We start from the raw sequence: 144,179 nt of genomic DNA, 5'->3' as shown, positions 1-144,179 counted from the left end.
AAAATATTTATGTGTTGGATAAAAAACTTAACATGACCCAGATGTAACGCTCAACTTAATAAAAAATAAATAAAAACGCTTGTGTGACCATTTTATCTGTGGATTGGTGAGCCAACCCGGCTCACCACGAGTTCAACCCGGATGATCTGAGTCCAACCCAGCCCAAACCCGTGGTGAGCCGAATTGGCTCGCGAGTTCCAACCCATTTTGACAGCTCTAATTTTAACAAAGACCTCAATATAAAAAATACTACCCACTTTGGTTATTTTTTATAAAATTATTTTAAGATTGTTTTAAAGAGTAATGAAATTGTTTCTAATTTTGGTAAATTTTTTGTAAATCACCTTTTTCATGTCTGGCATTTGAAAAAAAGAGTAAAAACATTTGTATAACATTATTTTCTTGTATTATGAGAATTATTTAGGAAAGCATTTATAGTTTCGAACCAATTAGGCGATAAGAATATAAAAAATCATATTGTATATGTTTTTATTTAATATATATATATATATATATATATATGTATATATATATATATGTATATATATATATATATATATATATATATGTATATATATATATACATATATATATATATATATATATACATATATATATATATACATATATATATAGTATATTATGAGTTTTATTTAGTTTTAAAGTATAGATAATAAATAATATTAAATCAATTTTCTACATTAATATTCGGTTTAATTAATTTCGAATAAGATCTTTAATGTACTAATTTTCTCTATTTTTCTACATTGATAACATGGGTGGTTTATGATCTAGTGGAATGAATCCTTCAATTTAACTCAGCTTTAACATTAATCGTTTGTAAGATATTCTTATATTTTACCTAAGTATATGTTTTTTTACTATCACTTTTTCTTTACTATACAATGTTGGTAATGAAATTTAATCCTAATATCTCATTAAACTATATATTCCTCCTCAATGTCAACTTGTCGAGTTAACTTTTTCTTCTTTTTTTTATTTCTTTTCACATTGATAACAGATGATGAAAATAATCAAAGTTCATTAGCACAGTGTTGATTACTACCTGAATTGATATTGTTTTTGTTATTATACAAAATAAAATTAATATTAATTTTTGATTATAACTTTTGACTGGTACATAATTGACATTATATCTTGCGTGTTTTCTTGCACAATTAATATATTCATGTTTGATATTTTCATACACAATTGTTAAAAGTACTGACCTAAATTTAACTTATACTTAGACCTAGTTATGCATTTGGTTCTTATATTTTAGATTTATAATGTATTTTTATTTTTATAGATTTTTAATTCAATTCAGTTTCATTACATGTTAAATAGAGTCAATTTGATTTTTATGTTAAATTATCATTCATGACACTTGAAAGGTGTTACCGTATCAAAATTCTGAAAGTGTTAATATTGTTAGAAAAATGTCACATATCAACCTAGAGAATTGTAAAGTAAAAGATGAGTTAAATTTGATACATAACATTTTTTAAAAGACATTAACATCAATTTAATAAAAATATTCAAATTAATACTATTTAAAATATATTTAAACTCAATTAAATAAAAAAAACAAAGTAAATAAATTAACTAAATATAAAAACCAAATTAGTAATAAAACCTTGAAATTAAATTAATATAGTAAAAAAAATGATATCAAAGAAAAAACACAAGTATGAAGCAAAAACATTAAAAAAAATGTTAGCTAATAAATATTAGCTATGCGTAACATTAATAAATATTTCATACACTAATAATACAATTAAAAAATATGATGATAAAATACTTTTTAAATAAAATCATATTTGAATATTATTATGCATTTTGACTTCTTAGTTAGGTTAACATGAAATACTTCACTGTTTAAATATTTTATAAAAAAATAAAAAACGGAAAATGAAGTGTTTAAATAGAACAAAATAATATATTTTCATGTGAAGTTTTATTATATTTCATATGTCACACCACCATATGCTTAATTAGTTTCATTCGTTCTTATCCATAAAAAACACTGCTTGGTAGAGTTAAAAGAAGATGAAAGCATCTCTATATTTTAGGTGTTTTGAAATATCATAAACACGAAATAAAAACGTGATATAAAACAGTGGGAAAAAAAGAATAGGACAGAAGGTTTTATTCTATTTTATCCATTCATAGCCGCAATTTTCTTTTTCTGATTTACTATATACAACTACGTCCTCAGGAGCAGAAGGAGTCGTGTTGGAAACTGAGATACATAAATAAAATCCAAGTGAGCAAATATATTTCACATTGTGTAAACAAAAAAGAAAGATAAATCACAATGTATGTGATCCACACACAAAACCTTAACACTGCTTTCGTGTTTATCTCCATCACCATGCAATAATGGTTAAACGGGTTTAAATTCACATAATGTATGACACAGATAAATTTTGTGTCTCGAATGAAATATACATATTTTAAAAAATTATGATATGCTTTAAATATTTTAATTTTTTATCAGTAAAATAAATATATTAAATAAGAATAATTAGGTTTTTCTAACCATCATAGTATATATATATATATATATATATATATATATATATATATATATATATATATATATATATATATATATATATATATATATATAAGGAAAAATAAAAGACACTAATATAATTCTTCTCTTCTATATGACGTTACAAAAATGTTTATGTCATGACATTCATTGAACACTAATCTCATTCAAGACCAAACTTTATATTATAATCCCTATCCTATAACAATTTCAAAAGAATATATTTAGAAAATGAACATATATATATATATATATATATAAATATAAGTGGGGTGAAAAATACATACTGACCTTTAGATTTAATTTTAAATGATTAATATTAAACTGCATATAAGATTTTAATTTTTAAAAAAATCACATAAAAATTTGGATGAGTATATTTCATTGAAGTTTAAAGTTCTTAACCAATAATATGGATTTTTCTGATTGACATATAGAAGTAATGATATTTAACTTTGTATGATTTTTACGTGATAGGAATAGGATGTTTCTAAGTTGTATTTGATTAATATTTGAAAGATTATGTGATGATAACCGTACCCATAAATAGTGATGGCTCCTCCTTTTATTATCGATCATGATCCATGTTTGTAGTTGGGTTTGGTACTATTTTGTGTCGTGATGAATTGTGCATAAAATTACCAAAGTGGCAAATAAGACAAGCAACATGTCAAAGGATTAAACACAGTCTACATCCATGATTGAGTCATAAAGCCCTCAAACAAACCTCAATTATTACCAACCATCAATCCTATTCCATCACATGGTCCAGGTGCTGCGAACATACTCACGTAGTTACCAATCACAGGGAATTAGAATTAGATATATGTGGTACATCACAAATTCACAATAATGCTCTCAGATATATTCTTAGTATAGATAAACCCTTTTGTCTGCAGCATCACAGGGAGCCAGGAACTCTATTAAGTCTGCAGAATAGTTTTATGGTTGTTTAATTGAGATATTGAACACAAACAGAGGCTTTACTTTTTCACAAACAGATGGTGTGCGAAACCATTGGGCACCCAGATTTGTGAGAGCCCACCTCAACCAAATATCAGGAAAATGGAATCTGAAAATAGTAACATTTTATTAAATGGAAGAGATGTGATATTTAGTTTAATGGGTTATTTTCAAAGAGTTAGGTGTGTGAAAGGGAAACCCACTACTCCGTGAATCTTATAAATGGTTGAGGAGGAGTTGGAATCCACTCAAAGTGCTTGATTTGCAGAAGACATTGGGATGCTTAATGGGGACACCAAACATGCTTCCAAGCCTCACAACCCATGCCTTCATTTTCATACGTGTAAAGATAGGTTGCCACTAGATTTACCTTCATCATTCCTGCCTTAAACTCAAATAAACTAAGCCTTAAAAGTTCCAATTATTGCTCCTCATCACACTTTCATTACCATCAATTCACTCATGTTAAGTGTTTTTCATTAGCTGAGAGTGCTAAAAATATATATACCTGCCTCATACATATTCATTTCCTATTATGGATCATATCAGACAATATTTATGCCATATGCACTTATCAAATCACATATTAATATTAATATATATATTTTTCAAGACAATTATTATAAAAATCAACACACTTGTCATGACTTATAACTATTGTCATGCTAGCAACAAACCACACTTGGAATATAAAAATAATATACATATTTTGTATATTTGGATTATTGATACATAAATTTAGAACTTGATATGAGAAACGTGGTACAATGTCGATTAATGGTAAGTTGTTGGTTTGCATAAAAGGATTAGTTGTGGTGTATGACCCTTTTAAGTGAGGGTTGATTAGAAAGAGAAAAATGATTAGCCATAAGTAAAGACATGCATAAAGAACAAAATAATTCACAAACCTTATGTGGGATGCCATTTTACCTTAATTTCATTCCCCAGAAGCTGCAACTTTTCATTAGTAGACAGTAGTTAATCCACTGAATGCTTAATAAGAGGGTTTTTGGATGTATCTCACAACGCCTTTGGTTTCTCCTTTTCTTGCCTGTGGACCCAAGAAACTGGAGACATTCACTTTTGCACGTTATATGTGTTGTTGGAGTTAGAGAACCTATGTGCACAGTTTTACTTTATTTTATTTTTACATCGGAATATTATTTTTCTGCTTAGTTTCGTATTTACACATCTTGTAGTCATACACTAGGAGAAATACTGGCAGGATTCACGGGGCTTATTACCAGTGATTATAGAAGAGAAGAGAAAACAAAATCACTGCACCAATTAAATAATAACTTAAAAATGCTATCTAAAGTAAAAAAAATTAACTTATAAGTTCCACGGATTGACATAGTTTTTGGGTCACAGTTGTTTAAAGGTAATACATTTTATACATTATGTATTCTTTAGGCAATGCAATTGATATCAATTGGTCTTGTGAATGTTTGTCTTATTAGTTCGAAAGACATATAGTTATAATCAAGATATAATTCTTTCTATTTAAGAAGGTAGGATTCTAAGTATGACAATTTGATTGTAACTTGTTTGATTTCCATCACAAACAATTATGCTACAATTTAATTATTATTGGACCACGTGATTGTGATTTGAAATATTTGAAGTTAAACTACTCACAATTTTAACTATATTATTTAAAATACCCATACTTTTAAATATGTGATCTAAACTAACCATAATTTAAAAAATATAGACTAAAGTATTCACATTTTAATAATTGTTACCTATAACTTACGGTGCATCCAGATTTCAATTTATGTCATGTATCCGTATCTGACACATCTATATCTGGCGCATATCAATATCCAATACTTTAGGATATTTTACCCAATAGTTATCAACAAAGCATCCAATATATAAACCAGTGATATTTTTATGATCACAATAATTTATAAATTTTTATGGTGAAAAATAGGGATGACAATGTAGACTTGGCCCGACGGACCAGCCCACAGGCCCACCAAAAATACGCACGACATGCCAAAATATTGGACTCGCAAGCCCACCAAAACTTGGGTCGCATAACCCATGGTCCGCGGACCACATAGCCTAGTACTTCTCACCCTAACTTAGTAACACGTGATTTCTAGGAGTTGTTTTATTTGAATATTTTGATGCTTCAAATATTAAAATTATGATGTTAAAAATATTATGGACTGCTTTGATTTGTTATATTGGACTGTTTTCATGCTCCATGTTTGTTTTATTAAATTGTTCTGATGCTTCAATAATTAAAATTATGATGTCTAGGACTGTTTTTTTTTTTTAGTCAAGATGTCCAAATATGTGGCCTAGCTCGCGGGCCCACAAGTATGTAGGATGGGCCACATTTTCAAGCCCACAACTTCTTTGTGGGGTAGACCAACTCGTCTCACAATATGTGAGTCTGATGAGGGTCGGGCCTAAACAGGTCGGGTCGGTCTACATTGTCATCTCTATTTAAAACATTTGATTTTAATTTGGAATCAAAAAATAGTAAACATATATTTATTATATTTTTAAAAAATTTTGTACATTTTTTCTATATACATATATCACATATTGTATTTTATTATTTTTAAAATAAATATTTTAACATTTCACATACATGTTATATCTTATATTATATACATATCGTACGCGTCAGAACTTATAACTATATATTTTCTAATGGAAGACTTAAAAATAAATAGACAATATTTTTCTTATACACCCTAAATTAAAGATAAACAAAACTCAATGTATAAGTAATAATTAAACCCATAAAAATTTGTAACTTATCTTATTTTAAATCATGGTTATTTAACCGTTATCATGTAAGTGTTGTTTATTCTACAATAGAATCGTGTAATGAATATAGATTATGAAAGATTTTTATTTAATTAAAAAGAAAAATAAAAGGAAGTTCGACTTTTAAAATAAGTTCTTTTTTCAGTATTTTCAATTTAAGTTTAATTTTTTTCTCTTCTCGGATTCCTCCCTTCTGGCAAATAGAGTCGGTCTTCAAAGTGACTTGTGCGGTTTTCATATATGAAATTATATTTAAATTGGTTTGAAGGAATACACTTTTGTTTGTGCAAATTCCAAATCAATGGTTCTGTTTGGCTCCCAATTGATGATGCAAAAATATGATGGGACTAATGGCACTCCAAGTAAATAATGTCACATCATCAAGATTACTTAATTACAATGTCACGTCATCAAAATCAAAATTGTTATTATAATGGTTCGTCATCAATAATTTACAAAAAGAAAAAACATAACATTTAAGAATAAAAAACACACAAAAAATATTATATTTAAAGAAAAATGATTTAATTTTTAAATAACATGTCGAAAAAAAAAACCTAAATATTATAATATTCTTCTTTTCGTCTTTTCTGTAATTGGATAATTTTATAAGAAAATTATTTTAATTAAATTAAGCTTCTTATAGGATTACATGTTCATAAAAAGACACGTGTGTAAATTTTCGTATGATTTTTGACCGATTAATCCAACTTCAACGTATAAAGGCAAAATAACTCCAATAAGAAAACAATATTAGATTTCAACAATATAATAGCACAAACAATCAAAGAAAACAATATCAGTATTTCAACAAGATAAAACATAAAAGTCATAATCATTCACCATACTACATAAAAAATAAAAATAATAGCTAAGGATCAATATATTTTGCTAAATATATTGATGTATTTCGATGGTCTATTTTACTTGTTAAATCAATATATTTAAATGATAATTCAATTAAATTTCTTATTTTTTGATGTTCGATATGTTTCATGTTATTTTAAGTTTTGTAAATAATTAAGTAAAATAGTTATTTTGTTAAAATGGGTAGTTTGATGCATTAATTTAATAATTATGTTTATTGAAGATATAAAAAAGAAAATTTTATGAAGAATGAAGAATTAAGTTACAGGAAACAAGCTTATGTATAAAATTTTGTTAAAGGAATCTATTTTGAAATACGAAGATAAAGAATTAAACTAGATGTATTTTCTGTCCAAAATTTGCTAAGGAAATTAATTTTGCTTCATAAATTTCAACGAAAGGAACTTCAAAGAAATACTAGAGTAAATTTGTTGAAAGAATTTATTTCACTTAACAAATAAAACGAACAGGTAACAAATTTACAACAACAAAAAACATTGCTAAGTGAAATCTATAGTAGAGAATATAGAAAATTAGGTTTAAAGATACGATTAGTAAATTTAATGTTTGATATTTGTTCAAATTACTTTTTCTATTTTGGAAATTAGAGCATATAACCTATATTTATAAACAAAAAACAAAGGTACTTTAAGTTGAAGCAAACCCGTGCCAATCTATAAGAAAATTGAGAAAACTCCATTGCAATCGTGAGATATGCATGGAAAAGGGAAATCTTCGTAACAAAATTTTATATATATATATATATATATATATATATATATATATATATATATATATATATATATATATATATATATATATGTGTGTGTGTGTGTGTGTGTGTATTAATGATATTTATCAATACGTGTCCATAATATATGAGAATTGATTTGTAAGTGATAGAGATACATGACAGTTAGATTTGGTGAAGTTTAATCTCAATATTTGCTTTTACTAACTTAAATTATGTTTTATTTATTAAAATAAAATTAATATTGAAAGAAAAAAAAACGATCTATGCGAGCATAATTGTATGAGGTTTTATTTACTTAAATATATATAATTACTAAACAGCATGTATTGTGCTATTCCTTGTAAAATTGATAACTCTACTTATCATAAGTGTTTTATCAACAATAAAACCCTTCCCAGCTGGCTTTGATTACACAATAAACAATTGGAAATGAAAAGACAAAATAGAGACTAATAACTAGGAGGAAAATTTTTTAACATGACATACACCTCAACAATTGGGAAGCCCTCACTTGAATGTTGTGGGTAGTGGCCCAATACAACAAGTTTGAATTATCATGTTGGATTCTCTTACACATGCATTAAAGCCCATTATCATTCGTTCAAATAGATCTTCCAATACCAGGTTTAGGCCCATCTGGCATATCCTAACTCACATGCAACAACAAATGCATTACATACGAAGGCATATACAACCATTGAATTTCAACATGATTATCATTCACGCAACCTTAATTATACCAAGCCTAAAATTTAAAAAATGAGATTTACTCATATTAGGAGTGATCATGGATTGGATTTTTAATGATCCAATCCACATCCATTTTGGATCCAAATAATTAGAATAGATTTTCGATTCAAATCCATTTTTTCATAAAAAATAGATTGGATTTTTTAAAAATCCAGATCCAAATATTTAGATCAAGTTTAAATAAAGATCTAAATATTTGGATCAAGTTCAAAATTCAAAATCCATTTTTCATAAAATAAATTCAAATTAAATTTTTTAAAACTTGTGCCCATATGGCTGATACCATATAATTGACAGATTTTTTGTCGGGGCCAATGAGGCCAAATTTTAGCATGGGATGAACTTGGATGACTTTCGAACAAAGTTCGGTCGGGGACGACGTGACCAAATTTGGGCTAAGGTCGACTTGACAAAATTTCAGTCGAATTGACTTGACTCGATTTGACTGAATTTCGGCCAGGGTCGATTTTGCCTAATACGACCAAATTTTGGTCAGAGCCGACTTGGCTAAATATGGCCACATTTGGGCCAGAGCCTGATCAGTCAAGTTTCGGTCAGGGTTGAATTCATTAAATTCGTCGGCCGGGACCGACTTGACTGAACATGGTCACGTATCACGTCCCACGTCCCACGTCTCTCACGTCTCACATCTCATGCCCACGTCCCACGTCCCATGTCTCACGTCCCATGTCTCACGTCCCACGTCCCATGTCTCACGTCCCACGTCTCTCACGTCCAACGTCTCACGTCCCACGTCCCACGTCACACGTCCCACGTCTCTCACGTCACACGTCACGTTCCATGTCTCTCACGTCACACGTCCGACGTCTTTCACGTCCCACGTCCCACGTCCCACGTCCCACGTCCCACGTCCCACGTCTCACGTCTCACGTCTCATGTCTCACGTTCAACGTCTCACGTCCCACGTCTCACGTCCCATGTCTAATGTCCCACGTCTCACGTCTCACGTGTCTCGTCTCACGTCTCACGTCTCTCGTCTCACGTCTCATGTCTCACGTTTCACGTCCCATGTCCCGTCCCACATTCCACATCTCTCACGTCCCACGTCCCACGTCCCAAGTCCCGTCCCACATTCCACGTCTCTCACGTCCCATGTTCCACGTTCCATGTCTCACGTCACACCTCTAACGTCCCACGTCTCATGTCGCACGCCTCACGTTCCACGTTCCACATCACACGTCTCATGTCTCACGTCCCACGTCTCACATCTCACGTCTCACGTCTCACGTCTCACGTCTCACGTCTCACGTCCCACGTCCCACGTCCCACGTCCCACGTCCCATGTTCCATGTCCCGTCCCACATCCCACGTCTCTCACGTCTCATGTTTCACGTTTCACGATCCACGTCAAACGTCTCACATCCCACTTTCCATGTCTCACGTCCCACATCCCACGTTTCACGTTCCACGTCTCACGTCTCACGTCTCATGTTTCACGTTCCATGTCCTTCATCTCACTTCTCACTTCCTACGTCCACGTGTCATGTCTCCCGTCTCACGTCTCACTTCTCACGTCTCACGTCTTTCGTCTTACGTCTCACGTCCCACGTCTAAAGTCCCATGTCTCACGTACTACGTCCCACGTTCCACATCTCATGTCTCATGTCTTACGTCCTACGTCTCACGTTTCACATTCTACGTCCTATGTCTCACGTCCTACGTCCCACATTTAACATCTCACGTCCTATGTCTCACTTGCACGTCCCACGTCTCACGTATCACGCCCACGTCCCACGTAGCACGTCTCACGTCCCATGTCGCACGTCTCACATTATTGCACTAAAATACTTGATTCTTTCACAAAATAATGATGTTTTGGTTTACTGGTTGCAATATAGCTAAGGTTCTTCTTTGTTGTTTATCCTTCTTCAGATAATAGTTTCTTATTGATCGAAAGAAGAAAGAGAAATGACATTATTTTACCGAAAATAGGAAAGTTAACCTTATGCAACAACAATAATTTGAGCAACAACAATAATTTGAAGCTTTTACAGATGTCTGTTATCATTACATGGATGATTTTAGAAAAGTGTTTAGATGTTGGCAGACAATATTTTTATATTGGTTTTCTGTTCTGACATTCAATATGCGAAGAGATGTGTCACAAAATTCTAATCAAGGGTGGGCAAAAAAATCTATTTTTTATAATTCAATCTATTTTTTCTATGATCTAATCCATTTAATATCTATTTTATTAAAAATTCAATCCAAAATATCCAATCCAAATTTTTAGTTTATATTTTTGGTTAGGTTAGGCTAAAAGTTTAAACCGACTAGTCCAAATTTAGTCGTATTTGATTGAGTTGGCGTGACCCTATACAAAATTTGCCCGAATTCTGTCAAGTCGGTCTAGATAAAACTTTGGTCCAGCTGGTCCTGGACAAAATTTGGAAGTATTCAGTGGAGTTCACCCCGACCCAAATTGGACTGCATGGGCTGAGTCGACTTACACAAAATTTGACCGTATTCGGTCGAGACAACCGCGACCAAAATTTGGCTGTATTAACCCTAGTTGGCTCCATTCAAAATGTGGTCGAATTCAATCGAGTTGACCCTGATTGAGATTTGGCCGAGTCGACCCTGACCAAAATTTGGTCGTATTTGGCTGAGACGGCTAGGGTGAAATTTTGCCGTATTCAAATGAGTCGGTCACGATCGAAATTTGGTCGTATTCAACTGAGTCAACCACGATCGAAATTCGTCCGAATTTAGTCAAGTCGGCTCCGGTCAAAATTCGGTCGTGTTGGCCTCGACCAAAATTTGACCGAGTTGGTTTTGGCCTGAATTTGGTCGTATTCGGTAGAGTCGATCGCGACCGAAATTTGGTCATATTTAGGCGAGTCGGTCGTAAACTAAATTTGGCCAAATTCAGTCGAGTTGGTCATGACCAAAATTTGGTCAAGTCGACACTTGCCCAAATTTAGTCGTATTCAGTCGACTAAGTCCTGAACAAAATTTGATTCTATTTAACTTAGTCGGTTGTGATAAAAAATTGACCATATTCAGTCAAGTCGGTCCCGGCCGACGAATTTAGTGGAGTCAACCCTAATCGAAATTTGACTGATCAAACCCTGACCCAAATGTGGCCATATTTGGCCAAGTCGGCTTTGGCCAAAATTTGGTCGTATTAGGCTAAATCGGCTTTGGCCGAAATTCAGTCGAATCCAGTCAAGTCGATCTCGACTGAAATTTGTCGAGTCGACCTTAGCCCAAATTTTGTCACGTCGTCCCCGACTGAAATTCGTTCGAAAGTCATCCAAGTTCATCTCATGCTGAAATTTGGCCTCGTTGGCCTCGACAAAAAATCTGTCAAATTGTATGGTGTCAGCTCTATCGAAAATCTAATCCACATCCACTTTGGATCCAAATTTTTGTCCATAGGGTTGACACCAATGAATTTGACAGATTTGGCCAAATACTTCCAAATTTTATCCAGCACCAACTGGGTCAAATCTCGATCGGGACCGACTTGACAGAATTTGGCCTAATTCGGCCAAATTTTATATAGGGTCACGCCAACTCAATCAAATACGACTAAATTTGGGCAAATCCGTCTCAACCTTTAGCCTAACCTAACAAAAAATATAAAGTGAAAATTTGGATTGAATATTTTGGATTATCCATTTTGAAAATCTAGATTTCGAGAATAGATATCAAATCCATAAAATATATAAAATGTAGATTATATTGATATCCAGATCCAATAAAATGGATTTTAAATAGATTGGATTTTTAATAGAATGGATATTAAATTTAGGGCTGGGCAAAATAAACCAAACTGCACTGCACTGCACTACCAAAAACTGCGCTGAACTAAAAAACTGTTCGCATGAACTGCACCGAACTGGAAAACAATTCAGATGAACTGAACTGAACTGTTATTCTTAAAAATAAACTGGACTGAACTGCACTGCACTTTAATATAAACTGAACTGAACTATTATAAACTGAACTGTTTTATGAACTGCACTACGTCAGAACTAAACTGCACTAGTTTTGGACTGAACTACACTAATTTTTAACTTAACTACACTGTTTTTGAACCATTTTTTAACCGAATTGCATTGATTTTGAATAAACTTCACTCCTTTTGAACTGAATTGTACTATTTTTGAATCGGATTGCATTGATTTTGAATTGAATTGCACTATTTTTGAACTGAATTACACTATTTTGAATCGAATTGCACTAAATACATATGATTGTACTACACAATAATAATCTAAAGTTTATAATTTGAAAATGCTTAGAAAATAATACTTGAAATATGCATCATACTTCAATACACCAATTAACATTTTTATAATTTTTTTATTTATATTAAAGTTTTTCGTAACTTAAAATGTAATTAAAATATTAAAATTAATATAATAAATATAAATATTGGTATTAACTTATTTTTTATATTTTAAAATTTTATGTAATATTACTTTTTAGTTTTACGATGTTTATTATGTTGCGCAAAAATTTTTAAAAGGATTTATTTTAGAAAATTCTCAAAATTAATATTTTTTTTAACATTTGTATTCATTAATATTTGTGTGAAAAATGTTATAGAAATTTTATGAAGTTCTAAAATTAATATTTTAAGAATTTTTTGAAATAAATTCTCTTTAAAAAAGTTGATGCCACATAATAAATATTTTAAAACTAAAAAATAATATTACATAAGATTTTAAAATAAAAAATACGTTAGTACCAATATTTATATTTATTATACTAATTTCAATATTTAATTTACAAAAAACTTTAATATAAATAAAAAATTATAAAAATGTTAGCTGTCACAGAATTTAATTTTTAAAAATAACTTCTGTAAAATCATAACATAAAAATAACATTACATAATAAAATTCATTCAAAATAAAATAAGATATTGAATTAATTTATAATTTTTTTTAATAAATTAATTATAAATATTTTATATTTTTCTCAAAGAAAGAGTAAAGAAAAAAGTTAAGACAAAATAAAATAAATATTTCAATATGAAAGAGAAAGAATAGAAGGTAAGATATAAAACACATAAGTCCAATTCTTATCCTAATACTAATATTTTATTTGAGGTATTTTGCTCTTTCAATATACTATAGTTCAATAGTTAACTTAGTTAACTTAACATAAGTTTAGTTTCTTAAAACTGAACTATTTTATAGTACAGTTCAATTATTATTATGAATAGTTTAGTATATTTTAGTTTAATATAGTACAATTAACTATAGTTTAGTATAGTTTAGTAAATTATGTCCAGCCCTAATTAAATTGATTGAATCACAGAATAAATGGATTGGATCATAAAAATTGGATATTATTTCCACATATGAAATGAAGAGGTAGTTTAATAAAAAGAGAGAATATTCTATTAATATATGCAAGAAGAATAACAAGTATTTAGAAGTTATACACATAATTAATCCTGGGGCCATGGGGCCATGACTAACGGGTAAAAAAAGAAATGAAAAGAAAGAAAAAAAAAAAGGTTGAGAAGGAAAAGAGCTAGTTAGTGTCGTTTAGTTTGGCATTGTTGAGAGAGAATGCGAGTGGAATTTACCAACGTATCTAACTTGAACATGCAAGAAACGTCGAAAGTCATTGTCCCACTTCTCAACAAGCCCATTTTCATTCGTGCTCGAGAGCGAATGGCTGTGGAGAATGTAAGAGGCACCTTTTTTTTGGTATTACTCATGCTTTCCTTCACCTTCTTAGGAGTTGTTGATCCTTTCAAAGGAACACCAAGCGATGTCGAATCGAGATGGTCTACATACATACCTGGGTACTCTCCTTTCGCGATCTGCTTCCCATCTAAAGAGAGGCTCACGCTGCTATTATTTTTATAAGAAATGCCTACGTCTGCATTTGGATTGTGAACATTTAAAGTGATGATGTATGAGTGATTGGTGTCTCCCACCGTAAAGCGTTCCACCAAAAACTGAGGGTCCTTTGGTGAGAGTAACATGGAAAAAATTCCACCTAAAATGCCTCCCAGAACAATAAGAAGGACTAAGATGACGATGGAGACTACTATGCAACACAAGCAGCAACGTGACGTTTTCGCCTGCTTAGGGGTAGAGGCTTGATGTTGCTCCGCCAGCCGAGCATTCTCGGGGGGTGGAAAACGGTACACTTGATCTTTCGGGACTCGGACAACGTACGTGTTTAGATCATTTTTCTCCGGAGGAGATTCTGGTGGCAACGACGGCGCAGGCGGCAACCGCTCCTCCATCACAATATGAGGAGCGGTGGGTGGTCACAAGAAAACGGAATTGCAGAAATTGTGAACGTTGTTAGAGAGGTAGGGCGGTGGGTGGGTGCTTCGCACGGGAACGTCAAACTCAACTTGTCTCTGTGCCCTCATGCACCCAAGGCCATAACGTGCGATTCAGAGATAAACTTGGTTATCATTTCTAGTTTTAACGCCTCAACTTCCTCTCACTTCAACCAACCTACATCCATCCATGCATAAACAACAATTACATCTTTTTAACTTTCTTCTACTTTAGTCATTTTTTCTAAAATAACAAAAAGGCCCAATATTTCAGTCAGCCCACCAAAAGCCCAATAAAACCAACCCAATTTTTTATTTACGACATTTTGTTTCATCATTTGTTGGCCGATTATCTGAATCACCGTCAATAATTAGATGTGACGTGGACCAAAGAACACATACTACGTGAAAAAAAGAAACAGCTAGTGATAAACAAATTTCAAAAAGTGTGGTTTCCTTTGTTTTGAACAGATTTTATCCTCGCTTAACTATCTTCTTATCTCTGGATTTGATTGTGTGATGGTTTTGCATCACACACCATTTATCTGTGAAAGAGTAAAGATAAGCTTTACCAAGAAAGAAAAAAAAAATAGAATCATATATTCAGGTTCTGTGATAAATAAATGTAATCCTTTAATATGTACCAATCTAACAAAGGATGACAATGAGATAAATTTAACTAATTATTAATATTAATTTGCACGATTCATGATGTTACAAGTAACATAGGAATAAATTCTCTAAAGTAAGAAAGAAAAAGGCAAAGGTGAATATATATGCCTGACTAAACCATTGGGGGGAAAGGGATTAATTATAAGAGCAATTCTAACATTATACACATTTAACACGTCACAACATTTACTATTAAAAATAACAGATACAATTATTTTTCCTAAATTTAAATATATTTTAAATTATTCAATATTTATTCTTATTTTATCTCATTTTTATTTTAGCAAGTATATGCTTGCGGCTAAAAAGAATTATTTGTCTCATAATGAAGTAAACAATTGCAAAAAAAATCATAAAAATGCATCCCCTTTATATGAGATAAGGTTGCACAGACAACATTGATAAGGCTCACTCTGAAGTCAATTTACAACTAAACTCAATTCACACAAATATGGAGTACGTTTTAATTATGATTTGTGCTTTAGTTTATTTATTTAAAGGGAAACTCCAAATTAATAGATTTTAAAAAATACCTATAAAAGGGGACCAACTAAAAATAGGAGAGGGTACGCTCACTTAAATTTTACCTAATTAATAAAAAAAAATGTATTTTTAGAAAAGTGTAAGAGAAAAATACTAGTATTTTTCTTAAAAAAAAAAAACTAGGCATATTAAGAAATGAAATGACGTGCTAATTTACTCCTTTTAAAAAAAAACGGAAAACTGAATTTTATAAACATTGAAAAGCTAAAACCTTTTGCTTTGTTGTGTTTTACTGCTATAATTATAATTATGTTATTCCATCTCATATTATTTTGTTAAGGTAATATATATTTTAAGAAAATCATGAATTACATAAATCATTATATAAAATCTGTTTTCGAAAAAGAAAATCATTATTAATAAGAATTGAAGTATAGTTGTGAAACAAGAGAAGAACCAATGCGAATATTTGGAAATTAATTAAGGTAGATATTTAAGTTAACTTAAAATACATTGACATTATATGAGCAGAAAGAGTATATAAATTTATTGAAATTATTTGCACATCAAATTGTAGCGATTTTTGTACAAGAAAAAGATATAGAGTAAGAGAAGATCAAATCTGCAAATAATATGACAAATATAGAAAATCTAATTTTACAAAAGTCGTTGATAAAAAAATACTGTATTATTAATATGACTAATACTTGTCAACAAAACTATTGTCCTAGACGGATTTTTCTCTTCTAAACACCCAACATTCATAAATTGAAACGGATTTTTGTTAACTGCATTGTGTTGGATTCTAAATATGTATATCTGGCATTTGAGTTGGTACAACTTGTCACAGAATCAGGCTATAACATATGTTTTTTATTTTTTTATATCTGAAAAATTGAATTTAGGCCATTTAATTACAAATTAAAAAAAATATTTGATATAAATAAAGATGTTGAAAAAAAGAGACGAACTTAAAAGAACTAAAAACAACAAAATAAAGATAAAAAAAAGTATTTTAAGGGAGACTAATTAAAAGAAGATTTAAAATTTGGGAAGATGGGATTAGAGAATTTATATATGATTAATTTATTAATTTTAAAGAAATTTTGGAGAAGGTAGAACTTGATGAAAGAATCTTTGCAATTTTGAATTAAATTTTAAAAAATTAGGAATGTCTCTCGGATTTTCAAAACCTCCAAATGTCATTTTCATTTGCATAGGGCTAATTGGACTCCTTCACCTGTCCCTTCAAACTTTAAAGAGTCTTCTTGTGTCTATTAGAACTCTTTTGGTGTCACATGTGCATTCTATTCATACCATCATTGTTTTTCACTTGTAATCATTAATCTCTCTAATTTTAAGGAACTACCTGTGCACTTTCTTGGTTAATATGTGTTAATAATGTTTAGTGGAATTAACTCTTAACCAGTAAAGTTAACTATATTTTCTTATTATTTTTTTTTCTTTAGACTGAACTCCAACATAATAAATGAGAGTATTTTACATTTGTAAAACACACTTCGAAGATTGAAAAACAAAATTGTGGGTTTTTGAGAGGCTAAACTTGTATTTGGATGGACTATTGATAACTCTACTAGAGAGTTTAAAATTTAAAATTAAGTGAGAAGAATTTCAAATTTTAACTATAGAGTATTTGAATTTTTACGAATTTAACTAATTGAAATTCTTAAAAAAAATATTGTATTTGAAATATTTTTTAATTTCTCTGTAAAAAAAACATTACAGACGAATCTAATTTCTTAAAAAAATGAATTGTTTTATTATAATACTCTGTCCAAACACATCATAAGAGTTTTATATTCTTGCTTTAGCTTTTATCTTAATAAGTTTTTTTAAGTGGAAAATATTTGTCTTTTAGATATTTGATTAAAGGTAGTGTATTTGTATTCCTTTTCTTATCTCAATGCATTTTTTCCCTTTCATTTATTTATTTGTTTTTGTGTTTAGTTTAAAGTTCGAAACAAATGGGTTTCTCCACTGTTCTTTATGTTTTCAGCAAATGTTATTGTATTTTGATGAAGTTTCTTTTTTCTAATACTCCCTGAGTTGGTCAAAATCCTCCCCACTTATTAAAGTTCACATTAATACTTATATTCAAAAGCTAAATGATAGTAAATTAGTAATTCAAATATGAAAATAATTAAATTTAAAACTATATATATAGATATATATGTATATATTAAATAATGTATTTCAAATTTTATATATTTAAACAGACCAATTCAAATCTCCACTCATATATTCTCAATGATAATGATAAGTCTCTAAATCCTACTAAGGATAGAGAAAAGCTTAAAGTGAATAAGCATTTCTTCTATTAGTTTGTTTAGTTTTTATCTTAAATAAATTCTAGACTTATTTTTTATCATGAGTTTTGTAGGATTGCTAGTGGCACCTCTTCTTTTGAGGTTGTCACCTTTCTAGAAGAATGGAGGGTCATGGAAGAGTCTAGCCTAAGGGAGTATACTCATATACTCACAGCACCCTTAATTTTTCTAAGAACGCCCTTTGAAAGTAGGAAAGGAAAGCATCTTGAAAGTGAGGACCCATGCACACATGGAGAAAAGGATTCACTTTTTGATAATTTTGTAATGAGTCGAGAATATTCACCCTATCGACTTCTAGAAAGATATTTTGTGTTTTTGTCGGATAATCTCTCATCTTTGTATTTTTTTTCTAGAATGTCCCTCTCCTAACCTATTTAAGAGGACCTTCTTTCCACTTGTAAATAGCTGGACATTTATTAGAGTAAAGTGCTTCAACCATTTTAGAGTGCTATTTGAGTGTTCTTGAGCTCCCTAAGTCTTATCTTGAACCAAGGTTCAAGTGGCAACACCACCACTCATCTTTAAGTTAGTCCATCCTCCAAAGTGACGTGCTTCCTTCCCCATTCTTCCATCCCCTTCTCTTTTCATCTTAATTTTACTTCATTTTTATGCTTGTTATGTTTGTTTGTCATGTTTTTTATTTTGTTATTTTGGATTCGTCCTCTCTTCTTTCTCTTGACTCTCATGAAAAGAACATTCACATCTAAATAGTAATATTATCTTAATGTTCACTAAGGATCTTCTTAAGACTTTCTCAATCCACTTAAACAAAAACACTTTGTCTTAAAATTAACAAGAGTAATGTTCATCAGATACACATCCCATAAATTTTTAAGAATATATCAAAATTAAGCGCTAACTCTGAGTCTAATTAATTATCTCTCATGTCATAAATCGTAGACATCAATATCATAGGCGTGCATTGAATTAAATTGTGAGATCTACAACTATCATACTACCTTCAATAAGTTGCCACCATAACAAAGTTAAATAATAAGAATACTTTACTTATGTGATAAGGTAAATCTTTATGACCTACAAGAATCTTCTTACTATGACCATTTAATATTTTCTCTTTGAGTCTAATATCATGAATTCTGAATATCTCATACAAAATCTCAAATTTAATACCCTATCTAAACATCTCAATACATTGTTCCCTCCCTGAAAATAATTATGTTTACAATTCATTATAAGAAAAATCTCCACTAAGATGTATATAGTGAATATTTCATTTCTACTTATGAAATTAATATTCACATTTAAGTAGCAAAAAACCAACAAATGCAAAAAAAAAAAAAGGCTTTAGAGAAATTTTAATAGTTTGAGTGAAAATTGTTTTGTTTGAACAAAAATATATCATAGTGAAAGGTTAAATTTATGCTCTTTCACTTGAGCAAAAATCTTTTACTCATAAAAATGAAACTGAAAGTGACTATTGATTTCTTACTATAACTTTGTTTGAATGAAAATACATCGCTTACCAAAAAATCAAATTCATACAAGACTAACATGGATGAAACTTATCTAAATTCAATATTTACAATTATACAACTTTTAGATTACTCAAAAAATCAAAAATAGTGTTTACCCTCGTTGAAGTCATATATATATATATATATATATATATATATATATATATATATATATATATATATATATATTTCATCACTATCTAACTTAAATTGAAACCAAATTCAAACTGAAACCAATCAATTTTGTTAACAATGTTTTCATCTATTCAAACTTCAAATTGTCCACATCACAATATACTTTTCAATAACCTTAATATCAAAATCAAAATTTCATAATTTCTAAACTATATAGACAAGTATCAATTTCACAGCTTGAATTTCATATCTTTGACACTTTCAAAATGTATACATTTCATAATTTTCATCCAATAACGTTCCTCCATAAAATATTTACCAAACTCATATTTGGGAAGTCAAGATCTTCATATATGTTAAGGTTTGTTTCTTTATGCATAAATTGTTATAACCCTATTTTTCTAATCATCCTCATAGTAGTTATAATTAAGATTATAACTCAATAATAACATCAATAATTATAATTAAACTGACTTACAATTTAATTCTTAAGTTGAATAATTGTTCATCTCAACATGTGGTTAACATAAATCATAAATACTTCAAAATTGGAACTAAAAACTTAATACAATCTTTCAATAGGATAATATATATTCTCTAACACATTCCTATACTACTTTATCAGTGGCTAGCTTCAACTCCATTGCTACTCCCCATCAGTTCCTAACTCCCGTATATACACGATATATGATCATCGCAAGAATAAGATAAACAAAAGATACAGATTGTCAGGATGAACTAATTATCACAAAAATAATCTATAATTGTAAAAATATCATAACTTACACGAAAATCTTATTAAAGCCGGTTAACTAAAGTCCAAGCATCAAACTACAGATAAATTTATAGACTTCTGCTTTAAGAATACTAGTATACTGTATGGACTCGTAAGACTTTGCATCTATCATATTGACTCTCCTCTCCTCCTTCTATATAAGAATAACTCAAGTGGAACATCATATATCTCATCCAAGGATAGGGTTAACTTCACTAGCTCTCTAAGTATGATCCTCTTTCATATATATCATATTACATACTCTATGAAATATGTTTGACTCTCACCACATAGTTATCATCTTTTGTGTGAGTTAGATAATAATAGAATCAGGATAGTCCCACATCACAAGTCCTCTTCAATACACTTTACCTCATCCTATATTAGCATCTCCCATTGGAAATAGCTAATGTGACAACCATAACATGCTAATTGTCACTAGTAATCCTACATTCTAGAAAGATAACTGAGTTTGTAAAATGAACTCTATAATAGATACTCTACTTATAATTTAGCTTTTTAGTAATAAAATTTTATTGTACGAAATTTATTCATATTTTTTTCTTTTAATACATAATACAACATAATGATAAATATAATTTTTGATAAGCAAAGAAACTGGTAGCATCTGCTGGTGAGCCAGAGGTGTTAAAGGTCAGGTTGGGGGTTCGATTCCCACTAGCAACAACCCACCCAGTATGAATGGACGGAGAAGGGTGATGGGTTGGGGTGCATTGGGCCCTAGTAACCTGACAGCCTCTAGGGACAATTCTACATACAAATCAGTTTTCTGAAAATTTAGGACTTTCTCATCACATCATATTTTTTCTCATTCCTATCCTCAATTTACAACATTTCCACACATACAATGTTCTTAAGGAACCTAATATGCCACATTTATTACTATGACACTAAAGTTGATTCTCCCTTCTCCATTCTTACAAATCTCAAGAATTGACCCGTATGCCATGTTTTCAAACAACTCATCAATTCAACATATTCCCAATCATATATTTTCACTGAAAAATCCACAATTTCCACTTATACTCAAAAATCCACAATTTTACAGCATTAAAAGCCTCTATCAATTTCACATCTCAAACTAGAATACTTTTCACAATGATTTTTCAACTTTCTCGTATTTAAGTCAACCCGCAACTACAATATTCATACCTAGTATTTAAATTCATCAATATGTCTATCAAATTTAAAAAAATTTAGCTATCTTTACCTTATAAAATACACTTATAATTGTTCTTTTTTTTACAATTCCACCACTTAATATTATTATAGATACAAAACAAAAAGTCCGATCAATTATCATAACATGATTTTAGAATCATAACATGATAGAGTTTCATCTAGCAAAAAATTTATGCACAATTTAGAGAATTGCATGTATAAAAAAAGCATATTAGTTATATAAAAATATATAGAAACTTGAGCTTACTTTAAAGATAATATCGGATCGTATGGTAAAACTCTTCACACTAATTTTTTTATGAATTGAAAATGAAAGGTATGAAACTGTTTTTGAAGTTTTCCTCTTGAACTTAAACCCTTAACTTTTTAATATATATAATTTAGCAAGGAAAAGCATAATATTATGATAATAATAATATATAGTTTTAATTATTTTTAATTTATATCTAGGCTTTCAAATAAATTCTCTTATGACTCAAAATACCCTTATAATTCTAAACTTATGAATATTCATATTTGTCTTATAAGATCATATACAAAATCCATAACCCCGTATATTTAAGAAACATCCTTTAAAACAAAATTTAATAAAATAAACTTATTTTGTTTTCCATCATTTAAGAAAAGATGAACAAATCCTTATAAAATCTGGAAAAAAATAATTCTAAAGTGATGATAATATTTATAGAATAAAATAAAGGGTATTTATGTATTGTTGCTGCCTTGTTAAATTTGAAATAAAGGTTAAAACTACAGCGCCAAGATCCTCGTTAAAGATTATCTGTGACGGCAGGGCATTAACATGGATTTATTTATCTCAATCGGATGGATGTTGAATAGCGATCGTGCAAGCATTTTAGAATACGATTTGTTTTATAGAGAACCAACCATCACCACCCAAACTGAACCGATATAGCACAATAAGCTCCACATATTTTATAAGGTGAAAGGCAAGTAGATTGATCACAGCTACAATATTCATATCATAATTCCATTAAGTAAGACTTGAAACATAACTGGACTAATTCTCCCAGGTCAAGCAAGAAAAAATTCAGCTCTGACCCAAGGTAGATAGAGATTATACAAGATATTGACAGAATAGTAATTTAACTAAAACTAGCCCTGCAATTGCCAAAAACTCCATTGCAGTGGCCACCTGAAAGAGACACTAACACCTACAAATATACTATAGACTACACGACGCTTCAATACATAAACATAGACTTCAAATTTCCGAACACTTCGTCACAGAGAATCCCAGTCGATCTCATAAGAGGGGTACTTGTGGAGATTAAAAGTATCCGAATCACCTTCCCACTGAGGCTCGCTCACGTCAGCAAACGTCAGATCCGACAGAGGCGAAGAACCTTCGGAACTCTCGCTCTCAGTCGTAACAGGAGACGACGAAGCTTCCACCTTGCAGCAGTTGTTGATGGTCTTGTCGTCCGAAACCTTGTCAGAATCAGCCTTCTCTGCCGGAGGAGCCACTTTGGATCGCGACCTCTTCGACGAACCCTGAGGCTTTTCGGTCTTCCCCTGTTTCTGCATCTCAGCCAGGCCTTCACATATGGCCTGAAGCTTGGCGTCAACGGAGGAATGGAGCGGCTTGTACTCCCCAAACCCTCCGCCCACCGAGGAACCCTGGTGGCGGAGGTTGGGGAAGTTAAGCCTGGCGAAGTCACCTCGGAGTTTGTACGCGGCCTTGTCGTACGCCAGAGCGGCTTCCTCGGCGGTATCGAATGTCCCGAGCCAGAGCCTGGTCCGATTCTTGGGGAGTCTGATCTCAGCCACCCACTTCCCCCAGTGCCTCTGCCGCACCCCTCGGTAGAGCTTCGTGGGCTTGAGAGGCATGCCCACGTGCTTCATGGGGATGGGCTTGGTCCCGAGGAAGTTGAGGGTGTTGGGATTCTGGTGGTGCTGGCTCTGGATCTGGATTTGAGTCTGGATCTGAGAGATCTGAGAGGGGGTTAGGTGGTTGAGGCCGAGAAGAGACGTTGGTTGTCCTTGCGCGAAGCCTATGATGTTTTGGGTGTTGGATTGGGATAACCCGTCGGCAAAAGCATGGGTCATCGATGCGGAGCAGTTGTTTGAGTACATAATAGGGAAGGAGGGTGAGGAGGGGAAGTAGATGGGAGAAGGAGAGTAAGAAGTAGAAGGGGGTGAAGAAGAAAAGGAAGGGGTTGAGGAAGGACTTTTCATAAAAGGTTCAAGAACTTCCATTAGTTCACCCCTGAACGGATCTGAGGGAAGTTGAAACTCGGTGCTGCTGTAAAAACCCATCATGGCTGCCATCAGATCAATTCAACCTGCGTCTTTCTAAAACTGAAGAACAGGTGGTTAATTAATACACCGGATCTCAAAAACAAAGATAAAACTAAAAAAAAAAAAAAAAAACTTTTTCTACAAAGAAAGGATGAAGGAGATTTCAAATAGACAACCTCCTCGGTCCGGGGTCTTAAAATCAGATTAAACTTCGAGGGATCAAAAATAACCCTCTTTGCTAGTTTCAAAGGGAAAAAAAAATGGGGGAGGGGATCAAAATTTTACAAGCGAATTTTGACAGTAAAACCTGGATCTCGATTCTGAAAACACCTGGCTTTCGAGAAATCCTTCTAAGTTTGCTTCTTAGTGAGTTAAAAGACAAACCCGAAAATCTTAGCTTGAAAGACAGATGATTAACAGAAAGGGATTCAGAGAAGCGGGGTGTTGCAGAGGGGGGAGAAGGAGAAGAAAGATGAACCACAAAACACTGAAAGCTCTGAAGAAAATGTAGAGAAAAAAAAAATATCTGTGAATGCCTCTCGCCACTCTTGGTTCTGCGTTACAGCCTCTCTCTCTGTTATATAGCACCCTATCACTTTGATTACTATTCTTAATCTCTTAATCAATCCCCTAATTATCGCTGTCGTAACCAGTGGTTAGTTTCAGCAAATTGCAGGCCATGACGTAAGACCCACCCACATTGATTACGGAACTATCCAATCAGATAACAACACGCGTCCCTCAGAAGTTGTTAAGGACACGTGCCCGCTCGAAACCGTCAGCTGTCGGTCTCTTTTACGTTGTCATTTTCTTTGGCCTTGTCTGTAAACGTGTTGACCGTATTTAGTGCGCGTTCAGTCCAACTACTTATCCTCTATAGTTTTTGAATTCTAAATTCCATGCCATCCTTCTCTTAATTTTTTTTTTTCTATTGCCTCCATTGTACGCTTACTTTACTATTCCGTTTAGTTTAATTAGCTCGGAAGTATGAACTGCTGCATATATTAGTAGTTTTATGAAAATCACTATCAGTTGGAGTTTAAAACAAACAATTGTTTAAGTGAGTATTGAGATAAGTAATGAGAGATGAGAAGAAGATAATGTATAGATTATGAGGATGGAGTCAGTGTTCCAATTCAGAAGTGGAGAGCCGTTTCTTTTCTCTTTTGCTTGTGGCCAAGATAATGGATGGTCGTTTAATTTAATCTAATATTTCTACTACTTTGTATTGGGTTTTTTAATTAACAATTGAACCAACTATCGTACTAAAACATTGCATAGTTTTATTAATTTCTTCAATGATAGATGAGACTGGAAAGTTCTCTGGTAAGTAGGACAAGAATTAGGTTGCATTACTGTGTTATGAACCAAACAGAAGAGTAAGTGAAGAGTCTAGACGCACGGAATCGAATAACGGGGTAAGCCTACCCAACAGACATGATGCACGTTATCTTCCTTTCTCACGCAATTTCAATTATTATTCTTACATTAAATATTACGACAATTCAACCCTTCTATTCAAACGTTTCTTTGAAAAAAAAAAACATTTCAATATGAAAATAGACATAATTTCATTAATTATGTACCTCACCAGAAATAGCACGTCGATATATAGCTGGTGATAGGTTGATGAGAAGTAGAGATGTAGAGTTGTGTCGTTACCAAATCGACGATAGGTTGATGAGGAGTAAAGATGTAGAGTTATGTCCTTACCAAGTCGATGATTGATTGATGATGAGCAGAGATGTAGATTGTGTCGTCACAAAGCCGACAATAGATTGATGATGAGCAGAGATGTAGATTGTGTCATCACAAAGTCAACGGTAGATTGATGATTAACAGAGATGAAATGTTGTGTCGCCAAAAAGTCGAGGCTAGAGTAATAATAAACCGAACTTATTGCAAGAATTCGTGAGGATGTCACTCTCCTAAAAGAATCTTAGATTATGTATGGTTAAGAAGATATTTGAGAAGATATCTTAGTTATTATTTAGGAAAATTTTCTAATTGTTATTTAAGGAAATATTTTAGTTGTTATTTGGTAGATATTATGCGTTATCTGATTATGTATATATGTAACATTTGTAACCAATTTTATTCCCTATAAATAAAAGTGTTACACTCATGGTCAAGGGAGATGATTATTTTGGCTTAAGTGAATCATTTAGTTAAGGTAAAAATACTTCTTCCTTTTTATTTTCGGTCTAAGATTATTTTACACTTTTCTGGAACAAATTAGTATCTCAAAAATGTTACAAATAATATACTTTTATAAAATTATATTTTGGCATGCATTAAAATATTTGTTAAAGGGTATTAATAATAATTTTAATGGTAGTATTTATTTTTTTAATCTATTTTTAATGATGATCGTTAATATTTGTCAGATAAAAATATAATAAAGACATATATTATCATTTTAACTGTAAAGTGACGAATATTTAAAATAAATAAGAAACTTTAAATTGATAGATAATTTAAAACAATTGAGATAAATTGGTGTGTTCACTTGTGAAGATAGATTTGAGAGAGTAAACAAATGAATTTGAGTAGATTTGAAGGGAAGTAAATATGAGAGTAATGTTTTTATGTTTCTTTCAAGAGATTTGAAAGTGGATTTAAAAGTAAAGTTTGTAAAAACTGTAATAAAATAAAATATTTTAATAGATTAAAACATAAGATTATTCTTTTATCTTTATAGATAAAATTAATATGTTCTTATTATTATTATTATTATTACTAGCGTAACACAGGCGCTATCGCGCCTGTGTGTATATATTTTTTAAATATACGTGATATTATATTAGTAGGTGATAATATGATAATGTTATTAAGTTAATACTAGCGTAACACAGGCGCTATCGCGCCTGTGTCTATATATTTTTTAAAATGCGTGATATTATATTAGTAGGTGATAATATTATAATATTATTAAGTTAATATATATTTTAAAATTATATTTATTAAAAATAAAGTAAAATATATCAAAACAGATAAAAGAATAACCATTGATAAATAAAGAAGAAGAGAAGAAACAGAGACATCTGATTTTATAAAAAGTTTGTAAAAGTAACGGTCAATTTTTTAAAATTTAATAAATTGTTATATTTAAAGGGTAAAATCGGTATTTTGAAAAGTGGACACAAAAAGGGGAATCCCCTTTATATATTAAGTTAATATATATATATATATATATATATATATATTAGAATTATATTTATTAAAAATAAAGTGAAATATATCAGAACAGATAAAAGAATAACCATTAATAAATAAAGAAGAAGTAGAGACATCTGATTTTATAAAATTTTTGTAAAAGTAACGGTCAATTTTAAAAAATTTAAAAAATTGTTATATTTAAAGGGTAAAATCGGTATTTTAAAAAGTGGACACAAAAAGGGGAATCCCCTTTATATATTGTTATAGATTATTATTATTATTATTATTATTATTATTAATAAGTAAAACCAAAACACAACATTCTCTTTCTCTCACTAAAATCGGTTCTAGGGTCATGGGAATTGATTTCATTTTTCGTTGCAATGTCATGGAATCAGCATCGTGGAGTTGACTCCCTTCCTTTGCACTTCGTGGAATCAGTTATAGCCAAATGGGAATTGGTTCCCTTCTAATTACTCCTCCATCTTCAACCACAACATCCATCAATCACCACTGTTTCCTTCTTGTTATTCCAGCAACCACACAGGTACACAAAATTCAACTTAGGCGAATAACTCACCTCAAAGACATGAAGAAAGTGTTTTAATTTGTGGGTAAAACTGTATTCGAATCACCCTCAAATCACCTCGGTTAAACGAGATTCAAAAATCTCTAGATCTTGCTAATCCCCTTCTTCTCTCGCAATCAAATACGCCAATCCAACTCAGCAGTAAATCAATCATCGTCATTCGCTCACAACAGTAATTCACTCGTAAACGAACATGACATAAGTAATGTTTTTATTTATCATACTATTTTATCAACATTAATTGTTTTTTAAAATTATATTTCACATAAATTATTCAATAATTACTTCATTTTTCGTTTAATGTATTTATTGGCAACATGTTGTTATTTTAATGAAATTTTACTACCGTAGTTCAATTATAATTTAAATTAATTGATTTAGTTCAAAAATATATTCCATAACATATATACTTATATTTATTAAAAATGATGTTTAAACTTAAAGATAGCGCGTCCGGCTAATTAGTGCCATAAGCACCGGTTAAGAAACACTACATACATATTGAAACAGACAAAAAATTAGTAAACTAAAAACATATTAAATACGTATCAAACGTATATTATTAATAATTATTTTATTATATCCAAATGACTAACTTACCCATTGTACTACATAATCGTGATTTATTGTTTTCTTTTTAATAATGTGGCCCCACCCAATTATTATATTGCAATTGTAAGTTGTAAGCTTTTAGTAGCCATACATTCCATACAAATAATTCTTTAACTCATACTTCATAACACCATAAAAATTAGTCTAAACTAAAATCCAAAAGTGATAACAATATAAGTGTCTTTGGAAACACTCATTAATAAATTAGTTGATGAACATGTAATTGAATGGATAAGTTTTGGTATTGATAAATGGAAAATGATATACAATTATATAATTATATAATTTATTTTATTTTTTAGATGAAATCATATTATGTTATTATCATTTACATTCTTCCTTAAATAATTAAACTTTTTAACAATTTTATCTATTATCAAAATTTGTATAATATTATATATTTGAATAATCAATTTTATTTAAATGAATTGGTGTGATTAGTAATAATTCAATTTAACATGAAGTAATTAAAAACTTCAATTTACAATATTTTTTTATTTGAACTACATACAAAATAAAAAAGTAATCTAAGAAATGCTAAAAACATTGTAATACCTAATTATCTATAGAAAAATAAAATAAATACTAATAAGTAAAATAAATTAAAAATATATTAAAATGAAAAATATAATAGTAAAAAATTAAATAAGCTATAAATTAAAAATTAGAAGGTAACTATAAAAATTACACTATTAGAGAACTTTATGATAGTCAAACTAATTTATAAGTTAATCAAATAAATTATTTAGTTTATTTTCTTATCAACACATCCCTAATTTATGAAATTAAATTGTATACTCACAACACATACAATTCTGCACAATTCTTCAATGTCCTAGAAAGAGTATGTACAATAAATATAAAAAATATAAATCAATCATTATCTAAACTTTTCTTAAAATCTTAAAATATATAAGAATAGAAGTGATTTTTTTATAAATAAAACTTGAATATTTTATTATTAAAATACATAGATTGAAAAGTTATTTAAATGAGTTGTATTTTGTAAAGGTTATTATTTATTTTATTTTTTTTTTACTTTTCTTACTTATTTTTAAGTTTTTTTTATCATTTTATTAATCTTTTTGAAGACCAAAAATCTTTGAGTAATTTTTGAAAGTTTAGCATGTAAAGGATAAATGATGTTTGATGTAGATTTTTTTGGATTCAAGATGAATATTTGTTTGTGTAACATTATTAGGACTTGTTCGGACTATTAATCTTAATTTTTTATGTGTAGGTAATGCATCACGTGTAAGTGAAGAATTTTAGAGTTTCAATACAAAGAGGTCTAATTTTGATAAGGGAAACAATTTGTTTTTTATTAGTACTTCATTTTAGATTATTTGATTATAAGAGTGTTATGATTTTTCCATATGTACATGAGAAACCTTGTTTTACGTTGAGGACTTATGAGTTGTTAAATTGTAAGCACAAAAGTTAGTTTGATGTATTTGATGTTGTATGGTTGTGTAAGCATCGGTCCTTTAAGATAAATTTGTTTAGTACATTGGTTTTATCTGAAGCATTTTGACATGAAAAAAAAGAGAGTAGTAGAATAGCTCATGTAGACCAATAGGTTGATTTAATATATTTGTTGAGTTTTATGAAATCATGTAGACTCTTTGGGTGAGAAATTTACTAAACCAAATTCAAGACTTTAAATTCTAGAGAACTCAAGTTATTATGCTAATTGATTGGGCCTTTTGAATAAGGTTATCAAAGTTTGGGTTGTTAGATAAGTAAATCGCTCATTAAGCAAAAGTCACTTTATTAAAATTCAAAGAACTCATGTGGGTCGCTGGACAAGTATGGTCTCATTGAGCGAATTTTATGCTTTAAGACTTTTAGTACTTGTTCGAAGGATGAGTCAATATCACTTCACCAAGAAAATCTTTTAATTAAAATTCAGAGATCTCATGAGAGATTAGTCACTAAGGGAGTCAAGGGTTCGCTAAGAGAGTATAATTTCCTAAATATCTCGTTGGACGAGTAATGTTTTCATTGAGCAAACTTGATTATATAAAAAAACTTAGTGTAGTTGGGCTAGCATAAGTGCTTGTTGAATGCAGGAGAAAAATTTGTATTTAAAAATCAGTGGTTTGAGATTCTCAAATGGAAAGTATATGTTAAGAAAAAAGATTTATAGAGAATAATACGATAGATTTAATAATTAAAAATTATTATTATTTATATTTATTATTATTATATTGGTTTAATTAATATTATTATATCTATTATTATTGTTACAATTATTTTTTTATTAATTTATTTATTTCATTATTATTATTATTATTAGATTTGTTATATTTTATTTGATTTTAATGAAATAAATTTATTTCTCTAATTATGAAGTTAATTTTTAATATAAAAGTTAAAAAAAGACACTCTTTTCTCTTGAATCTTTGCATATAAGTAAAGAAAGTTGAATAAAAATTTATTTTGATTTTCATACAATTTTGTCTCAAATATTTAATTTTTTTTTTTCAATTCTATTCCTCTAAACTTTGTATATGCGTGACCAAACACACCATTAATGATAGAATAACATGATTATCCGTTTTTTACAAAGTAATGATGGAACTGACCCGATTTTGCTATAACTGAATGGTTTATTAGATTAAAACTTTATTAAATTTCTAGAAAAAGTAAAATAATAATGCAGGGAGAAAAACAATGAACAAAAATGGGGGGTAAAAAAAGATGTTGTTGGTTTGTAATTGACGGTCAATAATATTATTAAAAGCTAGACACTAGCTAGAGTGATGGGGAAGTTGACATGGTGGGTGTATTGCGAGACGATGATGTCATGGTTACATAGAAGAGAAAGTGAGTGAGTGGTGGGTGGTAGAAGAGTGGACCCCACAACGGGGTGACTAATAATTGTTGACGATATAGGTGGGGCCCATTGCCAGGATAAAACGGTCACTTCTCTCACTCACTGTTAACAAAAAAAAACCGAAAGGCTAGTGGGATGGAATAATAATTAATCATAATGAAGTAGCAGCCGCATGTTTAACCATGGTTAAAGTTGTACGTTGGGTGTGGTTGGGTTTAGACGCAGTTTACGGCGTAGGATTGAAGCATCAGAAAACGAGGGGTGGGACAAACTCTTGAAATGCGGCGCCAGTAGCTGCCACTGTACATGGAATCAAATCTTGGATTCCACGATTTCAACCCTCATGCGCACTCTCCACGCCCATCTTATTTTTTGTTTTCACACAGGACCAATGAAGACAACGTATAACGGCATTCAAATTAATTATAAATAGAAGAATGCTGGTGACCGCTAACTCATTAAAATATAATGGTTTAATTATGTCTTTAATTCGCATTTTGGAGTCAAAATCTTAAAATGGTATTCATTAAAGTGAAGGTTGACACCATTAAAAGGTATGCCACGTGTGAGTTTCTCGATTTTTTGAATTTTTTTATTTTTTTTGAATTATTTATTTATTATTTTTTTTTGAATTTTTTAAAAAAAAATCAAAAAATTGCCACGTGTCAAGCTGCCATCGTGCCTCGTGGCAGTGACAGAGTGATGTGGCAGTGATAGTAACACGTGTCAGTATTATGCCATGTGTCATTTCCTTAGTCTCAATTTGGTCCTTTATTTTAATTTGTTTCAATTCAGTCCCAATTTTTGTAAAAATGAGCAATTTTGTCCTCTTCAAATTAAAACAAAAATTAATTTTATATAAATGTTATACAAATATTTTTATTAAATTTGATATTTTTATCATATATTTTTAACATAATTAAGTTTATTTAAAATTATGTTTCACATTCAACTTAACTTTACTTAAAATTGTTTTCAAATTTTAAATTTATATGTGTTTTATTGTTACATGAGCTAGTTAATTTATGAATTCTTTTCTATTAACAACTTTTAAACCATTTTAAATAAAGTTCAATGTAAAATATTAATTAAATTAACTTAATTTGGTTAAAAATATTTACTTGAAATATCAATTTTGATGGAAATATTTGTGTACATTTATATAAAAATTAAATTTGATTTCAATTTGGAGAGGGACAAATTTGCTAATTTTTACAAAAATTAGGACTAAATTGAGACAAATTAAACTAAAGGGACCAAATTGAGACTAAGGAAATGACACCTGGCGTAATACTGACACGTGTGACTGTCACTGCCACATCACAGTCACGTGGCACAATGACAGCTTGACACGTGGCAATTTTTTTATTTTTTTAAAAAATTCAAAAAAATAAAAAAAATAATAATAAAAAATTCAAAAAATAATAATAATAAATTAAAAAAATCGAAGAATTGACACGTGGCACTCCCTCTAATGGCGTCAACCTTGACTTAACGAGAAGGGCAAACGTGAGACGTTTTAACAAAAAAGGAAACCAGTTTGAGACTTTTAAAAATTTGGGTACCATTTTGAGATTTTAACTCCAAAATGGAGACCAAAGGCATAATTAAACCAAATATAATTAATATACATTCATTTCATTAATTTTATATTGAAAGTAAGAATAATTAAATATATTATTTAAAATAGTATAAATATATATAACAAATTTTATAAAGATAAAAATACTTTTTAAAATTTTTAGACAATAATTTTATGATACAAAACAATAATTTTAGAATTTTTAATATTTTTAAAAAAATTACTTTAGTTTTTTTTGTAAATTTTTTAAATGTTTAATACTATGTTTTTTGCTAATTTTTCTATTAATTTAAAATTTTTTATGCTTAATTATATTTAATTTTTAGTAATATTAAATTATAGTTATTTTATTATTTAAAATTGTTTTTTAATTTTTATTGGTGAACATTAAATAAAATATTAAACACACTATATAATATTATGGACATTTTTGTCCTTTAAATAAAATAAAATTATATTAATGGTTATTAGATCAAATTTTATTTATTATCATACTTAACTATACATTTCTATAGGATTCAAATCCATATTAATTATTCTTAATCAGTAATCTTAGGACATTGATTAACAGTACCCTTATAAATATTAGAACCTATTATTAGTGAAGAAACAATTGTTTTATAGCATAAAATGACTTTAGTAACATATCATCAATCACGAGCAATGGTGGTATTATACAAAAATTTGAATATATTATTAAAATATATTTTCATTTGTATCAATACAATCAAACACTTTTATTTTTAGTTTTACCTTATTTATCTTTTCTCTCCTTTTTCTCATCATTAAATTTGGTTTTAATTAGTTGATATATTTTTCATATTTTTAAATTAATTAAATATGGTATTTCTAATTAATTGAATTTCGTTTAATAAAAGTAAAAACTTGCATTTATCACTAATTTTACCAACAAATATTTATGTCGATAATGAATCTATCGGTAAATATAATATATTTTTACGGTCAATTTTATCAGTAAATTCTCTTAGTAATTTATCATTTCAACAGACATTGTTGACAATAAATTTGTCGATAAAATTAGCGACAAATTTTTTGCTAAGTCCAATAAATTATTTTGTATATAATAAGGGAAGATGGGTAGAAGAAGAAACGAATAAGAAGAAAGAGAAGGAGAATAGAAATGAGGAGGATAAGCCAAAGTCGGTGACAGTGACAATGATGGAGGCGCAACAACATAGCAAAGACAATGGCGACCGAAATTGAAGGAGGAGGAGAAAGAGAAAAAGGAGAAGAAAGATGACAAGGAGGAGGAGATGAAAAAGAAGAAGAGAAAGAAAAAGAAAAAGACTAATTTCTGATATTAATCGATGGATTATACCGACAACAAAAATATGTCAATAATTATCAGAGACTTTTTAATAATTGCTTTTAGATCGTTGATAATTAGTAATAAATTTGACAATTAATCGATAAAATTTGTTGGTAATTATTTTACAGACGAAATTTTATTGTCAACAACTCATCAAAAAATTTGAATAACCAACAAATTTTTATTATTATCATTATTGATTTTAAAAAACTTGATAGTAATCATTCGGATAAAAAATATATAAAATTTATTAAAATCATCATCGATTTATGAGGATACCTATAGATTCAAAATTGTTTATCATGTTTAATTCAAATTTTTTGTTCTTAAAGTTAGTCTACTCCGAGACGAACAAATAATTCTTCCCTTGTTATAAAATAAAAACATTGTATACTGAAAAAAAAATGATACCTTTTCAAATTCAAGTCAAAGAACTAAAAACAATTAAATAGGTATTATTACGTGCAAGATAATGAAAAAAAAAAGTTGTTTTTGAGTCGCTCATTGCGTGGCAGACAATGATGTATCAGTAGTACACTTCAAAATATTTTCGTAACGTTATATTTTTTTATGAATGGATTTGAGAGAGAGTAAAGATGAATTTGTATGAATTTGAATGGATGAATATGTGTTTATTGAGAAGATTTAGGCTTTGTTCACTTCCAAAGATGGATTTGAGGGAGAGGGAGATGATGAGTTTGGGTGAATTTGAAAGTGAATGATGTGTTGTTTTTTTTAAGAGATTTAAAGGTGATTAGGAGTGAATTTAGTAGTAAAGTTTGTGAGAATTAGTGAGGGATTTGATTGATATGATAGATTAAAAAAAAAATTAATATATTTAAGAGACTTTACCATTTTGCCCTTATGTAAAAAATAGTATAAATTTGTGTTTGTAGCTTTATTGTCCTTTGTTTTGTTATTGTTGGTAATGGTGTCCTGGTTGTATATTCTTGCTGATTTAAAATCGTAATTGGCTTACATTTTTTTCTTTTCAATGAAGCTAATCAGGAATGGAGACATTGATGTTGCATTTAGTAAATTGCGGGAATGGTATCCACGTGAATAATTTTTGATGAGGGTAAATGCGTCTTTTATTACCACTCTCCTTCAAATCTATTGTTCATATGTGCGATGCCAACATGGATGGATCCTTCAAATCCTTTCGGAAACCCACCTGCAAATCGGGCCAACCGAACAAGGTTTATCACTGCTGATCCATCTCTCCATTTTTTACGTTGCAACAGGAAATACATTGAAGCAAACACAACCTTAGGGTGTGTTCCTTTGTGTAAATGGATATGGGGGAGAGTGTGAAGATGAATTTGTGTAGATTTAGGTGGATGAATATTTGTGTTTTTTTGAGTGGATTTAGAGGGTAAAGTGGGTGAATTTGGAGACATTTTTTATGAAAGTTAGTGAAAAATTTGATTGATGTGATAGATAAAATTATATGTTAAAATAGATATATTTATTAAGTTACCATAATACCCTTGTGTAAAAAAAGATGAATTTTTGAATTGATGTTGTTGAAATAATTTGTAAATTAGTTATTTTTTGTCATACAAAATAAATTAATTTTTTTAAAACTTACAAAAAAAATGAATTTTGATTAATGTCAAAAAATAGTACAAGAAAATGTAAATTATCTGTTAGTTTTTTGTTTAATAAATTAATTTGATATTCACAATACCAAATAGTGTAAAGCATAGAACTTACAAGGAAATAACTATAATCATAATGACATGGATAACGAATGTAGAGAAAAGAAGAATTGGTTGAGTTCGGTTCAGCTTTGGAATAACAGTACTACTAATAACAATGCATCTGATCGGAAACAACACCAACAACAACTACTTCATAAATTAGAAAATAAGGTAGAATGACTAAAACACACGAAAACCTCAATGCAGTTAGTTCTGTTGTATTGTTTGTACTTCTAGTGTTGTTGCTTTTCCAATCACAATTTGAGCAGAAATCACCTAATTAAACTTGGATATATTTATGAGGATGCTGAGATTTTTGACATAAAAATGGAAAGAAAGTAATACGTGGATGCACTGAAATTTTATTTATTTTTTGTTGATTATACTTGTTCAAGCAAACAGGGAGTAATGCTAAAGAGTGTTTTTTTGTTGGTGATGACAGAAAATTGAAGAGGGGCAATCTGTTCGCGAGGATCCTTTTCAGTCGTGCAGCAATAGAAATGGAGGAAGAAGGGCTTTTATGCCTTTCTCCGGGTACTCTTCGTGCAACAATAGAAATGGAGGAACAAGGAAATGCATGAATATATATATATATATATATATATATATATATATATATATATATATATATATATATATATATATATATATATATATATATATATATATATAAAAGCATGACACCGGTGTCGCCCCCTTTGAAAACAAGGCGGTTATGTAACCGGTGTCATCCCTCTTTCTTCTTTCACAACACCAGTGCCCACACCAGTGCCATCCCAAACCTCATCACCTGCAAGACACCGGTGCCATCCCAGTTCCCTCACCACCCGTGCAAGACCTGCCAGTGCCATCCCACTCCTTTCACCACCCCAACACCTGCCACACCGGTGCGCCACTCCCCTTTCACCTGCAACACCTCCAACACCACGTCACCGAGGACAATATGGTAATGTGTTCGATAATACTCGCTAATCTTCTGCTTCTATAGTGGATGAAAAAATGTGTGCATCCCTCAAATTCGCCCTCGCTTATTGGTGCTAATCAATGCAATGGAACACAATTTGAAAATCAATCCGCGCTCCCTTATTCCGTTTAACAGTGACTTCCACCCAAGAGAACAAGCCCTTAAAGGATGAAATGAGTAGAGTTGGAGATAAATTTTTAGGTCAAAAAGTTTAAAGGGATCAAAATAATATATTCAAATTGTATATATAAGATAATTAAAAAATGTATATGTTATGTACAACTAAAAGCTATTAAGTTTTCAAAAAATATTTACTATATAACTCTCATTAACTCTATTAATATGTTCTTGTGCTATATGTACATTAGTCAACAATATATGTGTGTGTGTGTGTGTGTGGTGTGTGTGTGTGTGTGGTGTGTGTGTGTGTGTGTGTGTGTGTGTGTGTGTGTGTGTGTGTGTGTGTGTGTGTGTGTGTGTGTGTGTGTGTGTGTGTGTGTGTGTGTGTGTGTGTGTGTGTGTGTGTGTGTGTGTGTGTGTGTGTGTGTGTGTGTGTGTGTGTGTGTGTGTGTGTGTGTGTGTGTGTGTGTGTGTGTGTGTGGTGTGTGTGTGTGTGTGTGTGTGTGTGTGTGTGTGTGTGTGTGTGTGTGTGTGTGTGTGTGTGTGTGTGTGTGTGTGTGTGTGTGTGTGTGTGTGTGTGTGTGTGTGTGTGTGTGTGTGTGTGTGTGTGTGTGTGTGTGTGTGTGTGTGGTGTGTGTGTGTGTGTGTGTGTGTGTGTGTGTGTGTGTGTGTGTGTGTGTGTGTGTGTGTGTGTGTGTGTGTGTGTGTGTGTGTGTGTGTGTGTGTGTGTGTGTGTGTGTGTGTGTGTGTGTGTGTGTGTGTGTGTGTGTGTGTGTGTGTGTGTGTGTGTGGTGTGTGTGTGTGTGTGTGTGTGTGTGTGTGTGTGTGGTGTGTGTGGTGTGGTGTGTGTGTGTGTGTGGTGTGTGGTGTGTGTGGTGTGGTGTGTGTGGTGTGTGTGGTGTGTGTGTGTGGGTGGTGTGTGGTGTGTGTGTGTGTGTGTGTGTGTGTGTGGTGTGTGTGTGTGTGTGCGCGCGTGCGCGCGTGCGCGCGTGCACTTCCGAAAACATATAAATGTTAAACATGTTCTACCTGTTAGAAAATGATTACTCAAAAAATACTAATAATAATAAAAATATGAAATAATATAATAATAATAATTATTAAATCAATAATAATACTAAGACATATATATAAAACAATGAATATTAATCAGATATCAACAAATATAATAACAATAATAAATAAAAATAAACAAGGAAAGGAATAGAAATATCCTGGGTTGAGATGCACTATCCTTAGAGAGAAAATGCTCCTACTGCACAGGGCTAAACAAATACACAAACATATGTGTTTCAAATCAAATGTGTTTCTCTTCCAAGATACAACAACCCGTCAGATCGATCGAGTGTAGCGAAGGATCTCCGAACCTTATGAACACCACTGTCTTCAAATAATATAGAGAAGAAAAGAATAACACTTTTAAGAATGATTCTAGTGTTTGTGGTCTCTGTTGTTGTTGTTGTGGTTGTGTTGTGATATGTCTTTCCCCATACACCTAGGTGGTATTTATAGATAGCAAAAGGAGACAAATGAGTAAAGTCTAATAAGAATATAGTCGTTAGCCATAAAACACATTAACCCATAAATTAAAGGTCTATACAAATTTCAGTAACAATAAGTTTTTTATTTTAATTATTTATTTTTTAAATTATATTAAAATATTTCTAACACTACCATCACTTTATTTATTTTCTTTAACATTTTCTTTATTATATTTTAATTTATTTTTCCCCTTTTTTTTTTGCATGGACGCTTTTTCATTGTGAATTTTATGATATATCTCAAAGTAGAAAAATAATTTGTGTATATAGATGAAACTCATATATTATTATTATTATTAAAGATGAAGCAAATTCTATGTGCATTTCTTTAACTAGACAACAATAATCGGATGATGCATTTTTAGGTTTTAAATCAGTAATCCAGAATTATAAAAAGTTTAGTTGCACAAACTTAGTGGGAATTCAACTACTTTTTGTTTTCCTCATATTCCCATATCTAGAAAGGATAAATGCTGCTCACTCCACTCTTCTAATAGATTCCTTTCATATTTATTATTTTATTATTTTAACTAGACCTCGTGACAATAATCAGAGACATTAACTTCTTTAGCTACTGTCCAGTTTTTTAGAATCAGATTCCTGATTAGATTAGTAAATATTTTGATTTGAGATTTAATAATTCAATTATATTTTAATCAAAATTAATATAATGTTAATTACTTTAAAATAATACTAAAAATTACAATAAAATATTGTTAACTATTTATTAACACTAAAAAAATATAAAAAAAAGGAAATTTAATATATTAATGTAAAATATCAGTGTAAGAACCCATGGACATACACAAGATTATGATTGACCAGCTTTGTGGGTACATTATCACTTAAAAAATGGAGTACATAAGTAAATTCGGACGAGCACAATATATTTTTCCGAAATTTGTAAATTTTGGTTTTATTACGAAGATATTTTATAATTTCTTTATTTCTTAATCTTGTACGAGATTAAGGTAATTTCCGCTATATCAACGAATATTAATTTTTTTTAAAAAAATAATTTATGCAATTCAAATGTTTACATGCATTTTTATCTCACAAAGTTACCATTGACATCTGAGTTTATTTTGAAAATATATTGTAATTTCTTTATTTGTACACTTTGTATAAAATTAAAGTAATTTCAGCTACATCATCAAATATTAGAATATCTTATAAAACATCTTATACAACTAAAATACTATTTTTGATGTGTTTTTATCTCATGAGATCATCATTAGAATTTGGAGCCCTTGTTCAAAGCAATGGGAAAATCCATTTTGACACTGATTATTTATAAAATTTGAATAAAACATATTTAATGAAAGAAATAGAGTGTAAATATAGCATTCTTATAAGATATTGCAAAATTCTGACCATAAATATTCATGGTAGTTAGTTGTGAGCAGTTATGGACAATCTTCACGGTTGATCTTAAATAAGAGTTATCACAAAATGTAAGGTTTGTATAAAATATGGAGATATGATAAAGTTTTACTTGGGTCCCACGATAGGCGTCAAATATTTTTACCGGAATATGGTGTGTGGACCTTTGGATAGATGACAAGATTTGAGTGGATTAGAGAATCCTAATATATACTCCTAAGAACTAAAATATATGGGAGGATCCACCAACAAAAAACTCTTTGACACTTAAGTCACTAATAGAATTTGGATCTTTAAGGTAAGAGAAAATGATATGAAGGGTTGTGTTTCTTAATATAATACTAAATGTATATACAATACGAAGTATATATATATATATATATATATATATATATATATATATATATATATATATATATATATTTGTATGATTTTACGATTTCTACTATGATCTTACATATTTTACTATATTATAATTATGTGTGAAATTTAATTTGTAAATATTGTATAAAATTATAAGACATTTAAATCTTGACTATCTTCCTTAGCTTCTCCATTAGTTCGAGAATTATTGACCTTAATAATGTTGGACTTGTTCGGAACAATACTCCACGCAGCAGTAGTCACCTGGAACAAGTTGGTGGAAATTTAGGACAGAAAATTAGTATGAGCACTGTTGAGCAACCACTAACAAGAGTGCGAGACTAATTACACAAGGCAAGGAAGTTGGAATAGCGAAAAACGAAAGGAAACGGAAGCAGGTAACCCAAGTCACAGAAAGTCCGAGTGAAGGAATTGTAGTTTTCTGGTGAAGAATTAATTGACTTTGTCACGTTGCACCCCGATTTTCAACAATTTGAGCTGGAAAGGTTGGATGGATTAGAATGGTATGCGTTGTTGAGAAGCATAGGCATTGAATTTTTTGGAGCATTGGGCAAATAGGGTAACAAATCCAATGTAACCATCGTTTTCAAAGTGACGGGCAAAGATATTTTGATGAGATTTGGTGGGGGCGTAAGTTACTCCTATTTCATCTTTTTCACGGCACTGCACATGCTTCCAGATAATCATATCATCTCCAATACCCTTCTCCCACCACTCTCTTATATTCCCTCTCCAAACCCTTTCTCAATTCAAATTCTTCCTTTCACACACTGTTGGCACAAGGAGAACCATTTTTTTAATAATACAACTTTGTGGTTGGAATGTTTCTCAAGAGAGAGCAAGTTGCATGCGCCTGTGGTCCTGTGGTGCCTCCTTTTTCTCACTCACTCCAACTTTTTCTTTGCCTTTCGCTGTTTCACACCCGAACACATGCTCTAATTTAATGAGCATGGATAAGTGGTTATCTGGTTAATCCACACTTACCGATTCAGGAGCTTCTGCATTATTAAAGCTTTCAACTATAACAAAACACTTTTTAAGAAAACCAATTTGGGTATCACGTGGATTTTAGTTTCGCAATCAAAAGACGTGAGAAAAGAAAACCTTGTTTAAAATGATAAAAAGAAACCCAACTTGACCTTTTTTTTGTCTTACTTCAAAAGCTACAACAGTTCCATTCCTGTTGTCCAACTAATTGCTTTACCAACAGTTATTTCCATCAAAGTAAACAATTTATCTTAAATATCATTAATATCCTTCTTCTATACTATTCATTTATTATAATTAAAATGTAAATTAAAAAAAATAGTTTTGGAATTCTAGCGCTTGGAGAGTACAATGTTTAAAATGGTCATCATTTTCGCGATTTATATTTTATTTGGTCATCTCCTGTGGCACCGTTTAAATCAGTAACGAAACACTATATAGGTGACACTTTTTGGTATTATGTTGCATTGGGGTGTGTTACGTGTACTGTACTGCTCTGATTTAAACAGCATCACAGAAGATGATCAAATAAAGCACGAATTGCGAAAATGAATAAACGTTAACATTCGGTAAAAATGAGGATCATTTTAAACATTGTGTCAAAATGAGGACCATTCGCACAAACACTACAAAATTGAGGACGAAAAAGGTATTTAAGCCAACATTTAAATACTGAAATTTAATTACAATTTAGAATTAAAACATAATTAAATCTAAAATAAAAAAATGTTATTGGGATTTATTTTTTGGCAGCAGTAAGACTATTTACAAAATGGTAAATATGTCTAAGATGGAATTGGAATTAAGGGCAAAAATTGTTTAGAATAAATAAGGTAGAATGAATTTACAGTAGTTTTTGCTTTCATTGCTTTTAAATGTTCCACCACCACTCTTACAGCATTTCACCACAACAAATTTGACTATTTTTCACTGTAACCCCAACAATTTCTTTAGCACATCTAAATTTTAAAAAATTATCTAAAATATCTTTTTAACTTTATCAGCACCCGTAGAAGTGATAGTGTCGGACGATGAAATCCGGTTAAGAAAATTATATAATCTGGAATAAATATATAAACGAATTTTGACAACCGTAAATAAATAAATATATATATAATTATATATAATTTTTCAATACATTATATAAAAACAAATTATATATATATATATATATATATATATATATTAATATTTTATTTTATTTTTCAAATATATATTAAAAAAATATGAAAACATAAAAAATAAATAAAATAATAAATAAAAAATTAAAAAACATTTAAAATTTATAAAACATAAACTTTAAATAAAAAAAAAGTTAAAACAGAATTAATATTTGTTTTATTTTAAAGTTTAAGTATTTTTAATTTAATTAATTTCTTAAGTATTTTTAATATATATTTAAAAAACAAAACAAAATAATATATATATATAGATATATTGAAAGTCAACTTCCATTAATATATTTTTATATTCATTGGAAGTCAACGTCTGAAAATAATTTTGTGGGTGTGATTTTGTTTAAATGATCAAAAGATATTTTTGGTATTGGAGGTGCAGAAACAGTTTTAGAGGTGCAGGGAGGAATCCTCAGAAATTTTAGTGGACTAATTCCCGTCAAATTTAAACTTAAATACATTAGGCTTAGTTCAAGATAACAACAGCCTATTGCTATTTACACCTCCTTAAATACATTAGGATTACAATCACACCCGTTTTGTTTTCCCAACAGTGCAGTCCTTCTAGAATATAGATTACGGAATTTATATACAGTCCCCTCATCTAATATTTAGTTTTGGGAATACAATTCTCACGTTCTCTTATGAAAAGCAATAGCAAAAAGTAATGTTCTTTTTTGGTGTTATGATAACCTTATAATTCGGACATTTATATTCTGGGTGATGGGCCACATTAGCCTCAAGAATTCAAAATGACTTCAGAAATGTTCACATAAAAGCCTTGTAAATTGCCATGTTTCTAAAATTATTATTAAAATCAAATCATCAATCAAATTTCTTCCATACTTGTGAATCATGTTGCTATGATGTTCATATTTCTATGCTACTAAACATTTTTACTTCTTTTTGAAATTGAAGAGTGCTGGTCCAAACTAGTTATGTTGTTAAACAAATTTTAAAATTTAGAAGGAAAATATTGTGCAATGGAGAAAGACTAAGAAAGTAGTATCTACTTTAGGTGGAGTTCCCACAATGGTGTGAACAATGGCAGAGAAACTTACGGAGCTTCTTCCTGCATCCTATTATTCTCTTCCTACACCCTAAAATTTTAAAATTCCTAAACTACTCTTTGATTTTATCTTGAGTAGGATAAATTTTTTATTTCACATGTTTTTCCCTTTGTGCCGCAGTCACAACATCATGCACCTCCCAACTCTCTTTCTTTCATTTATAAGAACAAACTCCAATATTTCTAGACGTTTCGAAATCTGGTAAACACAACAAAATCGGAGTTAAAAATCTAGTGCCACTTAACCACAATCAGATTTCAAAATCTGATTAACAACATAAATTTCATATTTTATCAGATTTCAAAATTTGGTGACACTTGATCAAAACTGAATTTCAAAATTAGGTGAGACTCAACGAAAATCATATTTTGAAATGCGATAAACATCATAAATTTCACATTTAACAAAAATTCAAAATTTAATATAAAGGTGAACGTCATAATTTTAATATTTGGGTAATATACATTAAATCTTACAAAAGTATATAAATAAATATGATATTAAATAAAATCTGACCTAATAACATTAATGCAACTTTATTTTATTTAAAAGACAAAAATATTCATAGACATTGTACATGTGTGTTTAATATTTTATTTAATGTTCACAAATAAAAGTTAAAAAATAATTAAATAATAAAATAACTATGTTTTAATGTTGGTAAAAATTAAATATAATTAAACATAAGAAAAGTTTAAATTAACATAAAAACTAACAAAAAAAATAGTATTAAATATCTAAATTTTACAAAAAAAAAATAACATAAAAAAGTTTAAATTAACAAAAAACTAACAAAAAAAGTAAGGTTAAACATCTAAAAATTTTATAAAAAAGAATAATTAAAGTATCAACGTGAGATCTTAAAATTTTTTATTTATTTTTTGCTTTTTAGTAGAGACCTTCAAAATTTTAAAGTCTTTGTTTCATATTAGAAAGTTATTATCTAAAGATTTAAAAAGATATTTTTGTATTTATAAAATTTGTTATGTGTATCCATATTATTTTAGTTACTCTACTTAATTCTTTCAATTTTGAATGTAAAAATAATAATACTGATACACATTAATTATTTTTTAACCGGTAGTATAATGGCACTAATTATTATTCTCCTCTTAATATTCGCAAAGCATAGCATGGAAGTTTTGCATGCCACTCACATTTCAAGTTTCACAGGAAACCGACATGTACCAACAACACCATTAATATACAAATTTTGCATGTCAAATTTATGTTTCTCATATTTTCGACCACATCACCAGTTTTTATTTTATTTTTTGTTAGCAATAGCTTATAACTATAATTGATTCATATGTAATTACATTTTTGGCGAAAAGTGAAATTAATTTTCCACTTCATAACTATTTCTATATTAATTAGTTCATGGTTGATGCTTTTATATAATTATTCTTTAATTTCCATTTTTTTGGTAGGTATATATATATATATATATATATATATATATTGTTTTAAAGCAAGTTTTTCAGTTGAAATTACAAGTGGTTGGACGAAAAAAAATGAAATAAAATATTGGAACCAGTATTAACTTTTTATACGAAATTTCAAAATCAAAGGCTATCAAACATGATAATATTTATGGCTTTATATATAATATTTTAATTTTGAATTAATTTATAAATATTTCAAAATACAATTTATTTCTAATTAGATAGTTAATTATATTTTAGGTTTCTGATAAAAAAAAGTGTAACATTCAAGTCAAGACCTTAGTCGATTTTTAATTGTTATATGTGACAACAATTGTTCTGTGGTGGAGGACAAGTAGGTCGAGTCATAGTCAAATCATAATGTATAGGTTGTTATGCTCTTAAGTAAAAATAGTTGCGTGATTAATAGTTATAGGTTTTTGGCCTAGTCATAACGAGTTGCGTCCTGACCCATAACTATAGGTTTTTAGCTTAGTTGTAAATACTTGATCCAACAATTGACTAGGGTAAAGACAATAATGTTCTTAATTGATGATGCATTTTTTCCAACAAGTGGTATCAAGAACTATGGTTCGGTGGGATTTTCTTAGTATGCTTTATGGTTGCAGCTTAGTATGATCTTCCACATCAGAAAAGATGAATTCCTTGTTGTTGAAGAATCATCCTTGTTTGTTGAAGTTGCAATGAGAAATTTGATGGAAGGATCACTATTAGTGTCATGTTGACATGACGAAGCTGTAGACCGGTTCATGGAGGTGTAAGGACTATTAGAAGCGTTGATCTGCAGTGTGACATCTCTTGGTTTGTTAGATTTGAAAGTGAAGGACTGTACACGTGGTAACTCTCGGTTGGGCAGACTGTGAGTGCTAGAATATCTTTTGCTAGCGGTAATTGGCTAATATTGATACACGGCGTGCGGGATTATGCACGGTCATTGGTTGATATAGATGCAGGGTGTATGGTGTTTATACATGGACATTGACTAATATTGATTCAAGGTGTATGGGGATTATGCACGGACATTTTGGTTAGCATTGATGCATGGTGTATGATGTTTATGTGCGTGCATTGGCTAATATTGATGCAAGGTATGTAGTGATTATACACGGACATTGGTTAGCATTGATGCATGGTGGAGTATGCATGGTGGAGTATGATTTTCAGTATAGGCAATAAAGATGTGTTTATTTCAATCAGGGTGAAGATTATTGAACATATGAAAATAATACATCTTAAAAAGTCTCACATCGCCTAGAATAAGTTTGGGAATGAGTGTTGTTGACTACTATATAAAGGATTCTAAATACATGATATTTACCCCAAGTTAAAGACACTTTAAGTTAATGTTTGATTTTTCTTATTCTCTTGTATGTAATATGATGTATAACTAAATTCTTGTTCTAGAGAAGAGTTAAAAGTTTTGTCTATGTCGTTTGTTCCTTATAAATGATAACTTGTTTTTATTAGATTTTTTTTAATTAGATATGTTTAGTTACATATCAGAAAATGAATATAAAATATTACTAAACTATAAATTAGTACAACCAGAATATATATTTTTGTGTTATTTTTTAATTAAATAATATTTTTCTTATCTAAATAATTTTTTCGATTGAAAGAAATAATCATTTACAGCTTGTTTAGAACCATTCATATAAAATTATTATTTGAAGTGTCTTATTAATGTGGATATTTTACATAAGTTCATCATCACGATTTCCTTTTCCAATAAAATAAATAAGCACAGTAGAAGAAACATTACGTTGTTTACCGGATTTCGTGGATTTTTTTTATTGAATTTTGAAATATGATTTGATGTGAGTTTTTTTTTATTGGATTTCAAAATTCATTTGTGTGTAGATTTCTTTTGTTTATTAAATTTTGAAATTTAGTTATATTAAATTTACTTTGTTTGTTGAATTTCAAAATCTGGTTATATGTGAATTTTGTTTTTGTTTACTGGATTTTAAAATCTGGTTAAATGTCAATTTTTTGGTTTATCAAATTTTGAATTTGGTTATATATACATTTTCACCTGAGTTTAAAATCCGTTTATGTGTGGATTTTTTTTGTTTATCGGATTCGAAATCTGATTAAGTGTCAAATTTTTTTAGCATCACATTGTGATATCTGATTTTTGTTTGTGTTAAACAGATTTTGAAATCTGGTATATTTAGCAGTACATCAGGTTTTGAAATCTGGCAACTACACCCCGTCAAATAAACCGGATTTATTGTTCCGATTCACATCACATCTCCCTAATTTTTTTATCCGGTTAGTTCTCTCGAATTATGTTATCAAGTTTGTTATTATAAAGATGTTTAAATGGGAAAAGGGAAAAAAGTTGGAGGTGCAGGAAGGAAAACGTCGGGTGCAGGAAGAAGCGCCCGAAACTTACTGAACAGGTCCAATTCAACCATGAAACTTCGAAGGGAGGAACCAACGGGCCTGGTCTTCAAATTCTCGACAGAACTCACATAAGGAATTTGTCCAATTTTGCATTGTGTTGGAACTGCATTATAGTTAACGTGTTTTGCAAGTTAATTACAAATTATTTAAGATACAAAAGCTGAGAATCACATGCCATGTCCCATCAATGAAAATTGCCACAATTATGGCGCATGGTGCAGAGTCCTATTATTTGCTAATTATTATAAAGGAAACTTAGATACAGTGTTGGAACGCCTAAAGTAAAAAAAGTGTTACGATTAAAATTAACATTAAATGTAGTCGTTTTTTTTAAATAAATTAGAGCCGATGAACATAAAGCTAGAATTGTGTCATCTATTGCAGCGTGAGTGAATATTGGCCCTTGTGGCCAATTTTGTATGTTATGAATGACTATATTTGATTGGCTAATAATCCTCATACATCCATGCACTCTATTACCAGTGCTTATTCACGGCATATCGCATCAAACATCAATTACATAAATATGAAGAGAATGGATCAATTGATTTTGATTCTTCCTCATTCATGAATGATGATAGAGTTCACTACTTGAGCATAGTAAAGCTAGAATTGTGTCATATTTTACTCTTGCCTAGGCCAATTCATCCCTGTGACTGTTCTCTACTTCAACTTCCCAATATGGAAATCGATTACATGTTCCTTCCACTTGGTATCATCCAGATAAACCTCATAAAAACTTGCTTCCCCACTTGATCTTACGCTCAATGCAGCACTACTCCTTGTGCCATATACACCCTGCATGCAAATACATGAACTCAAAGGTTCCATTCCATGATTAATTCATTAATGTGGGGTTCAATGAATTGTTAACATACCAGTGGTGTTTCTACTTCAACAAAAATGGAGCTGAGATTGAATTCCCAGTCAAGTGAGCATATACGAGGTAGTAAGCTTTTGTCAGCTTTAACTCTGTCCTTCATTACCTTTTCAATTACCTCCTTCACGCCAATCTCACCTTCCCCGTATTTCGCAACGTGTTCTTTGAAACTTAATTCAAGCCGCAGAGACTGCAAAAACATGGCCTAATTCAAATTAGGACTGTTTTGGTACAGAAATTGGCCTTCCAATAACAGTAAGGTTTTTAGTTTAGCGAGTTTTGTGCTTTTTAATGTAATAAGAAGACGAATGTATCATTAATTAACCTTGTGCCACGGTGAATCTAACTTGTCGTTTGAAAGTACATGCAGCCCTGGTGCAACCTCTTCAATGGTAATAGGTAGTCCCTTGGGCCTGTTGGAGACGTACACCATTGATTTCGACTCAATATCCACCAAGATTAAGTTGAATCCGTTGTAATAATGAGCCTCTGACTTCAGGCTTTCTGCAAATTCTTTCGGTTGCTTGCTGCTCTGCCATTATTCAATTTGTGGATACAAAGAAGGAAAAAAAAACTAGTAAAATACCTTCTACAGACCAATCACAAAGAAAATGTTGATTCTGAAGATACCTTGAGAAATAGGACGGGTAGGTCTCCACGACTTTTGGCCTCGGGGAGGGTATGAAGCTCCAAAACATTGGTGAGAAAAGCCACCCTTCCTTGTGTAGAACAAGCCAACCATGTTCCCATTGCTATTTCGTCCCTTCCTCCCAAAATATCACAATCTTCCCACCAACACGCAGGCTTCGTAGGCCTTCATCCAAGTAACAATTGTGTACGTGCATGGATATTCCACAAGTCATCAGGTGCCAGAAACTTAGATAAAGAAAAAAATAAAAAAAAAAACAGCAATAAGAAGAATGCTTGCCTATTGTGATATTCATCCCTGTTGTTCAAAAGTAGAAAAGGGTACAGTGGGTGGCATTGCCAAAGAAACAAAGCTATACACATTGCTCAGTTGTTGAGTCGGGTGCTTCCAGCAACACAGCAACAATGTATGTTGGTAGTTTTGTGAGTCACGAAATGGCTTTATAGGCTATATATATCAAGCTAAGTTGCCACATTTCTTGCATCCATATTTTTTTTTTTTCATTAAAGGAAGTAGCTGATTTTAACGTAGCACCGTTACACAACTAATTAAGGGTAGCATTTATGAGCGAGGTGGAGGCATGCATAACAAAGAAAGAATTTATGTATTGCAAACAACCGATTAGTTTGGTAAAAATCTTGCAATTCCTCGATTGAATCTCAGACTCTTTATTTTTGCTTCCTGCATTATGTCCTTCCTCCCAGCTGTGAACTCTAAAAGGTAGCATGTTAGGTTCCAAACGAAACGTGGGGCTCAAAACCAAATCACTAAGTGTACAAAAATTTAATTCATTGAAAAACAATTATCCAAAAGTTCCAAGATTTTACCATCCTTATCTTCTGAATGGGACGTTTCCGTAAAACGCTCTCTAAAGTTGAAGCATGGAAGATGATCACCCTACCATCTTAGCATGTTGCTAGCATTCATACATTTCAAACTTCTATTAAGTTTGGGAAAAAGATTGGTGAACAATTCTCGATAGTAGATAAATGATTAATACAAACATACAATTAGTAAAGTAAGTTAACAAAATAAAGAATGCATCAATTGGATGTTTGTACATGTTGAAGAGTAGAAAATTTAGGGTTCTTAAGTTTTTGGTTTGGTGTGGTGTTTGAGATGTTGAGTTGTGATGGGGAAATAGAATTCTTAAGTACTTGATAGGATAGGAATGGAGGGAATTAATAGGCATTGATGAAAGGTGCATTGTAAGATTATCTGAATGTGGCAAAGTTGAATGATTCATAATTGTTTGGTTTAATTTAGTTGAGAGAAGCATGTTGAATTTAATGCAACTATAATTAGAAGAGCACTTCACTCCTACTTCTGATATGATGTTTCGGCTTCTCATATTTCTATAATGAGCCACAATATTTGGAAGAACAAAAGATTAATTAATTAATTGGTATTATGTTTGTTAGGTTTTATATTTTTTAAATCTTAGTTAGACGCTATTAGGCGGCTAAACAAGTTATTACGGCTCCTACGAACTAGGACAAGGAACATAAGCAAAAATTAAATTAACTTTCAAACATATTTTATCTCCCCAAAATCATTTTCATTCTTCACTCTAAATTATAAAGTTTACCTTTTTGATCTTTAAAGTTTCGAAACAATAAAGTTACTGCTAGCTCCTTTTGATTTTGTATTTTTATTACCAAGATTCTTATTATATAGTATTGATTTTATAGTATTTAAGTGAGACACGTGCGTAGAGCGGCTAAAGCTTTTTTTTTCCTTTTTAATTAAAACAACTAAAAATATTAATTTTAATCTAAAAATAAATTTGTCTCAGAAATAAAGGTTTAAAATATATCTAATTATTTTATATCAACAATGTTAGTATGAGGATAATCCTCCTATTAAGCTAAATGGTAACATATCACCCTCTTTTATAAACTAAACAGAGAAATCTTAACCAAACTAAATGAATGAACTTAATTTAAGGGCAATTTTTCTTCTTCGTTTAATTTAAACTTTAAATGAAAAGAGCACTTTAAGTTTTAATCATTACAACATCATAAATTAATTTGGATAGTTATTAGAGCCAATAGAGCTCTTTTAAGAACTAATTATATAGCATTGAATAAAATGACAAAATAAATCATATAACATTTAAATTATAGAACTTATCTAGTTAACTATTTTGTTAATACATGTTTAAATTGTATTTGTAATACCTCTCTTTTTACCCTCTTCCAAAAACAGAAGCTCACTCTTCTTCCTCATTCCTTCTACTCTCCTCTGCAACTCCAAACTCTCTTCCATTCCCTCTCTCTGTGCTGCCATCTCACCATTTCCTTTTTCCTACTCAGATTCTGGAAGAACCAACCAGCAGGAACCTCCGCAGCTTCCTCCCTCAAACCTTCATTCCCCAAGGTAGGTTTCTTTTAAAATTGGGTTCGGTTCTAGCTAGAATCCTCTAGTTACTCGCTGATTTCTGAATCTAATCACGAAATTCTTTCTTCTCCATGTCGTTGTGATGAATTCCTCTAGGTTAAGCTAAAACTCTGCTGTCTTGTAAATCTGCTTGAGTCCACCAGTTAAAGTCTTGGCAAAAAGGTAAGGGAAGCTAACTTTGTAACTCATTTTGGTGTGAATTGCGTTTGGGAGTGCTTTGATTTCATGATTGCTTGTTTAATTGATGTTTGAGGCTGCTAAAGTATGAAATTGAGTGGGGACGGCCTTTGGGCGAGTTTGCATGTGCAGAACAGGGAGGATTTTCTGGTAGTTTCGCCTAGGCGAGTTGGTCTCGCCTGAGCGAAAATACCAGAAGCTCACCTCTGTCATTGTGCGAAATCTCGCCTAGGCGAGTTGGAGTCGCTTGAGCGAGATAGCCTCTCTCCCAGGCGAGCCTGCTTCGCCTGAGCGAGAATTCGTCCAGAACTTCTCTTTGCCTCTGTAAGGGCTCTCGCCCAGGCGAGGGTAGTCCGCCTAAGCGAGATAACCTCTCTAGCTTAGGCGAGACCCTCTAGCCTAAGCGAGATCCCCTGCAGAAAACTGTTTTTCCCACTGTTTTGTTTCCTTGATGCTTGATTGGTTGCTTTAAGATGATGAGGGTTGATAATGGTGTGAGATCTTTATGTATGTTAAACTGTATGCAAACTTTGGGTGTGAGTGTGATGTGAATGGATTATGTTATAGTTAGGATTTCAAGGGAAATCCTAAAGTATGTGGTTTAGTGAATGTAAGGGCATGATGACTCAGATTGGTGACATCCTGACGCTTCCAGTAACCATTAAGACTCAAATAGAGTGTGATGGATTACGTCGGGGGAAGTAGCAGGAGGTCCTGGTCTATGATTCCGATCCATCATAGAGGTGATGGGATTTACCTTGAGAGTGGTTGGGTGAATACCCCTTGTGCCTAAGACTCTGCAGAGTTTAGGAGCCACTTCAAGTGCAAGTCACCAAGAGCTCCAATGCCACTTACATAATCCGGATATCGAGTCTAGAATGAGGTGTGATGTTATGGTCAGGATTAATTGGATTGATTTTAATTGATTATGTATCAAAAGTATATTCTCTGTGGTAGAATAAAAATACCAATTGCATGATTTACTCCGTGTTCAGTTAGCTTACCCTTTTAGTTTCTTTTGTGTTCTGTGTGCCTTCTATTTTCTTTTGCAATGACCGTCTTTAATGAATGGCGCGAGCAGATAAAAGTGCAGGTGAAGGTACACCTTTCCCGGACCGACGTCGAGTGAGTTCCTAGACGTTTCCCAGCTGTAGTAGCCTCTTGTTTCTCTAGTAAATGTTTAGGATGTTTTGTAACTTTCAGTGATGTGGGCTGTACATATTGATCAGTGTATGCACTTCTTTTGGATGACTGTACTAGTTATGCTGACCTATGTCACTAACTGCTTATGAATTATTGAAATTTAAATGTTTCGCTTAATAGTTTAAAAACTATAAAAACGGGATGTTACAATTTTGGTATCAGAGCAGTGATTTCTCTAGGATCTGTAGGTGTGAGCTGCTTAGCTTCTGTTGTGTGTTCCTTATAGCGTGTTTGGCTTGAGTTGTTGTACTTGTCGACTAATCTGATGGTTCCTCCTTGTGTGCTCAGAGCTATGGCACCTAGACCTCCTCCACCCCCTGTTCCAAACCCAGATAATCCTCACTGGGTGGGAGCAATCGAGGCGATGATAGCAGCCATGCAGCAGCAGAATGCTAACATGGTGAATCAGCAGAATCTAGCCTTGCAGCAGATGGAGTCTGCAAGACTAGCAGCAGAAGCAGCCCAGCAGAGGCACATGGAAGCTCTACATCAGATAGGGGAAAACCGTTCAACCGCTGGTACTTCCCAAGCTTCACTGCCTCGAGTGCAAGAGTGGAGTTTGGAGGATTTCCTACAACACCATCCATCCCGCTTTGATGGCAAAGTTAGCCCGGATGGAGCTGACCAGTGGATACGGGACATGGAACGAATCTATGATGCTAAGAGATGTCCTGCAGAGAACAGGCTTGCTTACACTGAGTACCTTCTTGCTGGAGAGGCCGTGCATTGGTGGTCCAGCATGAAGATGATGTTGGAGGACAGCCAAGAGACCATCACATGGGAACTGTTTAAGAAGAAGTTCTATGCTGAATTCTTCCCAGATAGTGTGAGGTATGCGAAGGAGATTGAGTTCTTGCAACTGATGCAAGGAGATATGTCAGTGTCGGAGTACGCTGAAAAGTTCAAACACTTGGGTAGATTTCACACCCTGAAGATGGTAGAAGACTGGCAGTGTAGGAAGTTTGAGAATGGATTGAGGGGTGACCTCAAGCTCATGGTGGCCCCGCTTTCTATCAAGGAATTCCCTGCCTTGGTAGAAAAGGCAAGAGTGATGGAGAAGCTTGAGGCTGAAGTTGAAGATCAGCAGAAGCCTCAGCCGAAGGTGGGAGGACCATCTGGGTCCACGAGCAGACATGATGACCGAAGGAAGCCATACTCTAGGCCTCAGCTTCAGGGGCCCAGAAGGTTCTCACATCAACCCCAGCAGTCACAGCCTTTCAGGCCACAGTGCTTCCACTGTAGGGGGCCCCATCTGAGGAGTGCCTGCCCCCAGCTTCCTGATAGGAGGACATGCCATAGATGCGGCCAGGTGGGCCACTTCATCAAGGATTGCCCAGCTGATAGGAGCGCAGTGTCGAGGCCTTCATCACAGCCCCAGTCACAGCCGTCGAGGGGAGGTGCGAGACCACAGGCAATGGGCAGAGTGTATGCCGTGACGGGTGCAGAGGCAGCTGGATCAGGTAACCTTATCATCGGGTCTTGTGTGATAGCTGGTAGGAGCTTGCATGTTCTGTTTGATTCGGGGGCGACACATTCTTTTGTGTCGGAGTCTAGAGTAGTGGAGTTGGGTCTTCCGGTGAGGGAGCTCCAGTATGACCTGGTGGTGTCCACACCTGCTTCTGGGTTGGTCAGGACCTCGACCATGTGTGCTAGGTGCAAGATCGAGGTTGAGGGGCGCAAGTACAGGGTAAACCTCATCTGCTTACCCTTGGTGGGACTAGATGTCATCTTAGGGATGGATTGGCTATCTGCCAATCACATTCTCATCGACTGCAACGAAAGGAAGGTGTTGTTTCCTAGCTTAGAAGATGAAGACCTGTTGGTGTCCTCACAGCAGGTGGACAAGGCCATGAAGGAAGGATCTCAATGCTTCTTGATTCTGACCCAGTTATCCGTGGAGACTGAGGTTGGACCCTTGGAGGCGCCTGTAGTGGGAGATTTCTCGGATGTGTTTCCTGAGGAAGTGCCTGGCTTACCCCCTGCTAGGGAGATAGAGTTCTCCATTGACCTGGTGCCAGGAGCAGGACCAGTGTCTATAGCACCCTACAGAATGGCTCCTGCTGAGTTGGTGGAGTTAAAGAAACAGATTGAAGAGCTGCTAGAAAAACAGTTTATCAGGCCGAGCGTATCACCTTGGGGAGCGCCGGTGTTACTGGTTAAAAAGAAGGATGGTAGTTCCAGACTCTGTGTGGATTACCGACAGCTGAATAAGTTAACCATCAAGAACAAGTACCCTCTACCCAGGATTGACGACTTGATGGATCAGTTGCACGGTGCTGCAGTGTTCTCCAAGATTGATTTGAGATCAGGATACCATCAGATTCGAGTCAAGTCTGATGACGTGCAGAAGACCGCTTTCAGGTCCAGGTACGGACACTACGAGTATGTGGTGATGCCGTTTGGTGTGACTAATGCCCCCGCTCTGTTCATGGACTACATGAACCGAATCTTCAGGCCATTCCTAGACAAGTTTGTGGTGGTTTTCATAGATGATATCTTGATTTACTCGCGGACTCCAGAGGAACATGCGGAGCATCTGAAGATAGTTCTGAGCATACTGAGGGAGAAGCAGTTGTATGCAAAGCGGTCAAAATGTGAGTTTTGGATGACTTTAGTTCAGTTCTTGGGGCACATGATATCGGCTCAGGGCATAGCAGTAGATCCATCTAAGGTAGAAGCTGTGCTAAGTTGGGAACGCCCTAAATCAGTGACTGAAGTAAGGAGCTTTGTGGGGTTGGCAGGTTACTATAGGAGATTCATTGAAGGATTCTCTAGGATAGCAGCACCCTTGACCCAGTTGACCCGCAAGGATCAACCGTTTGCTTGGACCGACCGGTGTGAAGAGAGCTTCCTAAAGCTAAAGCAAAAGTTGACTAGCGCTCCGGTGTTGGTGATTCCTGATGCTGGTAAACCCTTTGAGGTTTACTGTGATGCCTCTCATCAGGGATTGGGATGTGTTCTGATGCAAGAACGGAGAGTGGTGGCCTACGCCTCACGGCAGTTGAAGAATCATGAGAAGAACTACCCCACGCATGACCTGGAGTTGGCAGCAATGGTGTTTGCGTTGAAAATCTGGAGACACTATTTGTATGGTGCGCAATTTCAGGTTTTCAGTGACCATAAGAGTTTGAAGTATCTGTTTGACCAGAAAGAATTAAACATGAGACAGAGGCGGTGGATGGAGTTCCTGAAAGATTTTGATTTTGAGTTGTTATACCACCCGGGGAAGGTGAACGTGGTGGCTGACGCCTTAAGCAGAAAAGCAGTTCACGCATCTCACATGATGGTCAGAGAGTTAGATTTGGTGGAACAGTTTAGAGATATGAGGTTGCAGGTGATCTTAGATGAGGGGGTCATTAGATGTAACCATCTCACAGTGTCTAATGATTTCCTTAAGCTGATAAAGGAGAAGCAACAGTCAGACCCCACGCTACAGAGGACAGTAGGGTTACTTGGTACTGAGAAGGCTAAGGATTTCTTGGTGGGAGGTGATGGGGTACTGAGATTCAGAGGCAGGGTTTGCATACCTGAAGATTTAGAGTTGAAAGGTACGATTCTTGAGGAAGGGCACAAGAGCCGTTTTAGCATACACCCAGGCATGACTAAAATGTATCACGATCTGAAAGAATCGTTTTGGTGGACGGGTATGAAGCAAGATGTCGCTCGATATGTATCGTCATGTCTAACTTGTCAGAAGGCTAAGATAGAACACCAGAGACCGGGGGGGATGCTTCAGCAGCTCGAGATACCCGAGTGGAAATGGGATAGCGTTGCTATGGACTTTGTCACCCACTTGCCTCGGACTGTGAAGAACCACGATGCTATATGGGTGATAGTAGACCGTCTCACCAAGAGTGCTCACTTCCTAGCAGTGAATTTGAGGATGCCTATGGTGAAGCTAGCACAGTTGTATATCAGTGAGATCGTGAGGTTGCATGGTGTGCCATCGAGTATAGTCTCTGATAGAGACCCAAGATTCACCTCTCGCTTTTGGCAGACGCTACAAGATGCTATGGGTAGCAGGTTGGCTATGAGCTCTGCGTATCACCCTCAGACCGATGGACAGTCCGAGAGAACTATCCAATCTCTTGAGGATCTCTTACGGACGTGCGTGCTAGACCATCTGGGTACGTGGGATGAGGTCCTACCTTTGGTAGAGTTCACATATAATAACAGTTTTCACACCAGTATTGGCATGACACCTTATGAGGCCCTCTATGGCAGGAGATGTAGGACGCCTTTGTGCTGGTATCAGGATGGGGAATCAGTGGTGGTGGGACCAGAACTCCTGAGGCAGACTACCGAGAAGGTCAAGCTCATCCAAGAAAGAATGAAAGCATCCTAGAGCAAGCAGAAATCATATGCTGATCAGAGGAGAAGACCTTTAGAGTTTGAACCAGGGGGCCATGTTTTCTTGAGAATTACCCCGACTGCTGGCGTGGGGAGAGCCATCCGTCAGAAGAAGTTATCTCCTAGGTTCATCGGTCCATACCAGATTCTGAGAAGAATTGGACCAGTGGCATATGAGATTGCCCTACCTCCTCCCTTGGCCAACCTCCACTCAGTATTCCATGTTTCACAGCTCAGAAAATATGTTTCCGACCCTTCCCATGTACTTGAGATGGAAGATCTGCAGATCAGGGGAGATCTCACAGTAGAGGTTCAACCCGTGGGTTTAGGAGATGTTCAGTTGAGGCAGCTCAAAGGGAAATCCATCAGACTAGTCCAGGTCATTTGGGACAAGAGGACAGGTGATTCCACTTGAGAATTAGAAGAAGATGTGAGAAAGTCATACCCACACTTGTTCTCTGGTAAGTCTTAATTTTCGGGTCGAAAATTTTTGTTGTTAGGGAGAATGTAATACCTCTCTTTTTACCCTCTTCCAAAAACAGAAGCTCACTCTTCTTCCTCATTCCTTCCACTCTCCTCTGCAACTCCAAACTCTCTTCCATTCCCTCTCTCTGTGCTGCCATCTCACCATTTCCTTTTTCCTACTCAGATTCTGGAAGAACCAACCAGCAGGAACCTCCGCAGCTTCCTCCCTCAAACCTTCATTCCCCAAGGTAGGTTTCTTTTAAAATTGGGTTCGGTTCCAGCTAGAATCCTCTAGTTACTCGCTGATTTCTGAATCTAATCACGAAATTCTTTCTTCTCCATGTCGTTGTGATGAATTCCTCTAGGTTAAGCTAAAACTCTGCTGTCTTGTAAATCTGCTTGAGTCCACCAGTTAAAGTCTTGGCAAAAAGGTAAGGGAAGCTAACTTTGTAACTCATTTTGGTGTTAATTGCGTTTGGGAGTGCTTTGATTTCATGATTGCTTGTTTAATTGATGTTTGAGGCTGCTAAAGTATGAAATTGAGTGGGGACGGCCTTTGGGCGAGTTTGCATGTGCAGAACAGGGAGGATTTTCTGGTAGTTTCGCCTAGGCGAGTTGGTCTCGCCTGAGCGAAAATACCAGAAGCTCACCTCTGTCATTGTGCGAAATCTCGCCTAGGCGAGTTGGAGTCGCTTGAGCGAGATAGCCTCTCGCCCAGGCGAGCCTGCTTCGCCTGAGCGAGAATTCGTCCAGAACTTCTCTTTGCCTCTGTAAGGGCTCTCGCCCAGGCGAGGGCAGTCCGCCTAAGCGAGATAACCTCTCTAGCTTAGGCGAGACCCTCTAGCCTAAGCGAGATCCCCTGCAGAAAACTGTTTTTCCCACTGTTTTGTTTCCTTGATGCTTGATTGGTTGCTTTAAGATGATGAGGGTTGATAATGGTGTGAGATCTTTATGTATGTTAAACTGTATGCAAACTTTGGGTGTGAGTGTGATGTGAATGGATTATGTTATAGTTAGGATTTCAAGGGAAATCCTAAAGTATGTGGTTTAGTGAATGTAAGGGCATGAGGACTCAGATTGGTGACATCCTGACGCTTCCAATAACCATTAAGACTCAAATAGAGTGTGATGGATTACGTCGGGGGAAGTAGCAGGAGGTCCTGGTCTATGATTCCGATCCATCATAGAGGTGATGGGATTTACCTTGAGAGTGGTTGGGTGAATACCCCTTGTGCCTAAGACTCTGCAGAGTTTAGGAGCCACTTCAAGTGCAAGTCACCAAGAGCTCCAATGCCACTTACATAATCCGGATATCGAGTCTAGAATGAGGTGTGATGTTATGGTCAGGATTAATTGGATTGATTTTAATTGATTATGTATCAAAAGTATATTCTCTGTGGTAGAATAAAAATACCAATTGCATGATTTACTCCGTGTTCAGTTAGCTTACCCTTTTAGTTTCTTTTGTGTTCTGTGTGCCTTCTATTTTCTTTTGCAATGACCGTCTTTAATGAATGGCGCGAGCAGATAAAAGTGCAGGTGAAGGTACACCTTTCCCGGACCGACGTCGAGTGAGTTCCTAGACGTTTCCCAGCTGTAGTAGCCTCTTGTTTCTCTAGTAAATGTTTAGGATGTTTTGTAACTTTCAGTGATGTGGGCTGTACATATTGATCAGTGTATGCACTTCTTTTGGATGACTGTACTAGTTATGCTGACCTATGTCACTAACTGCTTCTGAATTATTGAAATTTAAATGTTTCGCTTAATAGTTTAAAAACTATAAAAACGGGATGTTACAGTATTCGTTCCGATTATAGTAAAGCGTATTAATTGTTTAAAGTTTAGTAAATATTATTTTATGCACATATTTATTATCATTAAGGAAGTGTGTGTCTAATTCTAATTCTGATCTATTTTTACTTGTTAAATATTAATACTTGACTAGCATTCTTTCTGGTTAGGAGTGTTTAAAATTTAACCCATCTAAACAAATTAAAACTAAATATAAATAACGAATCAATTTTGTTCGATTTATATTTGAATTTTCAAAACCAATTAAAATCAAATTAAATTGTAATATATACTTTTAATATATTTATTATTATTATTATTATTATTTATTATAATTACAACAACTATTATAATAATAATCATAATCATCATAATAATAAGTTATACATTTCAATTTAATTTTTCTTACAAAATTATTTGATTTATGAATCATTCGACCTTTCATTTTAGATACCTAATCAATCAGGACACTCAACAAATGGATTGACAAAGATCAAATACTCACACTAAGACGGAGACATCTCATGACTCATGAACTCTCGACTATCTACTAGACTAAGATTTCTCCCGAACGACAACGTGAAATTTAGGAAAAAACTAAATAATTATGAGAATTAAGGTCTAAATTGATATTCAATTTAGAAACCAATTTATATACTATTTTTTTTAACTAAAACTTTGGTAATTAATGTTAGAGATCAATTTAGTAATCAATTCAAAAATAAATTATAATTTTTTATTCATAATATATACTATTTAAGATATCAATAATCTTTAGTTTATAAATTGATATCTAAATTAATTACTACATTGACTAATTATTTTTTGTTTATGAAATTAGTGGTTATTTAAGCATTTTCTTGTAATGAACTAAATTATTAAAAATTATAATTTATAGATTTTAACATTTATCACTAAAATTGTTTTTTTTTCTTATAAATTTGAAAAATGTAATCTTATAAGAGTAAACTAGAAATAGCAATAACTATTTAGGAGACTATATCAAACTTTCTAGTGTGCAATGAACTTCATGTTACTGAGTTTTTTGAGATGCAATCATATAGGAATGGCAAAACGAGTCAATCTATCCTATTTTGGCTTGTTTTATTTTTGGTACGCAAAAATTGGATTGAGTCAAACTAATTCGAAGGGGGTTTTCTTCTTGCACCCCCAATTTTTCTTTCTACACCTCTAAGTTTGATTGTGAAGACCATTATATCCTTCAACAAAATAAAAATAAACTATAAATTAAATTTCTCTGCAGCCTGCACCCCTAAGAATGAAATTCGGTACTCCGGATTCTGAAAGCCGGTAACCCCAATTTTTGTTTTAATTTTTTTTATATATTTTAAAATTATATTTATATATAATTATATTATTTATATTAAGTTTAAGAAAATTTCTAATAATTTTATTTATATATTTTTTAGTTGTATATCTTTATTGTTTAAAAATAAGAATTAATTTGATGGATATTGGTTGATAAAAGCGATTAAGATTTTATCTCTGGTCATAATAAAATTATTTCTCAATAAGTCATCAAGAAAGTATTAAAGTGAGAAAGAAAAGTAAGGAGATAAATGATTATCTCAATATGTGTCATAAATCATTCATATTTTATTATGATTTATGTATCTTAAATCTATGATTCACTTATGATGTTTTTTCCAAATTAAGTTTTACCCAAATTAGTATGAATCCTAATTATGATTTTAGGAATTTTTTTATCAGATTGGCATGAATCTTAATTATATTTTTACCCAAATTAGTACAAGCTTAAATTATGAAATTTAAAGGTTGTTGTGTTTTCTGCTGAAATGGTAAAATTTATGGATATATCTTGGGTTGCATTACAAATTCTGTTACACATAATGAATTAGTTGGATAACCTTGATTTGGAATAAAAATTAGAATACTTATGTTGTGTGAATTCAATGATTTAGAAATATTATAAATTGAAAAGTGCATACGTGAATCATTCTATAAAAATGGTTTAAGTAAAGAAAATGAAGAACTTTTTATTTAACTAGAAAATTAATTTATATATAAAAAAATTAAATTTGACACCCTTAAAATTTTTATTCATGTTTTGCTACTGTTCGTATCTTGAAAATCGATAATACCGAATTCTGAAAGCCGGTAACATTGGTTTCTGAAAGTCGATAACACCGGGTTCTGAAAGTCGGTAATTCTGACTTCTGTAAGCCGGTAACTTCGACTTCTGAAAGCCAGTAACTTCGAGTTTTGAAAGTCGGTAACTATAAACCAAAATAATAAAAGTGGAATTATAAAAATGTTGAGGGTGTAAGAAAAAAATTTGGAGATGCAGGAAGAAAAACCCATTCAAAGTCTGAAAACAAATTGAAATGTTCGACTCATCATGCAGTGGACGACGGGCTAGCAGACCAGCCCAGCCCCTCCCTTCTTCGCTTTCATAGTTCTTAAAATACAAAAGATATGCGTACAAAATTTGAACAAGCTCTGAACTTCTCCAAGCGGAAAAAATTGAAATAAATTTCTTTCAGAGTTACTATCAATATGTACTTGCACCACGCTTCCAAAAAAATGCTTGCTCAAAAGTTTCACTTGCTAACAAAAGCTTTTAATTTATTTCACTACTTAAAAGATAACCCTATGTACGTAGTAGTTAAATAATTATGTAAAAATAAAAGGTTTTTCTATTATAAATGTATTTTATATTTTTCATTTATTGAACAATATGGAATACTAGTTAACAAGATTCATTAATTAGTTTCTTCTCTTCTTACCATATTTGTTCTTAAAAATCTACAACGAACCTATACTGTACTCATGTGATTATAATTGATCAAGATCTTAATTATTTGGTTTATTAGCAACTATTCGGTCCAATATTTTTCATAGTTGAGTGCGTTGTTAGACTTCATAATGGATGGATGAATAATTAAGGAATAAAAAAATGTAATTTCTCTCCCTCAACTATGTTTCACCTGGCAGTTGATCTTCTTTGATAACTTTATTTTGTCTATACAAAAGAATAAGTATTTGTAACTTAAAAGTTGTATGTTTAAATATTAAGTTGTATATTTTTTTCTTTCCGCCTATAAAAAAAATTAATAGTCTTTTATTTGTAAACGATTTTTAAAAGTTGTTTTACAGGAGAACTTTTAATCCTAACTCATCTCTACAAAATTAGTTCTAAAGTGAGATATGTACACTAAGATATTTAATAAGAGTTTTATTGGATAATAAGTCCAATAAATAATAAATTTTTCTATGATAACCTTTAGATGACTCTAATACTATTTTAAAAGGTATAATTATTGATTTTGTCCCTTAAATTTTTGGTTTAGTTCAATTTGGTACCCATATTTTTTGTTGGTTCAATTTAGTATACCCCAATTATTTAAAAGGGTTCAATTTGGTCTTCTCTGTTAAGTTGGAGTTAACATTGTATTTGTACAGGACACGAGTTAAGCCGTGAATTTTTTTTTTAATTTTTTTTCTAAATATTTATAATCTGTCACATGTTAAGTTACTGTCGTGCCACGTGACAGTTTACAGTCATGACACGTGATAGTGGTAAAACTTGTTTTCAATTTAGTCTTCTATTACAATTTTTTATTCAATTTAGTACCCCAATTCTTTAAAACGATTCAATTTTGTCCTTTGAGACCAAATTAATAAATAAGTTTAATTATAACTTATATATACATATTAAAATTATTGTTTTAAATTTATACATCAAATCACTACACCTAATATATTCAAATTATTTTATTTTTTACAAGTGTAAAAAATTTCAAGTGTAAAAATTTAAAGGTAAAAATGTAAAAAAAAAATAATTTTAGTATTTAGGTGAAGTGATTTGATGTATATATTAAAAAAAATTATTGTAACATGTCTATATAAGTTGTAATTAAGTTTATTTACTAATTTAGTCTCAACTTGAAAATGACAAAATTGGATCATTTTAAAAAATAGAGTTACTAAATTGAACAAAAAATTTAAAATAGAGAAAAAAATGAAAACAAGTTTTACCACTGCCACGTGTCATTACGGTAAATTGCCACGTGGCACGACAGTAACATGACACGTGGTAGATTATAGATTTTTAGAAAAAAAAAATTAAAAATTAAAGAAAAAAAATTCATGGCTTGACACGTGTCTTATACGGGTCACAGTGTTAACTCTAACTTAACGGATATGATCAAATTGAACCTTTTTAAGTAATTGGGTATTAAATTGAACCAACAAAAAATATAGGGACCAAATTGAACTAAACAAAAAAATTAGGGTATCAAATTAGTAATTACACCATTTTAAAACGCAAAACTAACTTATAAGATGAGATTTACACCATTTTATTAAAATTTTAACTTATCTCTTGTCGAGATAAAATCTTAAAGAAATTATAGTATTTTACCTCTAAACTATTTTTAAATATTGTATTTCATCTTTAAATATTCTTTTAATGTATAACATAATAAGCTCAAGGATAATATTTCACATGATTTAAAAAAAATATATATAGAGAGACCAATTTAGTTTAACAACAAAATACATTTTTTCAAAAAATAATTAAGAAAACATATTTAAAAAAAAAATCTTACTTTATGCACTTGACAAAAAAACAAATACGGCTTTTACATCTTGCAGAACTTAACTTTTGAAATAACAATTTTATCAAATTATATATTTTCTGGAATAATCTTTTTGTGATTTTTGAAATAACATTTTCAAAACAAAATTTCTGAAACATAAATGTGTTTTGGAATAAACTTTTTTGAATGTAATTTTTGAATAGAATGTAATTTCAGTAATTGTCTTTTGGAATGAGTTTCTCATGATACTTATACAAAATATGTTTGAAAAAAAAAATTAGAACACATGGATTATGTTCTAAAAAACATTTTGGGAATGAGTTTTACATTTTATTCTCCATTTCATCTCTTTCTTCTTGTATGCATTCTTCCTCTCTTCTTTTACTGAAGCGGGTGGTGGTGATCCAATGTGGTGTAGTGCACGTGAATGGTGTTTAAGTCTTTTCCTAGTATTGTTGGGTGCAATTAATAATTACATGGAGTGGAGGAAAAATAATCAACAAATAAACAAAAATAAAATCTCAATAATCACTTCAAAGCCATATCCAAAAGTAGTTGAGAAAAGAAACGGGTTTAGAAATTTTGTTCTCACTAAATTTTTAATTTGAACTTTAATATAAGTTGTGAATTTAGGGTTAAACATAGTTTGTCCTAACTATTATACAAAAGCACAATGTATAATATGTATCTTAACCTTAAAAAGTTGTATCAATATGTTTTGAGGTTACATTCGACCTCAAAGTGAAGTTTTATAAGAATAAATTGGTTGGAGTGTATGATAATCAACTCGATTGATGTAATGCTATTGTGAAGTATACATTTCACACATTTAGAGATATCAATTCGAAGAAATTCCAGAAAATAAGAAAGAGGTTAATAGGTTGAAATGACAAATAATTAACATTTGTTCGAAGTGTGTGTTTGATTAAATTAATCATTATTGTTATCTCCTTTTTGTTTTATTTTTTTTCAAAGTGTCAAAAAGAGTGATAAAGGAAGTTAAAAAATTTAAAAACAATTTTTATGGAAATGGAGAACATAATAAAGAAAGAAGTGTGGGTGAAATGATCAACTATATGTAAACCCAACAAATTCGAAGGAATAAACATAAAGGATATACAAAGTTTTAATGAGACATTACTTGCAAAGTGAAAATGGGGTATACTATAAAAACACATGTTGTTGAAGAATATATTAGAATCTAAATATAAGGGTTTGAGATAACTAAATTAACCTAATCAATCCAAACATGGATATGTGTGGTGAAAGAATTTGAAGAAAATATGTAGGTATGACATGGGCAAACATTGTTTGACAATAATATCACATAGAGTATAGATATGGAAGTATCAATCAAATTCAAACCTTATGATGACAACAATGTCAGAAATGGTGAATTGGAATAATAATGAATGAGAATGAAAATTATAGTGGAAGAGGAAATGGTTTTAGTAGGAATTATCTCAGGTTGATCCATTGAGGAATGACTTAACAAGGTCTTCATAAAAAATATAGAGTCAAGACTATTGGTTATGGAAGGGATAACATATAGATTCATATACAATCAAATATGTGTACAAAATATTGCAAAAGAACATAAGTGAAGAAAATGACGAATTTTTTCAATACTATGGATAACAAATGCAATTCCTATGTAAACACTTCATATGAATGAACTTGAATAGAATTGCAACCAAAGAGAACATATAAATATGGAATTAAATATCATGTAAAACTTGTGTGCTTTGTAAAGTACAATAAAACTACCCAACACTTGTTTTTCAACTATAAAGTGTCTAGTATAAGAACATAAAAATAATATGTTTTCTATGAGTGTCATAATTTATGTGAAAAAATATTTGAAATTGCTCGAATGAAAACCTTTGCATAGATTATAAAAATCTAAAAGATAAAACTTCTTATTTTTTGACCAGTGGATTTATCCAAAGACATGCATTATAACCATACAAAAGTGAATGTTGGGTTGATTTTTTCTTGTCAAACACTTAAACAAAAGTACTATGGGATTTTCTTTGTGAGAGAACTGTATTTTCTTATGACATTCCATATATTATTCTATGTCTTTTGCTCATTTCTTCTGAAACTCAAGTACATGGTTAACAAGGAATAAATATTAAAGATGTATCTTGAACAAATTTTGAATTGGTTTGGTTTACTTTTTGTATATATAATGCCTAGTGGAGTAGAATTTGTTGTTACTAATCTTTAATTTTGATGTGCAACCTAGATAGTGCTAGTCAAACTCAAACAAATAGAAAGACACAAATATATGCAAATGTATCAATTGAGACAAAGGACAAGAACATAAGAAGACAACTGGATCAATACATAGCAAGATGAGGGGAAAAAGACAATGTTTTAATCTTTGCCCCAAATTTGTTTATATTCAATTTTAAATTAATGTTTTATTTGGACTGAAGTCGATATTTCTATAAAACAAGTAATCCAAATAGTTTTTTTATTTTTCAGAGGTGATTCTAGAGTGAATTAGAAAGTGAATTTTGTAAAAGTTTGTGATTGAATTGACTGATGTGATATATTAAAAAAAACTTTTAATAGAAAAAAATTAGATTACCAAAATGTCCCTATTGTTATAGGTAATATAAAATTATATATAAATAATTTAAAATTATTTTATAAATTTTATTGAGTGATTGAAAATATAAAAAAAAATATTTATAAAAAATGAATGATATAATATATTTTGTTTAAAAATAAATTTAATATATAAGGTGGAAAATAATTAATTTACCTAGAAACTTCTTTTTTTCTTTTTAATAGTAATTTTAGAAGTAATAACTTTTTATTATAACCATAATAAATTATTACCATCGTTAACATAGAATTAAGAAAGTGAACTAAAATCACGTGTATTGATTTTAACAGTTAAATCACATGTAATAAAAATTAAATAATGAAGGATAATTTAGTAAATCCAGTTGTGTCACCCTCTCATCTCACTATAGATAGTGAGAATGAATTTTTAGTCAATCCCTTTAATCATCTTCTCCCATGACCTTGTATCACCTCCAAAAGAATATGATACTCACCTCCTAATCATCTCTCCCCATTCCTTGTGAACATTACATCTCCCCAAAAGAACTCAGCCTTAAATAGAACAATAACAACATTACAAGATTTGCAAAATTTGGATGTGAATTTTTCTCATCCATTTCGAGTTAATATTAACAAATGCTATTATTTTAATTCTCGTGTACAGTAATTTTATGTATTTTAAATTCTTATTTTAATTATTAACCTCGCTTAAAAACATAAAATCAAAGAAAATACCTTTTATTAATTATATTTGTTAAAGTATTTGAATTAGTTCCACTAATATAAACGCACTAATTAAAACATTATTTTTTTTCTCAAATTGAAAAAAAAAATCTGAGTGTTAAAAAAACCCTTGAAATATGTAAAATTTTTAAGACATCTTAAAATTTTCTTCCGTGCTAAAAATGTTAGTTTTCATTATTTAAAATATGTCAAATTCATCACAGACGCTTGGAATATATATATATATATATATATATATATATATATATATATATATATATATATATATGTATAACTTTTTTTAGAATATACAAATTTTAATTATAAGAAGGTTGACGAAAAAACTAGATTGAAGTAATTCTAAAAATATGTAAAAAAAATAATCAATTGTTCAAAAACATAAGAAAACGCGATAAAATGACATTAGCATAGTAGAATTAAATTTTAAAATGACAAAAAAAAATGTTAACGTTGCGAAAAAAGGAATACGAGTCTAGCGAGTCCTTTCCATTTGTCGAGATTCAGAGGTTCCCAGTCCCATGGCATTGTTGAAGGAATGGAAGGAACGTGTATTCTGAACACCAAATGTTTGCAAAAATTCCTAACGTTGAAGATTTTGCCACCTTCTCTCTCTGGTCTACCAAATTATCGATCATCACTTGTTCTTAAGTCGGTTGCAGAAAGATTCAACTGAAGAAGTCGTGAATTTTAGAACGTTCAACGCATTCAAATCTTTAATTAACAAAGCACACCCAAGTAGTTGGGCATGCTCAAATTCTGACACATTGCTCCCGCAAGAACATTAAGGAGGTTGTATTAATAACGATGATGTAGACTTCAGTGTCGACATTAAAAATTAAAATTGGGAACTATTTTGCGCATACGCAAGCAAAGCTTTCTGTGGGGGCACCGTCAGAAAACGCCATCTTCCCTTCATTCATCAATTTAATTATTAAAACACAGAGTTTGCAGTAAACCAAAATGGTTGGTATAACATAATCCAATTTAATATGGGAATAATGAAAAGTAAAAGCGAAGAAGTAAAAATATTAAAAATGGAGGGAGGTTTCTTGCATGACTTAATTGGTGAGAGAGTGGGACCTCTGTTAGCGAGTGACTCAAAGTTATGGAATGAATGTCAAATCTTGGTTTGTTTTGGACGGTACTAAAATAATCATTCTCCTTTTTAATATTTGGACACCAAACTCGTCTTCATTGGCCTTAGGTTAGAACAGTCCATAGTTAATTTAGTTTAACCAATATGTAACATAGAAAATATACATTTTTTAAAAGAAAGTTAAGTTACAGTTGTATCCTCATTTGGTTGTTCCTTCTCTGTCTACCACCTGCCAAGGAAAATTGTGTATTTTTACACGCTTTTGAATGAATTCAAGTCTGTTTAATTTTCCGCGGGTTGAGTCAAATTGATATTAATCTCTGAATACTTAAATAAAGTTGTAAGGCATAATTAGCATGAGAAGAAGAAATGTATGTCACACACTGCATCGTCGGAGGTTGATCGACAAGTTGGTTTGATGGTTGGGGACATGGCAGTATGCAACTGCCCAGTGACAGATGGCACAACCCAGTTCAGTTTCTCTATATACATAGTTATTAAAAGTTTAAGATGTTATTTAAGGAGGCTTTAATAAAATAAACACTAAAAATAAAAAAAACTAACATACTTATAAAGACTTTAAAGATGTATTTAGGAAGAATTGAAGGAAAAATATGTTACCAATAGTATGTACATATTACATTAAAATGATTAATATTTCATTTCATATTTTAGATATACTTACGCTGGCTTAAAAATTATTTAAAATATTATTAAATTAATTATTTTTACATTAATATAATTTATTACTTTTTTCTTATACTCAACTACAACAATATATATTATTATAAAAAAAATTAGTCTTATATTTCTATTAATTGCATTTCTAGTTTGTTTCTATTTAAACTCTTTATTTTAATTATATTTCTAATAGTAATTAATGGATCTATTAATACTTCTATTTATCTTTTTACACTGCTTAGTACAACTCATAGTTATAATTTGTGAAATTAATTCCATTTAATTGTTGAATATTTTAAATGGACTAATATAGTAAGACTCATTTCTCTATTACAGAATTTCTTTTAAACTCTAATCTATATCATAATATAGATTTCAAATAAATATGTATATTTATCATAAAATGCTTATAATTTTATTTTATTTGAATTAATTAACGAAAATACAAAAAACTAGTCTTAAACACATCTTATCACGTCATCATTAATATTGAAAATAATATAGAAATCGATGCGTAAATATAATTTAGACGAAAAAGTATATATAAATAGCTAATAAGCATCTATACACAGCCAATTAAAACTATTTTATAAAGGAAAATACTCATAATTACATGTCAACAATTAAAGTGTGTAAATAAACTATAAAAACTAATAATAAACGTGTTCATCATTATACTCATTTAAAATTTAATGTAAACGTTGAGGCTAGACTTGGGAAACATAAGTTTAAGTATGTTGCTTATTGTTTTTAATATACAATAGCAAGCAAGGACATTCTCCGAGGCAAAATGTAATCAGCTGCTTGAACACTAAAAAAAATCACAAAAAATAGTTTCCTGGAGCCAAAATTTACATCTTGCCTCTCCACTAATTAAAAAGAACAAGAAAACCCTGGGAAGATAAACCTATTTTAGAAATTCTATGGTGTTATATGCAGATCGCTGTACATGCGTTAAGGCACAGCACTCCACTAAAAAAAGGAGTCCAGGTAATAATTGTAACGTTTTCTGACGAACTCTAACAAGCTACCATAGGTTCTGTCAGCAATGCCCACAAATAGAGCCTCTGTGTCTGGGCTAAAGGATATACCAGCAATCTCGCCAAATAGATCTATCTCTTGACCTTCTACATAACCAGAATGAGAGTCAAAAACATGGACGAAGTCTGCAGGCTCAGCCATGGCCAAAAACCGTCCATCAGAGGTGAATCTTAAGGCTCTTATTGCACCCATTCTTCCCTTTAACACAGCCATAGACTGTGAAAGATTTCTTATGTCCCACAACCTGCAAGTTGTGTCCTGGTTCCCAGTAGCTAATATCCGTCCATCTGGATGCCACGCCGATGCAAAAGAGTAGTCCAAGTGACCTTTTAAGCTTCCAGTAATCTGAGCGATACCATAATATATATAATCAGGAATCGCAAGAGATTAAGGAAAATAAAACCTTAAAAACAATTGCAAATTGAAGTACCTTTCCAGTGTTAGCATCAGCTATCAAGCACTCTGTACTGTCCCCAAGTACAGCTAACAACTTCCCATCCGGGCTAGCCGAAATATTCTGCAATGGCCAATGTGTAAAGATAACCGCTGTCGTCTTCAAAAATAGTAAAAGGAATATCAGTTGATGATACTCACATTAACAGACCAATCATAGTTGAAACAACCAAGAGAAGCAAAATTCTCTGCATCAAAAACCCGAACTTGGGAATCATTATTTGCTGTCATGACCCTCAACGACCCACTGCAAAATGAAGGTTAAGTTGTGAACTCAACCAAAACAAAAATCTTAAACAGAAGTGTCTGCATTTAGCTGCTTACGCTGGATTGCGGTAAACGTCCACAGCATTGGTTATGGCATTATCATCTGTAGTTATTTTACCACAAAATAGAACTCCAGGCTTCTTCAAATTCTGGTCCACAAATAATTCACACGCATTAAAAGGGGGCTTCATTCGGTTAATTATTAGATTGAGTTGAAACAAATAATGAAAACCATACCTTGCATATAAGCTCACCATGGAAACCACCTGCCACCATCAGATTTTCCTTAACAGTCATGGTGCTTATTTGCACTCTAGAGACTGGCTGAGCTAAAAATCCAGGACGCTTCTACATATGAACAAAAACACACTAATATCCATTGCATTGGGTACAACAGAAACAAATATGATTAACTAAGTGGCCACGTACCAGACTTGGAACAATTGGTTTGGCTACGTTAAGCACTTCTTTAGCCCTTCGTAATACTGCGGACCAGTGCATCACTGAGTAGTTTTGCATAAGGTATACATCATGCTTCGAAGTTGCCCACAACAAGTTCCTCAGCTGCACAGACAACAAATATATTGATGACATCAATATCAATACCCCACAGGTAAAAAGTAAGAGAAAATATAATATCCTAAACAAGCCACCAATATCCCTCTAAGCACCAAGTTCTAGAATTGAGCATGACGATTTAATTACAAATATTTCTATCAATTAACAATTAATCTAATTATTAGAACACAGAATAGTAGGGTATACGATATCGAAGTGTTGTGGAATTAAGCTGCTGTTTTAGTATACTGTGTCTTCTAATTGGTTCAGAGTATGTGTATGTCACGTGACGTTGGACTTAGGCTCAGAATTGTAGAAAGTAGAAAAAGCTATACATCTTTGCTATTTCCGTTATTACAAAAGAGGCAGAAATCAAGTAATTGGTGTTAAATATGGACATGATGCATGCCAGTGGCCGAACTACAATGGATGACTCTGATTCCTGGAGGGAGAACAAGACAGGTAGAGAAAAAAAAAGGTTATCGTTCTATTCATGTGTAAACACCGTAGTGATTGTGTAATTTCGTAGAAATCAACAATCACTGACACATGCACAGTTCATGATCATGTGAGTTCCAAACAAATAATAAAGTGCTTCATGACTCTATGATGCGGAGTACAATTTTTCTAAAATACAATAGAATTTATCAAACTAGCACAGTTCTATACAGAATGAATTATTACTAACATTTACATCATTAGTCAGGTAACAGACTATCTAAGGTACGAAAAGGACTAAACGTACAATAAACAGTAATTAAATTATTACTATTCTATAGACAATAAGAATGTAGAAATACACAACTAAGAATGAAGGATCAAGAGGTAAAAGCCTCTCTTGACAAGGAAAAGATCAACACTAACTAATAATAGATATTGTTAGAGCCCTCTCAGATCTGGTCAGATATTTTCCTATCATACCATATTATAATGTCCTGCCACGCTGCTCACTTTCCACCTGCTTTAAAAGCTGACATAAAGAGATAAATAGAGGGCCCAAATGCAAAAACATGTTAAGTAATAGATTAAATTGCAGGAAAAAAAAAATAGAGCTACAGCTACTATTTTCACAAATAGATATCAATTATAGAGAAGAATGCTTGCATAAGTGTAAGGGACTGACCATACATAAAAATTAGCAAACAGTAATGGGAAACAAACATTGAATTATTCAAGATTATTCAAGCTGCAGAATTCAGTACAGATTATTTTTCAACCGTATAAGTACAAAACTTACTACTGTTATAGTCTTAAGTCACTCCAGTAGTAGATAAGAAAGATAAATGCACGGTTAAAAGTAAAAAGAGCATATACAAGACAATCTGTCAACCGTGTAAGTTGTCTCCTCCGGGAGCCCAACAAGAAAGCACATCAACCATTTACATATTTGGCTCGACGAAAAATAAATAAAGGTAGACTAACTTTAATAGTGGAAGACTCTGCTAGTTCCACTTAGAAACAATATTGGTGTAATACAACACAAAATCATTATGTTAGTTTTGGGAAAAAAAAATGTGGAAAAAGTCGATAAAGATCTGCTCTCTAATCCAAAGTGTCGCATGTGGATGTGGGTAGGTGCTGTTTGTGCTCCATCACTATTTTGCAAGTACGCATATTACACATGGAACAGAATCTGTTTATAAGCATATTAACACACATGGAACAAAATCTGTTTACAGGAAATCACCAAACTCTTGAGCATGTCAAGTCATAGCATGGCCTTATGCATCCATACCCATAAATTATAATGAAACCGTCTTGTCTGAAGAAAAAAAATTCTGGCATCTATCGAAGATATTCTCTTGAAAACTGACTCCTTTGATTTCATATCAATGAAAGTTCAATAAACAAACAGACTGTAAACGGACGGGGAGAAAAGCATGAGGATCCGTGAATAAAATTCTGGGTTAAAAAGCCTTCAAGTAAGGCAAATGATAAGAAAACTGCTGAAACATCTTTATCAGAAAAATCTTCTAAAAGAAGATTCAATTCCTTTTATAAAGAAATCCGGGAACAGCATAAAATTTTCCCAGACAAATTAATTAATGATATAATATATTATGTTCAAGAGAAAAAAGGTTTACATATGTTAATCTTAAAAATATACAAAGCTTAAATTTGGATGAGAATTTATACATGTAAAATACCAAAGAGATCCTATTTAAATCCTTAAATAGAGGGAAGTCGCCTTTAATTAAATCTGTGTGTAGAAGAACAATACAAATTACATACCCTGCAAAACTAGAATACAAAAATTATGCACAGCAAAACTTTTCAGTCAGATAACTCTCAGCCAGGTATGGCTGAGGCGAACAACAGTACAGAAAACCTGCACGCATTAAAGCAAATAACCCATTTTATCTGATAACAGTAGTCCATGAAAACAAGATTAAAAATTATTACAAAAAGTATAACAAAGACTTCATGTAACATCAATGAACGCATGTTTATAACTTCAAGTTATTTAATTATAATTACAGTGATAAACGTTTAAAGCCAACATGTAACAGTGAAAAAGGCACATCGCAACTAAATGAGACCCCTGTACCCTCCAATTTCTGGAATCTACATAATAAGCGGCGATGAACAAAGTCTCTACCTGAAAATGCACAATTGTGGATTTGACGAGCCTGGTATTGAAGAAGAAGTCATAGAAGGTCTTCCCCTTCTGCACGTTCAAGCACTCCTGCAGAAAAAAATAAATAAAATTAAGAAAAACGGTACCAAATGATATTAATTTATTATTTACTTAGTACTATTAGGATCCAAAAACAAGAGAGAAAAACCTTATGAAGGTGGTTGCGTGAACGGGAGAGGCTCTCGTAATTCTTATACTGCTTCAATCGAGTCTCGCGGTACTTGTCTCTGCTATAATTGAGCCTCTCCCAGGGGATTCCCTGGATGTCCTTCCCGTTTCTGGCTTCAGAAGCGGTGGTATCAGTCTTTGCATTACTCTGTTTTCGCAAAAGAGAACGTTAATGACTGAAACAAAAGGAAAGAAAGAGAAAGAAGCAATAGCGAAGAAGGCATACGGTTAGGAGATCTTCGTCGTCAAAGTCAAAGTCAGAGTCGTGGGAGTCGGCATGGGAGGGTTGCTGAGGAAGAATGTCGCCGGAGGTGTGGCCATGGAAATCAGAAACGTCGTCGTAGTAGTGGTCGCCGACGTACTCAAGATCGTCGTTGTTGAAGTGCTCCATTTTGAGAGAGAATAAGAAGATTGAGATGAGGAAAAGGGCGCAGGGTGAAAGTGTGTGGTGGTGTACTTATAGAGTGGAGCAGGGAAGAGAAGAAGGGAAGGGAAGCGAAGGGAGAAGGGTGGGACCCGCCGTTTCGGTATTAGGAGGAATGTGGAATGCAAACTCTGGGCTCCATTTAACCGACCGTTACTTTACTGTCTCTGCCGTTAACTTCTAACCTCTGCTCATCAAACCGCAGGGCTTGGGTTTGGTAGGACCACTCTGACGTCATCGTTTTCTCATTACTTTTGTTTCTAAATTTCACGATTTGTTTAAAATTTTAAATTATAGTATAATAATGACAGGAGGTGGTAGTCAATTTCTTTTTATTTGGATGAAATAGAAAAAATGAAAGGCGAATTTTTTCTTACAAGTCAGAGTAGACTTTTAATAAAAACTAATTCCCTATCATGAAAAAATATTTTAATTTGATTGTATAGTACTTTATCTTATTGAATGCCATCAGAGTTCAGCCACCATATTATTTAATATATGTATGGTTTAGTTTTTTCTCTTTTTCTTAAGCTATTTTTGAATTAAAGTTTAAACTTGAAAATGATTGCAGAAATAAGAACTTACGATAAGAAAATTATTTTCTAAAACTTAAAAACAACATCTAAGTTAGAAGAGAATAAATATCTCAAACTATAATACAAAGAATTATTTTTATTTTAATTATGAGTTTAGGATGTTTTTAATTCAGAAATATTAATTTAGATTATCTGTTGAGTTTTTCTATGTCATTTTTTTATATTATTTATCTGTCATGTTTTCAAAATATTTGTATGGATACTAATTTTAATGTTTTAAATATATTAAAAAAATTAATATACGAATATTAATATATTTTTAAATCTTCGGACAGGATAGCAGCAACAAACTCACGATCTAAAATATTCAATATTTGGTTTTTTTTACCTGTGTCTTCTAGTTTTAATTATGTTATTTCTCTGAATACCATGTTTAAATTTAAGAAATTATATATTTATAATTTTGTTTTTTATTCCTTAATTGGTTAAATCTCTTGAGTATTATATTGATTTGAATGCTCTTAAAAATATTAATTGAAATCAGATTTTTTTTAATAACTCATTCATTTTGCAATTATATTCAATAGTTAATAAAAATTTACTTGAATATGGAAAAATTCTTACGAATATTTCAAAATGTAAAGAATATTATATTTTCTTTAATAGTCTTAACAAGAAGATTATCCATAAGATAAGGAAGATGTTTGTCTATTGACAGTCCTTGAATTTGATGTAAGCTCAATTAGGTGAGTAAAATATGTATTAATAATAATTTTATTTAGTTTTAAGTGTAAACAAATAAATTATCAATTAAATCCAAAAATAAAATATCTGCAAATAAAAAAAGTCATTAATTTTTATATAAAAAAATATCTATCAATATACCGTCTTTTAATTTTGAATATAAATGAAAAAAAAACTATTATTTAAATTTGGTACATGTGTTCAATAATACAAAAGCTTCCATATATCGGCTAAATGGGTACACGTAAAATCTTCATGTTGGAGGGGTATTTTTCATGATGATGAAGGGACTTTTATCTGTGCTTTGTGATTTAGTGGTATCATGTTGAATAGCATATATTGGATCTGAGAGAATATACAAAGGAATGGAATTACCTATGTCCATGGCATGGGATGCGAATCTCTTATCATCAAATCCATTACCCGGGGATGCTTAACTTTATATTCAGTATAATATAAATATGTATATGGATATCATAATTTTTTTTTCTAGAGAATTTAAATGTTATATGATAAAATGTGTTTTTTATAATAAATTTTGAAAAAGTTAAAATTTTATAATTTTATTAGAGTAATTGAATTATTTACGCTTTGAAAAAAAATTACAAGAATTTAGAATCTTTTATATTCTCAACTTTATATTTTAAATACTTGTAATTCGAATTAATATTACTTTTAACCGATTCAATTTCACTTTAGTTTTAATAAAACAAGTTCATCTTCATGTGAGATTGTTTTAATTTAGTTTGATATAATCCTGACCAGACTTGATGTTTTAACCAACCACGAGTTCAACGTAATTTCGTCGAATTTAATTTGATTTATCTCAATCTCACGTTGATCTAACTCAACCTAAATTTGATCTAAGTTAGACTCAACAAAACTTTACTTGATGTTCTAGTCTAAGTTATTTTGAATCCAGCTAAATATAAATTAAATATAAATGAATGATAGATTATCAGTAATGAAAAATATGAGATGAACATAGAAAAATAACACAACACACATCGAAGCAAATTCGTCACCTATAATACAACACTACAAATCACTAGTGAATTAAAATTATCATAGTTAAATATTTGAATAAACCTTATTACTCTTTTAACTCTATATTAATAATTATATAATCATGTTATTTCTTTTAATCATTAATAAAAAATTATACTTATACACACAATTAATTACTTTTGCAGACATTTAAATTTTCAAAAATGCATTTCAACCTTTTCATTCTCAGAATTCCCACGTCTGCACATGGTCTGTTTGTCCATAAAAAAAAGAGTTGACGAACAAGCAAATTTCAATGGCATCCTCCAACATATCATATCCAATCTCATACTCTGCAAAAAAATTGTGAAATTAAAAAATTGATATTATTATTCGTATAAGTGATAACAAGTTGTAGATAATCTTATTTTTACGGAGAAAAAATGTAGAAAATTGAATTTAAAGAATAAGCTTTACACGGTTGGAAAAAAAAATAGAAATGTGGTCCCGTTGAGCCAATGGTTGCTAGGGACGGGGTAATATAATCCACCAGTAGCGATTTGCGGAGTCCACGTGGCTGATTCAGAGGAAAGTTCACGAAGCCTGGCGATCGCTGGTTTCACCACGTGGCATGTGTCAAAGGCCTGTCCCACATACTTCCATTTCCCGAATACCTCACACCGTTTGTTCACCGTTTTCTTAACCATGATTAGTTAGGACACGAGTTTCCCAGCTTTGGTTTAATCCTAAATCATGGTTGAACCTCGGTTTCACCGCCTATTCCAATTGTTATAATGGTCTGGGTTCATTGTTTCTTGTGTTTCTCTAAGTGCTTGCTTAAATTCATCAAATATTATTAAGTTTCTTCAACTTAATTTAAATTCTAATTTCAGGATACATAAATATTATTTTTGAATGATTAACATTTTTGAAAATGAGAAATAATAGAAAATGGTGAGAATAAAATCGAGGTAGAATGCGCACAAAGAAAAACGTTACGGGTTCTATCTAACGTACAATCAACGGAGATGCTGCTTTCAACTCAAACAAACATGGTATAATGTAACGTTGGTTTGGAAGCGTTTGGCAAGAACTATGACAAGACAACGCAACATTGAATTGGATTGCAACGACATCACTGAATTGCCGTTTAGTCAAGGGAAGCTTTCTTAAAGAGACGCCACGCGTCAAAATGCACTGAAAACATCAATATGTATGTATGGTATTATCATCACTTAAATTATCTTCTATTTCTAGTTTAATTTCTATGTAACGTTAATGCAGAGTTATTATCCAATTATTTTATCTCATAATTAGGAACCTTATGTGGTTGAATCACCCTCCTAACACTATTATAATCGGGATTACTTTTATGTATTTGGTTAACTTTTAGTATTTTAAAAATATATCTAAATTTTAAATAAAATAAAAATTATAATAGAATTAAAAATAATTTATTACACTTTTATAAAAGAGCAACTTTTCCATCTCCGGGTTATGTCACTGCCCTGTTTGGTTGGACCACCATCACTTTGTTTTTTCTTCAAAAATATCTTAGTTTTTTCACTTCCATATTGATGCACTAAATTTATCTTTTTATCATATTTTGAAAAGTTTACTATTTAGTATGTATTTGAATTTAAGTTGAAGAAGTTAAGTTTAAATTTAACTTTTTTTTTTTCAATTTAAATTTGATTAATAATATCATTCAATTCAACCAAAAAGTATCCATCACTTAATTTGTTTTTTCTCCTTATCATTATACCATTATACTACACTTTAATATTATATCTTCATACTTCTTTTTAAAGATATGGACAAACTAATCCAAGAAAACTCATAGACTTATAGCTGTGTAAATATGCATTTTTTTTCTTCTGAAAAGTAAAATATATTTAAAATATTTTTCTATAACCTTGTGATAACTTAATAATAAACATTTTCACTTCCATATACTCAAAAATGTGAAAAAAAAAATATGCCTCCTTTTTTATTAGTATTATCATACAAAAAAAGACACAAAGTAAATTTTGTACATTTTAAATAAGTAGAGATGATTTCTTTTATAATTATTTGGTATCTTACTTGGAACATCCGCAAATTCATGGTTGCTTAAATAAACTGTCCAATTAAAATTTATACACATTATAACGCCACATAAATCACTATTAAATAAAATTCATACTTGGAAGGTGACCACTTGATTTAATTTCTTGAATCGTATAATTATTATTATTTTTTATAATATTTTATATCCAGAGTTATAATAGTTGAGCTTTCATTGTGACTTTCTATTTTTGGTGTTATGATTGTACTTTTCAATAACCTATTTCCGTCCATTTTCTTAAACGATAATCCTTATTAGTCAAGCCTCTTAAGCACAACTGGGTTTTGCCATAGGAAACAGAGGAATGAAATTAAATTTAATGTGTTTTTTTTAGTTGAAATTGCCAAATATATGAATACAATGTGGATGATTCATACAAAAAGGAAAGCCAAAGAAGTTACAAGAAAACCCAAGCTCAGACAGATAGAGCTAAATACGAATTCCATGATTGGGGGTACCATTATTTTCAGGTTGAAAATGTGGTTGGGTCACTCAAATTAACACTAACACTACCTACTATTCAAACAAGAATAATGATGGAGACATGATGCTCAAATCAGTAGCGTAATTCGCCCAACATGGTTTGGTTAACCTCTTCATAGTTTCTTTCGTTCTTTTTTTTGTTTACTCAGCATGTAGATAGATAATATAATGTGAAAACGCACAAAAAATAATATTGAAACCAATTCAGTTTCTCATATATAATGTTTAAAATCATTTTAATAATTATTCCAACATATTCAAATATTTTTCCTTTTCATATTTAATTCTCACGTGTAACATCTCATTTAATAGTTTTTCATACTATCAAACAAAACATTATATTATGGTCAAACATAGCAGATAGTAGAAGCAAACAAAACACGCGTAGAATAAACATCTCCAGTACAGTCCTCCACACGTAAACATCTAAGAACTCATATACATCAGATAAGAGTGGGTAAAAGGGGATCCTAGACTACACCCAAGACCTCAAAATAATACAGTAAAAGTCTAACTATAGTGGCACTCCTCGCCAATCTCCAACTTCTGCTCAAGAGGAAGCGTCTCCATCAGGTTTCAACTCTGCTCCCACCAAACATAGGTGATCATTGCAAAGGGGTAATATGCAAAAAGCAGACACAACAAGAAGGGTAAGCTAACTGAAAGAAACAAATATCAACACACTTCGCAATAAAAGATGGCATTTGTAGCATGTAATTCAATCATAAATTATAGACTCTATATCCGGATTGTGTAAGTGACGTTGGAGCTCTTGGTGGCTTGCACCTGTAACGGTTTCCAGACTCTGCAGAGTCTGGACACATGGAGTATTCACCCGACCGTTCCCAGGGTAAGTCCCCTCCACGTCTAAGACTTGATCGAGTCCGACGACGAGGACCTCCTGCTACTCCTCACGACATAATCCATTCTACTCTATCTGAGCTTGAATGATTATTGGAGTTTCAGGATACCAACCATTTAGATTCCTCACATCCTTACACACACTACTACTCCACTTGAATTTCCCTTGAAATTCCATTCAACTTCCTCTTCTTCAAATTTATATTCATCTAATTAAATCATTCAACACATCAATGATAGCATTTCAATCATACAAAGTCTAAATTGCAAAAAGATGCTGTAAAACATATATTTATAATAAGGAAAACAGATTTAAAACACTACTACTGCAGTACCTCTCGCTCAGGCTAGAAAGTCTAGCTTAGGCGAGAGGTCATCTCACTTAGGCGAGTCAGTCTCGCCTAGGCGAGGCACTAACAGGGGCAAAAAGAAAAACCTGGGCGAATTCTCGCTCAGGCTAGGCTGGTTCGCCCAGACGAGATCGCTATCTCGCTCAGGGGATCATGAGCTAGCCTCAGGTCTGGGCTCTGAAATGGATGAAGAGTAGGTTCAGAATTCTCTTTTTGGTAGAGAGATGGTAGAGGAAAAGAAGAGAGAAGAGGTGCTGTGAAGTGTGATGAAAATTTAGTGAAGTGGGTGGCAGAGAGAAAAGAGATTAGGGGCTGAAAACTTGGGTCCCCACAATCTCCCCAACAACAAGAATTTTCGTCCCGAAAATTAAGACTCACCAGAGAACAAGTGTGGATACGTTTCCCTCACTTCTTTTTCAAGCTCCCACGTAGAATCCCCTGTTTTCCTATCCCAGATGACCTGAACCAGGCTGACTGATTTCCCCTTGCGTTGTCTAGTCTGACTATCGCCAAGACTAACCGGCTGAACCTCCACCGAGAGATCTCTTCTCACCTGTAGATCTTCTAACTCTAGCACATGAGAAGGATCAGATACATATTTTCTGAGCTGAGAGACATGGAATACAGAGTGAAGGTTAGACAACTGAGGTGGTAGAGCGATCTCATAAGCTACTGGCCCAATCTTCCTCAGGATCTGATATGGACCGATGAACTTAGGAGATAACTTCCTTGAGCGAATAGCCTTCCCTACACCAGTGGTTGGGGTAATCCTCAAGAAAACGTGATCCCCCACTGCAAACTCCAAAGGTCTTTTCCTCTGATCAGCATAGGATTTCTGTCTGCTCTGAGATGCCTTCATCCTTTCTTGTATCTGCTTGACCTTTTCTGTAGTTTGCCTCAATAATTCTGGCCCTACAACCACTGACTCTCCGTCTTGGTACCAGCACAAAGGGGTCCTGCATCTCCTGCCATAGAGAGCTTCATATGGCGCCATGCCAATGCTTGCATGGAAACTGTTATTATAGGTAAACTCTACCAGGGGCAGAATTTCATCCCACGTGCCAAGGTGATCCAGCACACATGTCCGCAAGAGGTCCTCAAGAGACTGTATTGTTCTCTCGGACTGGCCATCCGTTTGGGGGTGGTAAACTGAGCTCATAGTCAGTCTGCTACCCATGGCATTCTGTAACGTTTGCCAGAAACGGGAGGTGAAACGGGGATCCCGATCAGAGACTATGCTCAACGACACTCCATGCAGTCTCACAATCTCATTGATATATATCTGTGCCAACTTCGTCATGGACATTCTCAGATTCACTGCGAGGAAATGGGCACTCTTGGTCAGGCGGTCTACTATAACCCATATAGCATCATGGTTTCTCACCGTCCGTGGTAAATGGGTAACAATATCCATAGCAATGTTATCCCACTTCCACTCTGGAATCTCCAACTGTTGCAGCATCCCTCCAGGCCTCTGATGTTCTGTCTTAGCCTTTTGACAGGTCAAACACGATGACACATACTGAGCAATGTCCGACTTCATGCCCGTCCTCCAGAACGATTCCCTCAGATCGTGATACATTTTAGTCATGCCTGGGTGCATGCTAAAACGACTCTTGTGCCCCTCTTCAAGAATCATGCCCTTCACCTCCAAATCCTCAGGTATGCAGACCTTGCCTCTGAATCTCAACACCCCATCACTTCCTATCTCAAAGTCCTTGGCTTTATCTGTACCAAGCAATTCTGTTGTCCTTCTCAATTTGGGGTCGGATGATTGTCTCTCCTTTATCAGGACGAGGAAATCACTAGATATGGTTAGACGATTGCATCTAATGACATCCTCTCCTAAAGTCACATGTAACTACATGTCTCTGAACTGTTCTATCAAGTCCAACTCCTTGACCATCATATAAGAGGCATGAACTGTTTTTCTACTTAGGGCATCTGCCACCACATTCGCCTTCCCCGGGTGGTACAACAGTTCAAAATTAAAGTCCTTTAAGAACTTCATCCATCGTCTCTGCCTCATGTTCAACTCTTTCTGGTCGAACAGATACTTCAGGCTCTTGTGATAGGGGATAACCTGGAACTGAGCACCATACAGATAATGTCTCCAGATTTTCAGTGCAAACACCACAGCCGCTAACTCGAGGTCATGTGTGGGGTAGTTCTTCTCATGGCTCTTAAGCTGCCTAGAGGCATAGGCAACCACTCTCCTTTCTTGCATCAGAACACACCCTAACCCCTGATGGGAGGCATCACAGTAAACTTCAAAGGGCCTACTGGTATCAGGAATCACCAAAACGGGAGCACTGGTCAGCTTCTGCTTCAACTCTTGGAAACTATTCTCACACCGATCAGTCCAAGCAAAAGGCTGATCCTTACGAGTTAGCTGTGTTAAGGGTGCCACGATCTTAGAAAACCCCTCAATGAACCTCCGGTAGTATCCCGCCAGTCCCACAAAGCTTCTAATCTCCGTCGCTGATTTAGGACGCTCCCATTTTAATACCGCTTCGACTTTAGATGGGTCCATTGCTATGCCCTGAGCCGAGATTACATGCCCCAAGAATTGGACTGTGGTAATCCAAAACTCGCACTTCGACAGCTTTGCATAGAGTTGCTTCTCTCTCAAGATACTCAAGACTATCCTCAGATGCTCTGCATGTTCTTCATGAGTCCGGGAGTATATTAAGATGTCGTCGATAAAAACCACCACGAATTTGTCTAGAAAAGGCCTGAAAATTCGGTTCATGTAGTCCATAAACAAAGCAGGGGTGTTGGTCACACCGAAGGGCATCACTACGTACTCGTAGTGCCCATATCTAGACCTGAAAGCAGTCTTCTGCACATCACCGGACTTAACTCTAATCTGATGGTATCCTGATCTCAAGTCGATTTTTGAAAACACTGCAACGCCGTGCAACTGATCCATCAAGTCATCTATCCTTGGCAGAGGATATTTGTTCTTGATTGTTAGCTTGTTGAGTTGCCGGTAATCTACACAAAGCCTGGAGCTGCCATCCTTTTTCTTAACTAGCAACACAGGCGCTCCCCAAGGTGACACACTGGGCCTGATGAATTGTTTCTCTAGCAGTTCCTCAATCTGCTTTTTCAACTCTGCCAGTTCAGCAGGGGCCATCCTGTAAGGTGCCATTGATACTGGCCCTGCTCCAGGTACCAGGTCAATAGAGAACTCGATTTCTCTGGGTGGGGGCAAGCCGGGTACCTCATCAAGGAACACATCAGAGAATTCCCTCACCACTGTCGTCTCAAGGTGTCCGTCCTCCTTTTCAACAGATAGTTGAGTTAGAATCAAGAAACACTGAGATCCCTCTTGGATGGCCTGATCTACCTGCTGCGAGGACATCAACATAACTTCATCCTCTGAGTTGGGAAACAACACCCTTTTCTCATTGCAATCAATAAGAATGTGATTAGCGGATAGCCAATCCATTCCCAAGATCACATCCAGGCCCTCCAAAGGTAAACAGATCAGGTTTACCCGGTATTGGCGTCCCTCAACCTCGATCCGGCACCTAGCACACAAGGTCGAGGTTCTGATCAACCCAGAAGCAGGCGTGGACACCACCAGGTCATACTGGAGCTCCTTTGCCGGAAGACCCAACTCCAACACTATAGACTCCGACACAAAAGAGTGTGTCGCTCCTGAATCGTATAGTACACATAGGCTCCTACCATCAATCATGCAAGACCCAAAGATGAGATTACCTGCTTTGTTCGCCTCTGTGCCCGTCATGGCATATACTCTACCAGCTGCCTGAGGTCTAGCACTTCCTCGTGTCTGCTGCGACTGTGATTGTGCCGAAAGTCTTGGCACTATGCTCCGGCCAGTAGGGCAATCTCTGAGAATGTGACCTTCCTGGCCACATCTATAACACGCCCACCTACTACCAAGCTGAGGATAAGTGCTCCTCATATGGGGCCCTCCGCACTGAAAACACCGAGGCCTGGGAGAAAGGTGCTGAGGGGACTGATGCTGAGGAGACTGATGTGACTGTGGTGAGAATCTCCTGGACCCCTGAGGCGGAGGTCTGGAGTAGGGCTTCCTCCTATCATCCTGTCGGCTCGTGGACCCAGATGGTCCTCCCACCTTCTGTTGAGACTGTTGCTGGGCCTCAACTTCTGCTTTCAGCTTCTCCATTACTCTTGCTTTTTCCACCAAAGCAGGGAACTCCTTTATAGAGAGTGGAGCCACCAGGAGTTTGAGATCACCTCTCAACCCATTCTCAAACTTCCTACACTGCCAGTCTTCTGCCATCCTTAAGGTGTGAAATCTGCCCAAGTGCTTGAACTTCTTCGCATACTCAGATACGGACATCTCTCCTTGCATCAACTGTAAGAACTCCATTTCCTTGGCATACCTCACACTGTCTGGGAAGTACTCAGCATAGAATTTCTTCTTGAATAGCTCCCAAGTGATGGTCTCCCTACTGTCTTCTAACATCATCTTCATGCTAGACCACCAATGAACAGCCTTTCCGGCTAGTAAGTACTCAGAATATGCCAGTCTACTCTCTGGTGGGCATCTTTTGGCTTCAAATATCCTCTCCATATCTCGCATCCACTGATCTGCCTCATCTGGAGTGGTCTTGCCATCAAAGCGGGATGGATGATGCTTAAGAAAGTCCTCCAAACTCCATTCTTGCACTCGTGGTGGTGGAGCTTGGGAAGATCCAGCCACAGATCGATTCTCCCCTAGCTGATGTAAGGCCTCCAAGTGCCTCTGTTGGGTGGTCTCTGCTGCGAGTCTAGCAGACTCCATCTGCTGCAAGGCCAAGTTGTGCTGGTTCACCATGTTAGCATTTTGCTGCTGCATGGCTGCCAACATCGCCTCAATAGTCCCCACCAAGTGAGAGCTATCCGGGCTAGGAATAGGAGGAGGAGGAGGTCTAGGTGCCATAGCTCTGACCACATAAAGAGAAACATCAGTTTATCTAGCAAACTCCACAACTGTGCCAAAATACTATAAGAGACACACAACAAAAACTAGGCAAGCTCACACCTACAGACCCTAAAGGAACTACTGCTCTGATACCAAAAATGTAACATCCCATTTAATAGTTTTCCATACTATCAAACAAAACATTATATTATGGTCAAACATAGCAGATAGTAGGAGCAAACAAAACACGCGTAGAATAAACATCTCCAGTACAGTCCTCTACACGTAAACATCTAAGAACTCATATACATCAGATAAGAGTGGGTAAAAGGGGATCCTAGACTACACCCAAGACCTCAAAATAATACAGTAAAAGTCTAACTATAGTGGCACTCCTCGCCAATCTCCAACTTCTGCTCAAGAAGAAGCGTCTCCATCAGGTTTCAACTCTGCTCCCACCAAACATAGGTGATCATTGCAAAGGGGTAATATGCAAAAAGCAGACACAACAAGAAGGGTAAGCTAACTGAAAGAAACAAATATCAACACACTTTGCAATAAAAGATGGCATTTGTAGCATGTAATTCAATCATAAATTATAGACTCTATATCCGGATTGTGTAAGTGACGTTGGAGCTCTTGGTGGCTTGCACCTGTAACGGTTTCCAGACTCTGCAGAGTCTGGACACATGGAGTATTCACCCGACCGTTCCCAGGGTAAGTCCCCTCCACGTCTAAGACTTGATCGAGTCCGACGACGAGGACCTCCTGCTACTCCTCACGACATAATCCATTCTACTCTATCTGAGCTTGAATGATTATTGGAGTTTCAGGATACCAACCATTTAGATTCCTCACATCCTTACACACACTACTACTCCACTTGAATTTCCCTTGAAATTCCATTCAACTTCCTCTTCTTCAAATTTATATTCATCTAATTAAATCATTCAACACATCAATGATAGCATTTCAATCATACAAAGTCTAAATTGCAAAAAGATGCTGTAAAACATATATTTATAATAAGGAAAACAGATTTAAAACACTACTACTGCAGTACCTCTCGCTCAGGCTAGAAAGTCTAGCTTAGACGAGAGGTCATCTCGCTTAGGCGAGTCAGTCTCGCCTAGGCGAGGCACTAACAGGGGCAAAAAGAAAAACCTGGGCGAATTCTCGCTCAGGCTAGGCTGGTTCGCCCAGACGAGATCGCTATCTCGCTCAGGCGACCCCAGCTCGCCTGGGCGAGACCTCGCGCAGGAACAGAGGTGCATCTCCTGATGCTTTCGCTCAGGCGAGAGTAACTCGCCTAGGCGAAAATATCAGGTCATGCACCTATTCCCACATGCAACAAACCAGATTCTATCAATCAACAAGAAATTTTCACTAACATACGCATTACAAACACGAATTCATCACTTAATTATACAATTCAAACTCATCCATGGATTTTCCATACAATTTTGAGAAGAGGAATTAGCTTCCCTTACCTCTATAGGATTTTTAACTAGCTAGAATCCTTTCTACCAAGAGCTCCTTAATTGTACAACCTTCTAAGCTGGAAATGTAGGTTCAGAGAATAAGAATGATTGTTGGTTCTCAAAATTGACTCAACAGTAAGGAAATCTTTACAATTTTCGAATTGAAGAAGAAAATGTAAAGATTAGGTACAACTTACATGAAAAAGGGGAATTGCAGTTGAGATAGGGGATCATGAGCTAGCCTCAGGTCTGGGCTTTGAAATGGATGAAGAGTAGGTTCAGAATTCTCTTTTTGGTAGAGAGATGGTAGAGGAAAAGAAGAGAGAAGAGGTGCTGTGAAGTGTGATGAAAATTTAGTGAAGTGGGTGGCAGAGAGAAAAGAGATTAGGGGCTGAAAACTTGGGTCCCCACATCACGTATGATCTATTATAATATTTTCAAAATATTCCAATAATTTCAAGTTGTTTCTTCATTCCGACATTGCTTTTTTTAATAGGAAAAGTTTAAAACCGTTTTTTTTATTGTAAAAGTTAATGAAAGTTACTCAACGTGAAAATTGTTAGCATATAACCATTAAGTGGTTGATAACAATACAGGAAGTAATTGTTATTTTAGTTTTGTATTATTAATCTTATTACATCGGACACAACCTTCATCTTTAGGATAATTAGAGTATAATTGTGATTATTAAATAATCTCACAACGTTAGAAACCGATACTTAAAACAATTTATCGAATTAAATAATTGGGAAACAATTTCACATTCATCATAAGTATCTAGATAAGTAATGTAAAAATAATCAGGCAGATAAAAATGCTTTAATTTGGAATAAGGTGCATAAGAAACTATACAAAACACACTTTGATGTTTCAATTTTTTTTTTATCAATTCATATTTTTATAAATACAAGTTTTAGTTTAGTTTTTATGTGATATTAATGTAAAAAAATATTATACTATCAATCATTCATATTAATCATGACTTGCTGGTTGATTTTTTTTATTTATTTATAACAGGACAGTTTAGATTAAAGGAAGACGAAGATTAAAGAAAAGTGTGAAAGGCACTAATTAACGTCAACATTAATTTATAGTTGCTCTTTTATATTGTTTACCGACGAAGAGATTTGAGAAGTCTTCAAAGTTGCTTATTATAACCTTTAAAACAAATTGGTTATTATAAATATTAATAAATTATATATATATATATATATATATATATAATATGTATAATATGTGTGTATTTTGGCCATTATGTAAGGATTATTAATAGTCGGAAGGATAAATAAGATTGAACGATAATATACAAATATTTTACATTCTCAACGTATTTAAATGAAAATCATAAAAATATCTTCACAAAATCTTTAAAAATATCTCAAGGACCAGCACTTGAAAAAGAAAGGATGGATGCATATAAATTGAAAGCATGAAAACGACTTATTGATAGTAAATGCATTTAGAGGAGGTTCAGGGGTCTAAAAAAGAAAGCAGTAAACTACAGACATAATTTTTCCTATAAGAAATATATTCAACAAAAGCATAAACTATTCCCATTGGTTCTTCATTTAAAAATCTGATTGGAAAAGTGATGTACTGTAGGGACTATAGATGTTGTATTTAGTGTTTTAACATGCTTTTATTAATAATAATGATTGATGGTTAATGATTTGTTAGGACTTTGATAAAAATAACTATTTTTTTAAAATAGATTTACATCTAATTACATCCCTATCTTTTAGTAAGATAAACAGTTAATTCTTTTAGTAAAATTAAAATTTGTATATTTAATCTCCTATCTTATTTTATTATATATTTTAATTAATTTATTAATATTTGTATAGATAATTTATATTTCAATATATACAATTATATTAAAAAAATATTTTTAAAATATTCAAATTAAAAATAATTTCAAAATATCTAAACTAAAAATAATTTCAAAAAATTTAAATTAAAAAATATATATTTATATTAAAATTAAAAATAATTATAGTATCTTTTAATTGAGAAAGATTAGCTACAAATATATTATTTTAGTAAATTTTTAACAATTTTGCTATGAACCAGCTATAATTTAATTCCTTCACTATTTCGTCACAAATTAGTTACAAATATATGTTATAGTAAATTTGTAGTTATTTTGTTATGAAAAAGTTACAAATTATTTCTTTCACCATTTTCTCACAAATTAATGAGAGATTAGTTACAAATATATATTCTGGCTAATCAGTAGCTATTTTTCTACAAACTTGCTACAATTTTATTCTTTCACTTTTTCCTTACAAATTAGCGAAATATTAGCTACAAATATATTTTTTTCACTAATTTCTCTAGCAAAATAGAATTTTTCTTGTAGTTTATTTTATTTTTAGTTAATATAAGATCTTTAATATTTTATCACATGTTGATATATATATATATTAAAAATACATCTAGACATGAAAGTAGTTAGCCGTTTATATCAAGTTCAAACTTTTTTTTTGCACACATACTTTTCCAGATGAAACTATAACGTATTTAACTCAAGGAGTGATTTTCTCATCTATTATGGATTTTATGCTATCATCCATAAACTTAAAATTCATAATATTAATTGCTATAGAAATATTATTTAGTTGTCTCTATTTGAACAACTTGATATTAATGATACAATATGTCTAATAAATAATAAATTTTATTATAATAAACTTAAAAGAACTCTAATGCTATATTGAGAACTAAATTTTAAGTTTAATTCAACCTTAAAAAATTATTTATATACTATGAATTTGTTTTATTTAAAGTCGATAAGAGATATTTTAACAATAATATTTTAAAAATTTTAAATATTATAATAAAGTATATCAATTTAAAAATAATAACTAAATAAATTTTTGAATTAAAAATAAAAGATTATTTCAATAATATAAGAGGAGGGAACACATGGTGAGTTCGAATTTATTACTAACTATGATTAATATATGGGTCAAATATGTTATTGATGTTTTATCTTTGATCCTTTAACTTTAGATGAAAATTGGTAGTCCATCTTTGAAATTTTGACCCAATTTAGTCCCTAACTTTAGAAATTGTGGTTTAGTTTTTTTAACAAAATTTTGTTAAGTTCATTTAACGTTTTGAACGTGTTTCTCAACTAATATTGAAGTGAAAATGTGTCAAACTTAGACATGTCAAAGTGAGTTGGAACCCGTGAGCCAACCCGACTCACCACAAGTTCGAGTCGAACCGGGTTGAAAAAATAATTTTTTTGTCGTTATGGGTCAAAATCAGTTGAGCTCAATTAACCCACGGGCTATGCGGCTTCGATTCGGGTTATAGTGAGTTGATCCACTAATCCACCTAAATTTAAAAAATACACTAACTTAATAAAATTAATTATTTTAATATTTAGAAAACTCAAATCCATAACTTAATCCCTATTATCTTTTTCGTGTATGTACTTCATCAACAAAAAAATCCCTAGCTTCCCTTCCCTCTAATTCGTGGTCGTGGTGGTGCCTATTCGGTGGTGGTCGTTTGGCCGCCTGCGACGACGGTGGTCGACATTGGTGCACGACGGTGGTCGACGTTGAGGTGTGGTGGTCATGAGTTAGCAAATAAAGTGTTTGAATGTTTGACTGATTGGAGAATTGATAGGAAAATATTTCCTATAATTTAAGACAATGCTACTGCCAATGATCATCTGCAACATATTTTTGGTGAACAATTAAGCTTACAAAATAATTTATTATGTCATGGTGAATTTTTTTCATGCGAGATGTTGTGGTCATATCTTGAATCTTATAGTTCAAGAGGGTTTAAAAGTGACTGAAGTTGCTTTGCAGAAAATTAGACAAACCATTAAATATGTGAAAGGGTCAGAGGCAAGGAAAGTAACATTTACTCAGTGTGTTGTTGAAGTGAGGGGTATTAATACTAAATATGACGCTTGAAAGTGGTCTTGCATCGTCACACTTTTGCAAGTTTCACTTTGTGTGATAGAAATTTTAAACATTGCTCAACAATTGAAGAGTGGAAAAGAGCTAAGAAGATGTCAAATTTTTAGGCCATTTTATAAGATAACCAATTTGATTTCAGACACATCTTATCCAACCTCTAATGAAGATTTTATGCAATTCTTGAACCTGTAAAAGATGCAATATACCTAAATTCTAAGTCTTAGGAGTAACACCATATTGTATACCAATATATATATATATATATATATATATATATATATATATATATATATATATATATATATATATATTGCATTAGGGTTAGATTAGTACATGTTGTAATAGTAAAGCCATAGGAAACCTATTTTGCTATTTTTCTAGATTGTCCAGTTCTCATGATAGTGTATTCACTAATCATTGCTCCAATGTACTTTATATGCAATATCTTTAATTGGATATAAACAGTGAGCAACTCTGCGATCTGTGCATGATTTTTTATTGATTTAGTATTGTGCAAATTTTGATTGGATATGAGCATGATTTTTCTTATATTATGTAGTGATGCACGAGAAAATTTAGGAGGATAAAATATATACATTGTGTGTTTGATTGTTAAGAATTAAAATTATGATGTAGTGATTAAAATTTTGTTTAAAATTATGCTTTTCCATTTTCCTACCTAATTTTTGAACATTATATTCATATTCCATTTACAAAGAAGTGGAAATCAAGATTTGAACCATGACCAATTGGAAAAGCTAGCAAAACTATAAGATTGACAAAGGGAGTTAAAGCAATTGGAGGATGAAAAGACTCAAACCAATGGCGGATCTTCACCAAAATTTTGGGGGAGCCAAAATAATATACTCAAAATTTATATATTTAATATTATTGTGACTAATTCAATAAAAATAATGCATAATCTAGTATATTTATAATTATCAAAGAAATTATAGTATCTAAAGGAATATCTACCGTTTTTTCATATTTTTAAACTCATTGTAATTGAATTATAATTAAATTTTTCAGTTAACTTTTTTTGATGTAAATAATCATATTTTCTGTAAAATATTCATCTTCCATTTTATTAACATGCATTTGATTCAAAAAATATTCACAAGCTTTCATTTCATTGTTATGCGATAAACAATCACATTATCATGTTTTCATAGTTTCTCTATCAATTTTAAAAAATAAATTTATTTTTTTCATTAATATACCTATTTAAAAAATAAGTTTAAGACTAAAAAATAATTTATCATAATCTAATCAAAAGTTGAGAGACATAATTACTAAACAAAACTATGATAATAAAGTTACAATTAAAAATCGACTATGAAAAATCACATAGTACATTGTTTCTTCTTCTATATTAATAAAAAATGAATATACAAAAAGGTCATGAGATAAAAAATAATGCTAAATGTTAAACAAATAGTTCACTATTGAGATAAGAGAAAATTACCTTATTTATTTATTTAATAATAAAAGAGAAAATATGAAAAAATGAGGATAAAAATACTGAGTTTATGTCTAACTTTTTTAGGAACAAAAGAAAATAAATAAGTACGAGAGAAGAATACAACATATAAAAAAACTCAAAAGACAATGAAAGAGAAAATAAAAAATATCTTAATAATTTTATTTCTTTATATATTTAATTTTATATTTTATTATTTATTATTGTACTTTATAAAATAAATAAAAAATACTTAATTTAATTTTTATTAATTTTGAATCTAATGTTATTTAATTTAAAAATATAAATAGTTTAAAAAAATTTAAAAATTTATATAATTTAAAAAAATTAAATAAAAAATAATGAAAAAATATAAAAAAAATTGGGGGAGGGGGCCGTGGCCCCCGCCTGCCCCTTCCAAGCTCCGCCGCTGACTCAAACAATCGTCTTATGAACCAAATGTATTGTTGTTTCATTTATATTTTGTTGAATAGTATGACAGAAACTGTGTATTATTAGCTATGTTTTCTTGGATTATATGGACACTTTCTTGGAAACGTTCATCATATATTGGTAGTGAGCATGATAAAGACATTAGTACTTGATTTTACTGTAATTGTCATCTCATGAGTTACTTAAAGAATTATTTAAATATTTGAATACTTAAAAGTAAATAAATAAATAAATAATTTATTTCTTTTTTTACACGAGTTGGTGAGCCAATCCACTTAACTCACCAACCCGTAGTGGGTTAATATTAGTTTCAAAAATTATAGCTCACCATAAAGTGAACTGAGTTAGACTTATTCATGTTTAACCTGGCTTGTGGTGAGCCAACCCGTGTAATCTGAGTTAGTTCACTTTAACATGTAACAAATTTTAGTTAAAATGACTAGATCCATACATTTCTAGAGTGTAAGAGTTATGAGAGAGAAAAAGAAACGAGAACTGTAATATTTTATGAAAGGTGATTATATACAAGAGAGGGAGGAGGAGAACCCTATATAAAGGGTTGTAAGACCTATGCAACAGATAATAGAAAACTAAACTAACAGTAATAGAAACTAACAAAAGCTAAATCCCTAAACATAAAGTTGAAAAATTAAATTGAATCAAAATTTGAAAAAAACTAATTTCAATTTTTAGGACAAATACATATTTAACCCTTAATATTAACAGGATAAAAATTTTTTCTAAATTGAAAGAAAAAAAAATCTCCTTCACAACGGGCACGTGGTTCATTGGAATTATGAACTAATATGTTCGCAAATAAATCACTAACTTCTTTTAATTGACGGCTGAATGCACCACCATTTTTCAAGTCCGAAATAAGTAAGTATCGATTTTTAGAATCACTTTGCGCAATTGGTAAAACAAAAATTATTGGAATTTAATCTCCTTTCCGCAAGATGTAAACAATGTACACATGAAGATAATGTCTACATTTATGGAAAAAAGTAATTTTAACACCAGCTTTTGAAAATACATTCATTTGAGAACCGTAATCATTGAAAAAAAATATATTAAATTAAAATATTAATTGGATTATTCAATAAAATATAATTAAAGAATAGTATAATTATGAAGAAGTGTCAAACTATCACTCCTCTATATTTACCTGTAAAATGGGCTACTTGCTATAATTATTTACCACTTTTTAATAACATATACTTTGGATAAGGTGATGAAAAAGACTTTCATTAGATAAGGTGTTTTAATTAACCTACCTCCGATGTGACATATTTATCTTATCTAATCCTTTATCTTTTTATTTTCAAACAAGTAAATATTAGTTTATAAAAGGTATTTATTTATAGAAAATATTTATAAAGAAACCCGATAATCGTGAATAATGGGTTAGTTTTAAAAATGTGACGTGATACGAAGGTGCGTGAAAATTGTCGAGTTGTTTGAGTTTTCAAAAAAGTGCTTTGTTTAGGCTCCCTCAATTGTGGAGTTTGATTAGCTTCCATAATTTTATATTTATTTCAAAAGTTGGGTTTGTACTGGTTGGATTAAGATAACAACGCGTCTCATTTTTTTAGTCTGAACATGAGAGCTTGCAATTCATGTGCTCAAACTTCTCAAAGAATTTGAAGTAAAATAAAATATATTAATACTCAAAAATACATTTTCATTTTGTTCGTTGGTTGATGTATTTATTTCGGAAATTCAGTTTGAACAATTTCTTTAATAATTTGTTTCTTATTAGTTACTATTATTATATGATTTTTGTTAAGATTGTTCGTTTTAAGTTTTAAAGACAGCAAGTGATAAACTCAATATTTTGAAACTAGATTGTTTCTACTATTATTAAAATTATTTATAATTACAGACACGTGTCTTATTAACCTAAAGGGCAGTTAGAAAATTATTATCATAATTTATTTCGTATTAGATGAGTTACTTTGTGCTTAGTTAAAAAAATACTTGTTTTAATGAAATAAGCATTTATTTTTTTTAAAAAATGTTCGTCTCATTAATTTATTTATATTTTTAACGAGTATAATTTATCTACTTATTAAGTGGATCATTATTTGAAAAATTGCTTTCTTTTAGAAACTCGAGCTCACTTTTTGTTTCTTTTCTCTGCATATCTTTAAAACTCTAAAAATTAATAGTTTTCGTTTTTATATAAAAACTTGGCATTTTATGTTCGAACAAAGATCATATGAATTGAAACGAAGCAAATCGTTTCTCAGAATCACTTCGTTTATCCTTTTTTAGCTAAAGAATTACTCGCACTAGGCTAAGAGATCACTTATAAAACAATCAAGCGTAAAAGTGAAATTTGAAGAAATGATGGGGAAGGTAGAAAATAATGGGCTGCAGTAAGCAATTGCACTAGGGTAAGAGATCACTTTCATAAAACAAAAGTGAAATTTTAAAAAATATGGGCTGCAGGTAAGAAATCATGGAGTGCAGTAAGCAATTGCATAGAGTAATAAGGAAGTTTAGTTTTGGGTCCAAGATACTACAGTGCCCAATAATATGGTCCAACATTGCATGATATTCGGCGTCATTTTTTTGCCGAAGCCCATTCAGAAGGAATTAATCATTGATCCTTTTATAATCTTTCAGGGTTTTATAATCAAAACTTCAAGTCATAAATAAATGTTTTAACATATTTTATCGGGTGAAAGCAATAATCAGCATGCCCTTACATCATGAACAATCTCATAAAATATATGGATAGAAATTAGTATGACAATGTGGCCGACCTGACTGGTTTATATATGTTTTGTATAGGGCTGTCAAAATGTTAATTCGGCTCGATCTGGTTTGACCTATCACGGGTTGATCATTTAGTGAGCCAACCCAACCTGTCTCACTTATTAACAAGTTAAAAAAATTCGAACCTGACCCAATCCACCACGGGTTGGTGGGTTAAACGGGTTGGCTCATAGGTTCATTTAATTAAAAGAAATACATTTTTTTTATTTTTTTCAGTCAAAACTAAATTACAATTCTAATTAAAATCTAAATAAACTTTAATACAATCCAAATACAAACCAAAATCACAAAAATACAAATTATCTATATGTGTAGGCTAAAAAAAATAACATAACATGATCCAAATACAAAGACTAACTTAACAAAAAAAACTTGTGTGACCTTTTTATTTGTGGATTGGTGAGCCAACGGGTTTAACCCAAGTGAGCCGGATTCTAAATAAGCTGGATCACAAATAAACTTTGTAAAAAAATTCAACTCCACCCAACAAGAATCCGTGATAAACAGATTGACTCGCGAGTTTTAATCTATTTTCACACCTCTAATTTTGTAGGTGATTCACAAAATATGAAGCTGGCCTGTCCATTCCACTTTAAAAATCAGATTGAAAATTCTGGCCCGTTCTATTCTGCGTAGCTATTGGCCTGAGTATGCAGCCCAGTTATATTATTTTTTGTAAATCTCTGATTCGTCTTTGATCCTCTTCTCTTTCCAACATTTTATTTCCCACATTTTCCGCTGCCAGATACCTAATGAGTTAATTTATTCACCCCCACTTTATTTCATGCAAACTAATTAGTTCCCATTTGGTTTTCACACTCAAAAATTACTTTTCAATATTTTAATATAAAATGTTCATCATAATCTATATTTATTATTTAAAAAGAACATTTATCAGTAAATTTATTGATTAAAAAGTAAAAAATTGTTTATAAGTCATCATGGTGCCACCACTTTAATTGTATATGTTTCAAGCTTATTAAAACTTTCATTTACAGGGACGCGAACACTGCAACCCAGAGTACATGATTGACACTGGCTCCACTCCACCTCCAAATGCAACAACAGGATTGCAATGCGTCCACCCAACTCTAATGTAACTGAGGAAAGGGTTGTGAATAGCGTGAGTATATATTTGGCTTTACCAAGTTTAATATTCAATCTCAAATTCATCATATAGACTACAAGAAAAATTACAAGGCATCATTAGGAATTTCACAGACATACCAATTCAAAATAAAGTACCATGAGACGCATGAAAATTACGTAATTTCTTCTCCTTTTGCGTGAGCTGTAGCCACTTCATTCAACCACTTGTCCTTTTTTGTCTGTGTCTTCACTAATAGAGGCTATGTGAGGTGAAAAAGATGGCATATAAAATGGTGGGAGGGAATAATAATTGAGAAGTGGGAGTGTAGCATTTTGCGACTGAGCATGGCCCTCAGCTTCACTTTTGCAGCCATTATTTTCCTCACTCTTCACACAGTTCACTCATCTAACCCACCATTCGCTTGCGATTGGTCCAATCCTGCCTCCAAATCCTACCCATTCTGCAACCCCAAACTCCCCATCCCCCAACGAACCAAAGATCTTCTCTCCAGACTCACACTTCAAGAAAAACTCTCCCAACTCGTCAACACCGCTCCTTCCATCCCCCGCCTCGGCATCCCCGCCTACCAGTGGTGGAGCGAGGCCCTCCACGGCGTAGGAAGCGTCGGCCCCGGCATCCACTTCAACGGCTCCGTCTCCTCCGCCACCAGCTTCCCTCAGGTCATCCTCAGTGCAGCCACCTTCGACCCCCTCCTCTGGTACCGAATCGGACGCGCCATTGGGATCGAAGCCCGCGCAATCTATAATGCGGCCCAGGCCCAGGGCCTCACCTTCTGGGCTCCCAATATCAACATCTTCAGAGACCCGCGATGGGGCAGAGGACAAGAGACACCCGGCGAAGACCCTCTCCTCACTTCCCGCTACGCAGTTTCCTACGTCAGAGGCCTCCAAGGAGACTCCTTCCACGGCGGCAAGTTGAGGGGCCACCTTCAAGCCTCCGCCTGTTGCAAACACTTCACCGCTTACGATCTGGACAATTGGAAGGGCGTGGATCGCTTTCGCTTCGATGCTCGCGTAATTAACCACTTCACTCCACACACCACTCAATCACGTACCTTTTCTCTTTCTTCTGAACTCTTGGATATGATCCGTTTCAGGTGAGTCTGCAAGATTTAGCGGACACATACCAGCCTCCGTTTCAGAGTTGCGTACAGCAAGGAGGAGCCAGCGGGATAATGTGTGCTTACAACCGCGTGAACGGTGTTCCGAGCTGTGCGGATTTCAACCTGTTAACCAAAACGGTCAGAAAAGAATGGCGTTTCCGTGGCTATGTTACGTCTGATTGTGGAGCCGTCGGGATCATACATGACCAGCAAGGGTTTGCAAAATCAGCGGAGGATGCTGTAGCCGATGTTCTTCGTGCTGGTATGTCTCTCTCTTCTGCCTCACTCCACACACATAGCTTTAATCGCACTGTTAAAAATCTTGGTTGCTAATTAAAACCACAAAGTAGCTTAAAGTGTGATTACCTAAATCGCATGTTCCTTGTACGTAGAAGCTTTTATCATCTGTCTATTGTCGGTTTACAGTAACATGGCTTTACAATGTTATTCATTCTCAATCATATTAATGCCAAAGTCGCTGGCTTGGCCCAGTTATATTAGGTCCCATAATATGTTTATCGGTATTTCCTATTTTGCCTTTCTATATGTTTTAATGTTTCACATTTTAGGTTTCTAAGGTTCTCATTTTTGTATTTTCATTTCTTCTGTTAGTTTAGTAATGCCATGAATGATGCATATATCAATAAGATAAATTATAGTATGTATTATTTTCCGACATCTGTGAGCCCCACAAAGTAGACTTTCTTTCTACTTTCCATACAGAGCTTAGGTATGTGTATTTTAACATTTAAGAAAAACGTATGAAATACAGTTTTTTAAAAAATAAAATTATAAATAAAACATGTTTAATTAATAGATTTAAAGTTTTAAAAACACATTGAAAACAAAAAAAATGTTTGAAATTATAAAAGTATTAGTAGCTACAATTTGGAGAGAAAGAGCATGTTGGCTTATAAAGGAAAAAAATAATCCAAAGTAACTAGTTTGAGATTTTTTTAAATAGAAAAAAAAATAGGGAGTTTTGGATTTTAAAGAGGGTTGGGATGATATATTAGGAAAATGTTAAAAAACACGAAATTCCTTTTGACGAAAACAACTAGAATTTTTGAAAAGAGAAACGGTGGTCCCTAGAAAAATTATTTTCACCATTGTGATAGGAGTTATGTTTTCTGTTAACTTACATTGATATTGTTAAAACTTTCAAATTAATATTTGTTTAATTCGTGTTTTTGGGGCAAAAGTAGCCCTGCTCTTTCGAAAATACTTGTTTTCTATCACATAATGATTTCCGTCAACGCAAATATTTGGTTACAGGTTTTTCGTAACATGTTTTCTCCAACTATTAAGCACTCCTCTAATAATTATCAACTCTCTCAGTGATAGGTGGAGTAATCGGACAATGTTTTATTGATTAATCCCAAAAAGTTAACTTTTTTATATGTAAAAAAAAAGTTGTAAAGTAAAATAATGCGTGTAAAAATTTGTTAGGAGTCAGACTAATAGTGTCCAGAGTAATATTATCATCTCATTAACAAGCAGAAGTTAGTTTGACTCAATAATTTTTATGATAATAAACAAACATAAACTAGATTTGTTTGAAGTCTCTGAAGAATGTTAAACTATCTTATACCAGAATGGTGACATTTTTTCATCTGAACCAAACTTTTCAGAAGCATCGCAGTGAATATGTTGTTAAACTTTGCAGGGATGGATGTGGAATGTGGTAGCTATCTGACGGATCATGCTGAATCCGCAGTGTTGCAGAAAAAAGTATCGATGTCTGAAATAGACCGTGCCCTTCACAACCTGTTCTCTATTAGAATGAGGCTAGGCCTGTTTGGTGGAAATCCAAGCAGTCTCCCATTTGGCATGATTGGTCCCAATCATGTGTGTTCCAAAGAGCACCAATATCTAGCTCTTGAAGCTGCAAGAAATGGCATTGTCCTCTTAAAAAACTCTCCCAAACTTCTACCACTTCCAAAAACAAGCCCCAGCATTTCCTTAGCAGTGATAGGTCCCAATGCCAATGCTTCTCCACTAATTCTTCTTGGAAACTATGCTGGCCCTCCTTGTAAATTTCTCACAATATTGCAAGGCTTTCAGCACTACGTTAAGAACGCCGTTTATCATCCTGGCTGTGATGGTGGACCAAAGTGTTCTTCGGCTCAAATTGAGGAGGCAGTGGAAGTTGCAAAAAAGGTGGATTATGTGGTGCTGGTTATGGGATTGGATCAAAGTGAAGAGAGGGAAAAACGTGATCGCATTCATCTAGACTTGCCGGGCAAGCAACTTGAACTCGTGAACAGCGTTGCTGAAGCTTCTAAAAAACCAGTTATTTTGGTGCTGCTTTGTGGAGGGCCTGTAGATATCAGTTCAGCCAAGTATAACCACAAAATTGGAGGCATCCTCTGGGCTGGTTATCCGGGAGAACTTGGAGGCATTGCACTTGCACAGATTATATTTGGTGACCACAACCCAGGTGATGATATTTCTTTGCTATTTTATCAATGAAAAACATGATTCACAAGTTTATTACTGAAATGGTGTGTGCTGTTGCCTGTCATGAATACTATGTAGGAGGAAGACTCCCTGTTACTTGGTACCCAAAAGATTACATCAAAGTACCGATGACAGACATGAGAATGAGAGCTGATCCTTCTACAGGCTATCCTGGGAGAACTTACCGGTTTTACAAAGGTCCAAAAGTGTATGAATTTGGCTATGGACTGAGCTACTCAAACTATTCCTATGAGTTTGTTTCTGTTACACATGACAAGCTTCACTTGAACCAATCATCCACTCATTTGATGGTTGAAGATTCAGAAACGGTAAGGTACAAACTAGTTTCTGAGTTGGGAGAACAAACCTGCCAAAGCATGTCACTCTCGGTCACAGTGAGAGTTCAAAATCATGGAAGCATGGTGGGGAAGCATCCTGTACTGCTGTTTATGAGACCTAAAAACCAGAAAAGTGGAAACCCTGTGAAACAGTTGGTTGGTTTCGAAAGTGTGATGCTTGATGCAGGGGAAATGACTCATGTTGGATTTTCGGTAAGTCCTTGCGAACATCTTAGTAGAGCAAATGAAGCTGGTGCAATGATTATTGAAGAAGGGTCTCAGGTGTTGCTTGTGGATGATCAAGAGCACCCAATACATATAATTGTTTGATGCTACGGATTTATTCTTCAACTGTCGCAAGCTAATTTAGCTGACATGTTTCTGAAGCACGCTGCAGTTTGGGATTATGAGACCACGAAATGTACTATAATTTGATTTGATTCGTGGATCCATCCATGGTATTTGCATCTGAAATTCAGACGACCGAATCGTATTTCAGTATGTTAAATGTAAAAATGTTGTTCCTCGTTGATTGTTGAACGGGATAAACCTGGTCACTAAATTAAACTGTATGGATTATCTAATAATTTTTTTTTATCCTTTTCGCTTCTATGGATTTTTTTTTTTTTTCTTATAAACTAGTCAAGTCTTTTGGGTATTTATTTTGAAATATATTTTCTGAAATGTAATGTGCATTCTGAAAAATCAATTCCAAAATAAATGAGAGGTGAAAAAAAAGTTTAGGATGTTTTTCCTGGAAAGTCGTAATGCTGGGAACTAAGCACAGAGGAAGGAGGGAACTGGACCTAGGGATGGCAATGGGGCGGGACGGGTCTCACTATCTCATACTCATTTTCGTAAAAATAATTTATCCTCATATCCAAATCCAACGGGTATCAAACTTTTGTCTCATCCTCATCCCCATTCCCACCGGGTAACGAGTGTAATTTCGTACCCATACCCGTTTTCTTACTACTTTATTATTAATTTTAATTAATTTTTATAAAAAATTACGGTAAAGGAAACCTAATATTATTAAATATTCAATATTAGGAGTATGATTATTTTTTCAATATCAAATACTTTGAAATAAATTATAATTGTTTACATTTTAGATTATAATACCAAATAAAATTTGATGAAAACCAAAACATTTATTAAATTTGCAAACATTAATGAAACCTAGTTGATAAATTTTAAAATATTTTTAAAAAAATATAAAAGGAAAAAAATATTTAAATTAAAATATATTTTAAATGTTTGTTTACTTCAATTTTTAAATTATAATGAATCTATTTTTTATACACTAATAAAAGTTATAATACATCACTTGATCAACATGACGCAATGAACAAATAACAAATAATAAACATAATAATAAAATTTTAACATAGATCTTGTATCTTTTGAACCACAATATATGTTTGATGGTGGTAAAAAAATATTCATGGCAATTACATTAAATTTTTATATTGTAGTAAATAAAAATTATTTATACAACTATAGTGAAAAAATTAAAGTATGATTGTAATGAGTAAGAAAATAAAAAATAATTAGATAAAATTTATCGAAATAGTATTCTACATGATGAAAATAAACAAAAAATAAAAATATTAAAAAATTAACAAATGTGTGTTTTATAAACAATTTGGAGACTATTGGAAGGAATCACATAAAGGAAAACAAATATATAATTAATGGTATGATAAAATGAAAAATATCTTAGAGATCTAAGAAAACTTTTTAAATATCAACAGATATACTCAATGGTTGATACAATGACGCAAAAAATAAATAATAAACATAAAAAATTTTTATTAGATCTTGTATCTTTTAAACTTTAATATATGTTGGATGGTGATAAAAAAATATTCATGACAATTACATTAAATTTTCATATTGTAGTAAATAAAAATTATTTATACAATTATAGTGAAAAAAATTAAAGTATGATTGTAATGAGTTAGAAAATAAAAAATAATTAGATAAAATTTATCGAAATAATATTCTACATGATGAAAATAAACAAAAATAAAAATATTAAAAAATTAACAAATGTGTGTCTTATAAAAAATTTGGAGACTATTGGAAGGAATTGCACAAAGAAAAACAAATGTATAATCAAGGGTATGATAAGACAAAAAATATCTTAGAGATCTAAGAAAACTTTTCAAATATCAACATATATACTCAATGGTTGAGAAATAACAAAAATTATTTTAGCGAAATAAAAGAGTTCTTCGAATAAAACAAAAATTAATAATAATAAGTAAAGAATTTTTTTTATATTATTTAGTAAATGAAATGTTTATCCTATTAAACACTTAAATTGAGAGTATTAAACATTCACATATGAAAGGAAAATATACAATAAATAAAAATATTAAAAAATAATAGAAATATTCAAATGTTAGACATACATTTTTTTTAATTGACATACATCATTTTAACATAATTACATAAAGGTTATGATAATAAAAAATATATTAGAGATGCGAATGAGTTTCATGACAAACCAAATATTTAGAAGAAATAAAAAATAGAAAGAATATATATATATATATATATATATATATATATATATATATATAGGGTTACTTAATTAATTGTGAATATTTTAATAATTTAAAGGGGATGAAGATATGACAGGACGGGTATTATGGCGGGGATATATTCATCCCCATCCTCATCCTCATACCCAATCGAAAAAATCGGAAATTCTCCATACTCATACCCTTACCCAGTCAGTACGAAGATTTCCTGTCAAAACAGAAACAGGTTCGGACAATACCCACGATGACGAGTTTATTTGCCATCTCTATCTGCACCACGTACATATGCGTGTGCCAGAACGATGACGACAATTGTTTGCTGTACCCCAAGTTTTCTTCCTGCACCCCCATATTAGATGTGAAATTACAAAATTACCTTCTTTTCTTCTTTAATCATGAACTCCACCCCTCAGCCCCATCCCTATATTTTTGCCGCCGAAGTTACATTTTCTGCATTGGACAGTGAGAACAGAAGCTTTGAACGGTGATCAGAAAAGCTTTTATTCCGGCGACACAAAGTGTTGCAAAACCTTTTATTTTTCCATGATTTCCAAGTGATTACGTTTTGATATTTATTTAATATTCCGGATAAGGTGTCTGGAGAGTAGTTTTGGATTTAAAAATATCTTCTAAAACACATAATCGTTGAATGTATTACTTTTGTAGATTCCAGATTATATATTTTTAAATTTAAAATTAACTTCCAAATATTTATTAAGAAATGTGTTATTTTTTATTTTCATTTTAAACCGTGTATTTCGAAATTTCTGAATTTAAAATAATCTTCTAAAATATTTATTACGAAATGTGTTATTTTATATAATTTAAAATGTAAATTAAAAGTTTGTATTTTAAATTGTGTTTTTTTGAAATATAATTTTTTAAAAGTGAAACAATTGGATGTGAAATTCAAATATCCACAATCACCTCCTACAACAAGCAACCACCAACAAACCAAGAATAGCACTCAATACCCTCCCACTCATATAACTTATCACAGGAACAATTTTGATATTCTGATAATTATGGATGCAGGAAGAAAACATAGAGGTGCAGGAAGTAATAATTGCCAAGGATGCATAGATCATAGGCCCATTTTGCTAAGTTTGGGCCCAAAGCAAGTTCACGAGGTTTACAGTGGAACTGTATTTTCAATGCGTAACTCAAGAAGTTCTTTTCTTTTGAGATACTCTGTGGAACACTTCTTTTGGTTCACATTGGGGGTTGACTTCACATTTTAATCTATTCTTCTTAATATTTCATATTGGTTGGAGTAATTGAAAATCACAAAAATAATTGTAGATGTCTTATTTCAATTAATAAAATAAAATATGTCTATAGATGTCCTGAAAACACTCGTCTAATTATAACTATCTTAATATTTAATTAATAAAAAAAGTTAATTCTTATGCGAACTTTTCATAAAATTTCTAGGAGAACGAGACTATAGGATCAATACATTTTTCTTTTCTTAAAACTTAATGAAGTAAAGAGGAACGAGAAGAAAACGTGTCAAATTTATCTGCTAAACATTGACTTCTCAAATTTACCTGTTATTTAAGTAAACTTTTTAACATTGTTGTGATTAATTCGTAATATTATTGGTTTGATTTCATTTACTTATTCTTAAACATATTCCATTAGATAATATAAATAGGGATAATTTTTATTTTATGTTAGAATTAAAACTCAATATTATGGTATCTGTATATATTTGAGTAAGATTTGTTGATCTCATTGTAACATCCTCTATTAAATTATTCACAAATATGTAGTTAATATTCATATTTAGATGCCTTAGATTCCACATTAACTAAAAATAATATCAATTTACAACATATAAGTGTGACTACTTCTCATCTTATATATTAGTTTTATAGGAAGAGTTAGGCTGAAACTCAATGTCTAATATAATATTAGAGTTTATACTAACAATATTTGTGAAATCTATTTTGTCTCCTACTATCAGATAATTATTAGATCATTTACAAATTTCTAATCTTACGCTTGATATATATCTCAACATAAAAGAATGTATTAAAAATTCCATAATAATTATATAATAATTATAGATAATACTAAATTCACAATGATTAAAGATAATATCAATTTAAATAATTTTTAGTAATTCTCACTTTACAAACTACTTACTTATGTAATGATAAGTCAGTTTCAAACTTACTTCTTAATATAATATTAAAATTTATCATGCCACTCACACAAAATGTTATTAGACTATTATTGTGTTACATTGAACCAATATTCATACTAATCACAAATATGTCGTCTAACGTATAAATATTCATGTCTCCGTATAAATAAAAATGTTTAAGATTCTGGACCAATCATATAAAGCCTATTTACTATGAGTAAAACAATCATTACTTTACACATCGATTTTAGGAAAACAAATCAGAAAGAAAAAAATGAATACCAACTCTGATAAAATCACGTATAATCATATCAATAATATTGGATCTTGGAAACAATTAAGAAAAAAGAAATATGAATACCAACTTTAATAAAATCATGTATAATCATATCAATAATATTGGATCTTGGTTCCAAAGTAACTGCAGTTTTTAATGGGATGTAAATTTTGTACCAGATATGTAGAGCAGTCTATTCACTACTTTTTCTACCCATGTACTGTATTGTCACATTCATAACAACACCTAATTAATAAATATATTGAACTTTTTTTTATTTGGAGACAAGTAAACACTTATACAGTAATTCAGACATGTGACATGATTCACACAAAAAATTGGTTTGAATGGAGAGGATGATAACTTCCATTTAATTCATTAGTTATGTATTTATATTATTATAATACAGTTGTTAAATGATTATTTTGGTTCTCAAAGTATTATTTTTAATTAAGAACACGACTAGTGCAAATAGAATTTTATACCAGTTAAACTTTGGATAGTTTGTAATTATGTTTTAATGTTTAGAAATTTTTCATGAATTTATTTGAAAAAAAAATCACATTTATATCTTTTGAGGTGTTAAAAAGAGTTGTAGTGTATTGTTTAAAATCCTCAAATTATAAATACTTATTTGGCATGCTTGGTTTCGGTATCTCTCTCTTGTTACATGAATAGCATATTACATCAATCACTTATCTGTATTTATTCATGTGTCAAAACATTCTCAATTTACTTGTAATATAACCTTTTTATTATCGTTATGAAAAGAAACAAAAAGATAGCGAAATTACAAGGATGGTAAAGCACGGTCGTGTTATGGGCTAACTATAAACTCTAAATTAGGGATGTCAAAAAAATATGTATCTACGGATATTCGTGGATAAAATTCACAACGAGTATGAAACAAATATTAAAAATGGATACTCGTTACCCGCGGGTATAGGTATTTACCCGCATGTTAACGGGACAGGTACAAGTATCATAGTATCTGTACCCGTGGATACCCGTATCCGTTAAACTTTAATTCACAAAAGTACCCTTATATATATATATATATATATATATATATATATATTGGTACGTTGTCTTCTTTCAAGTATACCCCTCGACATTCTTCTCTCTCCTTTATTTGAAATTAGGCATATGCATCAAATCCTATATAGACAATGACATTTATGGTATGCTTGTTGTCAAATGATGAAATCAAAATAAGAATACTTGGCACGTGGTAATTCAGGTTTATTATTTGTTTATTTGTTTCCTTTTTAGGAACCAATTGGAGAAAGTGGACTTTTTGGTCAAAACACTAATTAAAGAATTTTCATTATGTTGAACGTCATTTTATATTTACTTTTATAATTATTTGGACTTGTATAAACTTGAGTTTATTTGAACTTTATTTAAAATTTATGACAGTGATGTATTTTATTTTATAATTATTTGGACTTGTATAAATATTTGTTTTTCAAATAATTTTGTAAATATACGCGGGTACCCATAGATACCCGCGGATATGAAAAAAATAGGCGGGTACCCATGAATACCCGACGAATATGGATATGGGTACGGAGCGGATATTTATCCAGCGCATAGGGTACGAGGGAGCTATTACTCGTACCCTACCCGCCCTGTTGACATCCCTATTCTGAATTCAAGAAATTTGGATTTTCTATTAATTTTTTATACTCTTTCTATCGTGTCTTTAAAATATATTAATATACATTAATTTTAATGTTTTAAAATATATTAAAAAAAAATAACGTACTAACATTGCATTTCAAAAATACAGCAAAAAATAATACTTAAACTTGAAACTAGTAAAAATAGCTCGACTCAAACCGGAGTTATGTTCTCTCAATTTTGACAAAAAGAATACTATAAATATATTGAAGAATCATTTGCATTATTCATCACTCAATCTGTCACGGAGGTGCATTGAAGTTTAGTGACATAACGTGATAAGATGAGAATGATTGGTTGATTAAGTTAATAATAAGTACATAACACTTTAATCTTCCGATTCTAGCCATATTTAAGCCATGTAAAAAGGTTGATCAGATTTAATATTATATATATCATCTCCAAATTTACTGAGATATTATTATCAGAGTCAGTTAACCCATAAAACTTTATCACAATTTTGTATTTAAAATACGTATGGAGGGATTGAAGATGCATTAATTATTGTTTAAGGAATTCCTAATTGTTTGCAAACGAGATTCAACCAATTCAAACACTGATGATTTATGCATGTCAGTAAACAGACGTATAACTAACGCGGCATTTGAATATAAGATCCAGAATTATGACACCACACTACGATCTCGATTACTAGTGGGGTGGGTCCAAAATTAAGAGTAGGATAACTTTGATACATATATATGTTACAAGTTGGATCCACATGAAAAATTGTTGAAATTCATATGCCATAAAGTTGGTTGAGATTGAGACAAAAATAATTAAAATACTACACTGTCTCCATATTATGAAAAAGAAAGTATATGTAACTATCATAAAATTAGACAAAAAAACTTTTTTTGTGGTGAAGGATTCTAAAATATGTATGCTGAACGTTGAATACTGTTAATTCCTGATAGGGGATGATATTGATGCTGGTGGGGGCTTCATATTGAAGATAATAGTAGCACGGTTGAGAAGGTTTGGTTTTGGTTTCGACGAGGAGAAGAATTATGGTAACAATTGGTTGCACAATTATCGTTCTCTCTACAGACATTAAACACAAAACCAGTTCTTGATGTAATATGAAGACAACATAGGAGTGACACATATCAGTTTTTATTTCAGATTTAACTTGTCATGGGAAAACCAAGACTAAGGTAGATACATGAAGTAAAAGAAATTTAAGTCCATCACAATCAGTGTAGTATCACGTAGAATTTTCAGTAAACATTTGTATAAAGTTTTAACAATAAGTCAAACTTTTTTGTAGACTAATATTAATTTCTACATCTTGACTTTTCATAATTCTCATTTATTTTTAGGAATTAAAATGCGCGTTATTTTTTATTTATGCTTCTGCATTGGTCTACAAAAAGTAAAATATTTGTCGATCGAAGTAGCTGAAATATTCGTGGAATTCTTGGAACCAAGCTTTGATGTAATTACCGACAAATACGTAATCGAGTTAATGATCATGTAAGAGATTATGCGAATAAAAATTTGGGTGAATTTAGTGTTATGTGTGGATATCTTATGTCATCGTTCTTTTATTGTTGTCAGATGTGCCATACAATTCCTGCTATTTTTGTTGGTCCCGGTGGGGAGATTTCTTTTTATTATCCTTCAATGTTTTTGTCTTTTATTTTATGAAATTCTTCAATTTTATACTTATATAATTATTTATTTAAAAATAAATAAATAATTTTCATATAATTGATGTTATTTCTCTTATGCATTTTAAGTTATTATTTATTTTAAGTATATTTGTTAAAAGTCTCATATTCATTAAAGATAAGGTTAATTTATAATATAAGTAAATACAAATTTTATAAGATTAAATTAAATTTAAAATTTGATTCTTAATATTATATTATAATCATGATGATTGAAATATCATCAATCATCATTAGTTTTCATGGAATTCCTTGGAGGAAGGTTATCACATGATTTAGAGTTTATTTTAACAAAATTTGTTATTTGTTGATTTATTGTTCTATTACTATTGAACTATCCATTAATATTTAATCTTATGTTTGATATATATATGTCTTGACATGAGGAGATGTGTCATAAATAATAATCAATCATACAATGTCCAAAACATCAATGTCCAAAACATCTTATAAGGAAGCGTACTTAATTATTTATTTTCTCGTAAGTATTTATTAAGCACCTCACGTGACCCATTTTCTGAATATTTCTACTACTACTACGATATGGTAGTGTTTGCAACATTTACAGTTTTTTTTTTTTAAATATGTTAATAAGTAAACTATAATATATACAATAATATGGTAGTGTTTGTAACATTTAGTAAATTGTTTTTTTTAATTATAATAAAAAGTAAATTTTAAATCTAATTCAATCATACATGATCATTAATTTGTAAAATAAAATTTGCACCATCTTCTTATAAATTGATCTTATTTAAAATGTGCAACTTCCAAAATTTTATTTATTTATCCCGAAAAATAATTGTTAACGCTCATATTTTATTTATTTTTTCTTCCAATTTAAATATTAATCGTGAATTAATTATCAAAACTATGTTTTATTGCTTATATAAAGATATGAAAATAAATAACTGATAATGTTCACTACAATTGAGACTAAAACTCAATTATAAAAAAAATTAGATTAATGAAATAAAAAGTAAGGACTAAGAGAAATATCTTATAATTATTTTTTGAAATAATTTGATCTATATATATATATATATATATATATATTTATAACTATATATAAAGGGCTCCCTTTTTTGTGTCCACATTTCATAATTCCAACTTTACCTTTTATAATTTAATTATTTATTAAATTTTTAAAAATTAACGGTTACTTTTACAAGTTTTTATAAAATTATTTACTTATCTCCTTTTTCTTTTTTTCTCTTACTATTCATCAACAGTTATTTTTTTCTTATTTTCTCCGTACATTTTATTTTATTTTTTATAAATATACTTTTATTTTGTTTATTAAATTAATAACATTACAATATCATCAATTATTAATATAATTCAAAAAATGCGTACACACAGGCGCTATCGCGCCTGTGTTTACACTAATATATATATATATATATATATATATATATATATATATATATATATATATATTCTGACTCTCATTAATATTATGACTTGGTATATATAACCACCACCAAATTATTTGGTTGATGCACAATTAATTTAGTATGTGTTCAACTTGACTTTGCCATCGTTGCTTTAACTTTAACTTTAATAAATAAGTCATGGTTGTTGATTTGCAGCAGTAGACATTATTGGAAGACATTATGACATCTTCAAAATGACACGTATTCATGTGTTACTGAGTGTTGTATCGATCTTAGGGTTGAGGTTATGGTGAACTGAAATTTTGAATATCAGGAAAAGTAAATAGTTTAGAGGCGTTAAGACTAAAAAACTTAATTTAGTAATATTTTTACATAATATATATATATATATATATATATATATATTAGCAATAAAATACATTTTAAGAGTTAAAAAAGTGAACAAGAAACATCTACAGAAACACATAAGAAGACTAGACAGTAACTAACCAATGAATTGAACTGTTAAAATTAAGGTAACTAAATGTAAGTGAACCACCAACGTCCAACGATGCTAATATATAAAACTACTTAACCTAAGTGGCTATAAAAGGAATGCTATCATATTTCAATGAAGATAGCAGAAACAAAATATTCCTGGAATTGATTTTGGGTCCCATAAAGTCTAGCTCTCCTTAAGTCCTATAAGACAGGTTTGGAATGAAGGTGAATATCTATTACTTGGATAAATTGGTACTGATTATTGTGCTGTTCAACTCTTCACTGCTAATTTTTTGCATCTCTGTACTGAACAGTATGAGTGAAGATCAGAAAAAAAGTGCCTCCAAGGGTCATGATGAAATGGTAGTTTCACAAGAACAGCAGGCCAAGGTATATGATATACTATTTTTCGTTGTTTGTATACTAAAAAAGAAGCTTTTACACTTGATATAATTTGTTTCCTCTCAGATCACTGAGGTGAGAGAGTTGATAGGGCAGTTATCAGACAAGGAATCTTTGTACTGTTCTGATGCATCAATTTCAAGGTATTTAGTGTCACGCAATTGGAATGTTAAGAAAACAGCTCAAATGTTGAAACAAAGCCTGAAATGGAGAAAAGAATTCAAACCGGAAGAGATCCGCTGGGTAAGTTAATTACTTGTCTTCACTTTTTTTTGTCTAGTTTAGATAAAGGTTGGCTGGCATGTCTTCTCTTTCGAAAAGATCCAGGGTATGTCATTGTTCTGAAATGGAACTTCTCTTGATGCAGGAAGAGGTTGCTGCTGATGCAGAGTCAGGGTCCATTTATAGACCCAATTATCAGGACAAGTTCGGGAGATCAGTGATTGTAATGACACCTAGACGCAAGGTTTATGGATTATAAATTTAAGGGTTAAATATATTTTTAGTCTTTCAATTTTCACAGAAAATTAGAATTAGTATCTCTTCAAAATTTTGATTTAATTTAATCTTTTATTTTTAGAAATGTGTTGTTGTAATAATTCTAATCAAATTTTGTTAAGTTTATTTGATGTTTCAAATACATATTAACTCAAATATTATCGTAAAATATGTTTGAAACATCAAATAAACTTAACAAAATTTGGTTAGAAGAATTAAAACAACATATATTCAAAGATTCGAAGAGGGACTAATTCTAATTTTCAATAAAATTTAAGGGATCAATATCATATTTCACTCTAAATCTAATAACTTTTTAAAATCCTATTTTTATGAACATGTTTTTGTTTCATTTGTGTGGTTTGTATCTGTGCTGCAGAACTCCTTATCAACAGAGAGAGAGATTAAGTATTTAGTACAGTGCTTGGAGAATGCCATTTCAAACCTTCCACCACAGCAGGAACAGGTGGTGTGGCTGGTAGATTTAGAGGGTGTAAAGATGTCGGATATATCGTTCAAAATGTCACGTGAAATTGTCCATGTATTACAAAACTATTATCCAAGGCGCTTGGGTTTGGTAATTCTGTTCAATGCACCTGCAATCTTCCAACCATTCTTCAAGGTACCTAAATTAAAGCCTTTTCGTTGGTTTTGGTTACGAGACTAGTGTATACACATGCATTGCCTCGGTAAAGTTTGAAATGCTGCTTGTAAAGTTAATGATATGCATGCAGTTTATCTTTAAATTTTGATGTTACCTGCTTCTGCAGATGATGAGGCCCTTTTTGGAAACTGAAATTTACAACAAAGTAAAGTTTTGCTATTCGGACGATCACAACTCAAGGAAGTTTTTGGAGGATTTATTTGATATGGATAAACTTGAATCTGCATTTGGTGGGAATGGTGACACAGGATTTGACATAAATAAATATGGTGAGAGAATGAAAGAGGAAGAGACAACAAGATTCATTCATTCTGAACACAGATGAGGTCTGTGTGATAATGCAAACTATAAAGCTTGGTTGCTGAAAGGGCGAGGAATTAGAATTAGAAATAACATACCAAAAAATCGGTATTTTGTCAGGCAAAGCAGCAAGATGCTATGACATTATAGTTTGAAACATAGATTTAAGGCACGAAGTGCAACTTTATGTATGATTTACGAAATTACAAAGATATAAATACTTCAAACTTCTAAAATGAATAAATAAATAAGTCTACTGTTCCAACTTGTCGTATCAATGTTAGTTTTATTCGTTGTATTATACATGAAAGGAGAGAGTAAAGGGAAGGTAAAATTACGAGTAAGGTAGAATATTTTCGGTTACTACTACAGTAGGTGAAAATAATCTTAAGCAATATCTTCTAACAAAATTGGCTAAGGAATAATAGCAATCAAGATTAATTTAAAGTATCTTAAATATTACAAATAATTTGTATATTTGATCATGGTATGAATATTTATTTAAACTATAAATTTATTAAATATATTGTTTTTATAAAATTAAAATATTTAAAATATATAATATTTTAAAATAAGATAAATTCAAATTTACATGTTAGGTTAATGAAGTTGTTATAAAGTGAGAGTACTAATACCTCCATTTTGGTCTATTTGTAGACCATTATCAAGCTTAAGAAAGAAACCTTTTTCGTATGATTTTTCGAACACATTCTTTTTAATGAACCACTGGCTTGTTTGTTCAATTTGTATTTATTGGTCATCTTGTCATTATGATCTTGAATGTGGCAACAACCTCAACAGAACACTTATTGTTAAATATTTATTGTGAGTCTGACTCTTCTGGTTGAGTTTTTTATGTTTAGACTTAATTCGATTTAAAATGTAAATACTTGATTATTTTTATGATTTTAGTATTTTGACCTATTTGCAATTTCATCTACAAATTCATCAATGGATAACAAAAATAATAAATTCATCATCATGATTCAATTTATTGTGTTCTTGATTAATGTTGATTATTATTGGTTTTGCAAAAATGTAAAATTGGCATTTAACAAATACTTGAGTCAATATATTTTTGAATTTTCTTTTGATATTTATTATGTTTTTAATTAAGTGATAAAATGGTTACATGATGAGAAATAATAATGCATATATTAAAAATTGGAAAAAAAAACACTAGTGCAAATTAATTATTAATTAAAAAACACTAGTGCAAAAAAAACACTAAGGTGGCAATTCAATGTGGGTTGACTCACAGGTCTATAGAAAATAATGCGAGACAGATTGAGATATTGAATTTGTTGGGTCATACAAACTCGTAGTCCGCACATGTTTAAGGTAGGACAGGGTGGGTGGCCTGCTGGCCCATTTACAAAATTAAATACTCTTTTTTTAGATCCCTACATCATTTACCATGTTGTTTTTATAAGTTCTTTTTTTTATTATTATTATTTATAATATTGTATATAAAATAATGATTTTAGTTCTCGAATATGCAATATCTTTTTATGTAATTTTAGGTTAACAAATTTGGATCTGTCTTATAAGGTAATATATTGTTATTGTATTTTACCTATAATCTTCTGTTATTTCTTGTCTTTGGTTAATTAGACTAATTGAAATTATTTCGATAGAAAATGAATATTAATTATTATAAAAAAAAAACAATTTATTCATTATAAATGTGGGCCAACTCACATAACAGGACAAACCAGAAATGTAAACTTGTTTTTGAACTGCGGAACGAAATAGTCCGACCCACACTTTGTGGACCAAACATAAGATGAATCAAAACGGGTCAAATTGGCTCACTTTGTTATTCATAAACAAAACAAATTACATATATACCTATAAAAAAATTCAATTTCTTTTTTTCTGTATGATAACTTTATGGAGTTGAATCTGACTTATTCCATAACTTATAACTCATTTTCTATTTTTGTTGACTGATGCCAATATTCTTTCTCCAATATCAATCATCCTTTTATTTATTTGATATAAGATTTGTAGCTGGCTTTTGTTATAGGAAAGAAAATTTCATATCAACAAGAGTTATACTATTACAAATGAGACTAGTTTTTGACTATTAAATTACGAGAAAAAAATTATTAATATATATATATATAGATATATTTAAGAAAGACATTATTATTATCACAAAAAGTATCATATAATCAAAATTAAAAAAAATATATTTTAATCCACTTTAAAGCTAAAAAGATAATCAGGTATTTTAAAGCTAAAATTGTTCCTGCAGCAAAGTTACCAGTTTTCTGAAGAGTGAATAAATATGTATCGATATATTTGTTTTTGGTGTGAAATATATGGTACACGCGTGTACCCGATGTATCTCCTCACGCTATCATAATAAATGAGCATTATCGCAACATACAACTACCACTACACATGTCGGCTCATGGACAACTCCTTCCAACATAACTTTACTTCATCATTATGTATATACCAAATTCTGGCTTTAATAAATAACTTAAGGTTGTTGATTTTGCAGTACTCACATTAAGGCCCAATTTCATCTACATCTTCAAACCATAGTCATGCAAACACTAATTATCTTTTTAATTCACTAATAAATAGTCTTATGTATTAAAATTTGTTAAATTATTCCATAAGCTGGTGTGGTCTTCAACAATTTTGATTAGGCCACCGAATATTTTATCTAAATGAATTAATGAATTTATATTTATTTTTAATTAAATTCTTTCTGTTGTTGTCAACAATTAAATAGTCATAATGGTTCGATACGTAATGAGATTTCTTTTTCCTTAAACGTCAATATTTTCACAAGTTTTGAAACCAATATTTTCAACTAGTTTGGCTTTGTAAAAAAAACGAATAAAAAAAGATTAGTTAAAAATAATAATTACACAACATAATAAAGATTTATGAAATAATTTAGAACATAAAACATGCTTTAACCTAAAAAGTTAGGAGTATGTTTTTTCTTGTTTTGATAGCACACCGCATAACTTGGATCACATTAAAATAAGGTAAGTGTAACTAACTATCTTGCAGAATGCACTAATAAAGAAGCAGAGCCACGAGCAGAACCAGAATCCACACTGCAACCAGTTCGGCGAACGCATAAGGTGAATTTTTTCTTCTTTATCGTTTTCTTAATATTCTGCATCGATCTGATATTCAGGTGAGAGATGTCCATCTTAGCAGCACCTAGAACCATTTTATGTTCATTTTCTTAACACCTACTTTATCGTATCCTCTTTTTATTCTTCCTCTTTGTTCCGAACTTACTATGTATTTTGAGAGTTAATGTCTTGTAACTGTCGTTTTTTGTGAGTTTAACCACTCTTCATTTTCTTCAGAGTTAAGTTTTACATTGTGTGCCGTACAATGTAAAGGGTATACGTTATCTGTAAGAAACAAAGAGAGCGTGAAATGTGAAGATGTACAAGTAATCTAAAATTAATTATGATTTAATTTAATATAATTTCTAACTGGTATCCAACGATGTCTTGCGTTGCAAAGGATGTAAGGGTGAATATGAAAGGTAAATGAAGTGTTTAGATGCAGGATTGATCTAAATTAATTCAGTTTGATGTCACTTTCAAATGGTATAGACTTGTGTGCATCTGCTGTGCACTTTGTTGTGGTTTTTGTTACCTTTCTACTTTGTTTTATTGTGTTTTGTTGTGTCATGCTCTCTGGGGTCAGATCTCAATTTTTATGGCAATTAAATAATTGTATTGTTGAACTTTTATAACCGACACAGGTCTTAATTAAAAAATAATAATAATAATAATAATGAACGGTTGGAAAGAAAAAAGAATTGGAAGAAAAGGAAAGAAAAAACTACTATCTGAAGCTGAAGTGAGAACGTGCATGGAAATAGTATATGAGGGAAGTTAAGTTTATATGTGCAACATGACATAATAGAATACTGCAAGCGCGTAAATACCCTAACAAATGACATGAACTTGCTAACAAAATTGAGCTATAACTGTGAAGTAACCACTAACTACGGTAATTAACTGTTTAACAAGAGTGGCTATAAAATGAATTCGACACTTCAACGAAGAAACCACAATTAAGGATCTCCCAGAATCCACTTTGGTTCCCTCAGTTTAGCTTGCGTTAAGCGTGGATCACATAAGGTAACTTACTATTGTTTGTTTTTGTTCTGTAGTTATTCGGAACGAAGATGAATAACTATCGCTACTAGAAATTTGTACTTGCCATTGCGGCGTTCAATTGTTCATTGTTAATTCTTTGTGTCTCTATAGGGAACAGTATGAGCCAGGTTTCGAAAAAAGCTGCCTCTAACGGTCATGAGAAAATGGTGATTTCCAAAGAACATCAGGCAAAGGTACGTCCAATTATTTTTACACTCCTTGAATCAAAGATGCTTATTACTCTTGTTGCATGTGAAAACACCAATATACAATGCTTTTAGTAAGGGATGTAACATACAATAATTTGCTCTTCCAGATTACTGAGGTGAGAAAGTTGATAGGGCCATTATCAGCTAAGGAATCTCTGTACTGTTCTGATGCAACCATCACAAGGTATTTAAGCTCACGAAATTGGAATGTCATGAAGGCAGCTCAAATGTTGAAGCAGAGCCTGAAATGGAGAAAAGAATACAAACCTGAAGAGATTCGCTGGGTAAGTTACTAATTCTCTTCACTTTTTTAATGAATTTTAAGAGAAAATGCATGGCTGGGATGAGTCTTCCCTTTATAAAACTTGGTTAACTTTTTTAAACCAAGATTCAGCCATAAACGCTTGCCTTGGTTTGGTATATTTTACAGTGTTCTAGATAAACTAGCTGTAACTGATTTTCTTATATTGTTCTTAAGATTTATGTCTCTGGTCCATTATTGTCTCTCATGGAATGTGTGAGCTAGTCTATTGTCAATTTTCACGCATTGTGATATTTTGTTTTGTAAAATTATATTTGCATGGATTTTTCCTTAATACAGGAAGAGATTGCGGATGAAGCAAAGACAGGGTTGATGTATAAACCAAATTATCTTGACAAATATGGGAGATCAGTGCTTGTAATGAGACCTTGTCTCCAGGTTTCTTTCTGAGAATCACTTTCAATCTCTATCTTGTTTATTTTTTTGATAAGGATAAGATCTCTATCTATCTTGTAATGAGACCTTGTCTCCAGGTTTCCTTAGTTTTCTGTTATATGCTATATTTTGATTATAGTTTAAGCCTTTGCATCAAGAAACGTTGATAAACGACAACAAGGTTAATTAGCAGTGGTTTTACATGAAGTAATTCATTTTCATTTCTAATTTCTCTTGAACTGCAGAATTCGAAGTCAACACAAGGACAGATTAAGCATTTTGTGTACTGCATGGAGAGCGCCATTTTAAATCTTGCACCAAACCAGGAACAGGTGGTCTGGCTGGTAGATTTCCAGGGTTTCAAGTTGTCAAATATATCATTCAAGGTGGCTCACGAAACCGCCCAAGTGGTGCAGGAGTATTATCCAAAGCGGCTGGGATTGGCCATATTGTACAATGCACCCATGATCTTCCAACCATTTTTCTCGGTAACTAAATAGAAAGTTTTTCACTGTAGCACTTCTGTATAGTGTTTTATATGCACGCTGCTTTGGTGTATATATGATATGTCTGCATCCACTTGGTGAAGTGTTAAATGCAGAGTGAGAATATTATGACTACTTTGGATGACCAAGGGAAATTGCGATCTTTTCTCCTAACTGATGCCTTCTTTTTTGCTGCTGATCCGTAGAAGATTTTATTTATCTCTGTGTGTGTGTGTACGTGTTTATATTGTTGATTTTTAAATTGTGATGTTACCTGCTATTGAGGAGTGATTATGCGTATGTATTATGGATTTTTAAATTGTGATTTTAGCCGCTATTTAAGAGTGAATATGAGTGTATGTATTGTTGATTTTAAAATTGTGATGTTAGCTGCTATTTAAGAGTGATTATGAATCTAGTGTTATTTTTGTAACGTGAGAATGAATTGCTGCAGATGGTAAAGCCCTTTTTAGAGAGTGAGACTTATAACAAAATAAAGTTTGGCTATTCAAACGACCACAGTACAAAGAAGATTATGGAGGATTTGTTTGATAAGAGTATTCTTGAATCTGCATTTGGGGGGAATGGAGAAACAGGAGTTGACCTAAATAAATATGCTGAGAGAATGAAAGAGGATGACAGTAAGAAACTTTCTTTCTGGACACCGGTCAAGTCTCTGTCATCAGTTTCACACAATGCCCCCTTAGATTCAATCAGGTTAGATGCAGATTCTGATGCTTCCAACAATGAGAAAATTCTTGTTCCTAACTGATCAATACATCTTGGGATCTTAAAAATTCGATCGCATTGCGATGATAAATTTCATATGTAATCAGTGTTGAGTCAATTGTAATGCAGCAAGACACTATGACGCTATAGTTTGAAGCCTAATTCAAGAACATTATGTATCAACTTTATGTATGATTAATGACGGCAATAACATTGCCTGTGGCTTGAAGCTTCTGAGCTTCGACACTGGCAAGAAATTCATATCAGCTTCTTATGTGATTGACCACATTTTTCATCGCAAGCAGGGAAAAATTTAAGTATTTTTTAATAAACTAAAATAAAAAATAAAAACCGTCAGTATGAACTTTAGTTTTTTAATCTTCATTGTATATGAAGGGAGGGAGAAAATGAGATGTACAAGAGTAGTCAAGAATAAGTAGGAAGTTAACAAAACACTCAGAATATCCAGCAAAATTCACAATAGAACTGATTTACAATTAAATAAAGGACCTGAAAGTGTCATAAGAAGCATCATCAACAGTCTCATGAAAACAGTCACTCGCTCACCTTTTAAAATAAGTATACATAAAAATGGGAGTTCATCTCTACATATATTGATTCAAAACTGTACTACTAACACATTGAAAACAGCCTAGCTTTAGGACAAGTGAAAATATTGTTGACCTAACAGTGTCACCGAAGATGTCTCCCCCTTTGTGATTCAACTGTGACATTTCTGATTAAATGTGTGTGTATGTATTTCCTGAAACAGCGAGAAATAATGGAATGTAGCATATTAAGGTTAAGATTAAGATTATGATAGTATCATAAGAAGATGAAAAAAAGAATCAATGAGTGCTTACCTAAACAATATATCACTGGAACATGTCATCCAACTTCTGCTTGTAAAGAGCCAAACGCTGTCAACAAGTAAATTTGTCAGTGCCTTGACAAATTAGTTAAAAAGAAGACTTAAAGGACTGGAATTTCAACATCATAACAAGCATCAACAAGTAAAATACATCCTAAAAGTAGGATATGCAAGCTGATAAAAAAAGCATACCCTTGTATAGGCATAAACTCCAGCTTCAGAAGGCCCTATGGGACTTCCCCTCCTAATGAATCTTCCCTCTTTGAAAATGTAAAGCATGGGAATTCCAGTTGACAGTTCCAAACTAATGACCTGGTGAAAAAGAAAAATGAGTATGTACTGTAATATGCAAACTTAAGAGCCACAATAATTTTGAATACTCCAGCTACCTCTTGGGAAGTTAATTTATCAAGGTACATGATAATGGATCTCAATGAATTCCCATGGGCTGAAATCATAACATTCTTTCCAGATAAAAGTTGTGGTTCAATCTGCAGAATTGATGACAATGGAATCAGTTCCTTGTAAATGTTACATGCTGCCTTCAATCATACAAGAAATTTGGCCATACACCATAAATCAAGCTACATAAATGCTTCCCCTCCACCATATATAGGCTATAAACTACATTAGTCCCGTAAAACATCAAACATATAACACATGTGAGTGGACTAAAACCTAGCTCTACTGAGTTGAGAGGAAGATCAAGTTGAAACATTCACCATGTTTGTTTGGAAAACTTAAACATCAAATACATAGGAAAATGGGGAGGGGAGCGGGGATAATCTACAAATCAGATTCTTTTCAAAAAAATTATACAAAAACTATATTTCCACTTACTTGGTCTCTGAAATAGGCAACTGCTCTTTGGGCACACATTTCCAAGCTTTCACCATTTGGAGGAGGTATGTCATAACTCCGGCGCCACTCATGGACTTGCTCTTTCCCATATCTGTCGGCTGTTTCTTGTTTATTGAGACCTTGCAGTTCCCCATACCTGAAAGGATAACAATTATGGTATGCCAATAATATATGTTAATGTTATTTGTGACATTGTAAAAAAGAAATTTTAATCAGAGGAACCAGGAAAAAGATTAGTACATTCTTTCATTTAGTTGCCAAGCTTGTATGACTGGAATGGACTGTTTTTTTGTATCTTCACTAAAAACTTGACTCCATGACCTTGCTCGTTCACTTTCATTGTGCAAAACGATAGGGACCTATTGGGAAGTTGACGGTTAATATTTAGAAAATAACTTTTGAATACTTTACTGCAGCAGGTAAAAACATTTCTTCAAATTTTCTAGACTAGAGTTTAGTGCACTGTTATGTACATAATTAGCACCAAGCATAGCAAAACCTGTGAATTTTTCTATTAACCAATTTTTTGGTTTGTTGTGTCACTCTAAATAGATCAAAACTCATGTATTTTCTGCCGAGCTTTAGTTATTTGGATATGGTATGCTTACTAGTATGCCGTAAGCATTGAAAAAAAAAATAGTTACATATTCATTGGCGTTACCTTCCCACGACGGTGCTGGGTCATAGCAAGCATGGCTGTCATTTGTGCACGAATCAAAGCCGATGTAAATATGACATCAACAGGAATGCTGCTAATTCTTTTTCCAGCTTCAATTGCTTCATCTATACCCTTCTTGCTTAGAGGGACATCAACACACCCTGTGAATAAGTTCTTTTCATTCCATAATGACTCACCATGCCGAATAAGGATTAAAGCTGCTTCATCTGAAGTCAAACATATTGAACAGCAATAAGACAACATCCAACTAACAACTTGAATTTCTTGAATGTTGCAACCACCTCAAATTTGGTGAGTTCAACTTCAAGAAGCAATGGAAAGAAAGCCGTCCAGTAATGAATATAATTAACAGAAGTGTTCATCATACTTGATTTCTTGTTACTGTCACCAGCGTTGCTTCTTGAAGGAGATAACACCGGATCAACCACTGATGTTTGCGAAGCTAGAGATCGAATTACAGTACAATTCCTCCGACCAGAGCGGTTAGTACTTCTCCTTGACAAGCCATTACCACTGATAAAATCCCTAGCCACCAATCTTACTGTGTTGTTTTGGTGCTTCTGGTGACGATTAAAATTGTTCAGATGAGAATGGGACTGCAAAGTGCCAACAGCCTGGTAATATACTTCAGCAGCCATTTTCTGAAAATTGAAAGCAACACACCTGAGTGAGACAACCTTAAGAGTTGAAAATTCAGGATCAGAGGGCAACAGTGCTGGGTCGTTGTCGTGCCCAATTGATATGCAGGTTTCTTTATTATTATGATGTACCCTCCCATATTCGAATCAAGGAAACAAAAACACATATTGGTTGGAAGAATGTTCAATGTCAGAAAGGAAAAAAAAAAAAACTACCTTACATCACTATCTAAATCATCATAGGGAAATTTAAAAAATGGTTCCTTGTAAAGAGATAGCAGATCTATAACAGAAATATAGCAAGGAAACAAGAGAAACCCCATAAGTAAACAGAAAAGGAAGAAATTAAATTTAGTTTATTGGCATCAAGTAGTTAAGACGAAAATCACGAAAAAAAATAGCATCAGCGTACCCAGGACAAAAATAAACAAAGAAAAGAGGCAGAGGAAAAAGCAATGAAAATGTGAAAGAGAATGTCATAACATTGATATACCTGGTTTAAATAGGCGTAGTGAGGAAAACGTGAGGAAAACGAGGTGGATGGAGTGGAAGATTGAGTTGAGTATTATGTAATGAAGAAGAAGATGAAGAAGGTGACGGAAAGAGAGAAGCAAAGGTAATGTGTTGAGTCCAAGGAAGAGACGTTGATTTTGGAGAGGGAAAGGTAGTTGTTATTGTCACAAGTCTCAACTGGCACGACAATTGAATAGGAACAGAACAGAAATAGAAGAAAATGGTGGTAGGTTTCGTTGTGTCCAAAAACTCGCATAGGTTGTTGGACAAAAAAGACTGCTACTTACCTGCAAACTAAACTATGTTTTTTGTGCTTATTCTTGTTTTTCTCTGTCCTTCCATTTTCCCAAAGATCATTACAAATAATAACTCAATGATATTGAAAAAAAAAAATATTGTGTTAGATTGGTAATCAAGAGACTCGGATTCACTTTTTTTGTTATGAAGACTTTACTAATAAGGCAATCTTATTTGTTAAATTAACACTAATCTTAAGATTTGTTATCTCGGGATCCAATTCTATTAAACTTACAAAAACAAAAAGGAATTTTACCTGAAAAAATATCTCTCAAGGATGAGTTTGGATTTCTAAAAAATAATTTAAAAAGATCACATGTTTTTTTTAGTGGTTAATGTAATTGTGTGATTAAAATAATTGGACCGATACGTTCGGATAAAAGTTTTTAGAAAAATAAAATAAAGAGTTTATTATTGTAAAGAAAAAACACTATTAAAATGTTCATCAAAATCCTATTTACTTGGAAAATATATTTGATTATTCTTACCTATAATTGAGTTATATAACTAAACAAATTTAGAAAGTGCGCATTATGATCGAGTCAAGTTCTACTTTAAAAAATGTCCCACTTGTTATGTTAGTAATATATTAATTGTTAACTGTTAATTAACAGTAGTTATAAAAAATTTAAAAAAAAAAAAAAACAACTCACCCAACTACCACCACGTGTGTGGGTACAGTGCAATGGGTACTTTCACTTTTTTTTAAATAAAAAATATAATTATCTTTCACTTTATCTTGTTTTAGAAAACTTTATCCATGACATACTTGCTATAATTTTACCCGTAAAGTTAATTATTTATTATATTTTTCCTGAATTTAATCATTTAATGTGATTTTAATATTTAAAATTTATTATTTATTGTTTTTCAAGTAGTTCCAAAGACTAAATTAGAAAAAAAAAAACTTGTTCAATTAATAGAAAATAGTGAAATTAATTAAAATGATCAAAATCATGTATTTATGTTGTATTATGTTAGTGTGTTTGAAGAGCAAAGTGAAGAAATTCTCCCCACCTAACACCTACCCATTTGGTTGAATTGAACGATGAAATCAAGGGCTTTGACATTGAAATTTTCAAAGGTGGCTTAAATAAAGAAACAAAGCAGATGGATCACGTGTTGCACCATGCATTACAAGAACACTGACTCAACAACCACTTCCTTCAATCGAATATGCCCTCGCATTCTGCGCCTACTTAATCAACCTTCATCTTCTGCAACATTTATATATTTTGTTCAACAATTGTGTTATCAATAATGATACTCATATATCAAGATCCTTAATTGGTTTTTAATTTATGCCAAAAGGTTAATTATAGTAACTATATGTTATTCAAAATTTCTCAAGTTTTTGTGAGAAAAAAATGTTTTGCTTGTAAGTTTGTTAATTTTGTTTTTATAATTGATTTAATATTTTATCTTTGTGTATTTATTTATATTTTGTTCATAATAGGTATAATGTATTTGTATTTGTGAAGTGTAAATTTTATTATAAATTTGGTGTAGTATTGTTTTGCATTTATTTATTTATTTATTTATTTTTATTTTAATAAATTTTTATGTGACGAAAAATTATTAATAGACATAAGTGTCACAATAACTGAAATGTCTAGCATATAGCTTATTTGAAAAACGTTAACTATAGTCTATTTTGGAAATATTTTAATTTCTTATACAAGCATATTTACGATAAGTTGTAATTAAATTAATGCAGTACACAGTTTTTATATTTTGAAACATATTTAATAATGTAGCTAGTTTTTATATATTATGAAAACTATTTTTTGTGATACAAATTTGTCAATATATTAAGAAAAGTTTCCTTATAAAAAGAATATTTCAAAACTACATAAAAAAAAAAAGTTATATATTAGAATACATGCAAAGAGAAAAAAGTAGGGTGCAAATAGAATCCGTGCCATCTTCAAAACTTCAGCTTATAGGTACGTGGATTGTAAACATGGGCTTAGCTCCTTTTTCATTCAGTTAGTGAAAAAATATATCAAATAATTTATTCTTAATATTTTAAAAATTATTTATTATTTTAAAAATAAAAAAATATTCTTATAATAGTATAATAATTTAATTAAAAATACATACAAAATTTTTAAATTAAAATATATATGAATATTAATTTGTAATTATTGATTACTTTGAAATGAATATTTTTTATTAAAATTTATAACATACTATTCAAATTCTTCTTATAGTAAAATTTAAAATTTAAGAAACTCTCGCTTATATTATATCAGGTATAAAGGTTAAGCGAAAAATATATATCTTTCCTTGTTGAAAAGGAAATTATATTCAATATACTTCAATTGCATTAATGTTTTATTTTAGTTAAATCCTATTGAATTGGAAGTAGTGAATATTTTTGGTTTTGTACAAAGACAAACACAAGATTAATTAGTTTTACACAAATGCATAGCAAATATTTTCAGCTTTCATGTATTTTATTCGTGATTAGGGGTGGCAAAACGGACTGGACCAACGGACCAGCCGGTCAGCTCATGCTAAAAGGAACAGGCTGGGTTGAACGTCAGCCCTGGCTTGTTGGACCGTTTTAAAAAAATAAAATAAAATAAAAATAATTAAAAAATTAATTTTTTAGATTATATATTTTAAATGTAGACATATATAATAGTATTGTAATTTAAATCATTAACACCTACAAATTAAGTTTAAATTATTAATTATAATTGAATAATTTAATATGTAAATTTAATAATTATTTTAATTTATCTAATTAAAAACGTTAACTAATTAATTAAAAGTTAAAATAATATTTTATTTGATTAAATGTGACTTTAATAATAATTTACATGTATATATAAACAAATTGAAAAAGTAAAACAAATTAAAAAATTAAAAAAAAAACTAGACGAGCCAGCTCGACCCGGTCCGTTAACCCGTCCTATACGGGACAGATTGTGATTATTAACTCGTTTCTGTTTGACAGACCAGCCCGACCCGGCCCATTTTTTGACAGATCGGGCTGGCCCGTTTGTCACCTCTTTTCGTGATATTTAAACCATAATTACAAATAGTCAGAATTAAATTATTTTTTTACTAATTTTTATGAATTTATATTCACACAGTTTTTATTCCACGATATATTTGACATAATATGTTATCAAATGTTATATTTATATGTTAATAGGTGCATAAATTTAATGTTTATTAATAATTTAATGAAAAATTGACATTTTGGTTATCTTACTTCACAATTAATCCAAATGCTCTTTCCATCACATTAAACTTATGTACATCATTTTCACAATCACGACTTAATGCATGTATTATAACCATGCACCACATAGTTTTCGGTGTCTGGGCCGCTTCAACCACAAGGCGCTTACTTTGGGCCCCAATTAGTTACTAACATTAAGAATGATATAATCCATTTTTAAAAGATTTAAAAAGTTGTTTTCAAATCGTAATTTTATGTATAGACTATAGATCTAATGAAAATCTAAGAAATGTTGTAAAAAAAATGCAAAAATCCAACTAAGTCGAATTAGATCAGGTGATGAATTTGATTAAACCCCAAAGAAATCTGTCTGCACCCAAAATCCTCGTACAGAAACAGTAAATTTAACCGTGACAGTTTCTACGGAAGTTTTTATATATAACTGTTGACAATTGACGCCATTATTAAGTTCAACCATATTTAATAATGATTTGATTGTAAAAAGAAAAAAACTGAAGTGGACGTTGATCATATTCTAAGAAATTATAACGGAAAACAATTAGAGCAGACAAAACCCAATTAAAACGGATGCCGTTCGAAATCAACCCAGTCCTCAATCACACTTGAGCTGTACCATCGAAGTGATTGGTGACTTCAATATTGTTTGCCAAAACTCAATAATTGTAAGAAGAAAAAAAATGCAGGAACCTTTAACCGCCACCAAAGGGCAGAAGAAAGCTTAACCATCAAGCCATAAATATGAAAAATTGTTGATTTATTTCACAATCAAGTCTATTATTAGTATAATCTAAAGGAAAAGCACCTTCAACGAAAAACTAACACACCCCAAAGTCCAAGAGAGGTCTTGATGTAATAATATAATTAAGCAGGGTCCTTCAACATATATTATATATAACATAATATGAAAATGTCGAGATAACACTCCACATCAAGATTGAATTAAATAGACATTAGGAAACCCAAAACGAAAGTGGATAGTGATAATATACTGAGATCAATCAATTAATTAATTAATTAATCAGTTCTCATTGTCGAACTCCTGGTATTGCCTGAGGACCTCAGCACAGCCAGCAGCAACATCCTGAGACATGAAACCCATGGCATTGGCGTACCTGTCGTCGGAGGCAATGCCATTGAAGCGGGTGAGAATAACAAGGGCTTCGTCACGGCCAGGGGTCACTTCTCTGCATTCAGGGTGGGGACTGCTTACAAGCTTAGCATTACAGATCTGATCTGCATGATCCTCATCCACGTATATTGTGTATGCTCCACTGGAATCAGTCTTTCCCTTCTTTGTGTAAACAACCTCGTTGCTCGTCCTGCTCTTGCATTGCAAGATAACCTCCGCACCTGCCAACAAAAACATCTTACAATCTTCCAACAACTACTAAGTGCATGTTTGGATTCTCATTGGATCGATCATTCGATACCACCTCAGAATACCTAATTTTAAGTAAATGCTCACTTGTGTGATCCATATTTAGAGTATTCATTCTAGATCTATAATTGATTTTGAAGAGAAATAATCGTAGATTACTTGAGATTTCGAAGTGAAATATGTTACCACTAACTTGCTTTTGAACCACCAAGCATAAAACCCTTTGGTTCAAAATCAATCTTAACAAACATCAAAGGTGCTAAATTAATTTTTGAACAGATCCACCCAAACACGCCACAATTAACAGCAAAGCAAACAAGGGTAACCTAGTAACACATAGCAACATCGGGTGCAAAAATTTAACATGACACTATTAACTAACAATGATCTTGGCGAAAATAAATTCGACGTCCTCGTCGCTAGATCTTGCAAAGTACTCATTTGTAAGTTTACAACCTGTTACACAGTCAGATCGGATACCACAGTTGCGAAATTCGAAATGAAAACTACCGTATTATCCTAAACGAAACGGTCCTAAGAGTGGGAAGGCGAAACTGAAGTCAGAAAACAAAAGCACGCCACCGAAAACCTCAAAATTACACTAAAACGTCGCGGATTCACTTTAGGAAACAGATCTGAGATTTTAGTTCATAGGACACAAATACTAGCGTTTGAAAAAGAAAAGAGAGAAGAAAACGGTTTGCAGTTACCAGCAATGTAGGTGGTTGCAGAGGTCTCAAAACCAGCACGGCAACGGTCACAGTAGACGCGACCCTTCACGCATAAAGGGTTCTTGGCTGGGCGAATGGCCGCAACCATCGCCGGAAGCAGCACACACAAAGCCAACAATAACACTGCCCTTGAGGCCATAATGCTCGTCACGGATAGAACAAGAAGAAAAAAATGGAGAATAAGAAGAGGCTTTGGTTAGGAATGAGTGAGCACAGAGCAAATTGGGGTTCAAGATTTCAATAAAAGGGGTGGTGTGAGTGTGGTAAAGTTGGAGAAACGGGCATAAAGAAAACAAAAGCAAAGCGCGTGGTAAAAGTTCACCTGCGCTGCAGCGTACCATAGAGAAAGGTGGTGACGCAAGTAAAACGTGCCACGTCATTACGATAAAAGATTGTCGGTTTGTGATGGAGATACTGGGAAGGGTGTAAAGAGAGAGGAGCGTAGAGGAAAGGAAGTGAGGTGAGGCGGTGTGAATGAATTGTCCAATAATGTTTGCAGCTGGCGCTGTCGGTGATGGCATGTGATGTATGGTAAGTTAACACAAGCTGTTCGCTCATCCAAATGAAAGTGCATCTGTTAATTCCGCGTGACGCGCCGAAAATTTTGCATTCTGGAACCTGGATCCTCTCTGTAGTAGTGTTAAAAGTCGCATTATTTTCATAATCCAAGTAATGTTCCTAAATATCAACATCAAAATTAAATGAAACATATTATAGAAAGAATGTGTTTTTCAAATCTAAATTTGTATTTTTGCAATAAAAATTCGAACTTGTAACCATTGTATTATAATTATAATTATAATGGTTTACATTATATAATTTATTTATTTTAATATTTTAAGGATTTTCTATTCTTTCTTAAATATTTATAAGATTATGTTTACTTTTATGAAGAAAAATCACGGAAAAGAAATGCTTAGCTGCAAAAGTTTCACCATTGATTGACTATTGTGACAATCGTTGATGAGGAAAAAGTAAATGATGAGTCGTTAAAGTTTCTGCCATATGGGATACCAGAGGATCAGTGTTCATCTTTCGATCCGAGACTTTATTCAACTTCATCGATCCCCCTGTTTTTGTTATTAACAAATTATGTAAAATTATTTTGTTTCAAAGATATAATTAAAACTCAAATTCGTGACTGCTAGAATTTATACATTATTTTACTCTACTGTGTAAAGTCCTTGAGGTTGAGTATCATCATTTAGTCAACCACTAATCTCGTTGTTTATGAGTTTATTTACATAAAAAATTAAAAAAATAAAATAAAACATGTTCGTTACTTGAGGTTCTCGTGTTTTATGTTGAGTGTTTCACATTAATTCGTAATGCCATGAGTCAGATTAATAGCCATAAGCACCAATTACGTCAAAGATGAATGCAATTACGGAATTAGAAGCCTCGTTCTTTCAATCTAATTTAACTACTTGAATTATTAATATTTTCTTGTATTTATAGATTTTTACTTATAAATGTACGGAAAATTATAGTATGATCTACTTTTTTATTCTTATCTTTTATTTTATGACGTAATTTAGTGTGAATCATTAATTTTTTTATTAAATATATATTAATTAATAATTCACGTTAAATCACGTATAAAAAATGTTGTCAAATAAAGTAAGAAAAAATTATACCATGAGAGAGGAAGGAAGAAAAAAAAATGACAAAGTAAGAGGGATACAGATATGGACGCGAATGTAAATATGTGACAATGTTGTGTGAATCTGACAATGTTTTTTTGTCATATCAACAAAGGTTTCATTATAAAATTATATAAATTTATAATAAAGTTTCAGATAAAAACATTAAATAGAGATCAAATATAATTGCAGTTGAGGTTAAAAAATATATTTATTCATTTTTTGTTTTATATACCGATTCGTTTTAAGAGATGATTTTGTTTCATAACAACTCGAAGAATTTTAAGAAAAATAAGCATTGAATCTTGAAAGAAAAAAACTTTCACACACGTTATTAAAATGTGAAATCTCTCAAAGATGTTCAAAAAAATATTAAAAAGTTGAGATATATTATGATGCATTTGTCATAATAAGTAAAATAAAAAAATTTGATCAGAACCAACTCGACTGAATTCGGTTGAATTTCATTCGAGATCTACTTGGTTGAATATTGTCAAATTTGGTTTAAGGTCAACTCGACAAAATTTTTGTCGTGCCCGACCAAACTGAATTCGACAAATAGGCCGAATATAGCCAAATTTTACAAATTTTATCTGAGACACACTCAGTCCAATGGGGTCAGATTTGGGTTAGGACTGACTCGGTCGAATATGGCCAAATTTTGTTTAGGTATGACTGGACCAAATTTTGATCGAGGTCAACTCGACTAAATTAGGTCAAGTACGACCAAATTTCGAACAGGACCGACTCCGCCGATACGTCCAAAATTGGGCAACGCCCACTCAACTGAATATGGCCAAATGACTAGTCCATCTCGACCTTCATCCTAATCCAACTAAAATTTATATTAAAATTTTAGATTGGATTTTTTGGATTATCCATATTTAAAAATCTAGATTTAGAAAATGGATATATAATCCATAAAACATATAAAATATAAATCAAATTAAATCCATATCCAATAAAATAGATTGAACTTTTAATAAAATGAATCTTAAATATATTTGGAGAAAAATTGATCGGGCCAAAAAATTTTAATTTTTTGTCCACCCAATGTTAAAACCATGAAATCATTATTGTGTAAATCAAATAAACATAGTGATTACTCATTAATCACTACTAAAAAACTCATATCTCCTGCTAATTTTTTTAAATTTTTTTTGTATGGAATACTTATAAATTTTATTATAAAAAAATTGTAGGAAATTGCTGTCAATTTTTTTTGTAAAATATTTTGTATAAAACACTTTTTGCAACAAATTTTGTAAGAAATACTTACGAATTTTATAATTTTGTAAAAAATAATTACTTACGAAAGAAATAACTGCCAATTTAGACCTTATAAAAAAGTAATAGGAAAAATTCTCTTCTTACGATTTTTTTTAACAAATTTATAAAAAAATTCTTATATAATAAAAAAAATTTAGTACTGAATCATTACGTATGTTACAAAAAATGTCACGTCAAGAACAATATATCATTAAAAAAAAAACTACAAAACTAATTAAAAAACAAAATTAAGAAAAGGGAGATTTTACAATATGAAAAATATTTAAGAATTTAATAAATAAAATCAACACTTAACTATACTTTTTAGCACAAACACCGTACATATTAAGTTGGACTTTACAGATTTTTATTAAAGTTCATCTTTAATCCATTAATTAGGCATCCATGAAATCGATGTAAAGTTGTGAGTAGGAAATATATAAAAAATGTTATGGAAAAAAGAAAGATTAAAAACTCTATTTAAATACAATGAGCAAGATGAACCATAATCAATATTTTGTAGGTTACGAGATTTATTCTATATTTAACTTCAATTAAAATTTATAAAAACATTTTCCTTCACACTCGAGCCAAAAATCAATGGGAAAAAGATCAGCAATATACCACTCATTCCTCGGGGTGTATTACGGATTTAACAGCAAGTTAAACTATGAAAAAGAATGTTCCTCAAATTTTTTTCACGAAAGATATAAGTCTGTAAGAAAGCCTAATTAAACAATAACACGTCCTTATTACGTTGTTTTTCTAATATATTCAATAATTACACATCGTTTAATAATCGAATCGAAATTAATAATAGTTTACATACATTATCCCTTCTCTTTACTTAAACATCTTATTTTATCACAAAATTTTGATTTTCTTGATTGTTCGAATTCATTTTTTTTTTCACTGTCTTGGTTGAGTCATTTCTACAATTTTTCTTGTTTACAATTATTTAGCTAAAATTTATTGGTTGAGTAGTCTTTTTTTTGTAGTAAGTAAAATGACCAACCTAGCATGTGCCTTTTTTTTCACATTTAAAACAAACTAACAATGACAAACACACTAACACATATACACCAAAGAGAACCAAACACGCGCTCACTTATAAAGACCTAACACAGTAACAGAGAATAAATAATATAACACGAGTAAATTAAATGATAATGAACGAGAAAATAAGTAATTAACAACATGACAGGGAACAAGTAGTTCCACAATTACAAGAACAACGAGCCTGAAACAATTTAAGGAAGGGTTGGAATAAAGAGAACGAGGAAACAATGAGAGGAATTCTAATTGTTTGAGAGTGAAAAGTAGAAATTAAGGATGTTGTATTGTTTGTGAATAATGTTTTTAAAGAACACGGTGAATGTTAAATAATACCTTTTTTTACATTGATTTTAGGGTTAAAAATATTTTATGTCCTTTAACTTTCGGTGAAATTGAAATTAGTTCATCTACGAAACTTTGGCATAATTTAGTCCTATGTATGCATAGACTTAGTTTTTTTAACTAAATTTTGTTAAGTTATTTGACGTTTCAAATGTGTTTTGTAATAAAATTTCAGTTAACATTAAAGTGAAAATGTGTCAAATAGGATAAATAATTTAAATATTATCATGAAATGTGCTTGAAACGTCAAATAAATTTAACAAAATTTGATTAAAAGGACTAAATCCACATGTTTTTAAAGATAAATTGGTCAAAATTTTTGAAGATTGACTAATTCTAAAATTTACTTGAACTTGAGAGACAAAAAACATATTTAACCCTTTATTTTATAGTAAACTAATATAGAAAGTTAAATTTAGAATCTAAGGTTTACAAATGTGTCAACCTTTTAAACAATTATATTGGAATGTAGAAAGTTAGACTCAACCTTTATCAAAACATACGTGATGTTGTTGTAAGTGTAATATAATTTTAAAAAATATTAAAAAACTTCAACATTAATTATAAGGAACAATTTCATAAAATATTTTTCTAAATCGATTTTTAGAATAGCTAATGTAGAAAATATTTTAACAATCATTTATAATCACAATAGATCCATACCTTCATGTCAATATTAAATGTGTTCATTGTTTCACGTATTTTGTTTGTTTTTTTTTGAGTTCGAAGTGTAAGAGTATTTGAAAGAGTTGTTTATTATCATGAGTTTCTTTATTTATAGACGAAGGATATAACAGACGAACCACTTATATTATAACTAGAAATCATTTTTTATTATGATTTTCATGTCACCGACCTACACTTTCTACACTTAAAAGAATAAAGGAAAATAAAAGAGAATAATTTTGAGTTTCTTCAAAAAAAAGTATACATTATTTTCATGTCCCATTATTTCCATGTCCCATGCTAGACTTTTCAAGGAAATAATGTAAAATGATGATATACAAAATCATTTTATTAGCCGTGGTGGATTTACGTGTATATGAAAATCAGTAAGTATAATTTTTTGTTTTCTTAAAATTATTATCAAATATTTGAAAAATATTTATTTGTTCTCCCTCGTCTTATTTATTTGCTCTCCCTAATTGTGCTTTTTCAAATATTTTACTTTTATTTTAAAACGTTGTTGAATTGATATCCAAATAATTTTTAATTTTTCTCACTGACTAAGATCTTAGATCCACCATTGAGTAATATATCAAGTGATAACGTCTTTTAATGTGTAACTTTTTTCATCCACTTTGATGGATATATGCATGAATCAATGATCATCATTATGGTAACAATTCATCCTAAACTTAATCCATATCAACTACAGGGACATGATGAAAAACAAAGAATTGAAAACATCAATATCTCTTTACCTTGATAATTACCCTAATAATAAAAAAAAGTAAAAGCCATCAAACAATAATGTAAAAACATTCAAATAATAATATAACATGAACACTAAAAAATCGAAAAAAAAATCACAATTGTTGTCTGATATTACAAGAAAATTTTTCATTAATAACTAATTTTAGTAAAAAAAATGTTAATCACTATAATGACCAATTTAGATAACAATTTATAAAATAAAAAAATGGTTATTAAAATAGTCACAATTATAAACAAAAAGTTATAATTTTTTTATAAAATTTAACTACCACAGTTTTAGTTATCATAAAAAATTAGTTTATAAATTGGTCACTAAATATTAGGTACCAACGTTTTACTACAAAAGAAATTAATTTTTAAATTAATCAATTTAACGATCAATTATATTTTTTTATTTATAATAATACTATTTTAATAATCAATAATATTTTATTTTGTAACCTAAATTGGTGAATATAATAAATAAATTAGTTAATATAATAAATAACAATCTTTAATCACTAAAATCAATTATTATTTAAAAGTTTTCTTATAAAATAAAATAATAAAATTATGTTAAAAATTCTGTCATTCATTTCATTGTAGATATTTTTAATTTTTTAAAATGTATTATTTTTCATCGATCCAATACCACCATTGTACAAAGTAAAATGAAAAAAAGAAAAAACTTATGAAACAAGAAAGTTATAGAAAGCACAAATATCCTTAATTGGGGGCGAGTTGGCGAGATTCGAGTAGGACCATTATAAATAATAAAACTATCCCTCAAAGCATTTAACAACAATACTCATCCAAAACTCAAACTTAAGCCATTGATTGATCTCACATGAGTTGATTCTCCATTATTATCTACATTCAGCTCCCAAAGTAATCTTTGATATTTTCACCCTAAAATTAATGGTTGCAACTAAAGATGCCTCATTTTACTGTTTTTGGATCCATCACCCAAACAAATCACGCACCAATTAGATTCTCCACTTTTGATACCTTGACATGTCTCACTCAACTCTATGCAAATAGAATACAGAACAAAAAAAATGCAGACACACTCTTCCTTAGTGTCTTTTCTACAATGTAAGCTCAAGAATTTCACAATGATCTATAATGGCTTTGACAGCAAATTTTAGCAACATCACAACACTACCATACTAGGAAAGGGTATAAAAAAGTTTCTTTTATAAAAGTTTTAATTTTTTTATTGCTTTATTTTTCCTTAAATCAAGATTTACTTAGGAGATTTAAACTTAGTTTTATTTGCAGAAAACAACATATTAGTAAAGTAAATTAGAGTAACATGAAAATAATTATATTAAATATGTTACTTAAAGTTTAAATATTCATTACCTGGTTATTTCTTTTGTTGGATAACTTGTTTTTTTTTTTTTAATCTAGGAGTAAACCATAACAAGTTTGAGTTGTAACAAACTAACGTTATGAGTGGAACATCTTGAACGAAAGTTTTACCCTCCACAAATTCAATAAACAAGAAATACTCCTCCGCACAGAATAAAAAGAAGCGTAAGTTTGATACGAAATTTCAATAATGACCTCAAGAAACATTTAAAATTTCAATGAAGTTAGAGGTAATTAATGTGATTGGGAACAGTTTGATTGTGAAGGAGATAAAATTGTAATTCAGGGGAAAATGAAGGGTATAACTGAGATTTAGTAGGTACGGATTTACCACTAAATGCAGTGGATCCCAATCTTTCCTACAATGATGTGAAATTTGAGTGGCCAATGAAACTCCTCCTAAGTGATTTTTTTTTTTTTGGGGAGACTCGAAAGTATCCTAAGTTCCCATTACAATTTGCATTTAAAAAAAGGGAAAAATTGTTAATAACACAACTTCAATAATAAAATAAAATGATGGGAACTGAAAAGGAAAGGTTGACGTGAGATTTCATTTCTCGTTAATGATGAACATCACAGGCATCATCAACGGCCCAGATTCACTCCTCGGTTTTAGGTTCTTGTTTTATTCATCTCATCTCCCAAGCCTCGCCGTTTTCCTCTCCACCTACTTGAAACCTGCTCCCATACCCTTTCTTACTTCTCTCCCCCTTCTTCCACTCAGTTACACAAAACCCACACAACAAAATAAATTATAGTAATAATAATAATTATTATTATTATAAGATGTTGTTAGGGAAGAGACCTCGTCCTCCAATGAAGAGAACTACCAGCATGTCAGAGATAACCTTCGATCTCAACACAACCTTGGACGAGGATGTTCAGAACAACCCCGTCAAGGGAGGACTTGGGCCGGACCCATGGACGAAGCACCCACCGCCAGTTGGGTCGAACGGCTTAGATCAGAGCAGGGTTTGGGCCTTAGTTTCACCCAGAAACCATAGAAGGCATTCGGAAGATTCCGCACACACCCCTGAGTTTTTGCGTGTTTGCTTTCTCTGCAAACGCCGTTTAGTTCCTGCTCGTGACATCTACATGTACAGGTAGGTAATTTCTCTTCTGTTCTGTTGCTATGTATGAAATTTTTATGGTTGTATATGAGTTGAAAACTTGAAAATGAAAATTGCAGAGGTGACAGTGCTTTCTGCAGTTCAGAATGCCGAGAAAAACAGATGAAGCAGGATGAGCGAAAGGATAATAATAAGTGTGGTGTGGCATCAAAGAAACAAGTTGCAGCTACGCCTTCTGGGTCTCAAGTTAGAAGTACCAAAGGCGAAACCCTTGTTGCCTTGTAGCTGTCGCATCTCAATAGGGTTCATCCATGATGCAATACTATTCATATACCATCCATCACCATGCCCTTTCTTACCTTATTATTAGATTTTGTGTTCATATACTTTGCCTTCCACTTTGTTTTGGTTATTTTTTCCCTTATGTTCGCTTCTGGCTTTGTAATTTTTATGATGGCGCTTTTGGAGAGAGTGGTTTTTTGCTTGTTAATCTTGTTTTCTGTAGTGATTTCCGTGGTAGTTTGAACATGATACGTAAAAGGAAAAAAAAGAAAAAATTGTAAATGATGGTATGTTTTTGATTCTGGGTGGTTACCGGGGAAACTGCAGTTCACGTACTTACTGAACTCTTTCACATCGTTGTGTTTTGTGTCTCAACGGTGGACTTGTTCGTTGATTGTGAACTCTCTGTGTTTGACGGTCAAATTAGATAGCTTTTGGTTTCTACTTTTGTTGCCTTGTAATCTTCATAGTGACACTGTTTTGGACTATTTTTGCCACTTAAAATATATGAAAATGTGTATAAATATATATATATATATATTTTTGTCATTTTTCAATTATTTCAGCAATCATTTTTTCTCACTCATTCATGAATTCAAGCTTACCAAACAAATACGTAACAGCAAAATGTATGAAACAGCAAAGTTGCGTAATCTGACCCCAACGTATGTTTATACTAAAGTTCTTCTATTTTTTTTTTATCATTCTTTTTAGCGTGCAATAATAGTGAATCCACATTACGTCCTAAACCCATCGAATCTTTTTATTTTTTATGTTTATACTTCAATTCATAACATAAGACATTTCTTTTCTCATAAACAACTAGTTAGAATTTTTTCGTTGTAAAAATGAGCATAATTAATTGTAACTCATCAGGTATTTAAATTAATCTTCATTATAAAATAAAGGGGAAAATTATCGTGCTTTAAATATATTAGTACTTTTATACACATGACAATGTATGTTAAATGCTTCCTTGCCAATTACTTGTAAAAATTTATATGTAAAATTCTATGATAACTATTATGTTCAGGTAACAAAAACTTGCATGTACGAAACACAAAACCCACCTTTCAAAAAAGAATAAAGAAGGCCTTGAAAGTAATTATAAAAAATAGTACCATATTTGAAGACATGTTGGAAAATAAATAAATTGTGAATTTAGTTATGATAATTATATAGTTCTAAATACGGTCTTCAATGTGATCTTTGCTAAAAAAAAGTTCTCCCAACTGAATTAAGCAAAACAATCTTAATCATAGTTTTGAAAGTTTTCCATCATTAACTATTAGGAAAAAAAGTTACGAACAACTTTGGAAAAAAACATTAATGATGTCAATAAAAATACAAATATCAAACAAAAAATAACCATAAAAGATGTTAAGAACAGCAAAAAAACTTAGTTGAGATATGTAAAAAAAAAAAGCCTTGTTGGTATCGATTAAGAAAACTCTAAGTAACATTGATTGAGAAATAATTTTGATGTCCTTACAATGCCAACTTAAACACTAATTCAAATAACTATTTGGTAAACTTGTGTTTGTTTTTGGAAGTGGATTTGAGATGAAGGAAAGATAGAAGTATGATGGTGCTCGAGAATAACCTTTCAACGCATTCCATCAAACAAATTTGGGCAATTTGAAGGTGTCTGAGAGACCTTTCAAGGTGTTCCATAAAAAATATTCTTTCAAAAGCATCTAAAGAAAATAATATTTTAAAGAATTCTATCAAGGCACCCAAATTAAGTGATTTGTTTATACAATACAAAATAACCTTTTAGTAAACCAAGGCATATATTTAAGATAAGGGCCTAGATACTAAAGGTGGCATTGTTTTTTCAATATCAACAACGTTTTATAATAGACGTTGAACCTATGTTAACATGCTATAAAGCAAAAAGGAGAATATTGTCGACAAGACACCTAAAAGAAATTAGACGATCTCTTAAGGCACCTGAGGATGACTTTTCAAGATGTTCTCCATTAATGATCATTCAAGACACCTGAAGAAAATTGAGTGACCTCTTAAGGAATTTGAGGATGAACTTTCAAGACATTATCTATTGGTGACTTTTTAAGGCACCAAACAAAAAAATGGGCGACATCTTAAGGCGCTTAAAGGCGGATGGATAGTTTACCTAAATAATTTTTAGCTTTACGCTATGTGATGCTAAGGTTAAAGGGGTTGTGTGGTGTTAGGCCCAATATCAATTAGATCAATAAGTCCAATGTCGATTGGGTCAGTGATTAGATTTTTAGATTTGGCCTAAAGAACTTTTAGTCTTACACTTTGCGATGCTAAGACTAAGGAGGTTGTGTGGTGTTAGGCCCAATGTTAATTTGGTCAATAAGTCCAATATCAAAGAGTGTGATAGGTATATGCTGACTGATTATCATTCTGATGGTTATGCATAGAAGGCATTAAAAACATGATACTAGAATTTATAAAGACTATTACTTTTTTTCATTAAATATTTTTTAATTTTATTTCAATTTGAGTAAAAGTTAAGAGATAGATTATTTATTTTAAGATTCAAATTAACAAATATGGATTTAAATAGTGATTTTATGATTTTTTTTATATCACTATATAATTTATTCAAAATATTTAATATAATAAGAATTATAAATTATATTATTAAAATAAGTTCAAATTTTAAATAAATTTATACATTATATATACATAATCAGATAAAAGATTTCGTATAATTTCAACAATTTATAAATCGACAGAAACTATTACCAAAACTAATATGTATTTACGTTTCTGCTATATTTTAATAAATAAATTATCCACATTATTATATGTAAATCTTAAAATTCAAACTATTTATAAAGATTATCTCAAAATACAAAATTTGATAATATAAAAAAGTTACATAATTTAACAAAACAAAATTTAAATAATAATTATATATTATTTTAGTTAAAAAAAAAACGAGAGAACGAATACTAAGGAAATTAATGTGTGGATCACCACCCGAGACACATTCAATATTCGGCCTGGCCTACTCATATTCAGGCTACCTGTACTCGTAAATGACTTTTTTTTTTTTCTTTATAATTTTTGTTATATAAATGAGTTGTATTTTATTTTCATTTTGCATTTGACGAATAATTTTATCTCTTGATTTATTTATTTGGCAAATAATTAATTGTCTAATCCAAGTAAATAAATTTTGGAAACACTTTATTTAGACAATTATTTTGAAATTATTAAAAACTTATTTTATAATAGAAATTAGTTTTGGAACTTACGAAAACGTTAATTATAGCTTAAATAAATTCTGAAATGTGAATACTGTCAATACACTATGAGAATCAGCTTTTGGAATATTAATTGGAAATTCAAAATTTAAAAACTAAAAATCAGAAGATCACAATTTTTTTAGTATGTTCCAAAACTACTTTTTGATAAGAGTGTTTTTGGGAGGAAAAAAAAGGAAAAAGGAAAGGGTGCAATTAGGAAAAAATGGCGCAGGCAAAATTTGCTCTATCTCACTCTTGACAATTACTTCTTGCACTATCTTTTGTTAATTGTTCACTCTCCTTTCGTGGTTCTCGCCATTTTTCTCAAAAAATGTTGTTTTTCCTCTAAAACTAACTTTGTTGAATTTTGTCGGTTAAAATGTTTTTTTTTTAATTATAAACTCTTAGTAATTTGAACTTTAGTCCTTTACAATTTTGAAAATGAGTTGATTTCGTCTTTCTGCTAGTATTGTGCTAACATTGTTGATACTAACGAGACTATTTCAGGAACATTTACCCAGTTCAAAGTTACTTAAAAGAATTGTAGAAATAAAGAGAGAAGTGGAAAAAACAAACATACCTTCTCTGTCTGCGAAGGAGACTTCTCCGTGCACCCCCAACTTTTTTCCGGTACCTCCAAAATTATTCTTTTTATCCTTACCTATTTTTATCTACCTTGGTAACTGAACGTAATTAAAAAAATTTACTGCGTTGCTACTATTACTTTGATTTTAACTTCTGCAAGCATGTACCTCCAACACTTCATCGAATGTTAGATTATGTTACGGATGATAACATTTGCAACATACTTTTTTTTCATTTTCATATGTATTTTTATTTTAGATAAAATTTATGATTCATAAATTTCAGTAAAAATTGTATAATATGTATAAAAATTAATATAATTGTTTGATAATTATTTTTCATTTATTTAAGTATGTTTACATTAAAAAAATTAAAAAATACATTGCGGATGTCGATATCCGCAATACACTTTCAATGGATGTCAGGTTATGTCACGGATGTCAACATTCGCAACATACTTTTTTTCTTTCTTGTAACTTTTACTTTTTTACTGCAAGGATAAAGTGGGAACTAAAAATGTTTTTGGAGATATAAGAGAAAGACTTTGGAGTGTAGGAAGATCCCCGTCTGCGAAAATGAAAAAGTGGACCAGCCCAATTGGGCCCTTTACTGTTTCTCAATTTTTTTCTTCAGTGTTCCCCTAAAACAGAAATTGTGTAGACTCTGTAACTGTACGACTTTAAACTTGTGTATAGAAGTTGATTAGAACACAAAGTCCAATCACGAATAACTTTCCAAAGTAATTTTTTGTAGAAGGAAAAAACATTTAGGGTGTGTTTCTTTGGAATTGTGGATATGGGAAAGAGTGTGAAGATGAATTTGTGTAGATTTGAGTGGATGAATTTTTGTGTTTTTTTGAGTAAATTTAGACGGTAAAGTGAGTAGATTTAGAGACAAGTTTTATGAAAATTAGTGAAAGATTTGATTGATGTGATAGATAAAATAAATTGTAAAAATAGATAGAATTAGGAAGTTACTAAAATATCCTTGATGAAAAAAGATAATGATTTTGTAATTTGATGTTATAAAAAAATTATAATTAATTAATAAGAATTAAAAAATATTAAAATTAAAAAATTAAATTTTTATGAATGTAAACAAAATTATACAATTAAATTTTTTAAAAAAAGTTATACAATTAAATTTTTTAAAAAAAGTTATACAATTAAATTTTAAACAAAATTTAAATAAAGTTAAAAAAAAGTTTAATTTTTTTTTAAAAAAAGTAAAAAAAAAAAAACACACACACAACACTGGTGTCGTAACCGGTGTCAAACCCCTTTCATGCCAAGGCACCGGTTACATAACTGATGTCATACACACACACACACTTGCACCGCACCAGTTAACTAATTCGTACGTATATCCTAGCATTATTTCGGACTTCATCCCCACCACACGCCACCACCTCCTTCACCGCGCCACCACAACCCACCACCTTCATCCTCTTTCTCCCCCACCGAACCCAAGCACCTCATGTTCTTCCCCGTCCATGGATGCACTCAACAATCACACACCCACGATGTGCCCCAAAGTAACATCATCCATCACAGAAGGTTATTTTCGTAATCTCTCACATTATATACGAGTATCAACCCACTTTTGCGGGATGGATTAAACCATCCATCCTCCAAATCCGCTCTCTCACATCTCTTTAAATCGCACAAAAGGAACGCGGTCAACCTACAAAATCCGCTCTCCCAAATTACCTCGTACAGTGCATAACCCTCAAACGAACACACCATTAGCCTATGTTTGCAAAAATGCGAAAAATAAAAGGTATAAGTTACCGGGGATAAATACCTAAAATTAGGAAAAGAAACGTTTAATTTTCCACAAATAAACAAAGAGAAAAGTTTGGAAAATTGCATCATCACTTTTTTTTTATTTTTACGAGTCTGTTTGTTTATTTATTATTTTTTAGATTATATTCTTGATATAATTACTATGAAGAAGCAAAATAAATTATCATCACAAAAACTAGCATAGATTATATATATATATATATATATATATATATATATATATATATATATATAATAGTAAAAGAAAGGTATAATTACTCATATAATACCCAGTTTGGAACTAGTGTGTCAAATAGGTACCTAATTTTAAAAAAGTGTCAATCGCATCCCAACTTTTAAAAAAATGCTTCAATTAGGTCCCTTTCAGACAGAGTTGACTAACGCCGTTAGTCAACTGCCACGTGTCAGTATGTGATTTTTTTTTATTTTTTAAAATTTTTTTAAAGTTTTTTAAAAAAATTGAAAAAAAAAATGCCATGTGTCAAGTCCCTGTGTGTGACACGTGGCATTGGCAGTGTCACGTGGCATTGCAATGCCACGTGTCAGTATCACTATCAGATGCCATTATGTTGATTTCGATTTAGTCCCCATATATGTTTTTTTGTTTCAATTTAATACCTACTTACATGTATCTGATTCAATTTTGACCTAATATTTTTTAATAATTAAAATCCAATTTCTATAAAATTAAAAATAATTAAGTATAAAAGTTTTACAAAAATTAAGTATTTGATATTTATATTAAAATTTAGTGGTAAAAGTTATTTTATTAAGTATTTTTAATAAAAAAAAAATAGTATAACATTCATACCCATAGAAATTTTGGTTTAAAATTAGTAAGAAACAATGTTGTTCTATTTTAGAAAAAAATTAACAAAACATGAGTACTTAATGAAAATGTAATTAATAAAGTAATATGTTGTTTTTAATAAAAAATATTAGTATAACATTTATACAAATAATAATTTTGGTCTGAAATTGAGAGAAACAATATAAATATTAGTACTTAATTTTGTAAAAGTATTTATACTTAATTATTTTTAATCTTATAAAAAATGGATTACAAAAATATTTTAATTATTTAAAAAAATTGGGACAAAATTGAATCAGATACCCATATTTAGGTACTAAATTGAAACAAAAAGACATATATGCGGACTAAATCGAAATCAACACAATGACATCTCATAGTGACACTAACATGTGGCATTGCGATGCCACGTGGCACTGACAATGCCACGTGTCACACACATGAACTTGACACGTGACATTTTTTTTTCAAAAAAATTTAAAAAAATTTAAAATTAAAAAAATCACATACTGACACGTGGCATGTTGACTAATGGCGTTAGTCAACTCCGTTTGAAAGGGACCTAACTGAAGCACTTTTTCAAAAGTTGGGAAGCAATTGACATTTTTTTTAAATCGGGTACCTATTTGACACAGTAGCCCCAAACTGGGTACTATATGAGTAATTATACCTAAAAGAAAACTAAAATTCAAATAAATATATATGTTATTAGAACATTTCTACTATAGGTGTAACATCTCATTTAACATTCTAAACCATTAAACAAAACGTTTCATAATTAGTCAAATGTTAAATCAAGTCACAGAGTACTAACGTATGTATATCATATTACAGTCATCGCAAAATAAGATCAATTAAAATATAAATTATACGAGATCCAAATTGAATTATCA

At 31.6% G+C, this 144,179-nt stretch overlaps 11 protein-coding genes and 3 long non-coding RNA genes across 18 annotated transcripts; 6 read left to right on the top strand and 8 right to left on the bottom strand.

Annotated features, from left to right (window-relative positions):
* Nucleotides 1-14,108: 14,108 nt before the first annotated feature.
* Nucleotides 14,109-15,048, bottom strand: LOC114195987 (NDR1/HIN1-like protein 13). Its single transcript, XM_028086452.1, has one exon. It carries the CDS (start codon nt 14,920-14,922, stop codon nt 14,200-14,202), a length of 723 nt encoding a protein of 240 aa, XP_027942253.1. The 5' UTR covers nt 14,923-15,048; the 3' UTR covers nt 14,109-14,199.
* A 7,966-nt stretch (nt 15,049-23,014) lies between these two features.
* On the bottom strand, nt 23,015-24,885 carry LOC114163069 (ethylene-responsive transcription factor RAP2-4). Its single transcript, XM_028047132.1, has one exon. The coding sequence runs from the start codon at nt 24,345-24,347 to the stop codon at nt 23,301-23,303; it is 1,047 nt and encodes a 348-aa protein (XP_027902933.1). The 5' UTR covers nt 24,348-24,885; the 3' UTR covers nt 23,015-23,300.
* A 23,144-nt stretch (nt 24,886-48,029) lies between these two features.
* Nucleotides 48,030-49,554, bottom strand: LOC114164733 (transport and Golgi organization 2 homolog). The gene is made up of 5 exons (XM_028049486.1): nt 49,418-49,554; nt 49,120-49,303; nt 48,815-49,021; nt 48,488-48,679; nt 48,030-48,407 (listed from the first exon to the last, which is right to left on the bottom strand). The coding sequence occupies exons 1-5, from the start codon at nt 49,498-49,500 to the stop codon at nt 48,273-48,275; spliced, it is 801 nt and encodes a 266-aa protein (XP_027905287.1). The 5' UTR covers nt 49,501-49,554; the 3' UTR covers nt 48,030-48,272.
* A 1,836-nt stretch (nt 49,555-51,390) lies between these two features.
* LOC114162313 lies at nt 51,391-52,916 on the top strand. The gene is made up of 3 exons (XR_003599184.1): nt 51,391-51,517; nt 51,635-51,700; nt 52,797-52,916. It is a non-coding gene; the product is annotated as an uncharacterized LOC114162313 (long non-coding RNA).
* A 4,915-nt stretch (nt 52,917-57,831) lies between these two features.
* LOC114162171 lies at nt 57,832-59,376 on the top strand. Its single transcript, XR_003599150.1, has 3 exons — nt 57,832-57,981; nt 58,099-58,164; nt 59,261-59,376. It is a non-coding gene; the product is annotated as an uncharacterized LOC114162171 (long non-coding RNA).
* A 10,498-nt stretch (nt 59,377-69,874) lies between these two features.
* On the bottom strand, nt 69,875-74,791 carry LOC114162304 (uncharacterized WD repeat-containing protein C2A9.03). Of its 3 annotated transcripts, XM_028046145.1 has the most exons (10): nt 74,557-74,779; nt 74,311-74,478; nt 74,124-74,210; nt 72,446-72,494; nt 71,396-71,530; nt 71,204-71,314; nt 71,024-71,115; nt 70,841-70,946; nt 70,677-70,763; nt 70,178-70,591 (listed from the first exon to the last, which is right to left on the bottom strand). In XM_028046145.1, exons 4-10 carry the CDS (start codon nt 72,446-72,448, stop codon nt 70,178-70,180), a joined length of 948 nt encoding a protein of 315 aa, XP_027901946.1. In that variant the 5' UTR covers nt 72,449-72,494; nt 74,124-74,210; nt 74,311-74,478; nt 74,557-74,779. The 3 variants fall into 3 exon arrangements, with proteins under 3 accessions (XP_027901944.1, XP_027901945.1, XP_027901946.1); XM_028046143.1 differs by lacking the exon at nt 72,446-72,494 and having other exon boundaries at nt 69,875-70,591; nt 74,557-74,791; XM_028046144.1 differs by lacking the exon at nt 72,446-72,494 and having other exon boundaries at nt 69,875-70,591; nt 71,204-71,311; nt 74,557-74,791.
* A 5,169-nt stretch (nt 74,792-79,960) lies between these two features.
* Nucleotides 79,961-85,743, bottom strand: LOC114164663. Its single transcript, XM_028049400.1, has 2 exons — nt 84,552-85,743; nt 79,961-80,193 (listed from the first exon to the last, which is right to left on the bottom strand). The coding sequence occupies exons 1-2, from the start codon at nt 85,741-85,743 to the stop codon at nt 80,162-80,164; spliced, it is 1,224 nt and encodes a 407-aa protein (XP_027905201.1). The 3' UTR covers nt 79,961-80,161.
* A 269-nt stretch (nt 85,744-86,012) lies between these two features.
* LOC114162169 lies at nt 86,013-87,542 on the bottom strand. Its single transcript, XR_003599149.1, has 3 exons — nt 87,404-87,542; nt 87,216-87,283; nt 86,013-86,174 (listed from the first exon to the last, which is right to left on the bottom strand). It is a non-coding gene; the product is annotated as an uncharacterized LOC114162169 (long non-coding RNA).
* A 9,487-nt stretch (nt 87,543-97,029) lies between these two features.
* Nucleotides 97,030-101,461, top strand: LOC114163351 (probable beta-D-xylosidase 7). Its single transcript, XM_028047612.1, has 4 exons — nt 97,030-97,964; nt 98,048-98,315; nt 99,720-100,493; nt 100,592-101,461. Exons 1-4 carry the CDS (start codon nt 97,275-97,277, stop codon nt 101,179-101,181), a joined length of 2,322 nt encoding a protein of 773 aa, XP_027903413.1. The 5' UTR covers nt 97,030-97,274; the 3' UTR covers nt 101,182-101,461.
* Nucleotides 101,462-111,306: 9,845 nt separating this feature from the next.
* LOC114162962 (phosphatidylinositol transfer protein 3-like) lies at nt 111,307-113,198 on the top strand. The gene is made up of 5 exons (XM_028046982.1): nt 111,307-111,455; nt 111,534-111,710; nt 111,835-111,933; nt 112,345-112,587; nt 112,736-113,198. The coding sequence occupies exons 1-5, from the start codon at nt 111,381-111,383 to the stop codon at nt 112,952-112,954; spliced, it is 813 nt and encodes a 270-aa protein (XP_027902783.1). The 5' UTR covers nt 111,307-111,380; the 3' UTR covers nt 112,955-113,198.
* Nucleotides 113,199-115,934: 2,736 nt separating this feature from the next.
* On the top strand, nt 115,935-119,345 carry LOC114164747 (phosphatidylinositol transfer protein 3-like). Of its 2 annotated transcripts, none has more exons than XM_028049503.1 (6): nt 115,935-116,039; nt 117,192-117,274; nt 117,397-117,573; nt 117,891-117,989; nt 118,232-118,474; nt 118,926-119,345. In XM_028049503.1, the coding sequence occupies exons 2-6, from the start codon at nt 117,200-117,202 to the stop codon at nt 119,241-119,243; spliced, it is 912 nt and encodes a 303-aa protein (XP_027905304.1). In that variant the 5' UTR covers nt 115,935-116,039; nt 117,192-117,199; the 3' UTR covers nt 119,244-119,345. The 2 variants fall into 2 exon arrangements, with proteins under 2 accessions (XP_027905304.1, XP_027905305.1); XM_028049504.1 differs by lacking the exon at nt 115,935-116,039 and adding an exon at nt 116,087-117,062.
* A 299-nt stretch (nt 119,346-119,644) lies between these two features.
* LOC114164746 (2,3-bisphosphoglycerate-dependent phosphoglycerate mutase-like) lies at nt 119,645-123,026 on the bottom strand. Of its 2 annotated transcripts, none has more exons than XM_028049501.1 (9): nt 122,743-123,026; nt 121,979-122,252; nt 121,594-121,817; nt 121,173-121,291; nt 120,912-121,068; nt 120,461-120,562; nt 120,264-120,383; nt 120,064-120,120; nt 119,645-119,963 (listed from the first exon to the last, which is right to left on the bottom strand). In XM_028049501.1, exons 2-8 carry the CDS (start codon nt 122,247-122,249, stop codon nt 120,076-120,078), a joined length of 1,038 nt encoding a protein of 345 aa, XP_027905302.1. In that variant the 5' UTR covers nt 122,250-122,252; nt 122,743-123,026; the 3' UTR covers nt 119,645-119,963; nt 120,064-120,075. The 2 variants fall into 2 exon arrangements, with proteins under 2 accessions (XP_027905302.1, XP_027905303.1); XM_028049502.1 differs by lacking the exon at nt 122,743-123,026 and adding an exon at nt 122,662-122,726.
* Nucleotides 123,027-127,015: 3,989 nt separating this feature from the next.
* Nucleotides 127,016-128,656, bottom strand: LOC114163951 (protein DOWNSTREAM OF FLC-like). The gene is made up of 2 exons (XM_028048350.1): nt 128,365-128,656; nt 127,016-127,626 (listed from the first exon to the last, which is right to left on the bottom strand). Exons 1-2 carry the CDS (start codon nt 128,522-128,524, stop codon nt 127,295-127,297), a joined length of 492 nt encoding a protein of 163 aa, XP_027904151.1. The 5' UTR covers nt 128,525-128,656; the 3' UTR covers nt 127,016-127,294.
* Nucleotides 128,657-136,121: 7,465 nt separating this feature from the next.
* LOC114196202 (FCS-Like Zinc finger 5-like) lies at nt 136,122-137,322 on the top strand. The gene is made up of 2 exons (XM_028086768.1): nt 136,122-136,588; nt 136,675-137,322. Exons 1-2 carry the CDS (start codon nt 136,272-136,274, stop codon nt 136,838-136,840), a joined length of 483 nt encoding a protein of 160 aa, XP_027942569.1. The 5' UTR covers nt 136,122-136,271; the 3' UTR covers nt 136,841-137,322.
* The last annotated feature ends 6,857 nt before the right edge of the window (nt 137,323-144,179 follow it).

The sequence above is a fragment of the Vigna unguiculata genome, chromosome 9, assembly GCF_004118075.2.
Source record: "Vigna unguiculata cultivar IT97K-499-35 chromosome 9, ASM411807v1, whole genome shotgun sequence".
NCBI lineage: Eukaryota > Viridiplantae > Streptophyta > Magnoliopsida > Fabales > Fabaceae > Vigna > Vigna unguiculata.
This window is presented reverse-complemented; position numbering and strand designations above follow the sequence as displayed.

Bases quoted from the DNA above. Each gene is read 5' to 3' on its own strand.
- LOC114162962 (XM_028046982.1), top strand. From the start codon at position 111,381: ATGAGTGAAGATCAGAAAAAAAGTGCCTCCAAGGGTCATGATGAAATG. The intron at 111,711-111,834 runs GTAAGTTAATTA...CTCTTGATGCAG, and splicing joins AACCGGAAGAGATCCGCTGG to GAAGAGGTTGCTGCTGATGC. The intron at 111,934-112,344 runs GTTTATGGATTA...TCTGTGCTGCAG, and splicing joins TAATGACACCTAGACGCAAG to AACTCCTTATCAACAGAGAG.
- LOC114162304 (XM_028046143.1), bottom strand. From the start codon at position 74,721: ATGGAGCACTTCAACAACGACGATCTTGAGTACGTCGGCGACCACTAC. The intron at 71,531-74,123 runs GTAGAGACTTTG...TTGTCTGTGCAG, and splicing joins CCACAATTGTGCATTTTCAG to CTGAGGAACTTGTTGTGGGC. The intron at 71,116-71,203 runs GTATGGTTTTCA...TTTGTGGACCAG, and splicing joins ATGGTGAGCTTATATGCAAG to AATTTGAAGAAGCCTGGAGT.
- LOC114163351 (XM_028047612.1), top strand. From the start codon at position 97,275: ATGGCCCTCAGCTTCACTTTTGCAGCCATTATTTTCCTCACTCTTCAC. The intron at 98,316-99,719 runs GTATGTCTCTCT...TAAACTTTGCAG, and splicing joins AGCCGATGTTCTTCGTGCTG to GGATGGATGTGGAATGTGGT. The intron at 100,494-100,591 runs GTGATGATATTT...AATACTATGTAG, and splicing joins ATTTGGTGACCACAACCCAG to GAGGAAGACTCCCTGTTACT.
- LOC114164663 (XM_028049400.1), bottom strand. From the start codon at position 85,743: ATGGCACCTAGACCTCCTCCTCCTCCTATTCCTAGCCCGGATAGCTCT. The intron at 80,194-84,551 runs GTAATCTCATCT...TGGTGGGAGCAG, and splicing joins CACAGAGGCGAACAAAGCAG to AGTTGAAACCTGATGGAGAC.
- LOC114163069 (XM_028047132.1), bottom strand. From the start codon at position 24,347: ATGGCAGCCATGATGGGTTTTTACAGCAGCACCGAGTTTCAACTTCCC.
- LOC114195987 (XM_028086452.1), bottom strand. From the start codon at position 14,922: ATGGAGGAGCGGTTGCCGCCTGCGCCGTCGTTGCCACCAGAATCTCCT.
- LOC114196202 (XM_028086768.1), top strand. From the start codon at position 136,272: ATGTTGTTAGGGAAGAGACCTCGTCCTCCAATGAAGAGAACTACCAGC. The intron at 136,589-136,674 runs GTAGGTAATTTC...TGAAAATTGCAG, and splicing joins CGTGACATCTACATGTACAG to AGGTGACAGTGCTTTCTGCA.
- LOC114163951 (XM_028048350.1), bottom strand. From the start codon at position 128,524: ATGGCCTCAAGGGCAGTGTTATTGTTGGCTTTGTGTGTGCTGCTTCCG. The intron at 127,627-128,364 runs GTAACTGCAAAC...TTTTGTTGGCAG, and splicing joins TGCAACCACCTACATTGCTG to GTGCGGAGGTTATCTTGCAA.
- LOC114164733 (XM_028049486.1), bottom strand. From the start codon at position 49,500: ATGTGTATAGCTTTGTTTCTTTGGCAATGCCACCCACTGTACCCTTTT. The intron at 49,304-49,417 runs GCAAGCATTCTT...ACTTGGATGAAG, and splicing joins AGGGATGAATATCACAATAG to GCCTACGAAGCCTGCGTGTT. The intron at 48,680-48,814 runs GTTAATTAATGA...ATGTTTTTGCAG, and splicing joins TAGATTCACCGTGGCACAAG to TCTCTGCGGCTTGAATTAAG.
- LOC114164747 (XM_028049503.1), top strand. From the start codon at position 117,200: ATGAGCCAGGTTTCGAAAAAAGCTGCCTCTAACGGTCATGAGAAAATG. The intron at 117,990-118,231 runs GTTTCTTTCTGA...CTTGAACTGCAG, and splicing joins TAATGAGACCTTGTCTCCAG to AATTCGAAGTCAACACAAGG. The intron at 118,475-118,925 runs GTAACTAAATAG...GAATTGCTGCAG, and splicing joins TCTTCCAACCATTTTTCTCG to ATGGTAAAGCCCTTTTTAGA.
- LOC114164746 (XM_028049501.1), bottom strand. From the start codon at position 122,249: ATGGCTGCTGAAGTATATTACCAGGCTGTTGGCACTTTGCAGTCCCAT. The intron at 120,384-120,460 runs GTAGCTGGAGTA...CTTTTTCACCAG, and splicing joins ATAAATTAACTTCCCAAGAG to GTCATTAGTTTGGAACTGTC. The intron at 120,121-120,263 runs GTATGCTTTTTT...ACTTGTTGACAG, and splicing joins GAGTTTATGCCTATACAAGG to CGTTTGGCTCTTTACAAGCA.